The following is a 108,559-nucleotide window of genomic DNA, read 5'->3' on the forward strand; positions in this document are numbered from 1 at the left end:
CGGGGCTCTTGTCTAACCAACTCGAGTTTCGCGTAAAAAGGTAAGACAATCATGATGAACATACTAGGCTAGCTTAACTTCGAAGCCTTTTCAACTCGAGTGATTGATCCGAGGCGTGCTTTATCACATAATGCCCTAAACCAACTGGTTGGGAGTCATTGGTTGAGAACTCGTTACATGGGTTGACTAGAAAGCTTAAAGGAGTGAGCATTGCACGGGCCTAGTAAAAAAAAAAAATAAATAAATAAATAAATAAAAAATAATAAGAAGAAGAAGAGAAGTATGTATATAAATAAAAGTGCCTTGGTATTACTACTTGACTGTTCTTGGAATTCTTGGAATGTGACTATGTTTGGCGCCTATGAACTTTTGGAAGCCAAATATTTATACATTTCTTCTTTGCATGCACTTAATGTAGACGAAGTGATTGAGTAGACGGATAATCTTCATTGAGTATATGTTTGGATGAAGTGTGGGGTCTCTACATCTTTTTGATTGGATGGCATTGATGTATATTGTTTCGATTCTAGTGATTTCCTTCCCATATGTTTGATTTGAGTTATCTTGAAACGTTTGTGGGTGTCGTTCTTGTAAGCCCTCAGGAGACAAAACTCCTCCACTAGGGACACCTAGGGGTTTAACGGCTTGTTGCATATGCTAAATGCAATCGCGATTCCTGCGTTAGTGAGTTAGGATGTTAGTTGGTAGATGTACTTTGTTTAGTTTTACTTGAGGACAAGTAAGGTTTAAGTGTGGGGTGTTTGATAGGTATGATAATACCTATTGTTTTTGGTAGAAATATCCCCCTCTTAAGCTTTCTTTTGATAAATAATGAGTGTATTTATGTGTTGGTTTGTATTTTGATAGGTTGATTGCGGTTTGGATGAAAAGCGACGGAAAAAGGGCTGAATTGAAGAAAATGTCCACCGACCGTCGTGTGTTCAAATAGCCATAACTTTCTGTCATATTATTGGAATCGAGCGCAACAAAAGGCATTGGAAACTAGACATCTCAAGCTTTCCGTAGAATCTAAAATCATGCAAATCGGAGGTCATATGGAGAAGTTATGGTCATTTGAATCATGTGTCTAGGGGTAACGCGCCTAGGCGTGCGCCTAGGCGTGGTGCGCCTAGGCGCACAAATTGTGCACGCCCAGGATCACTTCTGCACGCCCAGTCCAGAGAGTTGGACTTGAATTTGAAGTTGTGCACGCCTAGGATTGCGCCTAGGCGTGCGCCTAGGCGTGTGCCTAGGCGTGGTGCGCCTAGGCGTGAAAACAACGCGCCTAGGCGCAAAAAGCAATTTTCTGGGATGTTTTAAGTCGCGATTTGTCCGAGTTGTGGGGACTTTTAGACCGAGAATAGAATTTCTGGGGAGCGAAAGCAGAGGGGGAGGCGACTCTTGGAGCTGGGAGGAGAGATTCTTCAGCTCAACTTGGATCTACTCAACTAATTGGGTTTATTCATGATTTTCTCATCTCTCTTTTTGTGTTTTTCTCTCATTATGTGTAACTAAACCTCTTGTGCCAAGGCTAGGTTGAAGCCTTGGGTTTGATGACTTTGTTTATGACTTGATTTACATATATATGAGTTGATTTGGGTATAAATCTTGTGTTTCTATGTTTGATTGCAATTTCTTCATGCTTGTGGTGTTTGGCCAACACTTTAGGTTTTTGGATGAAATTGTTTGGAGAATTTGCTTAGACAATAATATGTCAAGTAGATTATGCTTCTTGAAACACTTGATTATGAATGTGTCTCCCTTTAATTAGGTGACAATTTGTATGAATCCTAATCTCCATAAAACTCCATGAATTTCTATGCATGTTTAGACCAATAAGATGGCTAGAATGTATTTAGGAATATCCGACCTAGACCAATAAGATGGCTAGTAATCGATTTTAGGGAGATTTGGCTTAAGTGCGCTAAAACCGACTTAGGTACGGATTCGTTATGCCCGAATTAGCAAATATGTGTGTGAATTTGTGTCATCGCAAGTTATTTCCCAAGGGGGATTCCAAAGCTTTGGTGTTTATCTCATTTGCATTAGTTACATCCTTATTCAAAGAAAATACCAAAAATACTTTACTATTTGCTTGTTTTAGTTTAATTACCCAACCAAACAATCTTGAGTTGAACTTTACTTTTGTTTGCATTGTCCATACGTAAATACAAGTATAAATTTGGATTAGATATAACACCGTCCCTGTGGATTCGACCCTTGCTTATCATTGTGCTGTAGTCGCCGACTAGTACACTTGCTAGTAAGGTTAATTTAGACCCAACACCTTCCCCTTTTCACTTCCCTTTTTCACTTCCCTTTTTTTTTTACCCTACTTTCGGCCACTTTATCTTTTCCTTCTTTTTTTCACTTCCTTTTTTTTTACCCTACTTTCGGCCACTTTATCTTTTCCTTCTTTTTTCACTTCCTTTTTTTTTTACCCTACTTTCGGTCACTTTATCTTTTCCTTCTTTTTTATATTTTTTTTATATATTTTTTTTATATTTTTTATATGATATATATATATTTTTAATATAGTTGTTTTTATTATTATTATTTTTGTATTTTGTATTTTTTTGGCCGGACGAAAACCGGGTACTACAGCTGCCCCCCTTTGTATGTCTTTTATGAAATAAAAGGCAAACAAAGGCGTAGTCAACCGCGTTTCGTACGGGCCTGAAATGCGCGGGATCATTGTTGCCATTCCCGGCTTGGCCAAAAAGTTTGTGCAAGAAAATAAAGGGGCACGGGATCACAAGGCCATTCCCGGCTTGGCCAATGTTGGTGCAAGAAAATAAGGGGCACGGGATCACAAGGCCATTCCCGGCTTGGCCAATGTTCGTGCAAGAAAATAAAGGGGCACGGGATCACTGTGGCCATTCCCGGCTTGGCCAATGTTCGTGCAAGAAAATAAAGGGCACGGGATCACAAGGCCATTCCCGGCTTGGCCAACTGTTTGTGCAGAAAAATAAAGGGGCACGGGATCACAAGGCCATTCCCGGCTTGGCCAACTGTTTGTGCAAGAAAATAAAGGGCACGGGATCACAAGGCCATTCCCGGCTTGGCCAACAATAAATGAAGTGCATGGGATAACTATGGCCATTCCCAGCTTGGCCAACAAAAAGAAAGTGCATGAGATCACTACAGCCATTCCCGGCTTGGCCAAATGTTTTTTTTTTTTTAATCTTTGATTTTTTTTTTTTTGGTGAAAAGGTGCTCCGGATCACTGTAGCCATTCCCGGCTTGGCTGAAAATTTTTAATTTTTGATTTTTTTTTTATTATTGTGAAAAAGGTGCTCGGGATCATTGTAGCCATTCCCGGCTTGGCTGAAAATTTTTTATTTATGCAGTGATGATGCATGCACTGACCTATTTTGCTCAATTATGAATGTCTCATGAATGAATGGATGCATGTTTTCTCATGGTTTTGCCATCCTCCAACAAGCGTACAATTACGAATTGCTAAACCAAATTTGTTTCTCTGTCAGGGTTGACTTTCTGACTCACTGAGCTTTCAATGTATCTTCTCTAATCTGATTAGTGAAGGCCTTTTTCCGTTCTGGATCCCAGCTCTTGAGCTATCTCTTTTCCTTTTCCAATGTGCATTCCCATAATCAATTCATTTTCCCTGAAATTTGCATGTTCGTACGCATCTGAATTCAAAGCTACCCATTTATCTGAATTTCCTTATTCAAATCTTTTTTTTTTTTTTTTTTTTTGGCACGGCTTAGGAATGTGAGCTTCTTTTTCCTGCTAACACCTGCTTCAGCTTCATGCTTTTCACTCAGATCCTTTCCAGCTTAGGATGCCAAAATCCATCAACTTCCTATCAAAAGTATTGTCCTGATGCACTCATTATATTTCCTGTCAAAACTTTGTCAGTGATAAATTCAAAAGTACAGCCATGCTTGTCAATTATTGAAAGCAAATGATAATAATTTGTTTTTGGAGTATGAGATGAGAATTGAATTGGGATATGGAAAAAGATGCCACAAGTGACAAAACCGAAGAAATGAATTTCCTCACAATTTTTATTGAAAAGGATAGGTGGTAATAAAATATTTTAGAATGAAATATGTACAAGAAAGCAGAGAAATCAAAGGCAGAAAGGACAAACCGAGCTTCTTCAAGATGAAATATGTGATAATTCAAAGATTGTACCAAAATTGCCCCGATTTTGGTGTGCACCCAATTAACAATAATCAAATCTGACTTGTATGAGCCTATCTCTGAACCTTCCATTTCTGCCAACAAACTTCTTCTTCTATGTAACAGACTAACACCTTAGCAAGGTAAAATATCTGATGGTATCAAGAGCACCCCAAAATCTGCCCCAGTTTTGGGTACATGTCCAATTAACTGATCTCCAACCCTTCAATTACGAAATTAATTTTGCACTCCCACCTATGTCAATGTGAGACAAGTTAACAGCCAACTCAGGCACCACTCATCAATTCAACAAACTCGTAATCCAACCATCCTTCTTCAAACAATCTGAAATTTGAACTTGCAGCCCAAATTGAAACGCCTGTGAGGTTTTTTTCACTTTAGCAGAATTTGGTTTTTTTTTTTGCCCCTATTTTTGCCTAGAGCGCCCTTGCGGGTTTTCACTCTAGCGGGTTTTTTTTTTTTTTTTTTTTTTTTTGGCTACCAATAAAACTTAACAACTTCCTTGAAATTGTCCTGAATGCGCATTTTGAGGGGTTCAACTTCAACTAGTGTCTTCTCAACCTTTTGAACAAACTTTTCCAAGTTAATCATGTGATCTTCATCCTCACTTGGCTTGGCAATTATGTTATCCTCATGCACTTCAATCTCTTTATGCATCATATCATGAAACAGAATGACCTTGGTTTGCTGACAAGTATCTCCCGCATTTTTAGACCAAATGGCATGACTTCATAGCAAAAGGTACCACATAAAGTAATGACAGTAATTTCCTCTTTATCTTCTAGTGCCATCGTGATCTGATTACAATCATCCTTTTTCAGTACCGGTGCAATATTTCTATATCATTCGGGGTATTTTACTACAGCAAGACATCCGACATCAAATTGCTTCTTTATTTCATCTCTAATCTTCCAAGTTTGCACCAATTCAAATTTCCAACCCCAAATTAACAACCTCATCCATTTGAATTATCTTTTCTTTTTGATTAAACTTGTTTCAACATTTCTGACTATATCTCAGATTCATCCTCAATGTTCAAGTCAAACTCGACATTGTTAATGGGTGCCCCAAAATCTGGTTCATTCGGTTCATCTTTCCATTATCATCAATTTCAATCCTGTCAAAATGGAATTTGCAAGATTTGGAATTTGCAAGTGATGGACAAATAAAGGCAAATAAATGTGGGATGATGAATGTAACAAAGGCATCAAAAACACGGGAATTGGGCAAATAAATGTAGGAATGATGAGTGTAACAGAGCATCAAAAACATGAGAACTGGAAGCATTGAACATGCAAAAGCTGTACTAGAGAAATTTATCAAAGTAAAGTAAAGACATGCTCATTATTAAAACCCAATCAATGGCCGTGAGCCGGACCACAGATGGTAGTGCAGATGGATTTTACTCTTGAAGGCTGCTGACAGAATCTGGCAATTCCAAATTGGTCCAGTTACTGAGTTTAAAACATAACTCCCCAAAATTTCTAGTGTTTGGACTTCCTTATCATGTCCATGACTGCGACCAACATGTGCTCCAGCCTTTGCTGTCCATCTTCTAGTGTTTGTAGCCCCATCTCTAGCCGGGCTATCGCTGCATGCATGCGATCTGATTGTGGAGATGCTGCAATTGCTGATGAGGAATCACCAGGTGGTGATGCTGAGTGACCTTCTTGGGTCTGCTTCTTTCTAGTAGCAGTTGTTTTCAAATGGCTGATGCTCTGACGCCATGTCCTTCTTTCTAGCAAGGTGACTTGATATCCCAAAGATGCTCGAGGCTGAGGAGGTCGAATGCCTTTGAACAAAAGCAACCTTGTGATAAGCCGTGGGAAAAATAACTTCCCCGCCTTTATTGGCTTCTTCTCGACAAAATCCTTGGCTTTGAAGATCGTGGCCAGATAGATCTTCCCAATATCAAACCACTGCCCTTTATACATAGAGTATAAGACTGACAAGAATTTTCCTCGTCGTTCTTGCTCATGGCTAATAGGGCACAGATTTTTCCTGACAGCATCATCCAGCAACCACATCTTCGAAGGCAAATAAGCACGGCGTGTAGCGTTGCTGAGCCTATTCTTTTTTCCTCCACACATATCATCAACAATTTTCTGCTTTGACGCACAGATTGGTTGTTGAGATCCAATGGGCTTATCATCTACTGGTGGATATCCCAAGCAGCGACACAGATCTGCTGTCGTGAATTGAACTTTCACACCAGCTAGAATGACCTGATAAACCAGTTGATTCCTAGTCCGCTCACTTCGTGGTAGCTCGATGAGAGTGTGATAGAAGGAGCGAACGATCTGAGGATACACCAGTAAGTCATTTTCTGGATCTGGATCTACTAAAAACAGCAAGGAATGCTCCCTCAAGCAGCGTATCGCCCATTTGTTGATTGCTTCTCGCTGTACCGTTTCATCAATTCTACACTCCGGAATAATTTCAGCTTCGTTGAACAACGCAAGCCTGGATTGTAATCTTGAGGCGATGGTGCGTGAGCGTCTCGGCATAGCTCTTGATCTTTGTGAGAGAAAACACACTTTTACCACAACTAATGGAGATGAAGATGGAGACGGAGATGAAGATGGCTCAGAGAGAAAACACGCTTTTGCCAGAAATGATTGAGATGGAGATGAAGACGAAGACGAAGATGGCTCTGCATATGCGAAGACATTCGCGGTGCCTGTCACATCAGTACTTACTTTACTGTCACCTTCCACTGTTATTTTCCCCGCTTGAAGACAACTCTTTTCTTCTTTTTTTTTTTTTTTTTCAACTTAAATAAAAATAAAACAGAATAATAATAATAAAAAAAAAATTTCACACTCCCCAAGAAATTACGAATATTTGCACAGTGAGGCAGGGGACATAACAGACGATCAGGATTTAATCCAAGCAGGACCTTTTAAGCTGTCTGATAAGAGATTCCAACGGTGGTGGAGAACATGGCTCTGATGGTGATGGTGGTAATAAACATAGATCACAAGTCTCCGGAAGCTTTCTCTTGTTGTTGATGCATCTCTCTTTGTTTCCGTCTCTGGTCATGTAACCTTTCAAGCGCTTCACATCGGACAACTTCATTGACTTTACAATAAAATCCTCTACTCCTTCTTCCAAGCATCTGTCGATTCGAGTCACTACGTTCTCAGATGACCTGATTACCACCGGAATCTCTCTCAAGGCAGACGATTCCTTGATTTTCTTTAGCAACTCATCTCCTGTCATTCCAGGCATACAGTAATTGGTGATAATTAGATCCACTTTCAAACTATCAAACCCAACAGGACAATTATTCTCCTCGTCTAATCCCAGAAACTGAAGTATTCTTATTCCACTGTCCACTGCAGTTACTTTACAGGAAGTAATCTTGAGCAACCTTTCAATGACTGGTCTATTAACAAGGTTGTCATCGACAGCCAAAACGTAAACCTCCTCAGAATCAGACATAGAATGATCCATTCCCACTTGATCAACAAGAAAATTAAGAGTCAATTTCCTCACAAACTGCCCCATTATATTTTTTTTGTTGTTCATTTTCATTGTTTTAGTAATTCACAACTGTAATCTTATACTATAAGGATGGCAAAGACATGAGTGAATTGGTGTTTTTTTTTTTTGTTTTTTTTTTTTCATGCATGACTATGAACTTATTTAGTTTGACAAAATGCAATGACTGTGCCTACGTGAATGCATGAGAGAAGAAACCAATAATGGAAATTACAATTAAAAATGTGTAAGACAAAACATCGACGACAAATGAGTAAATCACACAAAAATAGAATATGCCATTACACTGGGTAACCTAAATTTCTGGAGGTTTTGGGCATGGATCTAGGGCTTTATAAAGTGCTTGGGTAAGTTTATCTAACTATTCTGCGAGGTCCCAGATCATGTTGCTTTTAAAATCCCAACTATTGGGACAAAAGCTCCTCCCTTAACTTTTAAGAGAAGTCGATCCGGTGAGGATATCTTCCACTACCCATGCGGAGACGGAATCTCACGAGAATAGTGGTCAACCCTCTCTAATACTAAAGGTAGAGCCCAGCTGGTAGGCTACAGTGAGTGTAAATGTATAAGATGACAAATACTTTACCACAACAAAATAAATCAACATCTCTGACATATAAAGGAAACAAACAATTAATCATACAAGAAGAAGTAACCGTAGCCAATCAATTTAATCATATGGGCTTGACCCTCTTAGGTTTAAAAAACCTGGTGTCCCCAGCAGAGTCGCCAGTTGTCGCAACCGGGGTCACGACGCAGACCGGCGTTTGAGGATGAAAAATGTTTAGAGTCGCCACCAATTGATTTAAGGTGCAATTGGACACCGAAAAGACCTGCGAACCAGAGAAAAGGGTACGGGGATCGATTGAGTGTGGGGAAGGTGTTAGGCACCCCACAACTCCCGTTTGAAAACGGTTACCCGGATTAATCTAATGGCTATCTTATGGAAACTTGCTCTTTGCAAGGTGTAATTGTTAAAGTTTGAATTATTACTTTCAACACACTTATCAACTTATGATAGTGTTTGAAAAAGAAAGCTTAGAATATTACTATCAATTTATGATAGTTTTTATTTGAAAATAGGTTTAAAATAACACTATCCACTTATGATAGTTTTGGGAAAAGATTTGTAAGAATACTATCAACTTATGATAGCATTAAAAAAAAAATTGTAATATTACTATCAACTTATGATAGTTTTTTTATTTGGAGACACACTACCAACTTTTGATAGATTTAATTTTAAAACACCAACTTATGGTGTTAACGATAAAATGTCCTACCAACTTTTGGTAGGTTTAATTTTGAACACCAACTTATGGTGTTAATGATAAAATGTCCTACCAACTTTTGGTAGGTTTAATTTTAGATACCAACTTATGGTTTATTTAATAAAATGCCCTACCAACTTTTAGTAGGTTTAATTTTAAATACCAACTTATGGCATAAATGATAAAATGACCTACCAACTTTTGGTAGGTTTAATTTTAAATACCAACTTATGGCATAAATGATAAAATGACATACCAACTTTTGGTAGGTTTAATTTTAAATTCCAACTTATGGTATAAATGATTATTTGGAAAAGTGTCATCTATCAATTTAACCTATTATTGCCAACTTATGGCAAATTCATAAATGAAATCAAATAAGGTTCGTAATTCAAATAAAGGAAATCAACTTATGATTTCTTTAATTGAAATGACCTATATTCAATTTTAAGCCTATATATTCATAATCCACACTTGTACAAATAATCCAAATAATAAATGTCGAAATTATACAAATCGACATGAATAAGATAAATTACACAATATGGGGGGCCAAATATACACAAATTGTAATAAACCAAACAAAATCTTGAAATTGCTCAAGCCTCCATCAACTCGTCCAAATAATATCCAAGCCCGAGCCTCGTCCAACAAAACAAACATAAAGAGAGGGAAAAATAGAATACTCAAATGTAAATCAAGATTTAAATCGAATCAAGACCACATTATGAGATTCACACGTATCCAAACCAAGAAAATCAAATCCAAATATGGTCTCTCCCGCTTTTTTCCAACAAGAAATAGAAGAAAAAAAAATGCAAAGAGAAAGGGCTCAACATATTAGTATCGAAAACACTCCCAAGCATCACATATGTCCAAGGTGAATGCAAGAAACACCATGTCTATTCTTAGTCAACATCCGAGGATGCTAAAAATGAATCAAACATTGAAATCAAGTGTAAATAGAGCAATACTTGAGTGAAAGATATGAGGGGTATGAAGCTTCTACCAAAAAATCCAAAGAATCGGTTTTCCCCTTCTCTCCTTCTCTCCTTCTCTCCTTCTCTTCTTCTCTTCTTCCTCTCCCCTCTCTTCCTCTCTTCCTCTCTTCTTTTTTTGTTTTTCTTCACCAAAGCCAAAGCCTCTCCTTTTTTTCTTCCTCTCCTTTTTTTCTTCCTCTCTCTCACGCCTCCTCTCTTCCTCTCTTTTTCTTTTTGTTTTGTTTCCTCTCTCCCCCCTCTTCTTATTCTTTTTCTTTCTCTTCTCCTTCCCCTTTTCACTTCCCTTTTTTTTTTACCCTACTTTTGGCCACTTTATCTTTTCCTTCCCCTTTTCACTTCCCTTTTTCACTTCCCTTTTTTTTTTACCCTACTTTCGGCCACTTTATCTTTTCCTTCTTTTTTTCACTTCCTTTTTTTTTACCCTACTTTCGGCCACTTTATCTTTTCCTTCTTTTTTCACTTCCTTTTTTTTTACCCTATTTTCGGTCACTTTATCTTTTCCTTCTTTTTTATATTTTTTTTTATATATTTTTTTATATATTTTTTATATGATATATATATATTTTTAATATATTTGTTTTTATTATTATTATTTTTGTATTTTGTATTTTTTTGGCCGGACGAAAACCGGGTACTACAATCTTCTCCTAATCAAACATGTGATTGACAAAAGCAAATAAAATTAAGTAATTAGTACTTAACAACATTAATTAATGGAGTACTAATCAAACTTGGGAGGGATGATTCAGTTTTAATTTTACAGACCTTCCTCTCAAGATTGTTCACTTGTTGCTGTAAAAGCTCATACTGTTTTGTCCAAATCATAAACCAAAACTCATTAATTACATTAAGTATCCGATGATATTATACACAAGCGAACATGATGTAGAACATGTTCCATAAATGTTTATGCACCTTTTTGATCATCCGAAATTCAAAATTGTCTAGTAAAAAGAAATTAAAAACTTAAATCTCGGAATCAAGGTTTTGAGTCAACCCGCAAAGTTTCACGCGATTCCAAGGTTTAAGCTTTTGATTTCTATTACATAGTTTTGAACTTGGGGTGATCCAAAATGTGCATAAACCTTTCTACAACATGTTCTACATCAAAACATGCATGTGGCCCAATTTCTAAGGTTGCAACTCGATCATGAGTTTCAATTCCTATCTTGTGCATGAGAGTTGTTCCGTTTCATTAATGTATATATGCATGAAGAGGTTGAAAGAACAAAATTATACCTTTCGAGCTCGAACCTTATAAATTGAATGCTCAAGTTGCTGCTCGATATCAATGAGTTCCTCAAATAATTGCACATAACGCAAGTCATCACCCATGTAGCGTTGCAGTTTCAGTTGGAGGTTGGTGGTTTCTTTTCTCATATTCATCAACTCAAAATGCATTTGATCAACCTGAAAATAATTGATGAGTGTATTTAGTAGCAGTACTCATCAAACAAATTAAATCATGATCAAATTAATCTCAAAATTAATTATATATATAAAAAAGGATACAAGGTTTTTAATTATTAGTATAAAGACTTGCAGTTGTACCGGATCATGGGAACTCTCTGGAATCTGGGTTCCTTTAGAAACATGGTACCTTCTTATGAGCTGCTGCATGCTGCTTCAACCAAAATTCTTCATTTAAGCATTATAGTTTCATAATTATTTTTTTTTTAAAAAAATACTTTTCACTGAATTAATGCAGAAGAGCTAATTAGGAGAATGGAGATCATCTAAGATTATTAAATATAAATTTCAATCATTGAAAACAATAAAATTAGACACAAGTGATCGAAATAACCTAGCTCTATTGAAGAAGAAAAGAGTTACTGTTTTAAAAATATTAAAAAAAAAATTATGGGTTTATGACAGACCGTACAAATTTAACTGGCCCAAAAGACCAGTCTGAGGAAGAAATCTGCTCTTCATCATGAACAAAAGTCATGAAGACAAACCCACATCAACATCATACATAACAAGAATTTCATATATGTCAGGAGAAAAGGGGACCGCCTGTTTGGTGTAGCGAAACCACAAATTTAAAGAAACTCAAAAGTTTTTTGATAAAAATTCCGAGTTTTTGAGGTAATAATAGTGTCAAACTTTGCATTTAAAATAGACTAATTATAATCAAAATTTCCCGAATTTGAGAACTCAAAAATCATTAGAAGAGAAAAGCTAATTAACATAAAATCAAACAACTTAAAATTATGTCAATGGAGATGAACAACACTATATAGTTGATACAATACAATAGAATATAATTCAAGGAAAGAATGAAGCTTGAGAATGGAAAGTGAATTAATTAATTACCCGGATGATTCACTGCAGTACTGAAACAACTTGCCAGTGCTGGAGAAGATGATGAGTCCAATTTGAGCATCACAAAGCACAGAGAGCTCATGAGCCTTCTTCAAAACCCCTACTCGACGTTTCGCAAACGTGACTTGCCTTGTGTTCTTGTCCTCAATCCTTCTGATTTCTATTTTCCCCCTTCCCATTTTTCTCCACCCTAGCTATAACTTGTGATTAAGACGTACAAAGAAAGAAACCAAACAAGTTGTATGTTATTACTTCTAAAAATTTATTCATTCAAGGCCTAGAAAAATATAGGTTATAGTACAGTAAGAAAGGAAAAGTTTTGTTTCTATAAACCCTAACCAGTAACCATCACCTATGAACTATTAAGAAATAGAGAGAGAGAGGAGATGGAAGAAGCAGGAAGGAATTAAGAGAAAGCTGTGTGGAGAGAAGTTGAAGACATTGTAGTGTTTTACCTCTGCTGACTGCTATCTTCACTTTGCCTGAGTGGGTATGGAACTTTGGAATGAAGTGTTAGTGAGGGAGATCAGAAGGTACCTCTGTATTTATGCAATTTAGCAACTTTACTATAATGCCACTCACTGGCTCATGAAGTAATTGGCATAGTGTTATATTTTGAGAGGGGTAGATTGGTACATGTGTGTGTTTTGTGTTCAAATGTGTGAGACTATAACATGCATATATATATATATATATATACACACATATATAGATATATATGTATGTATGTGATGCCTACTGCTAGCATGGCCTTGCCTCTGATCTGTAATGTGGGGCAAATTGTATGTTCTGAGACAAAGATGACTCACACAAGTTTACCTGTGCTGGTTTTCATGATATTGCATTCCACTGTCATTTTCTACTCTTCAAATTCACATTCAAATACACAACGTTGTATGTATATTGTGTGTATTTTCTTGTTTCTCGACTAAATTCTTCTGGGTCAATATTTATTTAGGTTAAATTATCTTGAAACCCATAAGAGATTTCAATTTAATTAATAGATAGTTTAGCTAGATTGAACTTGTGCATTTGTCTCAATGGTTATATATATGGGTTTTGATTTCAGATATGGTGTGGTAGAACTGTAATTCTTGAGAGAGAGGGCAGATAAGGAGCAAATGGGTTGATGTCATGCATGCTGTGACTTTCATCCCCAGTTGGTCCCTCCCCTACCCTGCCAGCCGATGTTGTTTTATGAAACTTTCCAATTTTGGGAAGAGGCAGAGGTAGCAAGGAAGCTGCAGGCTTGCTACAATTAAGCGTATTCAGATCAAGTGAGAAAGTGCATGCATTAATCCAATCCATCGCAGTCAAATTTCAGGTTATCTTCATGAGTGCTAGTCATTAAGAGAAAATCTTCTGGTGGAGCCCTCTGCATCTTCTGGGTTCAAAGGACTAAGACCCAAATGCTTGAAGTTGAACAGTTGCACCTTACAGAATAAGGAAACTGAGTTTGAATTCAAAAGGTCCCAGAAAATCGGAGAGATTAATTCAAATAGCCGTTACTTAATATTAAACTGGGTTACCTAAATTCTAGGAAAACAGAAAATCAGTAAAATAAATCCAAAAGCAATCAAAGTACATCACCACTTAACATATCAATGAGAGAAACATATTGGAAAAACAAATACATGTCTCTGCCAGCTATACACATCTTGGACTTTCAATTTCTCATGATCCGGCCATTCTTTTTGACCCAACATTTTTTTTATAACCGAAAACTACATCATATAAATTTACACTTTGAACATTTGACATTGACCTAAACTCAGGTCGTCAAGCCTACGCACACAGAAATTTTTCACCTGACGATAGAGTACTTTCTAACCCAAATAGATATATATTGGAGATAGAAAATTAAGACACCATTAATTTATATGTATGTACAACTTCTTTCTCAAAAGAAAAAAAAAAAACATATGACAAATATAATTCCACCCACAAATTTTTTTTTTAATACAGGGGAGGGAATGGAGTAACTCGAATTCGAGATCGTTATGAAATACCACACACATGAGTGTCATTTTAGCAAGTGGTGATTCTCACAAATTATTTTGTTATGTATAGGATCTTAGCCATATATAATTATGAACTTAATTTGCTAAGTCAAACTTTGAAACCTGCAACTCTTCACTTGGTATATGTGCCACCCATTGTTTTATGTACATTAACGTGGCATTACTTGTTACCTATATTAATCAACATCAATGGTAATTTGCTCAACAGAATATTCTATCAAGATTATTTGAAGTAAGGCCCATGGACCAATGGCTCATATTTCCTTGCCCAGCAACACTTGTAGACACCAAACAATTGTTGGCCCAAAGGCCCAAGTAGCCCAAACAAAGAATTAGACTTGAAGATGTCAAACACCCACTCTAATCTTTTTTATCTTTTGGGGAATTGGTGCCTTCCATCTTCTGCGTAGCTTCCTTCCTTCAAAGTCCAAATAACAATTCCGTCTATAAATTTTTAGAAGCTAAGACTGTGTTTGCTCCAAGATTTCTTTCCTTCTTCACATTACTTGGATCAGAAGCTAAAAAAGTTCAACGTCCATGGATCTGGCACCAGAGGAGCTCCAATTCTGTAGCATATCAGACATTCTCAGAGAATCGACCTCAATCCCCAAACGCTCCCCTAAAACCTTTTACCTCATTACATTAACCCTAGTCTTCCCTCTCTCCTTCGCAATCTTAGCCCACTCGCTCTTCACCCACCCACTTTTAGCTCAACTCGACGAGTCGGACCCGGATCACAACGCGACCAGGACTCCGCATCCATGGACCCTGCTCCTGGTCATCCAGTTCTGCTACCTCATCTTCCTATTCGCTTTCTCTCTCCTCTCCACCGCGGCGGTCGTGTTCACCGCCGCTTCGCTCTATACTTCGAAGTATGTGTCCTTCTCTAACACGCTATCGGCTATTCCCAAAGTGTTCAAACGATTGTTTTTGACCTACTTGTGGGTGGCGCTCTTGATGTTGGTTTACAATTCTGTTTTCTTTGCGTTCGTGGTCATTTTGGTGATCGCGATTGATTCTCAAAATACCTTTTTGGTGTTCTTCTCTCTGCTGGTGATTTTCGTTCTCTTTTTGGTGGTTCATGTGTATATTACGGCTTTGTGGCATTTGGCGAGTGTGGTGTCTGTTCTGGAACCGGTTTATGGGTTTGCGGCGATGAAGAAGAGCTATGAGTTGCTGAAGGGAAAGACTCGTATGGCGGTAGTGCTTGTTTTTCTGTATCTGGGGATTTGTGCGATGATTGGGGGTGTCTTTGGGACGGTGGTGGTTCATGGTGGAGCCAGATTTGGGGTTTTTGCGAGGATTGTGGTTGGTGGGTTTTTGGTAGGGTTGTTGGTGATTGTCAATCTGGTGGGACTGTTGGTGCAGAGTGTGTTTTACTATGTTTGCAAGAGCTACCACCATCAGGGGATAGATAAAAGTGCTTTGCATGATCATCTTGGTGGCTATCTAGGAGAGTATGTGCCTTTAAAGAGCAGCATTCAAATGGAGAACTTGGATGCTTGACAAGAGATGGAGATTGGCATTGCTTTATGTAAGTTTTCATGTATGAATTCCTGGCAGTGGTATTATTTTTGTAATTTGTGTATCTTTAACTTGTGATGGTTGTTCTAAATGGTATAAAGCTGTCACTTAGTGATATAGACCATGTTACTAGTATATGGAAATTGACTGTTATTTACTTACAATGTGATGAATGACATTATTATAATTGCCCTTTCTGATGGCTGTTTTATGTTTCTTTTTTTTTTTCAATAATAGAGTGTTTGGTTGTGGATTTGTTGTCGCTGATACACTGAAATGAAGTTTTCATATCAAGTAATGTTGTACTTGCTCATCTCTGGTGTTGAATTCCTTGTCCATCCTTTTCTGTATTACTTGTATGGACATATGGTCGTTTAGGTAGGTTTTTAATTAAATTTTAAGGTAACATTGGAGAAAATTTATGTCTGTTTTATGGTCTTTTATAACTCTGGAGAAATATAAAACTAAAAGTGCAAACTTTGTAACAATGGTGAAGATGCTTCATTGCAAACCTAGACATCAGAAGTTCAAGTCATGAAAACAGTTAACCCATTGGAATGTACTCTAATTATGAATTGGTTTGATGCTCAATTCTCTTATTCTGCTTGTATTCTTGATGATATTCGTGAGATATAGCTTCCTGCAAGGATTTAGATAAATCTGTCTGCAATTCAATCATTGATTAATCCGGCACTTCATTCTCTCCTTTCAAATTGTAGTCTTGATGGTATTAGTATACAAATTTGGTTAGATTGAAGTTGTCTACAATTCAATGAATGGAGGGGGAAAATTTTAATTTGCAGTCCATGGTTTTGTTAGGTGGAAGAGTAATTAAGGTGTGTTTTCTTATTTTTGGATGAGGAAAGGTTTGATGTTATGGCAATAAAATAAAGTTTATGGTCAGTAAATGTAGAAATGCTGCTTAAAGTGCTGAGCTGCATCCAAAAAATAAAAGTTGGTGGCTAGTAGTTGGATAATTGAAAGCAACTATTTAGAAAGTAAGGTTTAGCCTTTTCTGTTCTTGGTTATCTGTACCTATAGAATTCGGAAAATTAAAGACGGAAGTTTTTGGCCATTCTTGGGCTGAACAATCATTCAAGACTTGTATGCATGTTCTGGTTTTGTGGATCAAGCTTCATTTTTCTGGAAGCATTTTTTTTGGGCCAAGGTTTTGTTAAGGATTTAGAGGATGAGTTAGGAAGAGGTGGGCTTCCAGCCTTCATACCTACAATTTGTTAAACATTTCATCGACAGTTAGACTTGCATGTCACAATCCTAAACTTTCGCTTTGTAAACATCAGGATTTTCTATATATCTCTGTTCTACAGGAGTGAAAATGAAGTTCCATGCAAACGTTAAGACTTGTATCCCACAATATCCCATCTCTGAATAAAAACTTGTAAGCTTTAAGGTTTTCTTTTAATGTGATCTATCTGTGTAGGGATTGGGATTAACTGTGTTCGGGCTTGTGAGAACAACTTTTTGTTTGTTTGCTAAATCCATGTAGTCTAATTTTCAGATGCCAAGGTTTTTAAATCTTAGGTTGCAATTGTAGCAATTTTGCTCTTGGGAAAAGAAAATTACAAAAAACTTTAGGGAGAACAATGCATCTAGCAAATATTTTTTAGCTGCTAGTCGAGATGAAACTTGGTTAGTTTCAGCTTTTGGTGGTTGTCTTTGCAGAGTGTACATAGTGATCAATTAGGTTCATGTTGCATTCGCATAAAAAAGATGCACGTCTCTCTATGAGCCGGGCACACTTGCGCTAGTACACTATATAAATTCTATTTCTTCCTAGAGCCATGCTTCATCTCTGCCTATGTTGGTTCCATGTATCTGAGTTTGTCTGGAATCCTCTGCTTTTTTTTACTAATTTCATTTGTTAATGTCTTTTTCTTTCATGGATAAGGCCCATAACTGGTGTGGCCGTGTGGGAGGGGGATATTTCTAAATTCTAACCTACATGAGACTCGAACCCGATGTACAACCTTGGGATGAGTTCACCTCAGCTTAGGGGTCGTTGGCATTTGGTGGGATTACTACAATGCATCCCAACAGTCAAATATAGTTTAAAATGCTCTGTTTAGCCTTCAGCTTCATCATTTACGGCTATAATTTGTTGTGGCTATAATTTGTTGTGGCGAGTTGCTTAATTCTGGGAGTGAAAAATTTTCTATTGAAGTACTGGTTTGAAAATCTGAATTGAATGATGCTTTGGGAAATAATCATGTTTGTCCTCAACTTGATTTGTTGCGGATAGTTGCTAGATCTACAGTAGTGGTGATACATCTCCCTGTCATTAGTTGACCATCATGAATAGGATGCTGTATATGATCTTGATCAGATAAGAGTGAAGCCATCAACAGCTTGTAACTTTGATAAGCTGTTTGCAGTTACCTGGTCAGAGGAATCGAATCTATGTATGTATTATCAATCTGGGTTTTGTATATTTTGCATTCACTATGCCAGTACGAGGTTGCTGATATGGAATCTACTCTCGGAACACAATATATATATATATATATATATATATATGGGAAAATTAGTGTTAAGTACTTCAATTAAAAGTTTTGTCCTTTTGTTCCAATAAGTACGGTCAGATAAGTTTTGTTCCATGAAGTTTAAAACACTATTCCATAAAGAATAAAAAGTTAAAATAACAAAATATGATTTGATCATTGGATTTTCTTTTTTTTTTTCCTTTGTTATTCTCATTTGTTTGTGATCGCGTAAGTATTTTAAACAGTTTTTCTGTGATTTTTTCATTCCGATTATGTTGTATTCGAATATGGATATGCTCGTCTTCATCATAAGGCTTGTAGATACTGTTATTCTCCTTCATTTGTCGTCACAGAAGTGTCTCGGCGGTTCCTATGATGATTTTTATGGTTTTTTTTAATATGTTTATGACATATTCGAATATGGGATATGTTATTTGTTTCAACGTGCTGATATGTTGTCTGTTTTATTATATATGTTTGAAGATTTGAACACGAGAATTTCATTTAGTCAGGGGCATAATGAAGATTGATAAATTGAACAAAAATATAAAATATGAAACAGATATAATAACTGCATATCCAAAACATGTAACATATCAAATAGATATAATATCACCAGATCCACATCATACATAATGTCAATAAATCCAAAACAGATAACATATAAACATATCCAAAACAGATATAATATCAATAAATCCATCCATCATAACCAGAATCAGAAGAAAAAATAAATTCAAAAAAAGAAGCGACGCGCCTTGGTCGACGTTGGCTGCATTAGCCGTATCGAACTCTTTACGAAACGGTGGTATGCGGTTCACAAAACTTGTTCAACGACTTAAGTGATCATCGATAGTTGGTGATGATTGGGCTTCGATCGAACTGTCATAGAGCTTCATTTTGATGGTTCGTTCCTCAGAAACGATAGCCGGACGACAACCTTCTTCTACGGTGAAAGAAACAAGAAAAATGAAGGGTATTTTGATAAATTTATAACTTTTGTCCTTATTTTGAACTTTTTTTGATTTGTCGAATAAATCTCACATTTTTTCCTTACGTATAAATTCCCCAATATATATTGTGGGCTTCATCAATTATAATTTGTGTGGGTCATAAACAGAATAATCTCGGCAGACATAATAATCAATTAATTCCTCATCATAGGCAAAAAAAGACCATCAATTCATGTAAAAATCATGAGAAATACTCATGATTGTCTCAACTCATTATAATCGACTGTCTTTAATTATGCATAAATATTTGTGTCATATCCCACCCATAAGAGACGAAATGTCGAATAATTGAGAAAAAAAATATTTAAAAAAATCATACATATAATTTAGTGACACGCGTCATCAAAAATAGATTTGAAATAATAATTGATTGGGTCCATTTTGATTGCTGAACTTCGGCCCCCTTGAAGATACTAGTATAGATATCAAAACAGATACGAGTTGAGATAAGCTACCCCATCAATTTATTTATAATATCCACAAAATTATTTAATTAATAATTGTTATCTCTATTAAAAAATAAATAAATATAATATCTTCTTTATTTTTTTTATGAAAGTATCGAAGGTAGATTCAATGTGAGCCAACCGACGATTGAATACTTAGCACTCAAATTTTTAAAAAAAAAAAAAAGAAAAGAAAAAAAGACTCGAATTTTTCTCTCAAATTAATGATAATAATTATATTTTTTTTTAAAAAAAACAGTAAAGTTGGGTTGACCCGATAAACAAAACCTGTGTTCAAAAAGTCCACGTTTGAGCACTTATTTACCTTGTTGACTAATTGACTTCCTTCCTGCTTTGTCATGGAACAATAACTAATTAACGAACAATGTAAAATGTAAGACGAAAATTAACTAATAATGTAAACAAAAAAATAAATATTGACCAATTTGACATGCGTTATATTTTTCAACAATCAAAATAAAACCCTTACATCTTATTAAATCAATTTACGATAACTTGAACAACCAAAATATATATGGTGGTGGGGGCTAAGGGAGTATATATATATATATATGCCAAAATGTATCTATCTCCAGGGTCCTACTACCCATATAAGCTTAAGGACCACAGTACAACATATATACTGCAACCACAAGGGCTTAACCAGGCATTGGAACTCCTGCTGGTGGACCACTCACCACTTCCTTTCCATCTCCATCTCTACCACCACCAAACCCACCTCACAATAATCGAACTACAATATATATGATGTTGTTGGTGTGGACCATAACCATTCATTCTTGCAATCTAAAAAATTATATTTGTTGTCATCAATGCATATCTTAATCAATTAAATATATGTATATCTAATTAATTTTCTCTAAAATACATATAATGTGACACTTGGCACACACTTGTCATTATTGAATGACATATATTTGTAATCTTATTGATTAAGGAGATGTTTAACCTAATTTTTGATGTTACACATTTTTTTAAAAAAAATATTCAATGATGTAGGCTTTGAGAGAAACACAAGTCGTAATCAACTTAATTACTAGGAAGTCCAATATATATGATACTGGATATTCACAAGAATATCCTTTGTGCATGTACATATACATATACATATAAGTTTGTATTTTTAAGGAAATTTTAGTAAAGAGATTAGAAATGGGGTTGTTGATTTAATTTGATTTGATGGCTTGTTTCCCTACTTATATATACTTTATGTAAAATCGCAATCATACAATTATATTATTTTCGAATCTCTTTAAATTAATAAATTTGAAGCTGTCAACTCCCTTTTGGCCTCATAAGTCATATATGCCGCCCTATTTATATGGTCATTTGTCTCCCACCATTATTCGCAGTTCTATTTAGCTCCTAGGTGTATGTATAGCTAGATAGTTCAAAATTTTACTTTGTAAATCAAATAATTAATAGTAAATAATATGAGTAGGCTAAGCTAACCGGATCCCGGCCTCTGTAATTCGTTTAGAATTGAAGAGTTTACAAATTTAATCCAATGATTTGGGATATGTTTCACATCATGGTCACACTTCTATTTTTATATTTTTAAAATATTTCTAACATTTTCTCTACCATTATATGTGAATTGTACATTTTAAAGAATTATAAAGCCCCTAAATCCGAACTAACCATGACCCTAAGTCCCTAATAAAAGCAAATTAATCATTATCTAGTGATAATCGAGCTGGTTGAGGATGAATACTTAAGAACATTGTGAGATATTTGTAAAAAAAAAAAAAATTACAAGAAATTCAAAAGTACTCTATAATTTGTGAAAAAAAAAAAAACGTTATCAAAGAAAAAAAGTTCATTTATTAAGGACAAATGATTGAATGAATGCACTTAAGTCAAAAGGATTTTGGATCCTGAAAGATTCTCTCGCATACCATTTGTGAAATAGAAAATCCTCACCTTCCCAAACCCAATGAACCATGGCCACCAATCATAGCCTAAGTGGAATCATTTACTCATAATTTAATTATTATTGGTACAAGTTTTTGTTGTCTCAATCTTACATCAATGGGCGATTAATCAATAGACCAAATTCCCCAAATACCTAATGTTTGTACATGTGGGAGAGTGATGTCTACTCTTTGAATTCAATCATTTAAATTAAAATTCCCAGAATATTCTTCAATATATATGATAAAATCTTTAATCATCTCAGGCAAAACTCTTTTTTTCTTTTTCCTTCTCTATATATTATGAAACAAATTAAGATCGGAAATCTCTCAACAATGTTAAATAACTGATGAATCATTCAAGGATGGTTGAATTATTTAACGCACTTAGATGAGTCTTATAAAATTAAAAATAAGAGAGGAGATGGACACCCACATTTAATTTTAATTTCATGATGCAACTAAAAAGGAAAGAAAGTGGTGGACGATGACATAACGTGACACATATAAACAATAGCAAGTTCTGCTTCTACCAGATTAAGACATCCAAAACACCATTCATCATATTGGACACATCTAATATTATAACAGCTATGATATACATCTAACCAGCTGATATGATATTCCAGTTATTCGAACGGCTATAGACACAAGTTAAGTCATGGGTTCCATATGTCGTACATAATACACATATAAAATTCTTTGTATACAATTCAACGGCTGTCAATTGGGATAACTGAGATGAAATATGAATAAATTGGGATAACTGAGGTGGGATGCCTATCATTACACAATTACCTCTCCCAACTGACTATAAATACTTAATGTTATCATTAACTCATCGTGCAAAACACAGGAAAAAGGTTTGAGTAGTGTTTGAAGTAATCACGTCAAATGTTGTACAGAGTTTTCGTTTTCAGTTCCTCCTGTTGTAGCTGACTTTATTGCGGAGAAATATCACTAGTATAATACAAAATTTACAAGCAGACAATTCTCTCTCTCCCTCTCTCTCTTTGTCAGCATCTTCTGTCCGTTTGTTCTTCCCGGAGAAAAATCCGATTCTATCCTCGCCCCGTAATAGTCAATTAAAAAGGCCTAAAAGGGGTTTCTGACAAAGCACTTTGGTGTTCTGTTACACCCTCTTAACCATTTTGTGGGTTTCTCTCGCTTATGATGCCCAAAAAAACCGACTTAGGGTTGCAATCCTTTGCTCCTGTTTGTCGTGTGGCTAGAGATTGAGCTTACCCCACTTGGGTTTCATAAGGAAGAGTGATGCATGTGAAAATTATTGTCTTCTTTTTGTTCAGTGTTTGCATCTGAGCTGTGCTTGAGCAGTTTAGTTCCTCTATCTTCAATTGTCTTCTTTGGGTTATTTGTTCGAATAGCTTTTGGGTGTTTCAATGAAGTCTGTATTGATTCATTCTTTTAGTTTTGCTCGACTCCCATAGCCTCTGGTTGTTTTGGTTCATTTTATGGTGGCTGTGGATTCCTTGCTCTATTTAGGTAGATAGAAAGTGAGGTTTGAATTCAGGTATAAAAATTAGAGCAAATTTGAGTAGGACTATTGTTGGTTTGATTTTCAGAATTTGATTCTAAAAAGAATACCCAAGATGGGTCTGAATCAGTTATTGGTTTGGAGATTGAAAATTTAAAGAATTGTGTCTTCAATCATTTTGTGTGATTAGATTTGACTTTCTTTCTATTTGATTTGAAAATTTGGTTCTAGATTTAGAGTTGTGTTTAATTTTGTGGGTTTTATATCTCGACAAGGGGATATCAGAGATACAATTTGTGGAAGCTAAAAAATTCAGTAGGAATTGAGTTTCAGATGGCTGCAACAGTAGAAATTGATGATCACAATGAGAACGACAACGGCAATATGTGGGTATTGGATCAGAAGCTTGATCAGCCCATGGATGAGGAGGCTGGCAGGCTCAAGAATATGTACAGAGAAAAGGTATGTTAAACGTTCTTTTATTTCTGTTTATTAGTGAGTGAATATGGTTGTACCTTTCGAAGTACAACAGCAACATCTTCTTTTACTATCTTATTGACCTACGTTTTGAACTGATTTGATGGCCAAATTGCATGTAAAACTTAACAATCCCAATATCCATGGCTATGAATTTCTTGGTTATGGATGGTTATGGACGCTATGTCCTATCCATTTTGTTTTGCTTATAATTAGGATGCCTGAGTGTGAATCTGTAGATTGATGTCTGTTGTCACTGAATTTAGGCCTCTAACAATTTCAATCGACTGTAGAAGTGGTATTCTATCTGAGTTATACTGAGGGGAAGATGCATGGTCTTATCTACATCGGGCATGACCTTTACTAAGTTGGCACATACTTAGGAGGATATAATCTTCATTCAGTTTCTTCGCTAACGTCATTTCAACTCTCGCTTTCTTCAGAAGTTCTCCTCCTTATTGCTTCTGCGGCTTGCATTCCAAAGTCTTGGAGTAGTTTATGGAGACTTGGGAACTTCTCCATTATACGTTTTCTACAATACTTTTCCTCGCGGAATCGGAGATCCAGAAGAAGTGGTTGGGGCTCTTTCATTGATAATATACTCTCTTACTCTTATCCCACTCCTCAAGTACGTATTCATTGTATGTAGAGCAAACGACAATGGTCAAGGTAATCTAATCTCGCTTTAAGAAATCTGATATCATGAAATCTAAGTTCGATTTGGAATTCTACCTTATACTTCGGCACTGCACTGTTGTGTACATTCAGTCACTTGACTAATACTTTTAGAAATTATGGCTTTCTTGAGAAGTAGAGACAGTGGGCTCTATATTGCCGCTTCTCAAATATATAGAATATTTATTACAAGTTCTTTCCTTTTCTTTCATTTTCTGTACATTGCTAAAGAAGTACTTCATAGTGATGTTCTTTCTTGTTCCTTTGAAGGGAAGGGAAAGCAAAAGTTGGTCAAAGTTCACCATTTTTTTTTCATGACTATAGGCAGAAAACAAATTTTTTTTGGTGGTGAAGCCTCTGAATTCTGGAAGTCGTATAAAGAGCGTTTGGCTTACAATTACTTAAAATGAGGGCCAAGAACCCTGTCCTCTTATCTGCCAATTAGTTAATTTTGTTAAAAATGTATTTTGTCATTTAGATGTGCCACACGATGTGAAACTACAGCTCTTTTTGTACAGCGTAGTGGTTAGCATGGTTCGAATTGAATAAATTAGGTCAAATAGGTATCTGATTCAATATTAAGGGGAAAAATGAAAAATTCCTCTTGTGGTGCATTAGAAACATGTAAGAGGCATTAAAAGGGTTTATTTCAAAATTTAGAAGAAGAGTGGATACTTCTTTCTTTGCTTTGGCGCAGGACATAACGATGCCAACATAAGTGCCAAAATAGCAAAAATGATGTTTTACGTGACATGCAACAAGTACTAGCCTCTTATCTGCCAATTGGTTTACAATTTTTGTTTGTTTGGATTTGTTAGATAAATATGACATCTTGTATATATCTATTCAATAATTCAAACTGATTGGTTTCCCTTGTACTGTATGCACCTTGCAACAAGTCTTGAAATTGCACATATTTTTATTTCCCTTTGATGCTGATAACGCAGACTGGATCTCCCACCCTTGTTCTGATGCAGGTGGAACATTTGCTCTTTATTCATTGCTTTGTCGACATGCAAAAATAAAAACTATTCCGAACCAACACCGGACTGATGAGGAATTAACAACGTATAGTCGTTCCACTTTCCATGAGCAATCATTTGCTGCAAAAACCAAGAGATGGTTGGAGAGCTGTGCATCCAGAAAGAATGCACTTCTCATTCTTGTCCTTGTGGGTACCTGCAATGTAATAGGGGATGGGATTCTTACCCCATCTATATCAGGTATGCTCATTATCAACCATTTGCTTGCAAATTACATTTTCAGTATTGTAGGAAAATTTTCCTGTGGTTATAAATTAAATGATAAGCTAGTACTATTTTTTATGTGCCAATTCCCTTGGAAATTATTAACATCACTATCATTGCCAGTTCTGTCAGCTGCTGGTGGGATTAAGGTGGATCATCCAAATATGAGTAATAGTATGTTTTTACTTTTGAGAGCAGTGTGTCTTTCAATCTCTACTGTTCTTCTCTCAAATCTGTCGCTGTTTATAAATTATATAGTTACTCCCGTTGCTTGTGGTACAGGTGTAGTAGTGGTTGTTGCTGTCATAATATTAGTAGGATTGTTCAGCATGCAACACTATGGAACGGATAAGGTTGGCTGGCTCTTTGCTCCGATTGTGCTTCTTTGGTTTCTTTTGATTGGAGGTGTTGGGTTGTTCAACATATGGAAGTATGATAAAAGCGTTTTGAAGGCGTTCTCACCCGTTTATATATATCGGTATTTCAAAAGGGGAGGAAAAGATGGTTGGACCTCTCTTGGTGGTATTATGCTGAGTATAACAGGTAAACTAACTATGTTGCTAATATTCAAATAATTTCTTGTTGAGGAAAATACTATTTGTGAAATTCAGTTGAGATAATATGGTTATGAACTGTTTTCAATGAGGTTCTGATGAAAACCCGTACATCACTACAGGGACGGAGGCGCTGTTTGCTGACCTAGCCCATTTTCCGCTCTCAGCTGTACAGCTTGCTTTCACAGTAATTGTATTTCCTTGCCTTCTCTTAGCCTATTGTGGACAAGCTGCATACCTTATAAATAACAAGGAACATGTTATTGATGCATTTTATCGTTCTATACCAGGTTTGTTTGATCTTTGCTATTTCCTAGTAAATCTTGTGCCTGAACATACTTTTCGTGGGTCTTTCTAGAAAATACTATTGCTTTTTAAGTTCCTTGCCACTTAACTTTTTCCTGAATGTTGTTCCATCTTCATCCTCCTAATGTTTTGGTTTTTTAAGATTAGTATTTGTATTTGGTGGGTAATTATAGAACCTGATAGCCTCACCACTTGCTATAACAGTGGAATGGATGGTGAAAGTTTGGTCTCGTTCCACTTGGATGCGCCTTTATACTTGTCATCTGGGAAAAAAAGGAAAGCAATGATAGACAAAACTGAAATGATTAGTTCTAAAGAAAGTCTCAAAATCTAGTATTTGCCCAAAGCATAGCAAAATATACCATAAGTTTTAATCAGGTCCACCTCCATTTGCGTCCTTTTCACTTGGAGTGTGGTCCATCCTTGATGTTGTTGGGGGTATTATTTGCCAGCAGCAATAACAATTAGGGTACTAAACATGTAAATGTGCCGATGTAGTTCATCCATCCATTTACTTACCAAAAATTTAGAGCTGCTAATGGAATCTTAGCTTCAAAGTAGTTCTGTTTTTTCAAAGGTGGTACAAATACCCCATTTTGTGCGGTGAGGATGACTGATTGGTGGCTGTTGTGCCTCGTTCTGCAGATGGCATATATTGGCCAATGTTTATTGTTGCAACTGCAGCTGCTATTGTAGCAAGTCAGGCTACCATATCTGCAACATTTTCAATAATCAAGCAAGCTCTAGCACATGGTTGTTTCCCGAGAGTCAAAGTTGTTCATACATCAAAGAAGTTCCCTGGCCAGGTGTATATTCCGGATATTAATTGGATCCTTATGTTGCTTTGCATTGCTGTGACTGCTGGATTCAAGAATAAAAACCAAATTGGAAATGCTTATGGTGAGTATATTTACTGCCATGAAGTTTGCTATCGTTCTTGTTGCATTCTTTAAGAATTTTCTTCTAGGAGTCTCAATAAATTAACAGCACCTGTGCCTACTTCTTTTTGTGTTGAGGAATTTCTAGATCTTATGATATGTAACATACTGTGAAAGATTTGTTTCTGCATGCATACATTACAAATAGGCTATAATGTATTTGTCGGTTGAAAGAAGAATAATACGTTATCTTTTGGCCGATAAAAAGGCCAATTTGCTCTTATCCAAAAAATTTGCTCAAGTGGTTGAAGGATAGGGTGGCAGTGTATTGTGATTTGATTTTAGTTCAAGTTGTACCACAGAAAAAGGAGGGAGGAATAGGTAGTCTTTTCGTTTAAGAAGGGTGTTCCAAATTCATCCAGAAATAAAATACGAATCAGCAACCCCTTGTTACGCCAAATAGTTACTGAAAGGATGTAGGATTGAAAGGTAAAGACTAAAGAGTATGGAAATGGAAATGCCATCTTTTGTTCTAATTTACTTTGTTCCTTTGTAGTCCAGTAATGTTTTTGGTCAGAGCCATTGATTTTAAAAACCACCCACCATGAGCCTTGTGAACTGCTTTTCCAGCAAAGCAGTGCAATGATTACAGACTTGGCAAAACTACCCTGTTTCCTTCCAGCTCATGCATAATGCATTAGTAGTATTTAAAGTTTTGCTCCTGAAAGGATGCACTTTAACTGCTTTAACAATGTTTGCCACAACAGGGACAGCGGTCGTAGTAGTCATGCTGAATACCACACTGATTATGACTTTAATCATGATATTAGTGTGGCGCTGCCATTGGTTTTGGGTACTGCTCTTTACTGGCTTGTCACTGGTCGTGGAGTGTACTTATTTCTCTGCTGTACTCTTTAAGGTTGATCAAGGCGGGTGGGTTCCTCTTGTAATTGCAGCGGCCTTTCTTGTCATCATGTATGTTTGGCATTATGGTACCGTGAAAAGGTATGAATTTGAGATGCACAGCAAGGTTTCCATGGCATGGATTCTTGGCCTTGGCCCCAGTTTAGGACTGGTCCGGGTTCCAGGCATTGGGCTTGTGTACACCGAACTGGCTAGTGGGGTGCCACACATCTTTTCCCACTTCATAACAAATCTACCTGCCATCCATTCTGTAGTTGTTTTTGTCTGTGTGAAGTACCTTCCTGTATACACAGTTCCAGAAGAAGAGAGGTTCCTTGTGAAGCGTATTGGACCCAAGAACTTCCACATGTTCCGTTGCGTTGCAAGGTATGGCTATAAAGACCTGCATAAGAAAGATGAAGATTTTGAAAAGAAGCTCTTTGATAACCTCTTCCTGTTTCTGCGGCTTGAGCATATGATGGAAGGGTGTTCAGACTCCGACGAGTACAGTTTATACGGCCAGCGAACAGAGCAGTCGAGAGATTGCCTTTTGAGTTATAATAATGGAAACACAACTTCCTCCAGTATCGATCTCACATTCTCAACTGTGGACTCAATTGCACCCATCAAGTCTCTGACGAACGGGGATTTGACTGTCAAGTCATATGGTCAAGCGAGCAGCCAGACAGAGGTGGATGAAGTAGAATTTTTAAGTCATTGTAGAGATGCTGGGGTGGTGCACATACTAGGAAATACAGTGGTTAGAGCAAGAAGGGATTCTAGATTATACAAGAAGATAGCAGTTGATTATATATATGCATTTCTTCGGAAGATATGTAGGGAGAATAGTGTGATCTTCAATGTTCCTCATGAAAGTCTCTTGAATGTTGGACAGATATTCTATGTATAATATTTTGAATAACTACAACTGCTATTTGTCAATGTAATGTTGCATTATTGGGGTTTTTTTTGTCCCCCTGAAGAGGAGTCTCTGCTATGTTATTGCTTTAAGTGGAAACGTTATTGCTCACAGTGGGATTCTTGGGAGGAGTTATTGGCATGAACATGGATTGATGATTGAATAAAAAACATCCTAGTACAAATAAATATGGGCAAATATATCATTTATGTCCTTCAATTATCAAGCTTTTATCGATTCTATCCTTAAAGTACGAACTCGGTCATTTTTATCCTTGAACTATCAAATATTTTTTCGTTTATATCCTGATTCATATTCCCAGTGATATCTGCTAGATTTTGCTCACGTGACATTCAAATTCCAATGAACTGTACACATGTCTTGATGATGTGTCAAAACAAACAAAAAATAATCAAATCTATCTTCAAATAAAATTTAATGAAAAAAAAAAACAAGAACACTGTAGAACATGAAGAACACGGTCAACACAGTGCTCTTGAAGCTCCAAGGATTGCCATTGCAAGTTTTCCTACAAACAAAATAGCACAGATCTGCTTTGTCACTTTCCCTCCACGCCTAACGAGATGCGCCAACCTATATTGGAACAAAATGGTTTCATGTTCTTTCATTGATTGGTTAGGGCATTCACAAAGAACATCAAAGAAGAATGCAATCAAAAGAAAAGAAAAGACAACTTCGAAGTCAGATCGAGAACGAGAGACATCTTGAATCACGTCCAAGAAGCTAAAATTTCATAGTCGAACAGAAGAAGTGCTTTTGATAGAATTGATTCGCCAGGTTAATTGTTCTCCATAATCTCATGGGTTTTTTCTTGGAGTTCTGGTTCTCGTCTGTTCTAGTCTCCAACTATTGACATTAAATCCTCACATTATGGCCAACTTTGCTCCTCAAATTATGACATAATTTGTTCCTCAAATTATGGCATAATTTGTTCCTCAAATTATGGATCAAATTATGGAACCTTTGTCCCATAATTTGCTCCTCAAATTATGCAACATTTGTCTTAGGGTGTAATGTTTGATCCCTATATATATGAGGTTGTAATTGTAATGTTAAATCAATATACATACACACCAAATATTGCCTCTATTCTTCTCTACAATTGCTCCTATTTTTTCTACATGGTATCGGAGCAGGTCATGTTGTAGAAACATTACAGGGAGATATGGTAAATTACACCTCAAATCCAATTTCCCTTATAAATGAGTTTGCAACCTATCTTCAGGAGAAGGGAAGAGTAAATTACACCTCAAATTCCACAACCCTCCTTGGTAAGTTTGCTGGGTTCTTATCATACTCGAGACATCAATCCAATGACAACTTTGAAGGTATTCTCAGTGCATTCTCTACTGCTATAGAATTTAATACCGTGCATGATTTTTGGATTGTTGATTCTGGTGCCACCGATCATATGACAAATAAATTAACCAATTTGTCTGACTTCAAAAAATTTTCTACTCCATCCCATGTGTCAATTGCCAATGGGAATGGTGTTCCTATTCTTGGTGAAGGTAAACTTAAATTGTTGTCTAAAGACGTTACTTCAATGGCTTTATATGTTCCATCTTTTCCAGTCAAGTTACTTTCGGTTAGAAAACTCACTCAAGCTTTAAATTGTTGTGTTATATTTCTTCCTCATGAGGTACTTTTTCAAGATCTTGTCACCAAGAAGATCATTGGTAGAGGATTTTTTCTATAAGGTCTCTACTACATCTCAGGAAATTTTCAACCTAGCAAAAGTACTCAAGTCTCGTTTTTTCCTTCTTCCTCGGCAGATCATGTTCTCTGGCATCAACGTTTAGCACATCCTTCAGATAATATTCTCACTAAATTGTTGCCAAATGTTGATACCAAATATTTTTCTTGTGAAATTTACCATTTGTCAAAATCTACTAGACTACCTTTTGTGTCTTCTTCTTCTAGAACTACTAGAATGTTTGAACTTGTTCACTCCGATATTTGGGGACCTACTCTTGAATCAATTGATGGTTTTAAATATTTTGTTACATTTATTGATGATTTCTCACGTGTTACTTGGGTGTACTTGTTGAGATCAAAAAGTGAAGTTATGAATATCTTCAAAGATTTTCATATGCTTGTTGAGACTCAATTTTCCTCTAAAATTCAAACACTTCGTTCTGATAATGGCACAGAATTCATGTCTAAAAATATGACACAGTATTTATATTCTCATGGCATTGTGCATCAGACTAGTTGTGTTGGTACTCCTCAACAGAACGGAGTAGCAGAACGCAAAAATAGAGACTTGTTGGAAAAAACTCGTGCTTTGATGCTTCACATGCATGTTCCAAAAGTTTTTTGGTTTTATGGAGTATTAGCAGCAGTTTATATCATTAATCGGCTTCCGAGCCAAGTGTTGTCTTTTAAATCTCCCCTTGAAGTTTTGCAGGAGAAAACTATTGATGTGTCTCACTTAAAGTATTTGGTTGCACTTGCTTTGTGCATATACAAGCAGCTCATCGTGATAAGCTTGATGCCCGAGCTGCTAAGTGTATTTTTCTGGGGTATTCTTCGACCCAGAAGGGGTATAAATGTTATCATCCTGATTCTCGAAGATTATTTGTCTCCAGAGATGTTATGTTTGAAGAAGCAACACCTTATTATACAAATTCTCAAGATGATTTAGAGGACGTGTTTCCCTTGCCTATATCCGAGATTATTTCTGAAGGGGTTCCTCACAAGCCTAATATTGCTGAGTTTGTTCCACACCAGGCCGCTGAAAATCCTCCAACTGGACAGGCTGAACTCCTTCCAAATGTGCTAGCTGAAAATCTGGTTGAAAATCCTCCAGCCGAACAGCCCGAGAATCTCCAAGATGTGCATGTGCTTGCTTCCACTAATAATCATGAGGTGCTTGCTTCCACTAATAATCATGAGGTTTCACCGTCATTGGTTCGACGGAATCCTACTCGAAACCGCGTCCCTCCAACAAAACTTCAAGATTACGTCACTTTTTCTGCTTGTCATCCTCTCTCCAAAGTATGTCACTTATCATCGTCTTTCCTCAGCTCATGTGGCATTTCTCACCGCTATTTCTACTGTTCATGAACCTAAGAATTTCAAGGAAGCATATTCTCAGGAAATATGGCGACAAGCTATGGGTGAAGAGCTTCAAGCTCTTGCTGAAAATCAGACTTGGAGTGTTGTTAAACTTCCTCCTGGAAAACAACCAGTGGGGAGCCGCTGGGTATATAAAACTAAATTTCACTCGGATGGCACCATTGACAGGCATAAAGCTCGCCTTGTGGCCCAGGGATTTACTCAAACCTTTGGTGTGGATTACAAAGAGACGTTTGCTCCTGTTGCTAAGATGAATACAGTGCGTACTCTCCTCTCAGTTGCCGTAAATTGTGGATGGTCTATGAGTCAAATGGACGTCAAAAATGCTTTCCTTCATGGGGATCTTGAAGAAGAAGTCTATATGAAACTACCTCCAGGACATCCACAGAGTTCGGATTCTTCTTTGGTTTGTCACCTACACAAATCAATCTATGGGTTGAAACAATCTCCGCGTGCTTGGCACGCCAAGTTAAGTACCGTTCTTCAAGAGGTTGGTTTCTCTCGTAGTACAGCTGATTCTTCCTTGTTCATTCGTCATTCTTCCAATACTATAGTGGTGGTCCTAATTTATGTTGATGATCTTATTATTGCTGGGAATAGTATTGATGCTATTTCTCAACTCAAAACCACTCTTCAATCTCGATTTCCTATTAAGGATCTTGGTTCCTTAAATTACTTTCTTGGCATTGAAATGGCAGTTTCCAGCAAAGGTTTATTTCTAAATCAAAGGAAGTATATTCTTGATTTGCTAGAGGAAACCGAAATGATGAATTCAAAACCAGCATCCACTCCACTGGATAGCAAATTAAATCTTGATACAGCCAGTGAACCTTTACAAGGAGTTAGTGATTACCAACGGTTGGTTGGTAAGCTCATTTATCTCACTATTACTCGACCTGACATTGCTTATGGTGTAAGTCTTGTTAGCCAGTTCATGCACGCTCCTACTCTTTTCCATTTGGGCATTGTCAAACGAATCTTACGTTATCTCAAGGGTTCTATTGGTCGTGGCATAGTTCTAGCTAAGCACGGTCACTTACGGATTACAGGATATAGTGATTCTGATTGGGCTGGAAATGCCCTTGATCGAAAGTCCACTTCCGGCTATTGTATGTTTGTTGGTGGAAATCTTGTTTCTTGGCGTAGCAAAAAACAACATGTGGTTGCTCGTTTTAGTGCTGAAGCTGAATATCGTGCAATGGCATCCAGTGCATGTGAACTAATATGGCTTAAGAGTTTGCTCGCAGATTTGGGCTTTCCAAGTAGTCTTCCTATGACTCTTTTTTGTGATAATCAGGCTGCTATGCATATTGCTGCTAATCCCGTGTTTCATGAACGCACAAAACATATTGAAGTTGATTGTCATTTTATTCGTCATCAAGTTCAGAATCAAGTTATTCAAACAGTTTACACTCGAAGCCATGATCAACTTGCTGATGTTTTTACAAAGGTTCTGTCTTCTGGTCATTTTCACCGATTATTGTCCAAGCTTGGCTCAATCAATCCTCTTGATCCAGCTTGAGGGGGAGTATTGACATTAAATCCTCACATTATGACCAACTTTGCTCCTCAAATTATGGCATAATTTGCTCCTCAAATTATGGATCAAATTATGGAACCTTTGTCCCATAATTTGCTCCTCAAATTATGCAACATTTGTCTTAGGGTGTAATGTTTGATCCCTATATATATGAGGTTGTAATTGTAATGTTAAATCAATATACATACACACCAAATATTGCCTCTATTCTTCTCTATAATTGCTCATATTTTTTCTACACCAACCCACGTGTAGTCGAATAGCCGCACAGATCACGTCCTAGAAGTGACAAAAACATGAATCTGAGTTGCTACAACGGAGACGAACCGCCGCCAAAGCCAGTGAAAGGAAGCGCCATGGGTTCTCTTTGAAGCCACAAATTCCGGTTCACTCTCTCTCGTGTCTGGTAGTGCTAAAATCTCTTTTTAGAACTATCGCCATCGTTACGGTTGAAGCAATTGTATCGCTGCCGTTACGGTTCAAGAACAGGGTCATGATCTGGGAACAAATCTTGTTCTTGGTCCTTGTTTGTTTTAAAAATTGAATCTGGATAGTTCAAGGATCAAAATGATTGAGTTCGTATTTTAAGGATAAAATCGATAAAAGTTTGATAGTTGAAGGACATGAATGATATTTTGTCAATAAATATGAAATCCCTGACTTAATATGAATGTTTTATGAAGTTGCTGACTAGAGCCTAGAGGTTGAAGAAGACCCCCTTGACTTAAATGTTGAAGAGGACCACAGTACACCACACAAATTATAGTGAAAACAAAACAAATACTAAAATAAAATTTAACGGCTGAGATCAACTAAACTCAAAATCAATGGTAATCGTACCATACAACGTCCTCTCTGAACACTGTTCATACAATTACTTCTGCATGTTCGAGTGTCCCTCGTTGCACTTACACCGCCCGCCAGTACGACTTGGGTTTTCTGTCTTCATTCATGGGTACGTGATTTTTATTTATTTTGTGTACAACAATTTTTTAAAGCTCTAATCTTGTCTAGTTGTTCTTCGTGGACTAGAGTTTCTGGGTATTGACTGTACTGTCAGCTTATTTTCGCGTGATTGATATTGTTGTCATTTGTGTGAAATCGTCTTTGACGCGAGTGCGGGATACTAGATCTATTCAAGATTCGTGTGCATCGACGTTGGAGAGGTATGTTTATGTTCAATTTTTTCGGGTTTTATTTGTTTTCGTGAGCTTCATTTGGTTCAGAAATGGCATCGATCTAACAGGGCATGGCTCCTGTATCATTTGTAAATTAGGTCGATTGGGGTATGATTTGAATCAATTTTTCTGGTTTTTTTTAAAAAAATTTCCTTTCTAGTTTGATTTCCTTATTAGTCTGGTGCAAGATGATCTTCAATTCTGTTTGGCGTGATCTTTATATCTAGTTTGATTGATTCTGCTTTAAGTTGATTGGATTTACTGTTATTATTCTGTTATGCCCAATCTGAGCTAAGTTTAGACTTCTGTAACTGTAGTTTATCTACTGGGATAGACTTGATAGATTTCTTTCTGATTGTTGCGAATTCCAATTACCATTGGTTTTGCTGGTTCACTTTGAGGACTTGGACTTCCTTCAGTATCATTTCTGAAAATAGATCTTTGAAACTCATCAATCAACAAACGTTGGGTTAACCTGTTGGGGGTGAGAGGGCTTAAGGGATTGAGATATTGGTTTTCGGTTAGCCCTAATATCATAATACTTTTGGGTATCATTTACCATTTTAAGAAGATCTTGGTTTATGTATGATATTGTTTTACTTTTACTAGTATTAGTTTTTGGGGCAATTTCCACCAAGTACAAAATTTGAAAGTCATGTTTCAATAGATTCATGCAATTAATTTTGTACCATAAATTCATGCAACTAATTTTGTACCATAAATTCATGCAACTAATTTTGTAACAATAAGGACAAAAAGTTTTAAACATTGTTTCGGTGCCTTTTCCTCTCCAACGGGCGCATGACATCATCAGCTTTGACTTTTTTCTTTTTCAAACGAAATTTCAAAACGATTTCTTTCTCAAAATACATGACGGATTTTGAAAAACAAAATTATATATTCGGAGTCGACTTGGAAAGCTCTTTCAAGCAAGACTCATTCATTGTCAATATATTTTGAACAAAAAAATCTCGTAAATAAATTTCAAAAAGTTGCATATTTGAAGGCCTAACCATTGGAATTTGGCCAAAAAATCTATTGGAGCGGTGACAAAGTCACTGGTTTTAAAGTACGTACCATTTGGAATCAACCTGCAATTTTCAAGTCAATTCGACATTGTTGGCAATTTATCTACGGAAATTTTTCTGCATTAACTTATTTGCATCAATTTATTTGTTGTTGTGGTATATGTTTGTTTTTTTCTTTGTTTATATCTGTGGATTTTTTTTTTATAGATACCTATTTGTTAACAAGCGTCGACCAGCGTAAATTTATCTGCAGAAATTTATTTGCGTAAATTTATCTGCAGAAATTTATATTCATAAATTTATCTGCGGAAATTTATTATCTATGGAAATTTATCTACGTAAATTCTGCATCAATTTATTTGTTTTTATGGTATATGTTTGTCTTTTTATTTGTTTATATTTATAGATGTTTTTTTTTTTTATATATACATATATGTTAACAAGCGTTCTTTCAAACAAAACTCATTGTCAATATATGTGGATATTCATCTGCGTAAAACAAATAATCAGCCAGAAGTGGTAATGGACCCATAAACTATGTAAACATATTAATACAACGTGGCATAATACTCTTTGTTGTTTTGTCAGTAGATAAGGCCCAATATGTGTTTTTGGAATTCCTTTCTTAACGGTGCATCATGTGCCATGGTTTTTCGTTAACCATGCGTTGAACACTCACTCGAAACCAAGTCCTGTACATTTATTTAAAAAAAAGTGCACAATCTTACTTTTATTAATCATGTCCTTATTAGTAAGTTTTTTTTTATTCAATGGAGCTATTAGAACAAAAGTTTATTTTGAGGGACTTATTGCTAATTATACTTCTATGAATGTGCTTGGCATTCGGCATCGAACAAGAAATCGGAAATTGGGTTTCCATTTTTTGACTCCAATTCTTGTTCTTATCTGTTGATTGTGTTTGTCCAGGTAATCATAGGGAGGTTCTGAGTTCTCATATAGGGTGGAAATTTTGGAAGACTATTGGAAAATAGTGACATAAGATATTAAGATTAAGTGACAGGTAAGAAAGCCGAATAATTTGTTTTTGGTTGCAAATGACTTCAAGAGTGGAAAGTGATGAAGACACTGAGGTTGCTGGCAGAATTTGGGCTTTAGATCGGAAGTTTGACCCACCCTTGGACGCAGAGGCTAAGAAGCTCAAGAATATGCATCTGGAAAAGGTAAGAAGCATTTTCTCTCATTGAATCCACCAGTTCCATCAAACCAACTAAATTTGGTTTGCCCTTGTGGAAGTAGGGAGCATTTATCCGTTCTTGTTTAGGCCTCCATGGCATAGTACCTGAGTGGGAAAAACTGTTTCATAAATTTAACTTGAGCTCATTTGATAAGGCTTGATGAATTCCAAAGGATACGTAACCCAACTGATATGAGACAAAAAAATGTTTAAATTCTGTTGGACTAATTTCCGTGATAGTTAATTGTTGCTATGTACATTTCATGGGTTGTAAATTTGCTGCCCTCTATGTGCAAAATCATTTGACGAATCAAGATGTGCATAGGCAGCCTTGCTCAGGCAAAGTAAAGAAATTCTGAGAATTCTTTAATCTTTAGTTTGATTTTCCAGAAATCATTCTCTTTTCTGATTCAATATTGTTCAGAAAGTTTCAGCTTTTCTGCTTCTGCGGCTTGCATTCCAAAGCCTTGGCGTGGTCTTTGGAGATTTGGGCACATCTCCCTTGTATGTTTTCTACAATACATTTCCTGATGGAATTGGAGAAGCAGAGGATGTGATTGGAGCCCTATCATTAATTATATATTCCCTTACACTTATCCCTCTCTTAAAGTATGTGCTCATTGTCTGCACAGCAACTGACAATGGTCAAGGTAAAATGATCTCAACTTATAGGCTTTGTTGCATTTTATTTTATGCAAGCCCCATGTACATAAAGGATACATCCAGTCATCATATTTCTTTCGCATGCTGAAATATGAATAATTCGTTAACGTGTATAGTTACGAACATAATGTCTGTTACTCTTTTGTATTGTTTTGTGTCATGAATTGAAGGAACAATGATATATTTCTTTTCCAATTTACTGGACTTGATTTATTTCCTCTTGGAAAATAGGTGGTACTATTTGCGAATCGCCTCCCAAGTGGTTTGGATATTGATTAGTTGAGGAAAAAGGGAAGGAGGAGTTTAAGATCTTATTTTACCATGCATATACATAACTAAAAAAACATATGCCATTTTTCTGTCTATGCAACTATTTTATACTGAATCTCACCTATGGCAGCCTGCTTGGCAGCCAAATATTCGTTATTCCTTTGTGTACCTAAATTGTGTGCACTGTGTCTAAACTGCATTTCTGCATGAAATGTACCTATCAAAATTTCAATGGAATGTTTATTTGACTTAGAGCTGGGTGGATGGCAAAATAGTGGATTCCCTATTGTGGTTTGAGTAATTTACCAAGAAAAATGAGGAAAGAAAGGATTTATCAGAAATATTTTATATGAGTGCTTTTTTGACATTGTGAAAAGTTGATTTTTTCTAACAGGTCTGAAATTCAGTGACGCAATAAATCTGCATATACTTTCTGATTCTGGTTCTTCTATTCTGTTTTCTTTGATGATGCCTTCATTCCTCCACGTTTTACTGCAGTTTAACTGCTTTTTCCCTGTCAACTGTAGCATATCAATGATATCATGGGCACGAATGATGCCTTAAACTTAAACACATTGGTCATTGTGATGCAGGTGGAACATTTGCTCTTTATTCACTACTCTGTCGACATGCAGACATTAGGACTATTCCTAACCAGGACCACACTGATGAACAGCTGACAACTTACAGTCATGCTACATTTCATGAGCAATCCTTTGCTGCCAAAACCAAGAAATGGCTGGAGGGACATGCATTTAAGAGGAATGCACTTCTTGTTCTTGTCCTTGCTGGATCTTGTATGGTGATTGGTGATGGGATTCTGACCCCAGCTATATCAGGTTTATATATGATATTTTAAATTTTTTTCAAGCAGTTAATGCATTTAATTTGATGGAAAAGCACATGTAATATCTGATACTGATTTTATATTAACTAGCATTGAGCTAAATATGGGTATTGAGCTATGGCATTGTTACATACCCTACCTGCTTGTTAGGCAGTCAAAGGACACTAATAGAAGAGGAATAATGAACTAATGATCCCCCGATACCCCATTAAATTTTGGAGGCCTTGTCTTGACCTGAATCCAATATTCCTCTGCTGAAATATTTTGGATCCTGTAACTGTAGATCATTTACTCTGCACTATCAGAAACTAGATTTTATAGTAATCATAGTTAAGATACAAACGGAAAGTGATGCAAAAGCAGCTAGATAATTAACATTATAACTGTCTCAATCTATCTTACATGTTGCTGCTTTTTCCTGAATTCTTTTGTCTCAGCATAGGATCTCCTATACTACATATACTGGTAATAGCTATATATTGAAACTGTAATTGTGCTTATAATTTGTTACAGAAAGATACTTTTTACAACAGTTTATCATTATTCTAACCGTTTTATGTTATAATCTGTTCAGTATTACTGTAGTATCTTAGTTTCACCAATACTTGTGTAATCATACCACATCTTTGGCAGTTTTATCAGCTGTTGGCGGAATCAAGTTAGACTATCCCAAGATGTCTAGTGGTATGACCTTGTTTCTAGGCATGCAATTGCTCCTCATCTGTTATTCTTTTCACTTAACTCCTTTTTTGACTTAAACCTTGATGTCACTGTACAGATGTTGTGATGCTGGTAGCTGTTTTACTCTTATTCGGTTTGTTTTACATACAGCACTACGGGACAGATACTTTTAGCTGGCTCTTTGCCCCAGTAGTACTCCTTTGGTTTTTGTTAATTGGAAGTCTAGGTGTATTCAACATTTGCAAGTATGATAGCAGTGTTCTGAAAGCTTTTTCGCCTCTATATGCATACCGGTTCTTCAGTAGGGGAAATGGCTGGAGCTCTCTTGGAGGTATTGTGCTTAGTATTACAGGTAATTGTTTTCATCAATTGATTTTGTTTATTTGGTTCTATTACAATCATTATGTATTTTGCTATCTCATTTAAGGTCTACCAGAATTACATAACAAATTCACAATCAAGATTCTGATAACCAGTTATGGAAAATTACAGGAACAGAGGCGCTTTTTGCTGATTTATCCCACTTTCCAGTGGCAGCCATACAGATTGCCTTCATATTAGTTGTGTTTCCCTGCCTTATTTGCGCCTACACCGGACAGGCAGCTTATCTTATGAAACACTCAGATCGTGTGTCTAATGTATTCTATGAATCAATTCCAGGTTTGTTGTTATATTCTCTTTGTATTTCTTACGTTTACTGAGTTGTTGGACCAAGAGCCGATTTTTATTTGGCCAAGGTTCCCTATTAAAATCCTAGCTTAAAACTTCTGATTTAATAAAATAAACAAATTCATGTTTACAGCTCTTCTAATGCTTTTCATCTCTGGTTGCGTTAGGAATTTTTTTATAAAAAGAAAAAAGAGGAGAGGGGGGTTCTTACGGAAATGTGTCTTAATCCTCTTGACATAAAATTGTTAGTGCATTTCCCAATAGCTACTGATAGCATTATTGAAGGAAGGTAAAGGAGGCAAAAAGGATTCATGCCAAGGTTTGGGACACCTATTCATGCCATGGTTCTAAAAGCGTACTGTGTATTACAAAAATGTTTTAAAAACCCACCTTAGTGATGACTAAAGCTTTGGATCATTATTCATTGTTATGTTTGTTATCACTCTATGTCTCTATGTAGTAAGATCAAACGGAGGGAATTGCGATTGTTATAAAAAAAAAATTGGGGTTGTAATATTTAATTATATTGTAAGGGACATGAAATCATGAAGAAGTTGAAGTCAATAATCTTGCAGATCCTAACAATTCACTTTGTGCAGATAGCATACATTGGCCAGTCCTCATTGTTGCGGTTGCAGCTGCTATTGTCGCAAGTCAGGCCACCATAACTGCGACCTTTTCTCTAATCAAGCAGGCCCTTGCTCTTGGCTGTTTCCCCAGAGTTAAAGTAGTACATACATCAAAGAAGTTCCTAAACCAGATATATATTCCTGATATTAATTGGATTCTTATGATACTTTGCATTGCTGTGACTGCTGGATTCAAAAATCAAATTGACATTGGCAATGCTTCTGGTAAGTTTATCCCCTCTTGATATCTGTGAAAGTTTTACTGGTTATTCTCTTAAAGCATACAGGCATCTACCACTAAAAGATACAACATGCTCCCTTCTTTTTTGTCTTTGTCGTTTATATATTTAACTTCTATAAAAAAAAAAAGAAGGGAAGAAAATATTAACTCATGAATGCATTTGATGTTCTTTACGTGAGTCAAACTTAACAATGACACTAATTTGTCATGTTTCATCACAACAGGTACAGCAGTCATAATAGTCATGCTTCTAACCACATTTCTAATGGTTCTGATCATGCTTCTGGTATGGCGATGGCATTGGGTTATTGTTTGGTTATTCACTACCTTATCTCTGATTGTGGAAGGCACTTACTTTTCCTCTGTAATACTCAAGGTAAATCAAGGTGGATGGGTTCCTCTTGTGATTGCAGCAGGATTTTTTATTGTCATGTCCAGTTGGCATTATGGGACAGTAAAGCGATATGAATATGAGATGCACAGTAAGGTCTCCCTAGCTTGGATTCTTGGACTTGGCCCGAGTTTAGGACTGGTTCGAGTCCCTGGAATTGGACTCGTGTACAGTGAACTGGCAAATGGGGTGCCTCATATTTTCTCCCATTTCATCACCAACCTGCCTGCCATGCATTCAGTCGTTGTTTTTGTCTGTGTTAAGTATCTTCCTGTCTATACAGTTCCAGAAGGAGAGAGATTCCTGATTAGGCGAATTGGACCGCCAAATTTTTGTATGTTCCGTTGTGTTGCCAGATATGGCTATAAGGATCTCCATTTGAAGGATGAAGATTTCGAGAGAAACCTTATCGACAGCCTCTTCATGTTTGCCAGACTTGAGAACATGATGGATGGGTGTTCGGATTATAGTTCAAGCGACCGGCAAAGTGAGCAATCAGGAGGTGAACCTTTGGGTTTTATGAACAATGAACCTTCACGTAACATGGACATAGACTCAATTGAGCAAGTCAATTCCCCTCCACTTGCAAATCATGCTCCTGCTGATATTGATGAGTTGGAATTTTTGAAGAACTGCAGAGATGCTGGAGTGGTGCACATGCTCGGAAATACAGTGGTCATGGCGAGGAAGGATTCCAGATTTTACAAGAAGCTAGCTATTGATTATTTATATGCTTTTCTTAGGAAGATATGCAGACAGAATACTGCAATCTTCAATGTTCCTCATGAGAGTCTCTTGAATGTTGGACAGATAATTCGTGTATGATGAATACTACAGACATGATAATACATGTCTTTCAATATAATTTTCTTTGCGGTAGCAAAGTCAGGTTACCCCTTCATTAGTGATTACTATCATCCATGAACAAAACAAAGTTTAAAAGCAAGTCTGGGCATTGGACTTATGACTCTTTTTCGAAGGACCAAAACGCAAACCTTATATTTACTATAAACAGAGTTGCACAAATGATAGCTTTACATAGAGACCAATTTTCTTTGTCAAATGCTGCACAGAACACAAGAATATCTTACTCTCCTGAGAACTCTTTCCCCCTAACCCATACAGTACACCACCTTAATTAAGTATATAGAAATAACTAATCATCATAATTTGTGATAAGCCAAGAGGGGAATAAGAAGGAAATAATCCTATACACATTACTTGGGTGGCTGGTTAGGTGGGTGCTGGCCCTGTGGCTTAGTTTGGCATGCAGCAGACATTGTGCGTAAGCGTCTTGCGATCTCTGTAAATGACGGACGAGCTATGGGATCAGGAGCCCAACACTGTTCCATTAGCAATTTCCATTCAGGATCACAGAAACTGGGCACGAGTGGCCTTAAAGTATTATTGACTATGCCTCCTGCCAGAAAATACAATTCAGATAATTCTGTCAGAATCAGCACTTAAAAACAACAGGAAAAAAATTGAAGACAGAATGTCTGATTCTACAACAATTTAGTGATAGAAGAGCCTCATATAGACGTGGGAGGTTTAATTTCTTTTTTCTGTTTATTTCCCAATAATGTTTCAGGGAATTGGATATCTTCTGAAATCTGAATGATAGCCAAACTAGCAAGTGGATAAGCTCTAAATGGTTTAGCAAGGGCATTCACGGAAAATATTCATATCCCAGCACTGATGGAAAAATTGCCACAAAAATTTAAGAAATACAATTTTCCAATTTAAAGAAAATTTAGTTTGTTTTCCTTCAAAGAGTTGATACTTATCTTCCACAAATAAGAATAAAGTATGAAAAGGACAAATAAATTTTTCATAAGAACAAAGATTTTGAAACGGAACACAATTATCAGTTAGATCAAATATCAGAATGGGGTTTCATTTCTTTGGACCTTTTGCCTTTTTCTTGGGCTGTTTAACCAAATTAAGGACTTCAATTAGTTTCATACACCAATTGTTCAACCATCAGTCCAAAATTGGCAAAATCCATTGCAGCAAAACCATAGAAATGAAAAACAGATAGACAAGGGACTCATTAATTTGTTCATATAAAAGCATGCATTTTTGTAAAACTAAACTCCAAGAACCACCAGCACTCATAATTAACAGTATGTCGTATAGGAGTGCTAATGACTGACTATGAATGGAGAGAACCTTCTGATGACATAAGAAGAAAGATGAGTGTGGAGGGGAGGGGGAGAGAGAGAGAGTATCCAGACCTATAATCGCTCCATAGTGCATATTGGAATAAGGCTCCTCGCCAGTGAGAATCTCCCACAGAACAATGCCAAAAGAGAACACATCCACCTGCCAATAAGCAATAAGTCACACAGATAAGTTCTCTCTCAAAGACAAAATCATCCCTATCGATTCAATGCAACCCTACTGAACTACAACTTCCATAGGTGGACAAACCAGACCATCATAAGAATCAACATGTCGGCATAGAACCCCATGGACACAGTGGCCATCCGACTTGTCAGGCCGTCTCATTGATTGACAAGATAAACAGTGACTGGAAGGCAACTTCATTGCAGAAAATCAAAACTTCGAATCGTTGATTTAAACTGATTTAACTAGCATAGTTTGTCAGAATAGAAATCTAGAAAGATCAAGATTACTAGAAATTATATTGTGATTTGATTTATCTGGATGGGTGGTCAACTTAAGTTTCATTTCTTTGTTTGGCTTTAATAAGCCGTTTATTTTCCTTTTGAATCTGGTTGCTTTGATTAAATGTGGTTGTAATCCATGTAGGACAATGAATCTGGACTTCTACAAGTTCAACTCTCTCCAGAATCCTCTTTTGTCTGCCAAAATAGGTAAAAATGCGTGCCCTAGTGGGGCATGAAATTGCAAAATGCCAAATCAAACACAAACATCCAAGAGACCACAAAAAAATGAGCTGAGTACCGCACATATGGCTAATTTTCTTATATTTAATTGATGGATTGAAATGGACAGAAAGACAAAGTTCTTGCCCGTATAAGCCTTTGAGCTTTGACATCACCAATTAGAAAACCAAGGAGAAGATGCTACGAATGCATACCATAAGAACAAATCACTTAGCAGAACAAAATATGTCAAAGGAAAAACAAGTGAACTACCAGTGCTTTGGCACTATCTCACCTTTTCAGAAACCATACTGCTGCCGCCATTCAATAGCTCCGGGGCCATCCATGGAAGAGTTCCCCTGACACCACCAGTAACCAAAGTGTTTCTTTTAATTTTTGACAAACCAAAATCGCCCACCTGAACAGAGAATAGCAATGCTTCTTAAAAACTAGGCTGATGCAAGATTTTATCATACGCCCATTATATAAGAACAAAACATTGAACTGTTTTGTAATTCTATCATAAGCGTAAAGCAACAACCATCGCAATTACCTTGCAAATAGGACGCAAAGAATCTTTCAAGTTGACGAGCAAGTTGTCACATTTCAAATCAAAATGCACTATGTTCTTCGAATGCAAATATTCCATTCCAAAAGCCGCATCCATGGCAATTATAAGTCGCTTTCGACGATCAAGATATCTAGATATTCATAAAGCAATATAGAAGAAAATAAAATAATTGAATGGAATGCTTTAAACAATGCACATGTAAGATCTTCCAGATGTCTGTGAATAAAACATTTACCTCTCCTTGCTTAGTAGGACGCGTCTAAGAGAGCCATTCACCATGAACTCCGTTACAGTAGCTAGAGTTCCTCCGGGACCATCTTGCACCACTCCATAGAAAGCCACCACATTGGGATGATGAAGCTTAGAAAGAATTCCAGCTTCACGCCAGAACTCCACTGTCTGAAAATGTCAACGAAGGTTACTCAAAAGAAATGAGAGACATGCAACAAAATTGATCTTCTATTCTTCTTTATGATTAATAAGCAGTTATTTATGCAAAAATAAAGGTTAACTCAATGAAAATACTGGACAACTTGGACTTTGATATGTGAGATGCCAATCAGGCTGCTGAGGCTATTTGAGAATCCAGCTAACCCAGTTTTAAAATTTGATTTAGACTAGAATATAATCTTAAAGGTAAACAACTCCCGTGCACAAGGCTCTTGCAATGGGGAGGGACAAGATGTAACCTTACCCCCACATATATATGTGGATGGAAACAGTAAACAACTCCCGTGCACAAAGCTCTTGCAATGGGGAGGGTCAAGGACAGACAGGATGTAACCTTACCCCCACATATGTGTGGATAGACTATTCCCAGAAATTGAACTTGTAACCTCAAGGTTACACCCCTGCAACTCTACTAGTGGGCACGTTCGCCTGTAGACTAGAATATGATGTTAAATAATCGAATCATGTTTGATTACAAGTTTACAACTACAACCTACATGAATCCAAACACTTGAGGTGCTTAATTACAAAGAACCTCATTTCAAAGGAAGTAAGCTCACCAATCTTTCCTGCTCAGATGTACGACCAGTAAAGCAGCTCTTTTTTATTCGCTTTATGGCAACATCAGTACCCCTCCATTTTCCATGATAAACAGTTCCAAACGTGCCAGAACCTAACTCCCGCAACTCTTCCAGATCTTCGTTCTCTATAATCTGAAATATCAGCCAACGAAATTTCTAACAAGCTGTTTGTACGACTATATTTCTAAAAAAGAAAAATATATGACACAGAAGAATGCTGATAGAAGTTGAACAGGCACTGAAGTTTGAGCTATGACTCTTATCCTCATTGCAAGTTGTTTTACACAGTACAGATATAGAAGAGAAAATTATACGAACCATACCTGCAATGTACTAATGTCAAACTCTCCGAGAGGAAGATCAATAATAGGTGCAGTAGTATTCTCAATATGCAACCTCCCATCCTAACAAATTAACAATGGTATGAAGAAATTAGAAAACATAAGGAGCAATATGGTTAAAATCAAATGAATTACAACACGTGAAAATGGCAGACAAAAATACCTCATATTCTGATTCTGGTATTCTAGGGTTCACGCCATCCAATTGCACGCTTTCACTGCCCTTGGGTTGAGATTGATTGTAATCAATCGTGGTCAGTCCACCAATACCAGATAATTCTGGCCGAATGTTCTCACCAAAATTGACATGCGAGTCAACATGGGAAAAGGCACCTCCCTCAGATGTTACAGGGGGATAGCTGTAGTCTATGTTAAGTCCTTCTATATTCGTAACTGGAGATGAGAAACCCAGATGGTCCTGGTCCATAAGAGAAACATCTTTTCTAACAAATTCATCTTGAGCCAACTTTCGAAAGTATGACCAACGCTTAGGTTCATGATTTTCCATGTTCAAGCTCAGGCCAGTACCATCAGCATGCAACGGACTGATGCCGGAAAGGTTTTCAGACAGTTTTGCTTTTGAGAATATATCAGACAGAAAATCACTAGGAAATCGATCATTAATATCAATAAGTATGTCTCCCTGTTCTGGAGTGCCAACATTAACAGCAGACTCACCTTGAGGAACAGCTCTAATTGGATTCTCTGCCAGCACCAAAGGTTGTGCATGCCCCTTGGCGTTGTTCCTGGTGTGCTTGCTGGAAGTTATCTCACTTGATTCAAATTCCGGTCTTTTTAACATAGCATCCTCCACGTGCTTATTTGGGGTTCCTTGCATTTGTGTAGGATGATTGAACCCAGCTAATTCCTTATCATTGCTAGAGCAACTGGTGTTAGTGTTTTTGCTTATGGCCATTTCAGGACCATCTCCATTAGGAATTACATATCTTGATTCAGGTTTCTGTAAGGTTGCCTCAAGCACATCAGAAACATCGGACTTTGTTTTACTCATATTATCAGCAAACTCTTTATACCTTTTGAATTGTGCCAAACCTTCTTCAACGGTCTGAAGATTTGCATGTGCTGGTTTTGCAGAGGTGATAGACTGCTCAGAATAAGAAGCCACATTCCCATCCCGAAACTGATCAACTGACTCTGTGTCTGGTTGAGAGTAATCTGAAAGTGCTTGAGTTATCAAAAACTGAGAACCAAAGGAATCATCAGATTTTGACAATCGATTCAACTCTGCCTGCTCCCGAGGAATTCGCTCAGAATGAAAAACCCTTTGAGGAACCACAGATGGTTCAACATGGCTGTCAACTGGATCAGTGTCAGAGCCTCCATAAACAGGAGCACATGCAGCACTAGATGAGTAAAAAGTGTCAATATCATTATTTTTCCTCCCTTCATTTACATCTTCATGGAGCACCGCATTTTGTGCAAGTTCCTGATGCCTTTTATTGTTTTTGTTACTTAAAAAAGGCGATTCTATGTCTGGGCCCAAATTGGAGACTGACGTGTCTTCCCTAGAAATATTGTTTAGAACAGAAGCATCACCTGGATTTGAAGAAGCAATGTTCTCACCTTCTGATGTTACAGTTTCATTAATCTTCGGCTGAGAGCCATCTCTTTTCATTTTTAACTCCATCAGAGGAACTTCTTTTTCCAAGGACTGAATTTTCTCAGCTTCATTTATTTTCTGGGCCGAACCATCTCTCCTCAACTTTGACTCTTTTGTAGAAATGTTTGATTGCTGTAAATGAAAACCAGTATATTTTGACCCTCCAATCACATCTCCTTGTTGAGTCAGATGTTCATAGAGAGGCATTGACGATATATTCTCTCCAGAAACTGCATAGTTTGTAGGGCGAGAACCGTAACCATATTGCTGTGGAATAGCAGGTGAAGTGGTCATAGAATTCCCATCTATCGGGGCGGAGCTCTCCACAGGGTGAAAAGTATATAACGGATGCTGGCCAGCTTCTCCATGATGCATATTCTGTCCCAGGTGATGGTGTAAATTAGATTCACATAAACCGGTTGAATTTGCCAACACCTGTTGAGAAGATTGATTTGTTGCTGGAGGCACATCAACGGCTGCTGATGTGATGGCAGCACTAGCTAATTCACTAGCAACTTGGCCAGTCTCCCTCTCAACACTTAGATTGAGTAACTCGTCCAAATTGTTTCCTGAAACACTGGCAGCAATTGAGTTTTTTCTTGAACCTAAGTCCATTCCATTAACAGCAACTACATATTGAATCTCAGAATCCCCCTCCACACTTCCCAGACCAAACTGAGCATCTTCTAATTCACTGCTAGAAAATAGGAACATCCTAGGCTTATGTGATCCTCCATGTTCCAGTACATTACACTCCTCCATCATGTTCTGCAGATCCTCATCACAAGACACAGAAACCAATGCATCAAGATCCTCACCAGGAAGTTGATACTTTATTGTATGAGTTTGGACGTAAATTGCTGACATTTTCTGCAAAAGATCTTGCCAAGAAATATCCTTGCTTAGCCGGATAATACGTGTTTCTCCTCCAACATATCTGAGCTTTCCGTCACTAGGACGGGGCAAAATTTTCCCACCAAAACTGCAGAGGAACTTCGCCTTCGTTGATGAACTATCAGAAGCTGAAGAAGAAGCATAACCAAGAAGTCCTCGATTACTGTCATTCCTTGATGAACTTGGGGGTACCGCTCGCATGGTATCCTGACAACTGTTATTATCAAGGGCAGAAACGCTCTTCTTCTCAAACTCCTGGATACGTTCTTTTTCAGCTGGATTAACCTTGGATATATCGGATCCACTTTCAGAACCTGTATGAGAAATTCCCAGCATGTTCTTTAGATCCATGTAGCCAGCTGGGGTGCTTGGGTCAACATAAGCATTTGGAAAGACATGCTGCCTGGGATTCACCCTTTCCCGCATGAATTCAAGAGCGAACTCCTCCCCCGTCTGAATGGAGTAATTCAACACAGGTCTAGCTCTTACCGACATTGGATAATCTGGAGGTCGGCTGTTAGTATTGATATTCCTTGATGGATCATGAAAAAAGCTCTGATTTCCAGACCCTGCCACCCCATTTTCAGTGTCCACATTAGAATATTGAACTTGCTCATAGCTTTTCTGTTGATCGATCGGACCTTTTCCCATATTTCTCTCCATTTAGTTCAACTTCACAGGGACAAAACACACCACCACAAGGTGCTGTTAAAATTACACCAATGCGGCATCAGCTAAAACAGAATCTTAAAACCCATAAACTCGTAAACGAAAGAATCTTCTCTCCATGCGGTACACACTAGTACTAAACCAGGGACCTGAAAAGGTGAATAAATTTACACCAATGATCTCACTGAGTTATCCATTAAAAACGAGCTTTTTTCCAACTCAAGCTAGTCTTTAGAATAACAATGCTTTCAAAAAGAACGTTAAATCATCCAACACATAAAAGTAAACAAACCCCAAAAGTTACATGTGAAATCCATAACTCGAAGTAGAGGAGAGGAATATTCACTCATGAATATGTGGGGTTAGAAAAGAGTTAGGGGAGGACAATCCACAAAAAGTGTTGATGATGTCTTTATCATATGTAAGTTTGTTGTGTACATCATAGGTAAGTTTACCTCGACATAAAAATATAAAATAGATAGCTTGTTCTTTGAAACATCAAAAATCAATGGATTTAGTTAGAGTAAGCAACAAAATGTGTAAACAAGATTAATCTATGAGGAGCTTTTCATAATAGTAAGCTCAAAGGATGAAATTTGAGATCCAAAAATTATATTCATACTGTAACTCTGTAAGCAATAAGGAAAAATCTGGATTTAATGGTCCCCATTCAATAAGCAAAAGTTATATTCATTTTGAAGATCACACCCCTATTAATGGATTAGGGTCCTATCTTGTGTTATTTTTCACTAAGCAGCAGGCCGATTAAAAGTGACCCTAAAAATACAGTCAATACAATGAAATTAGCCAGTACACGAAATTAACTATAATTCAATCTATGAATATTACAATAACCAAAAATGCTGTACTTTAAATTTAAGAACACAAGACGTGAAAATCGAACCAAAATCCAACAGGAAATTTTCTGGTGTAAAGAAATTTAAACCAATTCTCAAGATATCTTTTATCAAAAGTTTAAACCTGTAATTAGGATTGACCTGTCACCTATGCAACTCCTTTCAAAAGGTTCCCTTGTGAGATTGACAAAACGCAGCTAGAAATGGAGGGAAGCAATCTTATGAATTAATCACTTTAAGCTGGCTGATTATGCCCGGGAACCACAGAGATCAGCAAAAACTCAAACACTGAAACTAGATTTACCTCTAGCATGTAATGAACTGAAATCGATGGATTTTAAAGTTAAAACACAATATTAAACCTAGAAAATCCGACAAAGTTAAAACAAAAACCAAGATTAAATTAGGGGAAATCGAACCATTCAAAACACAAAGTCCTTAATCGAAACCAATAAATCAGTTAATACATCACAAACTAATCATCCAAAATTGAAGAAAAATTGCACGATCAGAGAGTCGATCGGAACCGAAATACATTCACATACCTTTAAACCGCGAAGCTCCGCTTGCAAAGTCAGCTTATTTCGCTCTCTAATGACTCAAAATTCTCAGTACAAAATAATTTTTTGGAATTAAAAGCTCGCTCACAGTCTCTGTTAAGTCTTTCTTTATTAATTTATTTCTCTCCGTGTAAGCAAAGTTTTGTAAATTTTTAGATTTTTCTTTTGAAATTTAATGAGTTAAAATTGGATTTTCTAGATTTATTAGGGACTGCAATTATGATTTCTTTACTAATTTTTTCTAGTCGGGGTGTGGGATTTAAATGAATACTGTTAATAACGTACCTGCAATGCGAGTGCGTGTCATGCACGGACCAATTAGAGGGTTTGTTTTTCTAGTTGGTGACTTGGTGTGGGGGTTCACCGTTCACTTATTTATCGGGTTGGTGCGAGAGTCATGCATGGATATGGGTTTTGGGTTGCAGTCATGGGCCGTCGCCAGTGGAGAGAATTATGGGGGCTTATGCGTGGGCCGTCCTGGGAACTCGTATTGGTGTTAGGAATGGACCAAAAAACGTGTAATTATGAAAAAGGGCGCTTAGTCACACCCTATATTTATTAAACACACCACTTATTAATAATAACTCATGAAAACTCTAAACTTTTATAAATACACCAAAACTACATAAATCTGAGACATTTCACAAATACACCCTTAATCAGATCTGTCATTGCCGATCATATTGTCGTCTATTGAGGTTATTCTCGAGTTGAAACTTGTCGAAAACATGAAATTACGGCTCGTAGTTATCCCATAGTCTGTATTCGAGACCAAAATCATCCAAAAATGCCTTGTTTGGGATCAAACTCGGGTCGTCAATTTTCGGCAACGTCTTTGACCAAAAAATGGGTGGAATAGAAGTGTCTTGCAACGAGGGGTCCAAAGGTGGTGTCGGTTTCCTCCAACAATGGCCAGATTGTCGGGATCGGACGACTTTTCTCGCGGTGATCATAGATTTTCAAATGTGATTTCGGTGGACGACACTCATCGGGATTGGTCGGGTTTAGTTCGTGGTGGCTTAGGCTTCAATTTGGTGGTAGTGATTACCGGATTGAAGCTCGGACGGCGACAACACCATGGTTGGACGTGGATGCTCGTGAGGAAGAAGAAAGAGATGGTGAGGGGGTGGGATGGGATGGGGTGGGGATAGGGTGTAAAGAGCATAGGTGTTAAAAAAATAAAGTCAACAAAGTCATGATACACTTAGTAAAAATCGATGTGTGACTAAAACTTCCCTTCTGAAAATGGGGGAATGGGGGCCCATTTTAGGGATAATTTGTCAAAGTTTGTTTATGGTTATCACATACCGACCCATCATAGAGCCCAAAGCCTTTCCATGACAAATACACAAACCCAAAAAGATAAAATTTATTTGCACCACAAAATTTTAATAGTTTATGTGGAGTAAAAAAATTTCTCACCTCAAAATTATGATCAAGATCCTAACTATTACATGATCAAAGATAAAGATAAAGTCTGATAGCGATGTCACTATGAATGCTGCTAGACAAACCTCTAGCAATGCCCATTTCGCAAGGGAGTCTACCGTGTTCTAACATTGTGAAATTTGGTAATGGACCAATTGTGAAACCCATCAAACTGGCATTGCTTCTCGATAATGAGGTCTTCAACTGCCCAATTTGAAATTAAATCAGGCTTTTTAACTTGAATTCACCACCTCTAGGGCATCACTTTCAAAATTAACCTCTTGTACATAAAGCTCAAATATATAGTCACCCTTGATAGCAAAGCTTTAGCTTCATCCACCAATAAATCAATTTTACAAAACAAATAAGAATTCTACGAAAACAATATCTCTCATATACACTCGGGGCACCATAAAGATGGTTTACATCTGCGAACTCCAAATATAAACCCGACTACAACGACAAAACGCTTGATTATAAACGACATTGGATATACCCGAGCAGACTAAACAAAAAAAACTAGAGCACACTGGACTATGCCGACTTGAGCAAATCAAATATGGTTATTTGAGCAATCATTCAAACAGATCTGAAAGTAGATTTAGATCTAGATCCATCGAAATCATGCCTATCGAAACTTGAACTTGAAGTTTGAAATCCATAACGTGCTAATGGATCTCCGATCATACACCGTTCTTGAAATCAAGCTATCTTCCAAATGGAAATCCAAGGGAGAATCCACCAAAAAGTTAGGGAAAATACATGACGACAAAGACAAAATTAAGTGATTTACTTTACCACTTATTCATGTATAAACCATATATACATGATTATTTTTCTTAAACTGGAAATCAAATTCATGGACAACAACAACAAAAAACACCATAAATGTTCTCATAGTGTTTAATACACCATTAAGTTTGAATCTATAAAATATGAAAAAAAATTAGGTTAACATATATATTTTATTCATTCAATTTCCTAAGAGTAAACAACTTTAAAATATTTACCACTCATTCATATATCAAACATACATTCATGATGATATTTATTAAACATAAAACCAAATTAATTGACGCCACTGATAACTCCGAATATGCATTAGTCAAAAATTAAGCAGCTATGAATATGTTCTTTTATTCATCATTTTTACACTATAAATACAAGGAATAGCATTTGACAACTCTATTAAAATCACAAACACATTACGCGATGTTAGAAAAATCTCTCAGTGATGTCAATTCAACTAGAATTAACTGACATAAAACAATAAAGATTAATGGGATGTTGGATTCTGTTTGCATTATAACATGATACATACAAAAAATTTAAAATTATAAACATAAACAAATAACGTGTGAAGCACGGGAATACAACTTTATACGTTCAAGAAGATTTTGTTCCATCTAAGTTAAATTTGCATGGTTAAGCTAATCCATTACATACTGCGGCGTTATCAATGGCGTCTCAAATTCACCGCCTCTTCAAAGCTACCAAAAATAATAAACTCCAATCAAATAACAATGCTTATTAAAAAAAGAAAATTTTAACATAAAGGCCTAGCAAAGGCTGCAAACACCACAAAGCCAACTCTCTTCGAAGACCCAACAAGCAAAGCAAAGCCATTGATGGGGAGGGAAAAGATACAAAGCACGATTTCTCTCTCTAGTCTATCACCACCCACCAAGTCTCTATCTTTCTCTCTTCTCAAGATGCGTGAGATACTGAGAGAAGTACTATGAGGAAAAAAGGAAAAACTTGGGGCGAGGCTGCTGTGGCTTGTTCCACGTGGCATCATCACAGTGGTTCTCTCTCTTCAATATCGCTCTCATGAGTTGCCATCTCAGGCCCGTCCTATGACCCCGGCGAATCCCTATGGTACGCTCTCTCTAAAATAAAAACCCTTTGTGTTTCTCTCTATTAGTTCATTTTTGCTTGGTGGCGCTTCTCTCTCTTTCTCGCATATCTCGTTTGTATCTCTGCTGCTTTTCTTTAATTCCATACCCTAATCCTTCATCTATTCGTTCACCCCCACAGTGTAATTGGTTTGATCCACAAAGACAAGTAGCTTAAATTCTTCTATCGTACGGGTACTGTTTATTTCTTTGAGTTTTACTCATTTGCTAGTGATTTCGTTTTGGGTGTTTCAGTTTATCCAATTACGTTGCTAATTTTTGTTTGTGCTTTATTGTTCTTTGTTGGTGTTGTTTATTGCTGATATTTTATTGTTATATTGTTGATTAATGGTGAAAGATTGATGCTTTGGATTAATTGGTAATTGGGTTTTTGATATTTTGAATTCTTTATAGTTGTCTTCCCGATCATTGTGTACTTAGGTGGGCGGGTGAAATGGGTTTTGGATTCAAGTGTGTGCCAAATGTGTGTGCTTGGTTAAGTTCATGTGCTTTATTGTTCAATTTAACAGTTTATCTGCTGGATTGTTTGAATTTTGTTAGCAATCATTTGATTTTGATGGTTTTGTTCATTCTGCAATGAAGCATGTTGTTGGCTTTGGTGCTTAGTATTAACTCTTCTAGCTTATTTGTTCTTACTCGCAATCTCTCGCATAGTATAGGGTTGGAGGTATGGCAGATTGAGATTTTACACGGCTCACAATACTCCAATTTGATGCCTCACTCTAGCTCTTGACATTTTTTTAGGTGCAGTTCACTGCAAATGTTGGCTGCAATTGTAAGGTGAGACATTGAAGAATGAAGGATAACAGTTCAACAAGTAGTAAAATGATTAACAGAAACTGGGTAGTGAAGCGCAAAAGGAAAAAGCTCCCATGTGGACCGGCTATTTCCAATGGTAAAGAGGATAAATCGGTTGCCTTGGAATCCGTCCATATTTCTTCGTCTGCCAAATATAGTGAAGCAAGTTCTGACTTATCTTTGTTGAAGAAGAAAGGAAATGATGGAGTGAGTTATCCTTCCTATCATTTCCTTTGCTTTTATCTCGTATTTGGTATAAGTCGTTAATCACAGTACTCTTGGCTTCTCTGTTTGCTAACTAGAATCAGCTGCATTTCATGGGTTCCTGAGTGATTTTCAGTTTTCGTTAAGACATTTGTCTAATATACTTTTTTTAGGATCTCTAATATAACCCCTCTCTGGAATTTGAAACAGTTTAACAGCCTGTTCCTGTTTGATTGTGTATATTAATTCTGTCCTTTTCATCTAGGGCCAGAAATTTATGTCAAATTGTGCTTGGAGAAATTTAACATTGGAAATTTTCATGATATACCTATTTGTTTGAATCAATAATTTTTTCATACAAGCAGCAGTACTTCCTGTACTGTCGTTATTTAACAATATGTAGGCAAATCGTTGATTTTAAACTTGTTTAATGGGATGTGTATACAGATATGCCAGCACTTTAACCATCTCAGCTAGCAAGCTAAAACAATTTTGTTTTTGAGTTGATGCTATCTTAAATTGCAAATCATTTTATACCACTTTGGCACTTAATATACTTTGTTATAATCATGCACTTTCTGAGGGAAAACTGTAGGAGATGTTTGGAAGTTCACATGTTGTCCTTAGCATGTTGCATGTTGTTGAGAGCCTGGTTTTCGGCTGAATTTTGTGATACATCGGTGACTTGAAAGATTTTAAAAACATTCCTTCAGAACTATGTTTTAGAAATCTTACTGACCATTTATTAGGTGGTTATTAAATATTCCTTTGGAACTATGTTTTAGGAAATCTTACTGACCATTTATTAGGTGGTTATTAACTATGGGAATTGCTCGTCTCATTATGTCGTCTTCCCATTTCTTCTTTTCCCCCTTTTTTCTTTTCTCTGTTAAATGTTGATGAAAAAAAAGTGTTATTTACTGGGACGATGACATTGAATGAAATCAATGGTCATCCAAGATTACCAAAAAATATGATAGACATTAATTGATGTAGTTTTTGAACTACTGATGAAGATTTTGTTTAGGATTGAGCAACCAAAACCCTAACCCCCAAATTAAGCTCAAAAATTAAGAACCCTAGGACAGAAATTCACAATTCCCAGGTCTGAAACTGGAACAAAATTCTTGAATTTTTTGAATCAAACAAAAAGACCCTGAATCTCTCAAGTAGGGTTGGATAAACTCACCTCCCCCCTCTCAGCCTCTCACCGAGCGTGTCTAAGGAATCTCTCCTATAGCAAATTAGTATAAAAACTCTCATTATTATTTATTCTTGACTTGCATCCATATATATAGTCTCCTAGCAATCCTAATTACATAAGAAACTTCCTTCAAATAAAACTTGGATTCCTAAAAGTAAACTAATATGACTCCAATTACAACTATGACTTGACTTAGGAAAATAACCTATAAAAGACACATAAAACAAATAATTAATAATAAATTTGAAATTCCAGCACACCTGGAAATTCCGTCAATTCTCTTAATATGAAAACTAAAAGAAACTTAGTTAAAATAGACATGATAATAGACTAATTTATAGAAGACTATATTATTGGTCCGTCCTCCTGCATCATTAATGATCATCTGTGGTTACAGAAAAGGTATCATGTTGAGATTATTGTATGGATTTTAAATTCTTTCTAATTTGTATCGGAGAAGTTAGTCCACCTTTTATTGCGAATCTAGAATTTATTTGTACACCTTAAATTTTGTGTGAGTGCTCTACGTCTTACCTTTTATACTCAAATTTTGTTGTCCAGTATTACTATGAATGTGTGGTCTGTGATCGTGGTGGGAGCTTGTTGTGCTGTGAAAGTTGTCCTCGGACCTATCATATTAATTGTCTTGACCCACCTCTTAAGGTATGTTTAGTTTATCTTGAAATCCAAGTTGATTTGTGCTTGATTTTCTTGTTTTTCTGATGAATGCAATTGATATTCACTGCTCTACTCTTTCTTCTTCTCTCTCTGTGTGTGTTACTGAAGCGCATTCCAACGGGGAAGTGGGAATGCCCAAAGTGCTGTCAGAAAAGTGAGCCTTTGAAGGCCCATTTGGATTCTATTTCAAAGCGAGCAAGGACAAAAGCGATCCCGACGAAATCTAGAACTGTAATTCAGTTATCTGGCACTAATAAATCATCCCGATCTTTTGGAGGTTCTTTAATTTCTAAGAAAAGGTCTTCTAGCAAAGGCAAATCTGTTTTAACTGACGGAGCGATACCCTTAAAAAAGATGGAGGATAACTCTCAGATAGATGTATCTTCGAGCACAAACCTGAGTCATCCATTGGTTGGTATGTCAGTTGAGGAAAGTCTGTTACGTGTTAATGTGGATGATGAAAAGAAGTTTGGTGTTACTCCACCAAATTCATCTTCTGAGAGGAAATCGAGTTCTCCTGCTCCAGAAGATCTGTCTCACCTCAAAGTTGTGGATCTAGAGCCAAATGACAAAATTGAGGAGCAAAAGCATGATGTTTCTTGTGCTAATGGATCTCCCAGAAGCAAAATCATCCTTGCCATATGTGCCACCACTAATAAAGATAGAAAAAGGAAAAAAGAAATCGATAAGGAGTATTGTCACAAGAAGCATAAGACCGACAAGGGGAAACATCCTGCCAAAACTTCCAAAAGGCGTTTTCCCAAAGGCAATACTGCAAGTCTTGTTACTAGCAGTTCACACCAGAAAAGGAAAGCTACTGATCATGAGTTTCCTGTATATTTGTCAAAGTATCATGTTGGAATCAAGGTTATTGATGCTCAGGCAAGAGATGAGGTAATATTTCATTCTGAATCTTTTATTACTCTATTTGGAGACTGCTGTTGGGGGTGTATTACTTGAAACCTGAAATTATATTGTCAGTGCAAGTAGGTAAATAATCTTACACATCAACAACAGTAGTTTGTACCATAGTTTTCAAAACTGTACCATGCATCAAACCGTCTAGGTTAAAGGTTCAAGGGTTTCGAGGTTCAACCGGTGGGATGAAGTTTGAACTGCTAGTTTATAATACACAATAAATTAATATATATATATATATAGTAGATAACTATATACTATAAAAATCTATCATATATATTATATAATATAGTACCCCACCAATATACATAATATTGTACTGTAATTATTTATTTAAAAAACATTTGTATATATTTTATATAGAATTGTAAATCTCAACATAAAATGAACTAACTAATTTTTATAATATAAATTAATAATCACCTTTTTTTCATGGGACTTAAGTAATTGACGGCTGATATTTATTTTATTTCTCTAGATCATCTCCACTTTCATATATGATTTATCAACTAATAAGCTTAGTATACAGTATCACTACTAGTAAGCTTGGTATACAATATTCAGCATACTGAGTGTATTGGTCAGTGCTTGCCCACTCAAAATGAAAAGCTTATGCTATTGCAATTTGTATTAATAGTGGATAAAAGCTTACCACGTCAACAGACGCGGCAAATCTCACCATCTCACATCAGCGAACCACACCATGCGGTATTTTTGTATTAAAAACCCGACGTGGCCGCCGGTTTGACCGGAGGCACGGTAAGGGTTTAAAAAACTATGGTTTGTACTCTCAGAAAATAGTTTTGTTTTACATATATATATATATATATCATGTAGTTAACACATTTTGTTTTTCTGGTTTTAGTGCGTAAAAATGTCATTTATGGGAGAAATTTTTTTCTTAGAAGTAGATCAACTTTTTTTTTTACAGATCAGGCCCCACATGGCAACTGAACCCGGACCCCCACACCCCCCAAACTACCCTCACCGAGTCCCACCCTGATAAGACTTGAAATCAGGTACCACAGGTACCTGGCATGGGTAGCCACCACCTGGTCTACCCGCTGAGTCTTAACTTGTTTTGAAGTGCCATATTTGTTTTTTATGCATAAAAAAGGAAAGCCCGTAGCATTTAAAAAAAAAAATTTCAAAGGCGCCCAAATATCTGTCCAAATTTAATGCTGCGCTAAAGTGTGCATATTTTGTGTATTAGAGGACTACCAGAGAGAAAATAATTGCACAACCGAATCCTTGTTTTTTCAAGCTTTTAATCCCTTAATGTTTTTTTTGGTCCAAAACAAAAAAATATAATAGAATATATATAAAGAATCCAAAATGCCCTTTTGTCGGTGATTTATCTTATATATGTAAATCCTAGATGTAAAATATCTCAAGTGTCCCGAAATATGATGTGTCACATAATGAATGGTTTATTTGGGATCCCTGTTATTTTGGCCGGCTTTAGCATAGTGATTTTTTGTTCGCAAAGTATTCTGCACATTTTTTTGTTGTGGGGAGCGGGGGAGATTGAACCTCACCTTTTGCAAATGTATGGAGTTCCTACCACAGGGCCACAAGCTCCTTTCGCCAGATGAAATAACGCTCAAAACTACCTCGTCTTACCCCCACTTTGGTGTCTTGGAATTCCCTCCCTGAGATGTCTGAGTATAGACCTTTATTTGGGTACATATTGAAGTTTTTCATCTTTTAGGTGCTTTTCTTCTGTCTAACAAATCCCTCATAGGACTGATGCTTCTAACCAACTTGATTGATTAATCTCTCCTCTCTCCTCTGTGGCTGTGTGTGTGTGTGTGTATGGTGATGTCTCAAATGGTTCAAATTTTTGATGTAGATTTTTTTGTTGGAGAAACGATCTGTGCTTCATTGTGCAACTGGTCAGGCTTTGAGCCAAATTTATGAATGGGAAATTCCTGCTCTTCTCAGCACACTGGAAGGCATATGCTCTTCGATGATCATCTTAATACGTGGATACCATTTTTTTCTTCCCCACACTTCTAACTCAAATTGTAATTATTCACTGATGATGTGATGGGTGTCCTCTTTGTATGGTTCTAGACAATCTAGACACTATATGTCTATATTGACAGAAGACGTTGATATATTTTTCAGAAATATATATTGATGCATTGGTTATGAGGGGAAATTATGATGTCTATCAGCTTTAGGGGTATTTATACAACCTCCTCGTCTCTAAAAAAAAAAAAAAACTCCATCATACTTATCAGCAATTTAATTATTTTATGTTAGCATTACTGTGTTGCTAATGGGAATAGCCTTAGATATGCTTTTTGATTGTCCTGTTGGTACAAGCCTTACCTGTTGTCTATATTCTATGGTTGTTTTTAATGCTTGTATTGGTTTTGATCAGAAGCTTCCCAACTCAGAGGCAAACCGGTTGGATGAGTTAGATAGAGCAGAGGGTCATCTAGATAAAACACTGAAATTTGAAGAGAGTTTTGTCAGTGAACTTCGGCAGGTGAATTTTCTCATTATAAGTAAACTTGTGTCAAAGTATTGAAGACATACATTCTGTTTTTATGCTTAAGTTATTATTGATGATGACACTTAAAGTATGTTTTTTCTTATATATATTATGTATATGCATCACAGGTTGATCGGGTTTTGGGGTGTCGAGTTCGAGGTGGTAATGAAGGCTCCAGAATTCATGTAGCTGTTACTGTTGCAGATGACCACCATTCTGATGGTTTGATTCTTTCTGAAAGTCAAAAGAGTCCTACAGAAGAAAATGTAGCGAGCAATATTGATTTAGATGTTGGAGTTGGTGAAAATCTTACTGAGGGATGCCACGAGGCTGTGAATAATTGTGACAAAGAAGAATGCAGAGAGACTGATATCAGAGTAGATAAAATTCATGTATACAGAAGGTCTACAAGCAAAGAATCTAAAGGAAGGAACGCCAAGGATGTGGTGAGGAATGACAGTATCAAATCAAGTTTGATAGCTCCAAATGTTGAAGATAGAGATGAGCCAGCATTAAAAGATTCAGGAAAAAGTAATGAAAAAACAGCAGAGCAAAGTGGTGTTGTTAGTTTGAGAAGTCATGATGCCAATGAAGCTTCTCAAGTATGTGAAACTCATGACTTGGACGAGAGCGGAGATGTCAAAGAAGATATCGAAACGAAAACTATTAGTGGCACACTTAACAAAATCCAGCAATTTGCCATGGCAGAATCTGCAAGTGTAAATGGAAAGACTGTATTGTATGAATATTTGGTAAAGTGGGTTGGAAGATCCCATATTCATAATAGTTGGATCTCTGAATCCCAACTGAAAGTCCTGGCAAAGAGAAAACTAGAAAATTACAGGGCAAAGTATGGAAAAGCTGTGATCAATCTCTGTGAGGAGAAGTGGAAGCAACCTCAGAGGGTCGTTGCCCTTCGTGCATCAAGAGATGGTACACGCGAAGCTTTTGTAAAATGGACTGGTCTTCCTTATGATGAATGCACTTGGGAAAAGTTAGATGAACCCATTATTCAAAGTTCTTCTCACCTTGTTGATATGTTTGTTCAGTGTGAAAGCCAGACATTGGAGAAAGATGCTGCTAGGGATGAACTTTCGATGAGGAAGGGTGGAAATGATATTGTTACTCTTACAGAGCAACCTGAGGAACTAAAAGGAGGTTCATTGTTTCCCCATCAGCTTGAAGCACTGAATTGGTTGCGCAAGTGTTGGCTTAGATCCAGAAATGTGATACTTGCTGATGAAATGGGGCTTGGGAAAACAGTATCCGCTTGCGCTTTCATTTCATCATTGTATTTTGAGTTTAAAGCATCTCTCCCCTGTTTAGTATTGGTTCCACTTTCCACAATGCCAAACTGGCTGGCTGAGTTTTCTCTTTGGGCTCCCAAAGTAAACGTTGTGGAATATCATGGGTGTGCAAAAGCAAGAGCCATGATTCGCCAGTATGAATGGCATGCTAGTGATCCAAAGGGTCTGAATAAGAAAACGTTTTCCTATAAATTTAATGTACTTTTGACTACTTCTGAAATGGTTCTTGCTGATTCCTCTCATTTGCGTGGAGTTCCTTGGGAAGTTCTTGTGGTTGACGAGGGCCACCGCCTGAAGAATTCAGAAAGCAAGTTGTTCGGTTTGCTTAATTCATTTTGTTTCCAACATCGGGTTCTGTTGACTGGTACCCCTCTTCAGAATAACATAGGCGAGATGTATAACCTGCTTAATTTCTTGCAGCCAGCTTCATTCCCTTCCCTCTCTTCATTTGAGGAGAAATTTAATGATCTAACAACTGCAGAAAAGGTGGAGGAATTGAAGAAACTTGTTGCTCCACATATGCTACGAAGGCTCAAAAAGGATGTCATGCGGAATATTCCCCCAAAGACGGAAAGGATGGTTCCTGTTGAGTTGTCATCTATCCAAGCTGAATACTACCGTGCAATGCTAACAAAGAACTATCAGATATTACGAAATATTGGGAAAGGGGTGGCACAACAGTCTATGCTAAACATTGTGATGCAGTTAAGAAAGGTTTGCAATCATCCATATCTGATACCAGGTACCGAGCCGGATTCTGGATCAGTGGAATTTCTTCATGAAATGAGGATAAAAGCCTCGGCTAAATTGACTTTGTTGCATTCCATGCTTAAGGTGTTATACAAGGAAGGTCATAGAGTTCTTATTTTTTCACAGATGACCAAGCTTCTTGATATCCTTGAGGATTATTTGAATATAGAATTTGGGCCAAAAACGTATGAGAGAGTGGATGGCTCTGTATCAGTGGCTGATCGTCAGACAGCAATTGCACGCTTTAATCATGATAAAAGTCGATTTGTCTTTTTGTTATCTACACGCTCATGTGGCCTCGGTATCAATTTGGCGACTGCCGACACTGTGATCATATATGATTCTGATTTTAACCCACATGCGGATATCCAGGCTATGAATCGGGCACATCGAATTGGACAATCAAATAGGCTTCTGGTATACAGGCTCCTAGTTCGTGCCAGTGTCGAAGAGCGCATTTTGCAGCTTGCAAGGAAGAAACTGATGCTTGATCAGCTTTTCGTCAACAAGTCTGAATCTCAGAAGGAAGTGGAAGATATATTACGATGGGGTACAGAAGAACTTTTCAGTGATTCTTCTATCATGGGTGGGAAAGATACTGGTGAAAGCAATAGTAAAAAAGGAGAGGCCGTAACTGATACAGAACTGAAGCAGAAAAAAAGGGTTGGAGGCCTTGGAGATGTATATGAGGATAAATGTGCTGATGGAACCAACAAAATAGTGTGGGATGAAAATGCAATTCTGAGATTGCTTGACCGTTCAAACCTTCAGTCCGGATCAAATGATGGTGGTCAAGTGGAGCTGGAGAATGATATGCTTGGCTCTGTAAAGGTGAGTATTATTTATCAAGATTAAAAAAAAGATAAACAAAGATGAGGTATTACTCGTTTGTTCAGCATGTTATTCTCCTTTTGAATTTAACTGTCTTGAGCGTCAAATCTTTTTGTCAGTTGCTATGTGGAATGAAATGGCATACATTGGTTTCTTATTAACTGAAAATCAGTGCTAAACCTTTGATGTGGTGAATTTTTTTCTTTATTTTTTTATGAGCCCAAATGGCTGAACCTGCTTTTAACTACTAGACTGCTCCTTTGTGTAATGCTTGGTGTCTCCTCTTAGCTTAGTGGGTAAAACTAGAGAACATTTCATCTTCTTGCCAAAGATAGTGAATTTTGCTTTCATTCTAGTGTGTACCGTCCTAGGGACATTTGACATCCAGAGGAATTTTTCCTTGATTCTAGTCATTGCCAACCATAATAGCGATTGCTCAGTTAAAAGTCTTTTTGATAAATGGCGAGTTTGTTAGAAAATTCCAAGAAATGGAAATGAACCCCAGTGCATGGGACTATGGGAGGCATACAAGAGAACATGAGAAAAATAAACCTGCAATGTAAAGTCCAACATTGGTTGATACTTATTGTATAAAGAGATGCTTCAAAAGGTGAAAGCTAAGAAACTCTGTTTTCTGGTTCTACTTGCTTGGTAAATTTTTGGCCTATGTCAGGTTGCACATGATAATTGTTGGACTATTTCATGTTTGATGAATGGCATTATGAAGTTGACTCTAGTTCTTTGGCGTTCTCTTGGTTTTTGTTTTGCTTTCATCTTCTTTACTTTCTTTTTTAGGTTTTATGTGGGTTAGGGGGTCTTTGGTGTGGGTGAGAGGGCATGTGCTTATCTCTCATAGTTATGTGTATATTATTGCTTAAAACATTTTCTAGTTGCTAGGAATTAAAAATCTTTTTGTGATTGATAATGAATGAAGGATTTGAAACCCTCTTTCTCTGACTTTCTGATAATTTTTGTTATATTATGTTGATAAGCCGTCTTTGGAGTGGAATGATGAAAATACAGAAGAGCAAGGTGGTTCTGAATCACCAACTGTTGTGGCTGATGATGTCTCTGTGCAAAATTCTGAAAGGCAAGAGGAGAATTTGGTTACTGTAACTGAAGAAAATGAATGGGACAGACTTTTGCGAGTGAGGTAGGATTGTTTTCTTGCAGTCATGCAAATCTTCTCTTCACGTGTATGTCATCAACACTGTGTTTGAGCAATAAATTGAAAATAATTTTTAAAATTTTAAATTCTTATGTTATTTTGTTCTATGTGGAGAAGAAAGGCACTCTTTCACCATACTTAGTTGAACTCTATGTTAGGTTATAGCATTAACTTGATGATCAAACGGTTTGGGTCAAAGGCTTTGATGATGCTGATGATGATATGGAGAGGTGCTTTTTCACCATACTCGGTGGAACTCTATGATTGTCAGATTATAGAGTTCAATTGGATGTGTCATAGGTTCAAATGCTAAATGAACCGAAAGCTACATTACAGCCTTCATAATCATCAAAACTGGTCAAGAGTTGTCAACTTGTTAAGAAGGCATATAGTTTGGCTTTTATCGGTTTAAGTTTGCTTCGGGATACTTTTTTGGATGACCATTGACTACCTCCCTAAGCAGGGAGGAAGAGGAGATGTCAGTTGCCTTGGTGGTAAGAAGTAGAACACTCGTGGGATGGTGCTTGTCTAATCATCTAACCTAATACTAATTAGCATTAGAAGTAAACTAGAGAGGATATCTAACTGCAAATTTCTCCTCTTAGAAACTTCAAATATTGGAAATCTAGAAGTAAACTAGACTACTAGAGGGGATATCTAAAAGTACGTCGTTAGTGTGGCAGGAAAAGTTTCCAGACCTAGAGAATGTGACCTCTTCCTCAGATTCCATTATTACTGTGAATCTATGATGAACTGAATTGCCTTGTGTTTTGGATGCATATGGAAAATTTATTCTCTTCTTTTATTGGGTTTCTAGATGGGAGAAATATCAAAGCGAGGAGGAAGCAGCTCTTGGTCGAGGGAAGCGTCAGAGAAAAGCTGTTTCATATAGGGAAGCGTATGCTGCACACCCAAATGAAACGTTGAGTGAGGTATTCCTCTTTGCTTCCAATACTGGAGCATATGTTTCTCCATTCATGAAAATTTTTAAAAAATTAAACAACTAAAGTAACAGAGATAACAAACATAATGCCCATAACATTTTTGCAAAGTCAATGATCTTTTGTATTTGAATTTTATATTGCTAATGAAGACAGGACTCAAAGGGTTCTCTGCAATGACATTGTTTAATTTTCACTCTGTGATATTGTGCTAGCTTTTTCTTTCTTCATTTTACTAGTTGGTTGATATGGATTTAATTGCAAGCGCACAAATCGCACAAGTAATATAAAGATGAGTAAATTATCGTTTCCACTAGGGATGTGTTGGCAAAAGAAATCAATGTCAAACAAGCTACAATTATGTAAATTGGAGAAAATGATTAGCGATTGGTTTTGATTTTTACTAAACTAATTAAAAAGAACAAAAACAAATCAAACACAAATATGAGATCAAGGATGGAAAGCACTAGGGTACTTAACTTCACCTCACCTATCCAATTCAATTCCCTTGATTCCTTAATCCCTAATTCATCTCTCAATAATGACAATCGATTTCCCAACCTATTCAATGTTCTATTCCTAGATACATCAAACGTATTTTCAATATAAATCCCTGTTATTCCTAACAATCGGATTAATATATCAAAAACCCATTACGAACTATGGAAATCATTTAGCGATTGCATAAGTCACAAACCTATATTCCTATGGTTCATGCATCCTATGTCATCTATGGCTTGAGGCAAACCCTAGATATCTCCTTCCGGTCTCAATCTAGGCAGCAAATCAATTGACTGATGGCCAAACACTCAAAAGCATTAATCACACCCATAGACAATCAAGAGAGAAAGAGAAATCAAGAAATAAGGAAATCAAGTTTATTGAATCTTCAAGGTTTGGTTACATTAAGACCCTAGTAGGAAATCTAGCCACTCATGGAAGCAAAATACATCGTTAAACAAAGGAAATCAACCATAGAAACTAGGATAGAAAAGGAGAGAGGAAACCCCCTTGTAGATCCTCTTCTTCTCCAAGCTCCAAGGTGGCCTCCAAGCTCTCCAATGGAGGTAGCACGAAATCCAGCTCCCCAGCCTCCAAGCTCTCCTCCAAAACCCTATCTTATGCCCTTTTATACTTCTCCAAACTCTTATGTCGTTTCCAAAACAAGTTGGGGTCGTTTTGGCTTAGAAACACGTGAATTCGGGTCTTTTCCGCGAAACTACGCAGTGCTGTGAATAGTACTCCGATCGATTGGGAATAGTCCGATCGATCGGAAATACAATCTGTCTCGATGATATTTTTAGGTGTTTTGGCAGGTCCGATCGATCGGAAATTATGGCCGATCGATCGGAAATTAGTCCTGGGCTCCAAGTCTTCATTTTGCACTCTTTTCCTCCCTTTCTTGCCTTGACACCTACAATATGCAAATATAGCTTTCTTAGGCAATATTAACTCTTAATCAACTCAAAATGCAATGAACTTATGTGTAAAGGATGCACAAATGTATGTATATATTTGACACATCAAACACCCCCACACTTAACCTTTGCTCGTCCTCGAGCAAGTTGAGAATGAATAAAGGAGGGAAAGAGTATTTTCTGTTAAGCTCAAATGAAAAATAAAACAACTAAGACCTATTCTAAATAAGCAACTAATCTATGCCACTTTCGTAGGACTCACGATGACACTTAGCATGTGCCACAAGCCTTTAAACCCCTAGGTGCCCCTAGTAGGAGGAGTTGTGTCTCCTGAGGGTTTACCAGAATGATACCCACAAACATTAAACAACTTCAATGCCAAAATTCATGCCATCAACAAGAGTATAAAATGAACTCACAATTGCAACCCTATCCACACTAACAAACCAAACATTAGGGCATTCAAACCAATAAAAGCATTCCTTCAAGAATCTTATCTCATCCACTTTGCTTATAAATTCCAGAAATGATGCACATAATGGATTTCACTTGATATTTGGCTTCAAAGTGACATAAACAATGACCATGAAGTCTTCCAAGAACAATAAGAATCAAAAAGCAAATACAAAGAGCATTTATTCAAACTTCATTCTTATTCACATTTTTTCTTTCCTTTTCTTCTCAAAGGTGACTTGTGCAATGTTCAACCTCCTTAAGCTTTCTAAATGACCCATGTAACGAGCTTTCGACCAATGACTCCCAATCCAGTTGGCTTAGGGCACTAGGTGTTAAGACACCCCAACGGATCTAATTACCCGAGTCAAAAAGGCTACGAGGTTAAACTAGTCACCAAGGTACTCTAACATTCATTTCCTACCTTTTTACGCGAAACTCATTGCTTGCTAGGCAAGAGGCCCGGTTACTCAGCAGAAAACTTATGAAAGAAATCATTTATTCACAAACACAAAATATTTTTTTTTTCTTTTCTATTTTATATATATATATATATATATATATATATTTTTTTTTTTGTTCAAGTAATGCTACTTAGAATCATATTGATCTCAAACAACCACAAATGCCAAAGTCAAGTCATATTTCATACCCCACAATCAAGTGTTCCATATTCACAAAAGCACAATGGACAAAACAATTTTCAAGATAGGAAAACTCAATTGGAAAGAATGTCCATAGCAAGATCCATCAATGCTTCAAGGATCACAAAATTCATCCAAATACACTCAAGAATGGCATGACATAAGGCATTTGAAGTCAAAAATTTTATTATTTAACAAAAACTAGAAACCTAAATTCCCACCCCCACACTTAAAATATGCAATGTCCTCAATGCATGGAATAGGTGAAAATAAAACTAAAAAGATAGGGATAGAACAATAAAACCTGGGTTGCCTCCCAAAAGCGCTTGGTTTAAAGTCTTCAGCCCGACTTCCCTTTTGGATTCAACCGGGATCCTTGAGAGTTGTGGTGTAGACTCCCCTTGATGGCTTCCTAGGATTAACATTGGATTTCTTAGGTTCCATGCAAGGAGAATAAGCTTTCATCACCACCATTTCCTTAGGATAGACATTTTTCTTCATTTTCTTGGTCTTCCTCTTCTTCTTTTTCTTGCTCTTATTTTTCTTCTCCTTGGGATCTTCAATTTGAGGCTTTTGAACTTCAATTGCAGCTTGGGAGGCTGTCTTAGGAACTTTATGCTCAACCTTGGAATTTTTGCCTAAAAGAACTTCCACCGGAATATATGGAACTTCCTTCTCAAGAGTGTCGGGGATGATCATGTCAATATGCTCTACTTGGAGGCATTGTTGAGAAATCTCCTCTTGCCTCCTAGTTCCAAACACTTTAAAAGTGATTTGGTCACCTCCCGCACCTCTCAAAGTAAGCTTCCCTTTTTCAACATCTATCAAAGCTCTCCCGGTGCTCAAGAATGGTCTTCCCAAAATTATAGGAGTAGTGGGGTTGGCCTCCATATCCAAAATAAGAAAATCAACCGGGAACATAAGATCACCCACCTTCACTAAGACATCCTCTACCATGCCAATAGGATACTTGATAGATCTATCCGCCATTTGCAAAGACACTGTGGTTGGACTAATCTCCTTCATCCCAATTTTCTTAGCAACCGACAATGGCATCAAATTGATGCTAGCTCCAAGATCACATAAAGATCTTTCAATCAAGGTGCTTCCAATGGTGCACGGAATTGTGAAACTTCCCGGATCATCTTGCTTAATTGGGAGCTTCCTTTGCACAATGGCACTACACTCTTCGGTTAATTGTATCTTTTCATGCTCCTTCAATCTCCGTTTCTTGGATAAAATCTCCTTCATGAATTTGGCATAGCAAGGAATTTGCTCTAAAGCTTCGGCAAAGGGGATGTTCACTTGAAGCTTCTTGAATACCTCCAAAAATTTAGAGAATTGATCATCATTCTTCTTAGTGCTCTTCAATCTTTGAGGAAATGGAATTGGAGGCACATAAGGTTTGACTGGAGGTGCAGGAAGAGAACTATCCGGCCAATCCAATTCCACAGCATACCGATTCTGCATATCTTTCTCATTTCTGCATTTTTCATCATGTACCGCAGTTGGCCGATCGATCGGGATGGGGTCCGATCGATCGAAAATAGCCCCTGAACACTTTTCAGCTTCTTTTTCCCTGGTTCTGCTGCACTCCCCCTTTTCCTGCAAAATTTTTGCCTTTTCGGCATCAAGATCAGCAGCATTTTGAGCTACCTTACCAGTCCGAAGAGTGATTGCCATGCATTGCTCTTTATCTTTCCCTCTTGGATTCAATTCCGGTTGGCTTGGCAAGGTACCTCTTTCTCTAGATGACAAATTGTTAGCTATTTGCCCAAATTGTACCTCAAGATTCTGGATGGAAGTTCCATAGCTTTGCATCAAAGTTGCTTGAGCTTGTAGAGTGGCATCGGTTTTACTCATGTATTGCTCCGTCCTTGTCATAAATTGGGAGGTATGCGTTGTAAGCATATCAAGACCTCCCGCAAGCTTTGAGAACATCTCATCAATATCCCTCTTCTTCTCTTGGGGCTGCACTAGATGTTGAGGATTTTGCACATTTTGAGTATTGCTCCAAGAGAAGTTGGGGTGATTCCTAAATCCCGAATTGTAGAAGTTGGAATAAGGATCTTTGCCGGGTTGATTGAAATTACCTCCACCAATGGCATTCACTTGCTCACTAGGATTAGATGAAGAAGCAATAAAACACTCCCCCGTAGGATGGCGTCCACAACAATAAGCACAAGACATATGAGAAGGTGTGCTTTGCATAGCATGTACTTCTTGAGCTTGATTTAGTGTCAATGCATCAATCTTCCTTGCCATGATATTCAAGGTAGACATAACCTCATCATCTCTAAAGCTTCCTCCTTGCTTTGGATTCCCCCTCACCGAGGACCAAGAGTTAGTGGTCTTGGCCACTTTATCAAGTAATTCCCTAGCCTCCTCTTGATTTTTGGTCATAAAAGAACCTCCCGCAGCCGCATCAATAATCTCCTTAGTATGCATGCACAACCCATTATAGAAAGCTTGGTACACCACCCATTCCGGAAGACCATGATTTGGGCAACTTCGAATAATTCCTTTAAAGCGCTCCCAAGCCTCATAAAATGATTCAAAATCCTTTTGGGCAAAGGACATGATATCCGCCCTAATTTGCATCGCCTTGCCCGGAGGAAAGAATTTTGTCAAGAATTGCTCCGCCATCTCATCCCAAGTGGTGATAGAATTGGGAGGCAAGGACATTAACCATCCCTTAGCCTTATCCCTCAAAGAAAATGGGAATAACCTCAACAAGATAGCATCTTTAGAAGCTCCGTTAATCCCAAAAGTAGTGCACATATGTAAGAAAGAGCGAAGATGGATATTGGGCTCTTCATTAGGAAGACCATAGAAAACAACCGAATTTGAGATAATGTTGATGATAGCCGGCTTGATCTCAAAATTAGTAGCATTGATAGGAGGATAGCGGATGCTTGAAGGATTTGTGTCCCAAGTAGGCCTAGCACAATCCTCAAGAGAGCGAGGGTCAAATTGCCTAGGAGGGCCTTCAACTTCATCACCACCATTTCTTCCATTAGCACCTCCACCATTACCATTGCCAACATTTACATTTAAAGCTCCACCAAGATCACCAACATTCCCCCTTCCTTGATTGTCTCCAATGTCTTCCATTTGATTATTAATAAGCTCCCGTCTAAGATTGTGAAGAGTTCTTTCAATCTCCAAATCAATAGCAATTAATTCTGGATTAGAAGAACGTGTTCCCAAGCTCATACAAGAGAAAGAATTTCTGCAGAAAAATAAAAAAAACCAATTAACACAATTTAAAACCTAAATTGACACAAAAAACAATTGCCTCAATCCCCGGCAACGGCGCCAAAAACTTGATATGGATTTAATTGCAAGCGCACAAATCGCACAAGTAATATAAAGATGAGTAAATTATCGTTTCCACTAGGGATGTGTTGGCAAAAGAAATCAATGTCAAACAAGCTACAATTATGTAAATTGGAGAAAATGATTAGCGATTGGTTTTGATTTTTACTAAACTAATTAAAAAGAACAAAAACAAATCAAACACAAATATGAGATCAAGGATGGAAAGCACTAGGGTACTTAACTTCACCTCACCTATCCAATTCAATTCCCTTGATTCCTTAATCCCTAATTCATCTCTCAATAATGACAATCGATTTCCCAACCTATTCAATGTTCTATTCCTAGATACATCAAACGTATTTTCAATATAAATCCCTGTTATTCCTAACAATCGGATTAATATATCAAAAACCCATTACGAACTATGGAAATCATTTAGCGATTGCATAAGTCACAAACCTATATTCCTATGGTTCATGCATCCTATGTCATCTATGGCTTGAGGCAAACCCTAGATATCTCCTTCCGGTCTCAATCTAGGCAGCAAATCAATTGACTGATGGCCAAACACTCAAAAGCATTAATCACACCCATAGACAATCAAGAGAGAAAGAGAAATCAAGAAATAAGGAAATCAAGTTTATTGAATCTTCAAGGTTTGGTTACATTAAGACCCTAGTAGGAAATCTAGCCACTCATGGAAGCAAAATACATCGTTAAACAAAGGAAATCAACCATAGAAACTAGGATAGAAAAGGAGAGAGGAAACCCCCTTGTAGATCCTCTTCTTCTCCAAGCTCCAAGGTGGCCTCCAAGCTCTCCAATGGAGGTAGCACGAAATCCAGCTCCCCAGCCTCCAAGCTCTCCTCCAAAACCCTATCTTATGCCCTTTTATACTTCTCCAAACTCTTATGTCGTTTCCAAAACAAGTTGGGGTCGTTTTGGCTTAGAAACACGTGAATTCGGGTCTTTTCCGCGAAACTACGCAGTGCTGTGAATAGTACTCCGATCGATTGGGAATAGTCCGATCGATCGGAAATACAATCTGTCTCGATGATATTTTTAGGTGTTTTGGCAGGTCCGATCGATCGGAAATTATGGCCGATCGATCGGAAATTAGTCCTGGGCTCCAAGTCTTCATTTTGCACTCTTTTCCTCCCTTTCTTGCCTTGACACCTACAATATGCAAATATAGCTTTCTTAGGCAATATTAACTCTTAATCAACTCAAAATGCAATGAACTTATGTGTAAAGGATGCACAAATGTATGTATATATTTGACACATCATTGGTCTCCATGGTTCTGAATGTAGGATGGATATTCCTGACAGAAAAGCAACTTTTTTTAGGAGTCTTTCTCACCTTTCTTTCACACTACTTCATGATAAAATTATCCTGTATTTAAACTGGCTATGCTTTTGGAACTCTATGAAACAAGCACTGAATGGAGAATATATTTGAGAATAAGAATAAAGTATTTGGCGGCATGCATGCCTAGGGTTTCTTCCTCTCTCTGCTTCACCTTGGTTTCTCTTCTTCTCCCTCAATTATACTTCCTCTCTTGGCTTGTTTTTCTTCAATTTCATTCTCTCATCCAGCTTTTCCTTGTTCAACATTCATTCTTGTCCTTCATGAACTTGTTTCCATAATGCTTATTTATTAGTGATTACAAATGCTAATGTGTCACAGCCAAGCGGTGGTGAGGAGGAAAGAGAGCAAGAATCTGCACGGGAATATACACCTGCCGGACGAGCGCTGAAAGAAAAATTGTAAGTTCATCTTCTTTTCAACTATTTCACTGTGCCAAATGCAGTTAAGCTTCCCAGTAAACATAACTTGAAATTCTTGCAATATTGAGATTACTAACTTTAATTGAGGAAAATTCTTGAGATCACAAATTCTCAAGAAAAGCTGATGGGTAAAGTGCTGTGCTTTAGCCGTTAATATAGTACAATAATGTATTAATGTCTCTAGGTAATTATGAAGGGATTTTGCAAATTGCAATTTTGGGATTTGTTGTCATGAACAAGCTTTGTTCTGCAAATTTTAGATGACTGTTTTATGATAACCTTGATATATCCAACAGCTCGAAGCTCCGTGCCAGACAAAAAGAACGCCTTGCTCGAAGGAATGCGATTGACAAAGATGGGGATCCAGCTGCTGAATCTGGTGAACAGGATAGGGAGAAAGCTTCAGTGATTGACATGGAGCATGACAAATCTAAGCATCCGTTAGACACTCTGAATATCAAAGATGATTCAACTTTTAAGCTGGGAAAACTCTCAAAGAGCAAAATGGGCAACCACTTGGATCTTCCTGTTAATTCTCTTGGTCACGTGTCTCCTGATGTCGTCCTCCCTAGTTACCATCATCAGGGCAGAGTCTATGCACGTTCACTTGCTCCTAACAACTTGTTACCAGTACTTGGTCTATGTGCTCCAAATGCTTCTCAGTTGGAGTCATCTCATAGAAACGCTTTACGAATGAACGGCAGGCAAAGCAGGCCAGCAACTGGACCTGAGTTCCCTTTTAGTCTAGCTCCTTGCGGTCGATCTTCATTTGAGCCAGATATGAATAAGCATGAGGCTACACTAGACAAGCTAAAATTGCAGGATTCATCGTCTGAAGTGTTGCGACGACGTAGAAGTAGCATTACAGATAGTTGGCACCCACTTAGTCAGGTACTTGTTCTATAGCTCCCGTTTCATGAATATTTCCTATACTGAACTCTTAGTTTGATGTGTACAAAGCATATCATGGCATTGTTTTCCCTGCAGTATCCTCCAGCTATTTCCCAAGGAAAATGGCCAGATCGTTCGGGTTCAAAATTTGCTGATTTTCAGGAAAAGATGTCACTTCCAACCTTACCTTTTGATGATACATTGCTTCCCAGACTTCCGCTGGGTGGTAAAAGCATGGCAATTGCACCTCATGACTTATTGCCTAGCCTATCATTAGGAAGCAGACCTGAATCTGCAAGTGACACTGTACATGACCTTCCAATGCCATTACTGCCTAACTTGAAATTTCCTCCTCAAGATACTCCCAGGTATGATCAGCATGAGAGGGAAGTGCCTCCTCCATTAGGTCTGGGTCAGTTGCCGACGACTTTTCCATCATTTCCTGAAAATCATAGGAGGGTTTTGGAAAACATAATGATGAGAACAGGGTCTGGATCAAGCAACTTGCACAGGAAGAAATCAAAATCAGATGGCTGGTCTGAAGATGAACTTGATTTCCTCTGGGTTGGCGTTCGTAGACACGGGCGGGGGAATTGGGATGCCATGCTTAGAGACCCTAGGATAAAATTCTCGAAGTACAAAACTACTGAAGATTTGGCTGCTCGGTGGGAGGAGGAACAACTGAAGATCTTAGACGGTCCATCTCTTCCAATACCAAGATTGATGAAGCCAACAAAATCTACCAAATCTTCCTGGTTTCCTAATATTCCTGATGGAATGATGGCACGGGCATTGCAAGGAAGTAAATTTGCTCGCCCACCTAAGCTTCAGCCTCATTTGACAGGCATGAAATTGGGTTTCGGTGATCTCTCTTCCGGCTTACGGCATTTTGAGCACCTTGATCTGCATGGTTCTCAAAATGAGCATTTTGGATCTATTCCAACTTGGAATGAAGACAAATTCCGGGCGACCTTTGCTGGAGTGTCTTTAGTTGCACCTTCTGATGGACCAGGGACTTCTTCAAACGTACCTGCCGAGAAGCCATTTCTGCTTAATTCTTTTGGAGCTGCCAACCTGGGCTCTCTAGGTTTGCATGACTCTAGCTCTCTTGAAGACCGTAAGTTGCCATTTGACCCAAATAAAGGGCAGAATCTTTCCCATTTGAAAGGGAAGGAAATAGTTGGAAGTACTTCGAAGAACAAACTGCCCCATTGGCTTCAGGAAGCCGTGAGTGCTACTGCTAAACCACCGGATCCAACTCTGCCACCCACAGTATCAGCAATTGCTCAGTCAGTTCGTATATTGTATGGAGAAGATGAGCCTACCATACCGCCATTTGTAATACCAGGTCCTCCTCCTTGCCTACCAGAGGATCCAAGACAGATCCTTAGGAGAAGGAAGCGCAGGTCAAACATTTTTGTGCCTGCCCCTCCAGAAATGGTCCGAGGGGGTCAGAACTCTCAAACCAACCTACTTGCCACTGGGAATGCTTCGACCTCTATTCCATTGGCCCCACCTTTTCATCTGCCTCCACAAGCAGTGGCTGGAACTTCAGGGCTTCCATGGTTCAAATCAGACCTAAATTTACATGTTCCCAGTTTAGATATCACAAATCCATCTTCGTCATCAGCGTATTTAAATCTGCAGAAGAAAACAAGCGAAGGATTGCCCCCCTCTTCTGAAGTGCTGCAATTGGTGGCATCCTGTGTTGCCCCTGGCCCTAGTTTGCCATCTGTTTCTTGTGTGACTAGCTCAGGATTCCTTGAGGGCAATCTATCATTGCAAAAATCTGTAGACCAAGTTGGGTTTTGTGACACACACAGGGCATCGGAGATAAATAGAGCTAATCAAAGCTTGTCTGTCGATGAAGAGGGTCTGGCTCCAGAGGTGAGAGAAGACCAGCCTGATCCCAGGGAATCAAGCAAGACTCACTCTGATCATCCACCTGAGACTGAAAAGCCTGACATAGAGGAAATTTCATCGGAGGGTACAGTCTCAGATCAACCTGTAAGTGACCATGAAACATAGCTCAAGTGTAGGGGTGAAAAAGCAAACGCTCTTTTTTCTTTCATGCTCCAGAATTCCGGTTTCTCAGCGATATGGTCAAAGTTTTGTAGGTGCAAGTCAGCGAATGATAACTTAGCTTACTATAATCATTAGGACAAGTTTTCTGTAAAGAAACTGTAAAAGAAAATGAAAATATATGACGACGTCTGTTTGCGTCTCGTTGGCTTTAATCCCTGTAGCTCCTCTGTATTTCGAATGAGCAATGAGAGTATGAGACTCATGGCTACGAGTCTAACTTTCCTCGGGTTTGATTAACCCAATTGCGGGTGATTAATTTTCAGAAATGAAGGTTGTGCGGTGTCTGTAACTGTAGGGAGTTGCTGGTTTCATTGTGGAAGTGATGGCGGCTTTGTGATATGAACTAGTATCAGCCGTATTTTTCCTCATAGAGACAAGGAAATAGTGATGATGTCTTGTTGTGATCGATCACATTGTGATACTTTATGGGGTTTTCCAGGATTCTGGATTGATTGATCCTTATCATTTTTTGCATCCTCATTTTTGAAGGTTGTACTGATGATTAAATTTGTTGTATTGATTACTAAATTTGAAGTTATTTAATCAAATTGATTTTGTAACAGTTGGTCTCTTCACACTAAGAAGACTTTGAACGATTTGGGCCAGTCGATTTGACCTGCATGGTTTTATCCAACATTAGCGCATACTAGTTTGAGTTATTAGTTGGAAAGTTTAATCTATTATATTATGTACTTCACAATTTATATAATTCCCTGGACGATGGGGGAGATGAGGGAACTCTAGAGACTCGTTGCCCCCAAGCCCAAGGCCGGTTGCTACAAATTCACACTCTTTAGTGATTCATCTTTTTTCCTAAACTCTCTTTCTACTGTGCAAGAAAAATACAAAACTGGATTCAGTAATGAGATATCAAGTAAATGAATAATCTTTTGCACTTTTAGTACACATTAAAATTTGAGGTCCTTCTTGTTCAATTCCCTGGGTAAGGGAACATTTTCTATATTTTATGTTGTATTCACAAGCTAGGTGACCATAAGTTAAGGGCATTTGTCTCCCAGAATAAGAATATGTATGATAGGCACATAGTTTTGCTAGGAGATGTTAACCCAGGTGCCAACATCTCATGGTTTTGAAAATGTTTTGTTAGAGGTGGATTTTTGCTACTTAATAAATTATATAAGTACTAATACTTGTAAAGACAGGTACTATGTCAAGGTTCTGAGGTTCAAGGAACTTCATTTTCAAAGATTAATCATCTACTTCAACAATTATTGAGGTACAACAAATCAAGCCCCAACATCAATGACTGATGTATTATAATAGTATGTACACCATGTGTTAGACATTTAGCATCAAAGATGCTTCACACCCATCAAAAAGACAAGCTCTCTATCACCCCACCAATCTTTTAAATGAGTGATAGATCATTAAAATGTTAGTCAAATGATCTAACTGTTGTAAAACAGGTCCTTGTAAACACAGATAATAGAGCAATCGAAACAATAAAAAAACAACATATGTTTATGTAGTTTGGCAAAAATACTTACCTCTACGGCGTTTACGACTATTTTCATTATAGGAGTTTTAGTAGTACAATTCGGCTAGGGTTTTCCTCTTTTATACTTGCTACCTAGGTATTTGAAAAATAAAATTATACCCCATACTAAAAATATATATGTCTTGATACGCTACCCTTCCCTCTCGCATTACTTTCTCTATTCTAGAGCTTTTAACTATTAAATAATTATTTTAGTGTGAGTCATTATTTAACACTAACTCACTAAGAACCAACTTAACTATCACAGTCTAGATTCATCTCATAACAAAATTGCATGCTAGTCTCCATTAGGACTAAAGTTACATGAAAAAAAAGAAGAAGAGTAAACAACATCCGTCAATAATGCTCGTGCAATGGATGGAATCGGAGACAAAAAAGATATATGCAAATCTTATCCTTACATAATATGTGAACAACTTGTGACCTCTAGGTTATACTCTTACAATTCTACCAGCTGGATCACATGTAAAAAAGAAAAAGAAAACCTAAGTCTCATTTAACTCTCACAATCTAGTGAGAAGTAGTGGACATTCTTGGGTTGGCTACGAACTTGGATGAGAAAGCACGGAACTGGTAGTAATCAACATCATCTGACAAGCTCCCAAACCCACTTGTAGTATCAAAGTTAAGTGAATAGCTCAGTGGATCATATCTGCATTGAAGTGAGCTTTTTCCACTCCCAGTGGTGGCGCGTAGCATTCTACCTTGCTTCTTCAGCCTCTTCATTAACTTTGTAAGGCAACCAGAAGAAGAACAACAGTCAGAAATATGGGTGGCCTCAGTCTCACCACCTCTTTTGTTGCTTCTTGACCACCAAACAAGGCACATTTGACCCATCTCTCTCTCTCTAGATCTCTCTCTCTCTCTCAGAACTGTTTATGGAGTTTTGAGGGATCTGGGTTGGTGGGTTTGTTGAAGAAAATATATATAGTGGAGAGAGTGAAACTGGGTTTTTGGATTTCAGTTAAAGATTCTTACTTTATTTACGGGGATTTTGTTAAACCCACAGACAAATGCAGAGAAGGGTTTCCATGCCACTTCCATACAACTTTAGTTGCATCATCCACGTGATCAGAACTACTGGTATGTGTCCAACCACCCTTCTTTCACTTTTGGCCCATTAACAATTTAACTTTTTTGGTTTACACTTATTTAATAATCTTAACCCAGATCTGTTCGCATTGACTAGGCATGAACTAAAAGCCTTTAAAAAACTGTTCAAACTAGGTTCCCCTTAAAGAGTGACGGATCATCGTCTATGTGGAAGAGACGAAATTGTACTTGGTGGAGCACTTATATATATATATATATATATATATACACGCATATAGATACACATGTCACATGGTGGCCGAAAGCAATAAAAGCTCAATCAGAGAGAGAACACATGCCTGCCCCACTGTGTTGTCTGTATTTCATGCAGAGACATTCGATTTTTGAAACTTCTAAATTTTATTTGCACAAACGACAACAACTATATATCACTCACACTGTGAATTCTGAAGATGATAGGTAAACGGGATGCAAGATATCTAGAGTTACATAAGCATAATCTTCTTTTCTTCTCTCTTTTCTCGCTCTTTGAATTATTGAATGATTTGAATCCATTGTTCAGCTCCATATGGATGTGTGTGATGTACACAATATATTATTTTGTTGTTTTATTTGCCTATTTTGGTTCTACTTGGGGCAGTCAAATTAGAGTGTAAAGGATTAGGGGTTTGAAAAAATCTTCCCTCGACTGCATAGCCACTCGAGATTCTCTTGCCTAGTAAATTAAAATTAGCTACCTATACCTGCAAATATATGATATTAATTAAGACCTTCGTTAGCATGGCCTGTGAGGAATTTAACTTTTTTTTTTCTTATTAATATTAATGAAAAAGTTGGTCAAGTTTGTTTCAAACTTGTTTTCTACTCTTAATTAATTATTAATGTACAATCTATTTTATGGCTTTAATTTGTTTGTTGTGCTTGGTAAGCTCCAAACAGTCATGTGGGAGGTTGAGTTCCATGCCAACATGGCACATGGAGATCTAGCTAGCTATAGAATTTGTTTTTTATTCTTTAAAGTTTAAAATTACAAAGATTTAGATTGGAAACACGGGGTCAGCATTTTGACTGGAAAGTCATGTGATACATACATACATATATATATATATATATATTCTCCCAACCTAAACGGTTCATGTATTAAATTCATGGGTAGTCTAAATCAAGAACATGCTCCAAACTAGAGCTTTAAGTAATTTAATCAAGAGAGAGATATCTAGAGAGATGTGCATGAAATCCAAATGCGGTGAGAATTCCAAAATGAAAATACCTATGGTTGAGGGATACATAGATACGTACAAAAGTATCGTATACTGCCAGCTCTTACATAATTTCAAACAAGTCGATAGTTGGACTGAATTTTATGAGCCAGATGCCACCATGTCAAGACTTTCTCCAACTGTGTGCTTTATTGGGATTGCAGTGATGGTCATCCTAAAAATAGTAGTTATGATTCAAACTGAACATTTCGCATCGAATGATATACTAGTTGCTCCTGTCCTCCCTTCTGCCATATAAAAAGAAAAAGAAGAAGTTACGAAAGTCAGAGTAAATATACCTCGAAAGAATTGGGCTAGGGTTCATGAACCTATATCTTAAAAGTTTGCAACTTAATAAGAGATGAAGAACACGTACAAGACTACAAGCCCACAAAGTAAATTATATGAATTAAGAAAACAAAACAAATGATTAGGCCAACCCAGCCCACTACTTGTCAAACATGCAGGCCCACACTTTAGTTCCTCAATGTTGAGCCCAACACAAAACCCATTAACATATTATGCCAAGTCCACTTCGAAACGGATAAAGTGATAAACCATTTGGACCATATATTGGGCCCCGTAGGCCCATATAGTTCAGTTTTCACGAGTATCTTAACCAGCCCGCAAATTGAAGAATTCTCTACCTACTCTCCGTAGTCCGCAGTTGATTCTCACTCACTCCCACTAAGCTTCTCATCAAAACTTGGCGCTTAAATCCTCCTTCCACTCGCAATAAAGATCTCAGTGTTGGTATTCCATTTATCCCAGATTCTCAATTGTTGAATTTGACCCACATGATTCAAGTGTTTTCGTGGATTTCACATGTCCCACCCGATACAAATAAAATCTTGTGTGTATACAGCGGATGACTGCTTCTAGATTAACCAACGATCTAACATCTTTTCGGGTCCCCTTTCACAAAAAGGATCTGTTCCACTTGCTTAACAACACCCTTAGGCAGAATCAAGAGAGGACCAATACACCTAAATAGAAACAAAAATGACATGATTTACAAACTGGTCTTGTTGCTGTTGTAGTTGTTGCATCAATACGGCGACGCAGAGAAGGAAAAAAGAAAACCATAATCCACAGAGAGCATGAGAGATCACTGCCACAAAGACTTGGGATGGGTTGAAATACATATCATTTTTGAAGAACCCATGAATGCTCTAAGGTAGCCCTTCACAGGGGGTGCATTTCATATTTACTTAATGGGGGAAATTCCATAGAAAATATTCATACCGTAACGCATCAACAAAGGAAATTGGAAAGAAAAAACATTCTCTAAAGTTCAGTTTTCTTATTGGAATCATGGATCATCACAGAAAGAACATGAAACAAGATAACAGTGAACGCTGGACATATTCAAAGAATCCTCCCTACAAAAAAAAGTTTTAGCAGCAGACCTTTGAGGCATTGTCAATGTTCACAATTCAGAAGTATCAGCTTCATAAGTCCAGACATCAACACAAGCATACCATGACCTCAAAATAAAAACAGCTAGTAACTGTTTGAGGAGTTGAAGTGCCAAGAGAACAATCAAAAGAGTCCAAAGATTTAAAGATGACCCTTGCCCTCAAAACCCTTTTCCAGTCATTCCATTACTACTTTTGCGCCAAGAGCTTTCAACTTCTCAATAATTTGTTCGCCTTCTTCCTTAGATACACCCTTTTTCAATACCGATGGTGTTTTCTCCACCAAATCTTTCGCTTCCTTGAGACCCAAATCGGTAAAAGTTCTCACCTCCTTAATTATCTTAATCTTAGCAGCTGCTTCATAAGACTCCAATTTCAATTCGAAAACTGTTTTTTCTGGTTTCTTCTCCTCCTTGGCCACTGCTCCTCCTCCTGCAACTTTCATTGCAGCCATACCCACCACTCCAGCAGCACCAGGCTTCATAACCCCAATTACTGGGGGTTCCTTCATTTCTCTCTTCTTCATGATAATCGAACCCAGTTCCGCAGATTCTGCCAATGTGAGATTAGCAATTTCATCTACAAGCCTGAAAACACGCTCGGTAGGAGGACTACGATGCTCCGTTGGATCAAAAGTAGCTGGGTCATAATCAGCGGGTAGCCTCCTCTGATCAATTTCTACCTCTTCTTCGTCTTCCTCTACAACCTCTTTCCTCGCTGTTTGGCCGAAGCCCCGAGACATCAAAGAGGAGACAATGGGCTTTTTGGAAATCCCATTTGATAAATGATGCCTTAATCTAAAACCTAAGCTCATTTGACTCTTTTGTTAAGTGGGTGGTGGTATAGATTGTTGTTTTCTCAACTGTAGAAAAATCTACACAGCAGTCATTCTCTAAGAAATACAAAGAAGCAGTAATATCACCGGAAATTTGGACAAACGAAGAGAAGAAAAAAAAATCAGTGAAAATCATGACCGCAATCCAAGAAACTAAACCAATGTGCGTATATATCAAATGCCATAAACATTACACAATCTGAAACGAGTGAGAAGCTGATTGTTACATCAAGCACTAAAATTTGCACACAATTCCACTCAAATGGACTTCATTAATCAACTATAATCGCAATTCACGCTAAAAAACCCTAAAACACTTAAATTACTACACAAACAACAGAAACGATTCTCAATCAAACCCTCACTACTGTTAATCAATTCATAAAATATATGCACACAGAAAGAGAGACTGAGAGTCGAGAGAGGGACAGAGAAAGGGTGTTCGCAATACGTACGTACCAGAGTAGAGATAGCAGATTGGGAGTTGAGGGCGAGGGCGAGGGCGAGGGCCGACGAGCGTAAGAGGGACCGCTTTACGAAATTACGAACACGACGACCATTTTGGGGTTTAGGACTTGGGAGTGAAGATTCAGAAAGGCATAAACGACGTCGCATGGATTTGGGTCACAATGTTTAGGGCTTAGTTTAATTTAGACTTGTGGGCTTGAGTTGGGTCGCTATATTTTGGGCTTAGTTAATTAGGCATTGAGAGACGTCTGATTGTCTTCCCGAGTCGCACTCAGTTAAAAGAAAAAGAAACAATCTTTGTACTGTAATTCAGGGAGAGAGATGGAAACAGGAGTTGTAGTCGTAGAAAAAGTGGGAGGAAAGTCGGAAGTGACTAGATGCTTCTCGAAATATCCCCTCAAATTCATCATTCCCAGAAAGGTTTAATTCCACTAATCCTCTATGAAATATGTGCATACAGATTGGTATACTGAATTCATTTTTTTTTTCTGGGCGTTTCTTCTTCATTTTTGAGTGTTGACATAACTATTTGGATGATTCAAGCTGACATAACTATTTGGATGATTCAAGGGAACCCAGTAAGTCCTTTGCTTTTTCTATTTTTCTTTTTCAACATCTGATGGTGTTTTTCTGTAGGTGGGTCCTTCCACTACTGATGCTGTTTGGATTTATAGCCTTACCTATGGCGGAGGGATTGTTTCTGTATGTTTTCTGTCTTCGATCTATCAGCCTTTACTTATCTGCTTATGAGATTGTATGATTTTTTGTTCTTTTTGAATAATGTAATTTGTGGCTTAGGGAGATTCAATATCATGTGAATTCACCATTAGAGATGGCTGCACTGCAGTTCTAACTACCCAAGCTTCCACAAAGGTCATATTCTTGCATTTCCTTGTTGGGCAATCAATACCCAGTTCAATCAATGGGTTCCAAAAACAAATTTGACATCGTAGGATTTTATCCTTTTTAATCGACAGGTTTACAAGTCCCTGGGTTCCAAGTGTTCTGAGCAATTCATGGAGGTATATTTCTCTTGATTGCTGCTAATTTATGGTTTAATAGTTGGATTCTGAAGATAAGCTAAATGGTTAATAGTAGTACTTTGTCTAAGTTGAAACGTTAGTTGGGTAGTTCTTAGGAGTACTGGAGCTTTTGTAATTTAAATAATGTGTCATTGATTGAATAAAAATTATGATGTTTAAAAATTTATGTGATTAATGGCTAACTTTAGAGTGACAGCGGCTAATGTATGCCATGCAGTAGGCACGAGTTGGGAGTGATGCCCTCTTTGCAGTCATTCCGGATCCAGTGACATGTTTCTCCACCGCAAGGTACTCTCAGAAACAAGTGTTCAGATTGGCTTCAGACTCGAATTTGGTCATTGTTGATTGGATTACCAGTGGGCGCCATGAAAGAGGGGAAAAATGGGACTTTGAACTTTATAAGAGCACAAACCACATAATTTCGGATGATGATCAGCCCTTTTTTCTTGATACCGTAATACTCCTTTTATTTTATTTGCAATTCAAAATTCATTTTGTTTTACTGATCGCTCTTATGCCCTGAAGAAACATTGTTTGCATGTGGATAATTTGAAATATGTTGATGGTTTGTTCTTTACATTCTTTGCTGATTCATTCCAATGATATCTTGAATCACTTTCTCGTTCATATTATGTGTAGGTGTATCTGGAAACGTACAATCTTTTATCAAATGTGTAAAAGCCTAGAGTCACACAAAAAGTTTTTTGAGCTCTTATAAAACTTTTGCATCCCATCCATGGGAGTTTGAGTTTCTTTGTTACTCAGATTTTTGTATGTTTAACGCGGGTTATATCCTCCCAGGTACTGCTGGAACGTGAAGGCATTGCCAGTATGGTAGAGCACATGTGGAACTACCAAGTCATTGCTATGGTCATACTTTGGGGGTAGATACTTCAACACGTATCATAATTTCTATACTCTTGTCTTTTTTAATCTTAATTGTGACTTCGTTAAATTTAGTTAGCTGAAGGTGGATGAAAGAACTTATATAAATAAATTAATGTTCAGACTTAATCATTGCATCATTTCAGGCCAAAGCTGAGGCACATTCAAAGCCAAGTTCAAGAAGATGTGAGGAGGATGATGTCTGAGCAATTACACATGCCTTCTGGTGGTCTAAGCCGGCATGCGAAATCAAATTCTGATCCAAATTCTAGGCGTTACTTTGCAAAACCTACATTTATTGCTTCCTGTAGTGTGTTTGGACCTAAGGTATGTTTATCTGATCTTGCTTTCATGACACCACCATCGTGATTCTATTTAATCAGTAGCTCCATTGGTGTCAATTGAGATTGGACAGCTAGTGTATGCAGTATGCTGAACATGCTTGGACATTGGCTCTCCCTTTACTGTACCAATTGTATGCCAATGTAAATACAAAATATTACAATATGAACAAATAGTTATATATATAGGCGAACATATTCAATTCGTAAAAACGACCTCTCCACATATTATGTGGTGCATGTACATCTTACATGTCCCCGACCTCATTCACTACGGGAGCCTTGTGAACGGGTGTTGTTTTGATTTTGATTTTCTTTGAACAAATAGTTATCTAAGGTTAAGAAAAACTTTACTCAATACAGATGGAGGAGGTTAATTTAGGTTTTGACTGTAACATGGTTCGCTGTTTTGATTATGGTTGCGCAATGTGAGAATAATGTAATGCTTGTTTTGTGTTTTCAGGGTAGTGGTGTCGTCGTTCGAATAGCTGCTATGACGACTGAATCGGTATACAAATTTCTACAGCATGAACTGGCTGGCATGGAACCACTACTTGGGGTAACACCATATTGTTGAGAAAACGCATACATTGTTTCCTGTTAAGATAATGCAAGTCTCCAATGCTCTTGGCTAATTTGATGGGATTACGGTCCATGTGCCTTCTTATTGTTTAGTCTCATCAAGCTAGAACTCTTCATTGTAGCATACATTCTCTAATTATAGCTGATTATATACAATGCAATTTTGTTACATGATTAATTAAAGATAATGGCGAACGAGAACTAGGAGGCTATTCTTCTATGACTAGTTCTTCTCAAGTATGTTCATTTTTCCCCAGATGTATCTCTCCAAGTTACTGTATGAATACACCTGTTCACTACACACAATATAACCATTTGAATCACAGGTACATTTTTTCATTATCCTTTGATGCCGTTATGAACACAGCTTTGAGGATTCATCAACGGATGAATACAAATCGGGACGATTTGTATGAACAGAACCGTTAGAATCTTGACATGCCCAAAAGCTTACAAGACCTTTAATTGACACATTGGTGCACTTTCAGCCATTAATCTCATCATACACTAACCTATTCTAATATAAATACATGAGAAGTGCACCTCACTCGATCCTACCTTACGAAGTCCCATGGAGCCACAAAACAGGGAATATAAAAACAAAACTTTACTAGAACGTGATCTCACAAGGTGCATGAAATGTTCTCCCGCGGCAAATAGCTTCTAGGTTTTCTCCAGCGTAAGAACAAAGCGGTGATACCTCCACTCCTGGTTCATAATCAAGGATGCAAAGGATCAACAACGGTATTAAGACCTCAGAAAACACATTATGGAGGTTCAGTTAGAAAGATATAAAATATACATTTTAATACAATACAAGAACCCATTTCATCTCCGATACTTTCCCATTTCCTCTCCCAAGCAACGCGTTTCAACCCCCACTTCCAAACCGTGCCAGAAGGAAGAGTTAATAAGAAATAGGCCAGTTTGCATCTAAGTTGACCTAATGATTGGGAGGGATGCAAGTACTTTCATTGTCACATTAGTAGGTGATGAATATGGTTTGCAGATAAGAAAAGAATTCATCGAATCATAGTTCAGCTCCTACAATAAAAGAAACAACTCCTACAAATCAATCTGGCCAAAAAGCATGGGTATCTAATAGTTTATAAGCACATTGAATGATGTTTATTCCATCCGATATCGCATGTCATTGATGAAAATGCTGTCAATTATATTGGAAAGAACCCGAGGTACGCAGCCAATAGTTCGAGAACCAAATCCCACAATACCCAATCCCAAATCCCCCCTTCACACACACGTTCCAAAAGTTGGGGAAGGTCTGGAAGCAAAAGAAAGAAAAAGCATACACACCAACTCACCGATATAAAATCTCATGTCGTTACATTCCTCTTGGTATGTGCAGTAACTTTATTATATACAATGAAAATGACCACGATGCACACAAAATGAAGCATGAGATTACCAGTTGCATATAAAGGAACTGAATGTGTCAAGAAACCCCCTGCAGCAACTACCCAGCGAGTGTGAAGCCGGAGAACAAGCAGCTTAGCACTGTCTGGAGTGTCAACATTTGACCCATTGGCATTTTTCACTGGGGCAAACTCTTCTTCACGTAAAACCTGATTCATGGAAAAGCAAATTGGAAAGCCAAAGGGCATCAAAAGTAAGAAATTTCTGGGAATGGAGTGAGAAGAAGGGCATCAAAAAATCACCTCAAAAAGAGCAGTTGAAGGAGCATATGGGAAAGCATCAAATATGAACTGCTCCAACTTTAGACCCATCGAATGTCCATGAATAGAAGGAATTTCCTTCTCTGCAAGATGATAACTGCACTCACAAATACATGCATGCATTGTGACATTCAACTTAAACAATTTAATGTTGCGTTTGATATGCACAAAAGACAGAAGATGTGGAAAAGGGGGATTCAGATTCTGGAACTTCGCCTTGGGTTTTCTGATCCCATTTATCGCAACAAGCAATTGGTGCATTTCAATTCCACAGATAAAAAGATACATGTGGCTCATCAGGTATCAAGGGAACTGAGAAACAGAATGTTTCCGGCACATGTTGACAAATGATGCACAAGTCAGAAGTGTCAGTGGATCCCTCTTAAACTATAAAAATAACATAAGCTAACATGGCCGCTTTTTCAGATTATCTAGTAAAACTAGCTTGAGTGGGGCAGAAAAAACCTTGCAATTACATTTACATTTTTCCAACAAAGCAAGACAGAATTCTCCTTTCAAGTACCATCATACTTGAATAAAAGTCCAAATGTATGAAGAAGGATGGGTCATGTAACAAGAAGTAATTTATTTGCACCACATATGCATGCGAAGATAACATCACTTACATGCTGTCTTTCTCGAGGCCATTTGCCACTTGATTTAGAAAATCCAAAGTGAACATGTGTAAGCACACCTGAAAGCAAACAGTGATGAAAATTCAGAAAGGCGCTGCGGAAATGATCAACCATCATAAATGCAATCTTATGTGAAGCACACAACAATTATAATGTTAAGTACCACATGGTGTTATGCATTTTCAAAATACCAACAAAAAAATCAAAGGCTGACAACAATAATACTATGTCCGAAGCAAGCTGTTTCACTTCAAAAAAAAAAGTAGACATACATTACTCCAACAAAAATGAAGACGTCCTGTCTGCTGATTGATTGCAGAAGCCAGTGACTGATCCAACTCACTATATTCCACCACAGTAAGAGGTCCACCTTTACCTCGCCTTACAAACACCCCAACCTTTTCTTGAGGGTATGCCTGTACTCATTTTGGTAAAAAGAACAAATAAATAATAGATGCTTCAAGTTATACATTGTCTACAGTAGTATTACCAAAATTTACATGGCTACAAATGAAAACCAAATGATCATGAAAATAAAGGAAAGCAGATATTGAGATGGTGAGATAACATTGGAAAAAAAGAGGCAAAAGGTAAATTTTATGGAAGGGAAGTACCATCAATCTGCTTTCAAGTAACAGAAGCAATGGAAGTTACAATTCAGTTCTTGAACAAGTAGAGATAGTGAGATAACTTAGAATCTTGTATAAGATGAACCATATAAGAAAAATTAGTTACCTTACGCACAACTTTTGCGGCAGCAGCTACACTTTTATCAATGAAATACCCCAAAAAAGTTGGATCAGCTACACGAACCTGCTTTCAAGATCCTAATCACTAAGTTTTTAATCAAAAATATTCATGAAGTTCCGAAAGGAAAAATATTAAAACTGAAAGTGAAAGAAATATGAACTGACCAGCGCATTATCGACTCCGTAGCAATCAACATACTTAATCCCTCTTGTGGCCATATCTTCCAATAATTTAGAAGATTTCAAAGCTGATGAATAAATACAGTCAATTAATAGACACTAGGCAACATAAAAAGAAGGAATTTACTTCAAAATCAGTAATAGGCATGGTCAAATGATGCTGAAAAAGATACCTGAGTACACTCCTCCATTCCCATCTGGAGCCTTAGCAACCTGATTATAGAGTTGCACTTAGGTAACCACCACAGTTGCAAAGAACAAATAAATAAAATTAAAAATAACATCAATCCATAAAAAAATCTTTCGGCATTGGAATCTGAACTATGATATTCATAAAATACTAAAGAAGAAAACATTTTCTTGCTACACAAAAATCCAGAAGCATTTTGTCCCAAGTTTACTGATACTTTATGTTCTGGATCAAGTTTTTATCGTGTCCAAGAACGCTCTTCCAACCAATTCATCTTTTCGTCAAATTTAGTGAGTTGGTGGGCCTGATTAGAGTCATCAGGTAAAGGATTGCAAGCTGTGTAGCCATATGTATCATATAAGCACCCAACCTATCCTAGAAGGGTGTTGAAACTTTGAACATGATTGACATAGATGCGTTCTCAACTGATAAGTACTTCCAGGATCAAAGCCCTAGGTTTTGTAAACATTTGATACTTCTACATTACTACCACTTTACTAGAGGACATTTTTTCAGTTAACTCCATGACATGAGCCAAAAAGAACCCATCAGTTAACTCCATATCAACAACTACAAATAAAAGATACCTACCTTGAACGGTGTCTCCATGATAAATCTACCATCCTTTAAGATACAAGGTATAGTGTTTTGCTGGAAGAAAGTTATCTGCTTCACAAAACAGTATGCCCATTGATGTAAGCAAAAGCCAAGAACAATAAACTATGGCAAGTCAAAGTCAAAGCCATCTCACTTGATCTGGTTCAAGACCAAAGTATTTATGACTCTCAAAGAACTTTTGTGTGGTTTGGTCAGTAAAGGGGCTGGTCATTATGTACCAATGTATTGGTACTGAACCAGCAGAACCTGCAAAGGATGACTGTTTAGATTACTATGTTGAGTAAAGCATAAAAAACAGTAGCAAAGGGACTGAACATACCTTCACTTGTAGCTTGAGCAGCTAGCCTTTGAAGGCACAGAATTTGCTCAGCTTGACGTTGAAAGAGTGACTTTCCAGATGGAAGCCCAATATCTGAAATGAAACAATACATGGAATAAATAACAAAAAAAATTCATGAAACGCAAAGCATATGTTGATGAAGCCTAATGATCAAGTCTATCAAAAAATCTTTTACAGGATATCAAAGGACAGTGCAAAAGTATTGTTAATTACATCAAGACAATATCTGCAATAAAAAATAAAAATAAAACATTAGTAAAAAAGTTGAGAGAGCTTGTTAAACTATCCGATTTTCAATCAACAACCCCTCAGTTGAGGTGGTTAAGGCATATCCTTGACTTGGTGGTACCCAAGTTCGAGTCCCCCCACCCCCGCTTATGTACAAAAAAAAGAACAAGCTAATTTTCAAATATACAGGTGAACATGTGGGCCAGTGCTAGAGTTAGAGGGCTGCAGCCTAGAGGTCACAAGTTCAATTCCTAGAAACAGCCTCTCCACATATTATATAGGAGTATGGTCTGCATACATCTTGTATGTCCCCGGTTCCGCCCACTGCAGGAGTCTTGTGCAGGGGAGTTATTCACCTTTTTTATCTGATTTTCAAATGCAAAGTTCAGCAGTCATTTCAAATCAAGCAACTTTCCATAACTACTGATAAAGAAGATTAAATGAAAACATATGGCTTGCAAAATCCAATGAAAAATTGAAAAGTGAAAGTTACTTACTAAAACATCCCTTTGGATCAGAACTTCCAAGTCGGGTTCCCTGCATTTTTAGTTTCAATCCCATGGGAAAGCATAGAAATCAGTGACCGATCAGCCCAAAAAAGAGAAGGAAATGTAAAGGAGGGACATATTTGTATCAAATACTTTTTTCCAATATAAAAGGACGGTGTAAATTGCAAAAGCAACATTTTATGGGACGGTGAAACAATTAAATTTTTATTTCTCCGCTGAGGATCTAGCTTGCTTATGTTTCATTCAGAAGCCAAAATTAAATTGTTTGCAGCAGTCCAAGTTCAATGTATATATGTTTCAGAGAAAACTAATCCTACATTTCCAAGCGATAAAGAATCCTAACACATGAACAGAAGAACTATTCGTCATGCAGAGAGAGTAATTTGGATATCCGAGAAAAAGCAAAACGTTAGTCATCTACATGGCAAAAATGGAAGTTGAGTTTAACTATACATTCGAGAGCAACTTTCAAAGCACAACTCGATATTCTAATTTGGTTGAGAAGGAGAATCCTGAAAAATTATACAACATATAAAATTCAAAATATTTCCAGTGTGCTATTGAACCACAAGGGTAAATAAATCCTTGGGTCATATTGTAGTCTTGTTAGGTCTTATATTCCATAATCCTAGACTGTAACCATTGAAAAGCAGTTCCAGCTCCCCTTCTCCTGAGGGCACTTATATTGTTATATGATATGACGAGAGCACAAATCACAAGAAGATAATCATATACGCATTCGAGAATAACATATACAAACACATACAAATAAGAATATCAAGTGTGTGAAATATTATTTTTCCACAGTCTTTTACATCTAAGCAAAACAATTTTAGGCTTTATCTCATATAGTTTATTGATGTTTTCTGCCAAGATTGCAAGACTCAAGTTCCAGGGTCCAGGGACAAAAATCATCCACTATAGATATGGTATTCAATGCTATAAAGTTTCCTTTTAATGAAAAGGAATTATCTTTTAAGCAAATTAGAGCTCCTACTTTCCGATTATTAGATAAATATATGCATTAGAATGTCAAAAGAAGACATCCAGAAAAGCAACATCATACCAACCGAGAGAGAGAGAGAGAGAGAGAGAGAGAGACAGAGAGAGAGAGAGATTATTGATGTATTACCTACCAGAGCATTTATTAAAGTATGTGGTGATTATCATTTCCTTTGCATAGTTTAGTGCACCAAATTGTCTTGAGTGGACAGTTGGAGACAACCCCAAAAAAGCAACATCATAACAAAATTATGTGAGGGAGATTCATCAAGTAATAATTCGTTTAATAGCATGATTAAACAATAAATTCTTTTATTTTGTGGAGTATTATTTAACAAAAAAGTAAAAGCAAATAACACTAAAAAGAAAAGAAACAATCCACTAAAAATCACTTTAAAAAATTACCTGGCCACCAGACAAAAGCAATACACCCAATTTCCCTTGAGATATAGCCTTCAACCCTATCTTCCACCATTTCTTTCTCTCTTCCATTGTCCTCTCCTCCACTGTTGACACACAATTCTCTGGTACTGGCTCTATTGCCGCCACCGGTAGCCCTGTAATGAACTCAAAATAGAGTTACAAACGTAATGGCATTGAATTAACCAAAATTACACTTTGAGATAGATACCTTGAGATCTAAGAGAACATCGGATGATGCGATCTATCCTTGGAAGATCTACGCTCTGCAACATGCATTATCGATGATTAAAGAATTAATCATGCAGGGGCTAATCATAAAACAGGAAATGAAATTTAAGTTCGTTTTCTTGTTTTCTCCATTAAATAAGAATTGAACATTTGAATCAACTAATTTATCTGGAGAGCAATTAATCTATTTTGTTTCCTAATTAATTCAGCCAAAACTCGCCAAATCGAATCCAGTTAAAATCAGTTCACTAACATTCCGTTCCAAAACTTAGGAAATGCAGAAACAAGATGAATTGAGAAGTTAAAGAATCACAAAATTCTGATTGTGCGAACTGAAACAATTCGATTTCGAGATATCTGATCAATCAAAGAGAAATAGAATCATGGAGGCAGAGGAGGATAAATGACCTCGATGTCCTTGACAAGGAGGTCGCGTTCCTCAAGGGAGAGCTCGTCCCAGAGCGCAAAAGCGTCTTCCTGGCCATAATCCTTCAGCCTCTCCAGCAGAGCCTGTGGTGGCGGTGGCGGTGGCGGTGATGGTGTCGATGTGTTGTGGTGGTGGTTGTGACTCTCAATCACCGTCGTCGGTTCACTCATCTTCAGTCTCTAGATCTCTTTTGTGCGTCTGTTTATTTCGGTTTCTGTTTGTTGCTCGTTGTTGTTTGCCGGTTAAAGCTTAATAGAGTCGGGCGAAACAGTAGAGACTAGAGAGGAAGACCAGAATCAACTGCATAACCAGTTAACCACCTGCTTCACTAATTTGACCGAAATGACCCTCGACATGCATGGAAAAATGGGCCTGTGTGAAGAATTGAATAAATGGGCCATTTGTTGTATTGGGTCACCAGGTGACCCGGAACTCGAAAATGTCTTGGCCAGGAAAGAAAAAAGAATACACAAACCCTTTCTCCTAACCAAGCTGGGCCTGGGAGAAGTCCATTTGCTTGATAGGACAGCCCAACTTACTCATTTGGGCCGTTCAATCGTGAAAGGCTCATTGACCATCAAAGGAGCAAGAATGACTGGACACACAATTGAAGGATGCTGTGGTGGTCTGTCTTAGACTTTCAAGTTTTATCCTTGTCTATGATAATAATGTTTGGATTTTAACAAGATTGTGATGATATTTGTCAAATCACAGCTGTATAATATCAAGCAAGAAGTCAATAATATCAAGCAAGAAGATCACAGCTGTATAATATCAAGCAAGAAGTCAATTCAAAGATTCAGCAAGATTATAGGAGTCTAATTGTAGAAAGAAGTCAATGATTAGTTCCTAAAATCACTCTGTAAAATATTTCATTATTCTCTGTATATAATTAGTCTATCACGACATATTGAAAAGGTAATAAGATTATTCCACCCTTCCAACTTTGAGATGGTATCAGAGGAGTCGATACTGGCAGTCTCTTAATCAAACCCTACTCATTCATTCATCACCAAACACAGTCTGTTGAAACTCATTATCTTCTCATTCTTGAGTCATCATCATGACAAGTGAAGATGTCTCTCCCAAATCAAATTCAATCCCTCAGATTGTCACCATACAAGGAGACAATTCCAACTTCTCAACTGGCATAAAGTTAGATGAAAATAACTATTCTCTATGGCACCAAGTCATGGAGATGAAAATTGCTGGACGAGAAAAACATGGTCACCTAACCGGTGATACTATCCAACCTGCAGCTACAGATCCAGCATACAACAAGTGGCGTGCATCAGATTGTCAAATTAAGAGTTGGCTAGTTGATGCCATGCACCCCAGTCAGATGAAACGATTCATTCGTTATGATACAGCCAAGCAAGTATGGGATGCCATCAAGAAAACATACTCTGATGGTTCTGATGAGGCAAAGATTTATGATCTACATCGACAATCATTTATGATGAAACAGAATGGTAGATCAGTTGCTACATACTATAGTGATCTCACAGAGATATTTCAGGAACTTGATCAGTTAAGCCCCAGCAACATGCAACACCCAGAAGATATGGAAACAAGACGCAAGGAGATTGACCGTCTTCGAGTTTATATTTTTCTTGCAGGTTTGGACAATAATTTTGATCAAATCCGAGGAGAAATTTTAAGGATGGAGCCTAAACCTGAACTCGGGGCAGTATATGCATATATTAAAAGAGAGAGTAATCGTCAAGGCACTATGTCTGAAGCAGATTCCACATCTGAAACCGTAGCCTTTGCTACCACAAGGTATAAGCAATCTCGCTCTCAGAATTCAGGTGCTACTCGTAACAGAACTCCAATGAAGTGTGCAAAATGTGGTCTTGAAAATCACACAATTAAAGGATGTTACGAGATTATTGGTTATCCAGAAGGATGGGTTCATAAAGGCCAAAAGAAGGAACCAAGTCGGGCTTCATTCGTCTCTGCTGGACCATCCCAGGAGAAAGACTCTGAACTTCCATCAGGTACATCTGAATCCAAGGCTTTGGCGACCTCAGGTACTTCTTCACTTACTTATAATAGATCATGGATTATTGACACTGGTGCTACTGACCATATGACATCTAGCTCAATTGGATTACACTCCACAAAATCATCATCTCAAACTCATGTTACTAGTGCAAATGGAACCACTTCCCAGGTTTTGGAAGAAGGGTCCCTCTCTCTTACACCTTCACTAAACCTAGATCACATCTTGGTTGTCCCTTCCCTAGACTATAATTTGTTATCTGTTCCTCAGATTATTGATTCCCTTAATTGCACTGTGTGTTTTTGGCCATCTTATTGTCTTTTTCAGGATCTACTCACCAGGGCCGTGATTGGATGTGGTACTAGGAAGGGAAAGTTGTATTATTTGGACCTATCAGATGATTGCAGTAGCAGATTGAGTCGTGTGCATCATGTAAGAGGTACAGAGTCAGACAGAATAAAGCAGATTTGGTTATGGCACAAGCGACTAGGACATGCTTCCTTTGGTTACCTAAAACTTTTATTTCCAGATTTATTTTCTTAATTTGATTTATCAGACTTTCATTGTGAAACTTGCATTTTCGCCAAAAGTCATCGTGTTTCTTACCCATTGAGATTAAATAAAAGTTCTATACCTTTCATGGTTGTTCATTCGGATGTTTGGGGACCATCAAGAGTTCTCACTATTAGTGGCTTTAAGTGGTTTGTGGCTTTTATAGATGACTGCACCAGGATGACATGGGTATTTCCCATGAAACAGAAAAGCGAAGTTACTGTAAAATTCAAACAATTTCATCAGTATGTTGCTACACAGTTTGACAGGAAGATCATAACACTACGGTCAGATAATGGCAGAGAGTATGTCAACAATGATCTTTCTTTTTTTTTTAACCAACAAGGGATTGTTCACCAAACCACATGTGCTTATACGCCACAGCAGAATGGTGTAGCAGAACGAAAGAACCGCCATCTCCTAGAAGTTACTCGTGCATCTTTATTCGAGGCTTATATGCCCCACAAATTTTGGGGGGAGGCTCTTTGTTCTGCAGCTTACCTCATCAATCGGACACCATTCAGTACTCTCCAATATCAAACTCCATTTCAAACATTGACCAACCTTCTCACAGTGCCACCTACACCAAACCTTGAACCACGGATTTTCGGGTGTGTTGCTTACATTCAGTTACATACTCACCAACGTAGCAAGCTGGACCCATGTGCATTACGTTGTGTCTTTGTAGGCTATGCTACCACTCAAAAAGGCTACAAGTGTTTCCATCCACCTACACAAACCTTATATGTTACATCTGATGTTACTTTCAATGAAAGTGAATTTTATTACTCAAGGAACACTTCTGAGCATCCTCTGCAGGGGGAGAACTCTATCTTTGCAGAAAATACTCAAAACCAAGTTGTCCATGTTTCCCAGTGTCCCGATGGTAATATTGATGGGTCAACTAATCCTGTGGAAGAACAACTTCAAGTAGGTCAAACCATGAGGGACGAAGAGCAAGGACCAGAAAATCAAATTCAAGAGGAGATTGACCCAGACCATGCCAATCCTACAACAATGCCAGAACAACCACCTACGAATCCAGATAGTGTCCCAAATACAACTTCTCCTATAGTACCATTGCCAGTCAATCAGTCCAGTCCTGAAAACCCTACACAGGTACTTGAACAATCTAACTCTGATTCCCTACCTGAGTCAAGTCATTCAAGTTATAAATTGCCTCCTCGTTCAAACCGAGGAATTCCTAAACAGCAATATGAACCTGATCCAACTTCAAATGTTAAATACCCTATTGCTAATCATGTGTCTCTTCATAGGTTATCCCCGTCATATGCATCATTTGTGTGTCAATTATCCACTGTATCTATTCCAAGTAATGTGTAGGAAGCTCTTAAGGATCCCAAGTAGACTCAAGCCATGAATGACGAAATGGAGTCTCTCCAAAAGAATTCTACTTGGGAGATGACTCCTTTGCCAGAAGGGAAGCAAACAGTAGGCTGCAGATGGATTTATACAATCAAATTTAGAGCAGATGGAGCAATTGAACGATACAAAGCAAGACTGGTGGCGAAGGGGTATACTCAGACATATGGAATTGACTATTGGGAGATGTTTGCACCTGTAGCTAAAATCAACACAATTCGGGTACTTATCTCATTGGCAGCCAACCTGGATTGGCCTTTACATCAATTTGATGTAAAAAATGCTTTTTTACATGGAGACCTAGAAGAAGAAGTCTATATGGATCCTCCTCCCGGATGCAAGATGAAGCCAAGTCAGAGTAACATGGTATGCAAACTCAAAAAGTCTCTTTATGGATTGAAGCAATCACCCCGAGCATGGTTTGGAAGGTTCAGCAAATCAATGAAGAATTTTGGCTACAAACAATGCAATTCTGACCACACTCTCTTCATGAAACATAAGAAAGGTAAGATAACTGCACTCATTGTGTATGTTGATGACATTGTAGTTACAGGGAATGACCCTGAAGAGAAGGAAGCGTTGCAACATTATTTAGCAGCTGAGTTTGAGATGAAAGATCTCGGCAAACTAAAGTATTTCTTGGGCATTGAAGTGGCACGTTCAAAGCAAGGAATATTTCTATCACAACGAAAATATGTCCTTGACCTTCTAACCGAAACTGGAATGTTAGCCTGCCAACCAATAGAGACTCCAATGGAGGTGAATCTTAAACTTCATAAAGATGCTGAACAAGTACCTACCAATAAAGAACGATATCAACGTCTTGTTGGTAAGTTGATTTACTTATCACATACAAGACCTGACATAGCATATCCTGTTAGCGTCGTAAGTCAATTTATACATGCACCGAGAGAGGCTCACATGGATGTTGTGATTCGAATTCTGAGATATCTTAAATCTGCCCCGGGGAAAGGATTGATGTTCTCAAAACATGTTAATCTTGATGTTAAAGGGTATGCAGATGCAGATTGGGCCGGTTCAGTTACTGATAGAAGATCAACATTTGGTTACTTTACTTTCGTGGGAGGCAATTTAATCTCATGGCGTAGTAAGAAACAGAACGTGGTGGCTAGGTCAAGTGCTGAAGCAGAATATAGGAGTATGGCACATGGAATATGTGAACTACTCTGGATAAGAAATTTGATGAGAGAATTGGGGTTCAAACAAAAAGGAGCAATGCAATTGTATTGTGATAACAAGGCTGCAATAGACATCTCACATAATCCAGTGCAACATGATAGGACCAAGCATGTTGAGATTGACAGACATTTCATTAAGGAGAAACTCGAGGCCAAGATCATTGAGGTACCATTTGTCAAATCTGAAGATCAACTTACAGATATTCTCACCAAAGCAGTTACAGGCAGAATCTTTCACAGCTCACTTAGCAAGTTGGACATTAAAGACATATATGCACCAACTTGAGGGGGAGTGTCAAATCACAGCTGTATAATATCAAGCAAGAAGTCAATAATATCAAGCAAGAAGATCACAGCTGTATAATATCAAGCAAGAAGTCAATTCAAAGATTCAGCAAGATTATAGGAGCCTAATTGTAGAAAGAAGTCGATGATTAGTTCCTAAAATCACTCTGTAAAATATTTCATTATTCTCTATATATAACTAATCTATCACGACATATTGAAAAGGTAATAAGATTATTCCACTCTTCCAACTTTGAGAATATTCAACTCATGATCGCAACATATCATTCATACTTGGCTTAAAAATGATGAGGATTGTTTGTATTTCAAATAAATATGAAAGAATATTTGGGAAAACTAGTTGCATGTTGCCATGCACGTGCAAGTCTTGAAGAAATTATCTCTCTAAAATTGATATGAATCATGTTCTTTGGAATTGCTAGACAAATTCAAGCAAACTAAACAATTTATTTTTCTTAATCGATTCTCTATTTTATTTATTCAAATGTCATTTTTTTTTCCATAATTTACGACATCTCTATTCAAAATCAGATGCCACTTTTCACAAATTACGATATCTCTATTCAAAAATAAATGCATCAAAGTCTCTATTCTAATCTAATCTCTTACACTATTAAGATATTTGTGTTTTTCTCGACGTGAATGCTCTAGAAGCACTATTACAATAACAATAAAAGGTACACACACCCACCTCCCAGAGATAGTAGTAGACAGCAAGACTACAATTCGGTGTTTTGATTCAATCAATGCATTATGCATACAATATGATCGTATTTAGCAATTCAAGAAATTCAAATATATATATAGTTGTTAAACCGATATACAATACATATCCTACAAAATATTATGTCAAGGACACATCTTTGGTCATATGGCAAGCTATGAACCCGAGGTAGGTCGACTGTACGTAAAAGCTAAAAGAGACAAATATTTGAACATGGTCATAACGCTATTCACAAATCACAACACCATTTAGTACATATTTGCGGGCGATAACGCCCAATTTAATGTCTCGTTTGGTGGGGCGGGTTGAAAAAGCGGGTCCCAACCAACACCACTCTAAACACACTCTTAATGTATATATTAAAACTATATTGTAAACTTAGTTACTTGTTCAATTCAAATGCCTCCAAAAAAGCAAATGAGCCATTGGTTGAGTGGCAATGACTTTGCATGTCCCTGACTGAGGTCATGGGTTCTAGTCTCACCTCCTCCGAATATTTATAAGGAGGTGTGTGGGCTTAGTCTGCCCCTGCGTGGGCTTGATTTGTGCCTCCTGCGTGGGCCTGTTGACACCTGTACTTTCATAGGCTTGATCTGGTGGTGTGTCGTATATTGTATATGTACTTGTATTCAAAAAAAAAAAAAAAATGCCTCCAAAAAAGACATCTCACATCATAAATACAGTACCAATGAATAATGAGATGGTCATGGTCATATACATATACACATATAACACCTAGAGAGTGATTTGTCCATGTACATGTGTGTGTGTATATATATATGTATGTATATATACAACCACCCATAACTTGCACCATTTTTGCAACTAAGCATAAATGAAGATCACATAGTGAATTTATGGTATCTACTACAAAATTAACCTTTTTTTCCAATTAAAAAATTCAAATGAAAAGAAAAAAAGAAAGAGTTAGGCAAGTGAAGTGGGTGGTATTAGTTCTTTTCGTAAACATGAATAAAATCCAAATTGAGTTCTTAAAATCATTTAATAACAAAAGGACAGAAAAAGCTTAACATAGGGATGGGGCAAATATAAAAGAATGGAGGGTTGGGATACTCAATATAAAACAATGGGTAGTGTGTAGTGTTTTGACATCTTATAGGGAGATGAGACAAATCTCTAAACTGTGATGAGGTGATATGAGTTGTGATAATGAAAAAGTGTTTGAGGCGCACTAAAGATATTTGTTGTTATTTGATGTCACTTATTTTTGAATAATTTATTTTTATAAAAATATTAATAAAATTGAAAATTTTGAAAAAATATGATAAATCGAGTTGTGTCGAGGTTGAAGCAGCTCTCGAAAATTTCAGCTTCAAACTCACCGAATTGTGGTGATACCATAACATAACACCCGGTCAAACATTTTTTTTTTATCCGAATACAGTGTATTTAAACTAAAAACGATGTGTTTTCAAGTAAAAAATGATGCATTTAGTAGGTGAAATACACTGAGAAACGCACCCAACTTTTGGGGCGCTCAAATCACAATTTGTGATGCGGGAGTGGATTGTAGTTGTACTACGGTGTTAACGTCCACTACATACACACACACACACAGCCATTTTGTGTGCCGTACACCTGCCAAGTCACACATCCTTAATTTTCTCCCTTAATTTTTGAATTTTAAATTAATTTTATGATATTTCTGTTAAATAATGATTGATATTAGAAGTTTTATTTTACATGAGAGGAGCGTAGCGTTTGTGAGGGAAAAAAAGACATAGCTCCCCCTCTTGACATAATTGTGCAAAAAATGTGGTAATTAAACTTATACATACAAAGACGTATGTGTGTATATGTACATGTATAGTCTTGAATACGACTCCACTATTATATCATATTTATAGGGGGACAGCAAAACTTTTTTGTGTAGGGTTTTGACATTATACCAAAGAGAGTGAGAGGGGCAGGGCAAGTCACTGTTTCTTCAAAATTTGTGACAATTTTTCCACATAAAATTCTAGAGAGAGAGACACAGAGAGAGAGAGAAGAGAGAGAGGGAGAGAGAGTATTAATAGCTGCTTATATAGCAATGAAAGGTGTGCATCGTTTACAACAAGAGGAGGTGGTGGAGGAGGAGAAGGAGGAGCAGAAGTAGTGATGAACGTGGAGATGGAAGAAGTGGTGAAGCCTGCATGGTTAGAGGGTTTAATGGGAGAGACGTTCTTTGGTGTTTGTGAGATCCACGAAAATCAAAGGAAGAATGAGAAGAACATCTTTTGCTTGCACTGCTGCCTTAGTATTTGCCATCACTGTCTTGATCTTCCTTCTCATCGCTCTCACCCACTTCTTCAGGTACTAACTAATTCCACACAATTATCTCCCTCTTCTCTGGGTATTCTTAATTCCTTTCAATTTCTCCAATACAATCATTTCTTCTGCCCAAGTTCATCTGGGTTTTTCATATTTTTCGGTCTCTCTTTGTCCTTCTTCCGCTATTTCAGGTTTTTTTTTTTCAGTTTGGCAACCTTAATTTCTTACGGGACTCGTTTGAATTTCACTGAACACTTCTTCTTCTTCTTCTTCTTCTTCTTCTTTGTTGTCTAAATTGTTCAAAGTTTCTGTATTTTCTGCCTTTTCGGTAGTCAAATTATCTTCTTTTAGAGGGTGAACCAACAATTAATTCCTGCTTGGTTCACAGACCTGTCTAGAGTAGAATTGGACGATGATTTTGCTTTGGACTCCTGTTCCTTTCACACTTTCTCTTCTTCGATGCCCTCCACTTACTAAGTTTTGTGGTGAATTCGCCTTTAATTTGTTTCCTTGTATCGCTAATTGATAGCTTTCATGAATTACCTCACTTAGACCTTCTGTTAAAACCTTTGGTTACTCAAGATTTGGAGTTAAGTCTTCTTCCTCCTTCAATTCAATAAAAAGATACCAGTTGTGTTCTTTGAAATTGCCTTTCCTTTTGGTCCTACTACTTCTCTCCCCCACAAAACCTTGTCTTTTGACTAAACCCAAAATTCTTAATTTCTAAAGAATATCTATCATGCTAGATTCTCACAATTTCCTTTCTCTTCTAGTTATACTTAATTTTAAGAATTTCTGTTTTTTTTAAGGAAATAAAGGCTATGATTCTTGCAAATTTTGTGAAGGATGAACCTTCCAAGATTCTCCAAATTATGGTTCTTTTTTTAATCACATGAAACATGTATATGTATATATAGATGTATATGCATAGGAAAAACTTGTATATGTATAATGGTTTTCCAGAAATGGATTATGATGGGGTTGGGTGATTCCAGCTTTTTGGGTTTGATTTGTTTCCCATAAATGGGAAGATTTCTTTTATATCCGGTTTCACTACAAAGCCTTCTCAGCTGTTGCTTTCATGGAAAGCGAAAGTTTGACCAGATTTTTTTTCTTCACCCTTCATTTCCAATGCTACTTTTTCTTTTGTCACTTCCATTATTTATTAATTCTTCATTCAGTTTCAGCTTCTTGTTGGTTGCCTAACTTTTCACCTAATTTTTTCAACCCGCTGTCATTGTAAATTCACCATGGTTGATTTTGGTCTTGGGGTTAATTAATTCAATGAGCTTAGTATCTGTGGCAAATTACTCTTTAATTTGTATACCCAATTGAGCTTTGATTCCATTTGACAGGTGAGACGATATGTTTATCAGGATGTAGTTCGATTGGATGATCTCGAGAAGCTCATCGATTGTTGCTACATTCAGGTAATTAAGCAATTATAATTATTGTAAATTATGATAGCATAGTCTGTAATATATGTATAATTTGTTGGTATGGGATGCAGCCTTATATTATAAATAGTGCAAAGGTGATATTCTTGAACCAGAGGCCACAGAGCAGGAGTTGTAAGGGATCTGCCAATATTTGCTTCAATTGTGACAGAATTCTCCAGGAGCCATTCCACTTCTGTTCTCTCTCTTGCAAGGTCCATAGATATCAACTTCTCTCTCTTGCCAATGCAAATGATGTACACACACACAAATATATATATATATACCTGCTATACGTGGCCAAAGTCATCATCTTTGTATACAAATGAATGCAGGTTGATCACTTGGTGTACCAAGGGGAGGATCTGTCGAGCATAATATACAAATTTAATGAATCAGATTTTGCATTTTCTCAATTTGAGGGATTGAGGATGGATGGCTCCGAGATCACAGAAGATTATGGTGGTCAAATTACCCCCAGCTCCATCCTGGAAGACCCATTGCAGTACAGAGGCTCCTCATCATGCTCCAACAACACCATGGACAATTCAGCAATTTCACGCGACGCCATCCCGAAGAAGAAGAAGAAGAATGGCAGTGGATTCCTCCCTGGGATTGTGCTCTCACTTGGTAGCAGAAGAAAGGGTGCTCCTCATAGGGCTCCTCTTTCTTGATCGAAACCAATTTAATCACAACCTTACAAAGAACGAAGGGTCTAGCTAGAGTTGATTAATTGATGAATAAAATCTATATAGTATATAGATAATATTAGAATGTTAGTTACTACTATTAGGTGTGGGGGGGGGAGGGGCGCATTTTTCATTACTGATTGTATGTGTGGTTTTGTCTTGACAGACTCCACCAATTTTGTATTGATGTCATGTAATGGAGGGTTTGCTCTGTGTATATGCTATTTTTATCGTAATTACTTAATTCTGTGAACCCAACAATGTTACTGTACCTTTTGATTCGTATCAGAACCTCTTTTTTTTGGCCACTTAGTAGAGAGAAACGGTGTCGTGCCATGCATGACTGAGTACAGTAATATTTGAAGGGCACTGTAAGTGTTTAATTAGTTGTAATTTCAAAGGATAGTGAAGGGGGGGGGGACAAAAGTGGCAGGGGAGAGTACGTAGACAAAGAGCACCACACCACCACTAGCCTTTAAATGGTGGTGGTGGTGGTGGTGGGGGTGGTGAAAGGCAGCAGAGCGAGAGAGTATCTCGTGCCTCCGTACATTTTGTTTTACACTTTGTCGTTTTACTTTCCTTTTTCTGGTGGTGATGATCATACCATACAAATTCATTTTTGAAAATCCGATATGTATCTAAACTTGGGCCTTAGGCTCACCAAGATAATTGGACATCTTATATTAACTTAAATTAAAATCTCAGGTCACCTGACAACAGAATAAATTGAATCATAATCCAACGCGTGATCACAATAATATTACTCTAAGTAAAAATCGGATTAAACTATCACCCAAATGATTGAATCGTTGTTTTAAAAGCTACATTAGTACAGAATTCAATTGAGAAACAGCCTTGTCATCATCTTTCAGTTTTGTACTATTCTTTATTTCTCGTGTAATCTGTTACTGTAAGAGACGTTGGGTTATTGGATTAAGTGATCGCAGGCATTAATTCAAGGAGTTGGGTTTCAGATGACAAACACTTGGCGGCCATTTGTCACACTACACAAGGCGATGCATGTCAAAGAGAAAGGATTGACAGCACTCAAGTGAAGACACATGGTAACTAGGGTGTGGCCAACAACATGTGAGGAGCGGATTATTGTGTGTATATATATAAATAGATAAGGTGGAGTCAGATGGGTTCACATGGGTTGTCACATTCTATTCGGGTCAAGTGTTTAAGAACCCTAGACAGGGCTAATTGTCTATTGCATCACTTGAGTCACTTATACGTGGCTAAAATTCCATGAAAAAAATAATAATTTTATAATCAATTTGATTTCAACATTCTTACGGATTCCATTATTTTTATCACAACTATCTCAAATGTTAATATGGACATATACGATTTTCACATGAATCATGTGCGTCCACGATCCATCTCAACATTTGGAATAGGTAGAATAAAAAACATGGAGATCTTTAACATTTTTTGATTTAAATTCACGCATGAAAACATTATATTTGGATTAGTGAATTTAACCACAAAAATATATAGGGAATCCATAACTAATTAAGTTGGTTTAGAAGTGTATGATGTCAGTATATAAATGCGTACTATCAAGTACTTTCATTTTCATCTACAACTGTACAAGAACTAACTGGCAAAACCTAGCAGAAATTTGTGATATAGGAATGAATGCTAGAATAGAGATATTACACAGAAAGTATAGAATGGTTGTCTTCAACTGAGGTCATGGTATGGCTAAAAATGAAAAACAGTGCCAAACTGTTATCAATGTCCTGCTATGCCCTATCTTCACAAGGGACCCTCCATTGTAAGGCAAACAAAACAAGAACTTGTATTGTTTACTACTATAATTGACAAAAGAAAAATAACTTTAAAAAAGAAAAGAAAAGAAAAGAAAGGGGGAACAAGGCCCATGGGCTGCCATGAATCCCATGATGGATTTTGCAGAGGTGGGCTTGGAAAATGAGCATTTCAAGAAATTAAAAAACTAGAGAAATTAAAGTATGAGAGGAGGTTGTGTGCGTCCCAAGATGGAATAAGTTGGAAGGAATTCTCAATACTATAATAAATAATCTCATATCGATCTAGTACAACCAATTCGAGTGTCTTATAAGCAAAGCACGTATCTTATCATATTATATAACAATGTATTTTTTGGACTTAATTATCATTGATGACGACTTTTAATAACAAAATCTTACGGGTTCAATATATTCATAGCAAACCGATAAACCCAAGAGAACTATATCATTGGTGTGAGAATTTCAACCAAAATCAAAAAAGGGAAGGGAAGGTCCTGAGTCAATAACTGATGTGGTTTTAGAGTTGTGTTTTAGGAGATACTCATTCATACGGCGCCTGATCGGATTAATCCAACCCATTTTTCGACAGCTTTGTCAATGGCGTGACATATTATCTCTACGAAGGGTTCCCAATTCCAGATTGTTGGTCTCCTTCATAGGTACAACTCCATCATCTTCTCCATTCCATATCGTTGGGTGTCCTTTTCTCTTCAGCAATACTTGTTCAAAGACTGTACATTATAAACATTTTCCTAAATACTTCGTTTAACCCAAAATCCGGGTTTGATTCTAATCCTCTTGATTAAATATGCTGAAAATCGAGTCTCTCTGTTGAAAATAATTTTTGTGTTTCTTTGTTTTTCAATGTAGACTTCTATGCCATGGTGACAAAACCCCCATTAGTTGTTAACAATGAGGATGATGAAAAATTTTTTCAAGATTGGAATGACATTTAGTTGTGAGGATGAAGCTTATAAAACATATAATATGTACGCAATTCAGAAAGGGTTTTGGTGTTCGAAGAGGGGCAAAAGTCATATAATCGGAAGAATGAATTACGTCGGTGTATTTTTCTTTGTTCTTGTGAGGGGTTTTCACCATATGTCCCACCACATGAGCAAAGAAAAATTGAGAGAATAGATACTAGGTTTGTGGTGTAAAGCTACGTGTTAGGTTTTGGCATTGAAGGTGAGTTTCGGACAGTGATTGAGTCTAATAGCTGAGCACAACCATGAGTTAATTAAGGAAGAATCACAGGCCATTTGATTAAGTCTGGGAAAAAAATGACTGAAACTAGTCAAGTGTTCTACAATCAATGACAAATGCTGGAATTTAGAGCAACTAAGGCGTATTCTACATAACAAATGAAGCTGGTGGTGCAAAGAATGTTTGGGTTCACATTGAGGATTGTCAGAATTTTTTACAATCTCAAAGAATGAAGATGATAGCTGCGGGGATGCTCAAAGTCTTATGAATCATTTCAAGTTAATGCAACTAATGATTCTATGTTTTTTTTTTATGCCTACCCCAAATTGATGATCAAAGTCGATTGAGTAATTTTTTTTGGAGGGATGGATTGTCTAAGATTGATTATGATTGCTTTGGTGATGTGGTTATTTTTGATGCAACGTATCGCACTAACACGTATAATATGATTTGTGCTCCTTTTGTTGGGGTAAATCATCACTGGAAAATGTGTTTTTTGGATGTGCATTTTTATTAGATGAGACCACGTCTTCATTTATTTGGTTGTTCGAATCTTTTTTGGAATCTATGGGAAACAAGGCTCCTAAGACTATATTCACTGATCAAGATCAAGCTATGTCAAATGCTATTGAAAAAGTGTTTCCCAATACTCGTCATCGTTTGTGTGAGTGGCATATTGCAAAGAATGCTACTACAAATATCCTCAGCTTATATGCACAGCCTGAATTTAAGAACAAGTTTTTCACTAAGTTATTACATGGTTGTGAAAATGAAGAAGAGTTTCAAAGTACTTGGGATAAAATGGTTCAATGTTGGGATGTAGGTAGTAATAAATGGCTTAAAAGGTTGTATGAACTTCGAGTTAAGTGGTGTCCTGCCTTTAGTTTTGACACTTTTTCTGCAAGGCATTCGCTCAACTCAAAGAATGGAGAGCACAAATAATGTTTTTTCACCATATGGCTTGTAAGTCAATGACATTAACTGAATTTGTCAAGCATTATGAAGAAAATGCGTGAGGCTGAAATGAAGATGACTATAGTTGTTGCTCGGGGGAAACCAAAGTTGTATGTTCGCAATAATGGGATTTTGAAAACATGCGTCTACCATTTACACACATGTAATTTTTAGAAAATTTCAAGATGAATTTTTGCAAGGTATTTCAGAGGTGATCCTGGATAAATCTCTTGTAGAGCCAATGCATGTCTATACTTTGAAAATGAAGGTGGCAAAAGAATACGTGTGGTTCATTTTAATCCTGCAGATTTGAGCATTACATGTAGTTGTCTAATGTTTGAGTCCAAAGGTTGGTTATGTCGGCATGCTTTAAGGGTTTTGAATGTTTGAATATGGTGTTAAAAATATTCCTCCACAATATGTTCTAAAGAGATGGACAAAGTCTGTCAAAGAAGGAATTGTGAAAGAGTTTGATTTTGGAATGTCAGAAGGTGATTTGGCATCATCAAAGACCATTCGGTTCAACAATCTGATGAGAAAGGCATTTTCAATTATGAGCATTAGTGCAGCTCATATTGATACTACTAAGATAGCAAATGAGAATTTGGATGTTATCATTGATAGATTGAAATCATATAGAGAAAATAATGCTTTGGATAATAGGGACCTACGTATTGGGAACCCATCTTTAGCTCAGGGTAGGCCATCATTACTTGATCCGCCAAAAGTGAGAGCGAAAGGCGTTGGATATGGAAGACAGAAGGGTCCATTAGAGAAGCGGAGAAAAAGGGCTACAAAAAATGCACCTTCAACTTCACAGCCAGGTATGTAGAGTTATAAGGTTACTGTTTTGATTGTTTATAAATTCTATAAGGTATATTAATTGATGCAATCTCTTGTAAATGTTGTAGGTTATGCACCTTCCACTTCACAATCAGGTATGTAGTCTTGCTTGTTTATAAATTCTATAAGGGTTATTAATTGATGCATAATATTGTCGATGTTGCAGGTTATGCACCTTCCACTTCACAGTCAGGTTTTACACACTTTGACAATGATTATGGACAAAATATGACATTCACAAGTCTATTGAGCCAGGTTTCCAGCTACAATTATCCCGAATATGGTGTAGGATCGATGGGAATTGATATGGAGCCTTGATATGGAGCTTTGTGTATTGTTTAT

General features: G+C 37.3%; 11 protein-coding genes and 1 non-coding gene across 26 annotated transcripts; 7 read left to right on the plus strand and 5 right to left on the minus strand.

The window, feature by feature from the left end:
• Positions 1-10,601: 10,601 nt before the first annotated feature.
• Positions 10,602-12,760, minus strand: LOC119989922 (MADS-box protein FBP24-like). Its single transcript, XM_038835696.1, has 4 exons — positions 12,263-12,760; positions 11,498-11,567; positions 11,186-11,356; positions 10,602-10,753 (listed from the first exon to the last, which is right to left on the minus strand). Exons 1-4 carry the CDS (start codon positions 12,448-12,450, stop codon positions 10,637-10,639), a joined length of 546 nt encoding a protein of 181 aa, XP_038691624.1. The 5' UTR covers positions 12,451-12,760; the 3' UTR covers positions 10,602-10,636.
• Positions 12,761-14,665: 1,905 nt separating this feature from the next.
• On the plus strand, positions 14,666-16,031 carry LOC119988014. The gene has a single exon (XM_038832925.1). It carries the CDS (start codon positions 14,830-14,832, stop codon positions 15,796-15,798), a length of 969 nt encoding a protein of 322 aa, XP_038688853.1. The 5' UTR covers positions 14,666-14,829; the 3' UTR covers positions 15,799-16,031.
• A 6,573-nt stretch (positions 16,032-22,604) lies between these two features.
• Positions 22,605-29,275, plus strand: LOC119988013 (potassium transporter 11-like). Of its 3 annotated transcripts, XM_038832923.1 has the most exons (8): positions 22,615-23,667; positions 24,126-24,351; positions 25,335-25,580; positions 25,728-25,778; positions 25,887-26,147; positions 26,281-26,448; positions 27,110-27,364; positions 28,110-29,275. In XM_038832923.1, exons 1-8 carry the CDS (start codon positions 23,539-23,541, stop codon positions 29,153-29,155), a joined length of 2,382 nt encoding a protein of 793 aa, XP_038688851.1. In that variant the 5' UTR covers positions 22,615-23,538; the 3' UTR covers positions 29,156-29,275. The 3 variants fall into 3 exon arrangements, with proteins under 3 accessions (XP_038688850.1, XP_038688851.1, XP_038688852.1); XM_038832922.1 differs by having other exon boundaries at positions 22,605-23,667; positions 25,728-26,147; XM_038832924.1 differs by lacking the exon at positions 24,126-24,351 and having other exon boundaries at positions 23,532-23,667.
• Positions 29,276-34,618: 5,343 nt separating this feature from the next.
• Positions 34,619-42,499, plus strand: LOC119988903 (potassium transporter 10-like). Of its 4 annotated transcripts, XM_038834149.1 has the most exons (10): positions 34,685-34,972; positions 36,940-37,033; positions 37,115-37,193; positions 37,632-37,857; positions 38,734-38,979; positions 39,621-39,671; positions 39,766-40,020; positions 40,161-40,328; positions 40,937-41,191; positions 41,432-42,499. In XM_038834149.1, exons 3-10 carry the CDS (start codon positions 37,179-37,181, stop codon positions 42,421-42,423), a joined length of 2,208 nt encoding a protein of 735 aa, XP_038690077.1. In that variant the 5' UTR covers positions 34,685-34,972; positions 36,940-37,033; positions 37,115-37,178; the 3' UTR covers positions 42,424-42,499. The 4 variants fall into 4 exon arrangements, with proteins under 4 accessions (XP_038690075.1, XP_038690077.1, XP_038690076.1 ...); XM_038834147.1 differs by lacking the exon at positions 36,940-37,033 and having other exon boundaries at positions 34,619-34,761; positions 37,079-37,193; XM_038834148.1 differs by having other exon boundaries at positions 36,940-37,193.
• A 78-nt stretch (positions 42,500-42,577) lies between these two features.
• On the minus strand, positions 42,578-51,129 carry LOC119988902 (dual specificity protein kinase splB-like). Its single transcript, XM_038834145.1, has 9 exons — positions 50,980-51,129; positions 46,557-49,726; positions 46,376-46,456; positions 46,032-46,184; positions 45,257-45,420; positions 45,004-45,151; positions 44,746-44,868; positions 43,836-43,923; positions 42,578-43,018 (listed from the first exon to the last, which is right to left on the minus strand). Exons 2-9 carry the CDS (start codon positions 49,569-49,571, stop codon positions 42,816-42,818), a joined length of 3,975 nt encoding a protein of 1,324 aa, XP_038690073.1. The 5' UTR covers positions 49,572-49,726; positions 50,980-51,129; the 3' UTR covers positions 42,578-42,815.
• A 2,866-nt stretch (positions 51,130-53,995) lies between these two features.
• On the plus strand, positions 53,996-76,492 carry LOC119989585 (protein CHROMATIN REMODELING 4-like). Of its 4 annotated transcripts, none has more exons than XM_038835201.1 (12): positions 53,997-54,300; positions 54,460-54,512; positions 55,083-55,343; positions 57,106-57,207; positions 57,331-58,116; positions 60,530-60,637; positions 60,772-63,531; positions 64,524-64,684; positions 65,517-65,631; positions 73,166-73,245; positions 73,563-74,157; positions 74,254-76,492. In XM_038835201.1, exons 3-12 carry the CDS (start codon positions 55,134-55,136, stop codon positions 76,183-76,185), a joined length of 6,849 nt encoding a protein of 2,282 aa, XP_038691129.1. In that variant the 5' UTR covers positions 53,997-54,300; positions 54,460-54,512; positions 55,083-55,133; the 3' UTR covers positions 76,186-76,492. The 4 variants fall into 4 exon arrangements, with proteins under 4 accessions (XP_038691132.1, XP_038691129.1, XP_038691131.1 ...); XM_038835203.1 differs by having other exon boundaries at positions 60,533-60,637; XM_038835202.1 differs by lacking the exon at positions 54,460-54,512.
• Positions 70,647-70,752, plus strand: LOC119990261. The gene has a single exon (XR_005465989.1). It is a non-coding gene; the product is annotated as a small nucleolar RNA R71 (small nucleolar RNA).
• A 1,618-nt stretch (positions 76,493-78,110) lies between the features above and the next one.
• LOC119990197 lies at positions 78,111-79,278 on the minus strand. The gene has a single exon (XM_038836069.1). The coding sequence runs from the start codon at positions 78,596-78,598 to the stop codon at positions 78,272-78,274; it is 327 nt and encodes a 108-aa protein (XP_038691997.1). The 5' UTR covers positions 78,599-79,278; the 3' UTR covers positions 78,111-78,271.
• A 2,077-nt stretch (positions 79,279-81,355) lies between these two features.
• LOC119988808 (50S ribosomal protein L7/L12-like) lies at positions 81,356-82,921 on the minus strand. Of its 6 annotated transcripts, none has more exons than XM_038833990.1 (2): positions 82,786-82,921; positions 81,356-82,353 (listed from the first exon to the last, which is right to left on the minus strand). In XM_038833990.1, exon 2 carries the CDS (start codon positions 82,303-82,305, stop codon positions 81,670-81,672), a length of 636 nt encoding a protein of 211 aa, XP_038689918.1. In that variant the 5' UTR covers positions 82,306-82,353; positions 82,786-82,921; the 3' UTR covers positions 81,356-81,669. The 6 variants fall into 6 exon arrangements, with proteins under 6 accessions (XP_038689918.1, XP_038689920.1, XP_038689919.1 ...); XM_038833992.1 differs by having other exon boundaries at positions 81,356-82,365; XM_038833991.1 differs by having other exon boundaries at positions 81,356-82,383; positions 82,786-82,851.
• Positions 82,922-83,055: 134 nt separating this feature from the next.
• Positions 83,056-85,865, plus strand: LOC119988807 (urease accessory protein D). 2 transcript variants are annotated; one of them, XM_038833985.1, is made up of 8 exons: positions 83,056-83,214; positions 83,431-83,496; positions 83,593-83,667; positions 83,772-83,816; positions 84,058-84,291; positions 84,639-84,721; positions 84,869-85,049; positions 85,527-85,865. In XM_038833985.1, exons 1-8 carry the CDS (start codon positions 83,116-83,118, stop codon positions 85,638-85,640), a joined length of 897 nt encoding a protein of 298 aa, XP_038689913.1. In that variant the 5' UTR covers positions 83,056-83,115; the 3' UTR covers positions 85,641-85,865. The 2 variants fall into 2 exon arrangements, with proteins under 2 accessions (XP_038689913.1, XP_038689914.1); XM_038833986.1 differs by having other exon boundaries at positions 83,099-83,372; positions 85,527-85,663.
• An 88-nt stretch (positions 85,866-85,953) lies between these two features.
• Positions 85,954-93,153, minus strand: LOC119988805 (UDP-N-acetylglucosamine diphosphorylase 2). Its single transcript, XM_038833984.1, has 15 exons — positions 92,850-93,153; positions 92,422-92,476; positions 92,196-92,347; positions 90,777-90,816; positions 90,031-90,123; positions 89,845-89,957; positions 89,685-89,759; positions 89,077-89,116; positions 88,889-88,971; positions 88,710-88,787; positions 88,247-88,390; positions 87,966-88,033; positions 87,322-87,436; positions 87,072-87,228; positions 85,954-86,353 (listed from the first exon to the last, which is right to left on the minus strand). Exons 1-15 carry the CDS (start codon positions 93,036-93,038, stop codon positions 86,256-86,258), a joined length of 1,500 nt encoding a protein of 499 aa, XP_038689912.1. The 5' UTR covers positions 93,039-93,153; the 3' UTR covers positions 85,954-86,255.
• Positions 93,154-101,009: 7,856 nt separating this feature from the next.
• Positions 101,010-103,536, plus strand: LOC119990228. Its single transcript, XM_038836118.1, has 4 exons — positions 101,010-101,353; positions 102,667-102,741; positions 102,822-102,962; positions 103,083-103,536. Exons 1-4 carry the CDS (start codon positions 101,159-101,161, stop codon positions 103,419-103,421), a joined length of 750 nt encoding a protein of 249 aa, XP_038692046.1. The 5' UTR covers positions 101,010-101,158; the 3' UTR covers positions 103,422-103,536.
• Positions 103,537-108,559: the final 5,023 nt, after the last annotated feature.

This window comes from Tripterygium wilfordii, chromosome 21, assembly GCF_013401445.1.
Source record: "Tripterygium wilfordii isolate XIE 37 chromosome 21, ASM1340144v1, whole genome shotgun sequence".
NCBI classification, from domain to species: domain Eukaryota; kingdom Viridiplantae; phylum Streptophyta; class Magnoliopsida; order Celastrales; family Celastraceae; genus Tripterygium; species Tripterygium wilfordii.

Excerpts from the sequence above, each read along its gene's own strand:
- LOC119990228 (XM_038836118.1), top strand. The coding sequence starts at position 101,159 with ATGAACGTGGAGATGGAAGAAGTGGTGAAGCCTGCATGGTTAGAGGGT. Across the intron at positions 101,354-102,666 it reads GCTCTCACCCACTTCTTCAG|GTGAGACGATATGTTTATCA; the intron begins GTACTAACTAAT and ends TCCATTTGACAG. Across the intron at positions 102,963-103,082 it reads TCTGTTCTCTCTCTTGCAAG|GTTGATCACTTGGTGTACCA; the intron begins GTCCATAGATAT and ends AAATGAATGCAG.
- LOC119989922 (XM_038835696.1), bottom strand. The coding sequence starts at position 12,450 with ATGGGAAGGGGGAAAATAGAAATCAGAAGGATTGAGGACAAGAACACA. Across the intron at positions 11,568-12,262 it reads TACTGCAGTGAATCATCCGG|CATGCAGCAGCTCATAAGAA; the intron begins GTAATTAATTAA and ends TGGTTGAAGCAG. Across the intron at positions 11,357-11,497 it reads CAGAGAGTTCCCATGATCCG|GTTGATCAAATGCATTTTGA; the intron begins GTACAACTGCAA and ends AATTATTTTCAG.
- LOC119988903 (XM_038834147.1), top strand. The coding sequence starts at position 34,634 with ATGGTAATCGTACCATACAACGTCCTCTCTGAACACTGTTCATACAAT. Across the intron at positions 37,194-37,631 it reads AGAATATGCATCTGGAAAAG|AAAGTTTCAGCTTTTCTGCT; the intron begins GTAAGAAGCATT and ends AATATTGTTCAG. Across the intron at positions 40,021-40,160 it reads TATTGTGCTTAGTATTACAG|GAACAGAGGCGCTTTTTGCT; the intron begins GTAATTGTTTTC and ends GGAAAATTACAG.
- LOC119989585 (XM_038835201.1), top strand. The coding sequence starts at position 55,134 with ATGAAGGATAACAGTTCAACAAGTAGTAAAATGATTAACAGAAACTGG. Across the intron at positions 60,638-60,771 it reads TTGTCAGTGAACTTCGGCAG|GTTGATCGGGTTTTGGGGTG; the intron begins GTGAATTTTCTC and ends TATGCATCACAG. Across the intron at positions 73,246-73,562 it reads CGAGCGCTGAAAGAAAAATT|CTCGAAGCTCCGTGCCAGAC; the intron begins GTAAGTTCATCT and ends TATATCCAACAG.
- LOC119988807 (XM_038833985.1), top strand. The coding sequence starts at position 83,116 with ATGGAAACAGGAGTTGTAGTCGTAGAAAAAGTGGGAGGAAAGTCGGAA. Across the intron at positions 83,215-83,430 it reads AATTCATCATTCCCAGAAAG|GTGGGTCCTTCCACTACTGA; the intron begins GTTTAATTCCAC and ends GTTTTTCTGTAG. Across the intron at positions 83,817-84,057 it reads GTTCTGAGCAATTCATGGAG|GCACGAGTTGGGAGTGATGC; the intron begins GTATATTTCTCT and ends GCCATGCAGTAG.
- LOC119988805 (XM_038833984.1), bottom strand. The coding sequence starts at position 93,038 with ATGAGTGAACCGACGACGGTGATTGAGAGTCACAACCACCACCACAAC. Across the intron at positions 90,124-90,776 it reads TGATCCAAAGGGATGTTTTA|ATATTGGGCTTCCATCTGGA; the intron begins GTAAGTAACTTT and ends GTTTCATTTCAG. Across the intron at positions 89,117-89,684 it reads TCATGGAGACACCGTTCAAG|GTTGCTAAGGCTCCAGATGG; the intron begins GTAGGTATCTTT and ends CTCTATAATCAG.
- LOC119988902 (XM_038834145.1), bottom strand. The coding sequence starts at position 49,571 with ATGGAGAGAAATATGGGAAAAGGTCCGATCGATCAACAGAAAAGCTAT. Across the intron at positions 46,457-46,556 it reads TACCAGAATCAGAATATGAG|GATGGGAGGTTGCATATTGA; the intron begins GTATTTTTGTCT and ends TTAATTTGTTAG. Across the intron at positions 46,185-46,375 it reads TTGACATTAGTACATTGCAG|ATTATAGAGAACGAAGATCT; the intron begins GTATGGTTCGTA and ends CTGATATTTCAG.
- LOC119988014 (XM_038832925.1), top strand. The coding sequence starts at position 14,830 with ATGGATCTGGCACCAGAGGAGCTCCAATTCTGTAGCATATCAGACATT.
- LOC119988808 (XM_038833990.1), bottom strand. The coding sequence starts at position 82,305 with ATGAGCTTAGGTTTTAGATTAAGGCATCATTTATCAAATGGGATTTCC.
- LOC119988013 (XM_038832922.1), top strand. The coding sequence starts at position 23,539 with ATGGCTGCAACAGTAGAAATTGATGATCACAATGAGAACGACAACGGC. Across the intron at positions 26,148-26,280 it reads TATTATGCTGAGTATAACAG|GGACGGAGGCGCTGTTTGCT; the intron begins GTAAACTAACTA and ends ACATCACTACAG. Across the intron at positions 26,449-27,109 it reads ATTTTATCGTTCTATACCAG|ATGGCATATATTGGCCAATG; the intron begins GTTTGTTTGATC and ends CTCGTTCTGCAG.
- LOC119990197 (XM_038836069.1), bottom strand. The coding sequence starts at position 78,598 with ATGGGTCAAATGTGCCTTGTTTGGTGGTCAAGAAGCAACAAAAGAGGT.